The sequence below is a fragment of the Cryptomeria japonica genome, chromosome 10 (assembly GCF_030272615.1).
Source record: "Cryptomeria japonica chromosome 10, Sugi_1.0, whole genome shotgun sequence".
Taxonomy (NCBI): Eukaryota; Viridiplantae; Streptophyta; class Pinopsida; order Cupressales; family Cupressaceae; genus Cryptomeria; species Cryptomeria japonica.
This window is the reverse complement of record NC_081414.1, coordinates 729,322,732-729,466,910: the sequence shown is the minus strand read 5'-3', so window position 1 is coordinate 729,466,910 and position 144,179 is coordinate 729,322,732. Positions and strand designations below refer to the sequence as shown.

Here is a 144,179-nt window from a genome sequence, read left to right as displayed (position 1 = left end):
TTTTTTTATTAATAGATGCAGATATATTGTGCTTAATGACAACAACAGAGCATTAGAGAACTTGATTACAAAGATGAAAAGCTCTTGCTTTCATCTTCTTTTTCCTCCAGTCTGTTCGTGTTGATTTTTTAAGTAGTACTGGTGGGTATGATAGCAAAAGCAAAAGTTTTTGTAGTAGTTTTAGAATTTAATATCATTTTTAAACTTACTGATAAAGTTTGATTGTGAGATCATACATTCTGAATTTACAAAATTTTGATGGTGGGGCTTACAACCCACCTTTTGATGCTTTTTGATAATGTCTCTTTTCTAGATACTTTAAAATGCTTGTAAAATTTCAAATAATGGTTAACATGCTTTCTCTGGCCTCGCCAATGGCCAAATTGTAATATATCACTCCTTTGTTTTATTTCTCCTAGAATTATTCTGTCATAAAATTTATACAGAATTTATATCTGCTTGAATGTACTATACACTCTAAATCAATGGACAACCCGAATTCAATTTTGATTTTATGCCGACAAGGATCACAAATCATTAGCAGGTGATTAGGTTGACCTGAGAATTTGATGTAATCAGGAAATAAAGGGAGAAAGAAAGGGCTTTGTCATGTATGTTTGGTGTAAGGCCGCAATCTAAATCTCTGCAATTTTGAAGTATTTGTCTTGAAGAAATGGGATATGAGTTTTTAATTTAATATGAAATTATTTGTTTGTAATTGAAATTTTTGGATAACCAAGTATACAAGCCTAGGAATTTGGTTATGTAACTAAATGGGGGACTGTTTGCCTAATGAATTGCATTTTTTTTTGGATTAACTAGGATACAGATCAAGATACATGCCAATTTATTTTTTAAAACATTTGATTTTGTATTTTGGCACAACACTGGCTCTTGCCCCCTGTTCCACACAGCATCACACATTTTGGATTGCATAATTTTACTCAAGGGTTTGAACTTGGGTGTATACTTTGAAAGCCAACATGCTTCACCACATGAGCTCATTCCTACAGAGGCCAAACTAAATACTAAAGATAGTTTTTATTGTGGGTTTACTTAAAATTTGTTGCCTTTTGCACGTGCAGAAACAACACACAAAATAATGGGTTTCATGGTCCTCTTCATCATAGTCATGAGACAAATTCTTTCTACAAGGGCTAGAATCTGGTGCCTTTTGGTTTGTTGTTCGTAAGGATGCAAAGAATAAGAGAAGGCAACCACAAAGTGGTATTGTGTTGTCCTTCTTGTTGGGTTTTTTTGGTTCCTGCAAATATTTTTACTTTTATTTTCTGTAAGTGATTCTAAGAAATAAAGTAGCAGCATATTTGTTTCATGTTTCTGAAATTCAGTTGTCCGCCTACAGAATGTTCTACCAATTTATTTCTTATTGTAAACTCCACGGAGAAAAAAAGTTATGCCATACCAAACAAGTATCACTCTTTAAAAATGTAGTTTTTTTTGTAAAAAACTAGTTTTTGAGGGAGATAGAAAAATGGAAACAAATTGATTCCAAAAAAAATTTTAAAAATATAATTAGAATCTACACACAAAATACCACAAATCACTAGTTCACATCATCTACAAATTCCTTAAGGTTTAGCAGTAATAGGTATCTGAATGTGAGGTTTTTTTTTCTGAAAATAAATATTGTAGTGTCAAAATTGACAAAAAAGTGTAACCCACTATTGTGGGTTCACCTCATATGTGATTTAGATTTGTGAGTCTATCTTAAATTAAATATAATATAATGTTTTGATTATTGTAATAGAACAAATAAAGTTTTCTTGACATCTTATGATTTTATGCTATTTGTTGGTATTGGGTTTTGTCGCATGTGAAATAAATTTGAAACTCAAGCGAAAATTGCCTTTGGTAATTGTACTTATGATTTTACCAACATTTACATTACAATAAATGTTCATGGTTGTGATTGATTATCTTACAATTGGCTATATATAGAATCATAACTAGACCAATTTTGTGCCCCTTTGCATGAGATAAATTATGCCTTGTATCCTCTAAAATTACAATTGGTTAAATCTTTGTGGTGTTGATAGATCTTGGTTTAGTATTAGATGATCATGTGTGTAATTAATTATCATTATAAAATTATTGTGAGAAATTAGTGTATATTGTATAATTGTGATGACTATGTGATTATTGTAATGTGAACCAAATAATATGATTCAAGGACTAAGGTAGAACTTGGTGGAAATCCTAAGAAAATATATTGAATTAGCTCATAGGTGTGGAGGGTTTATGTTTACACCATTGATTAAGCAAATGAAAATAAAAATTGAACAATAAATAATAAGGATAAACAAATTGTAATAAAAAACTATATTATGATAGTTGTGTACAAGATATGTTAGAACATGTGTAACCCATATATCTTCATCTAATTACTTAAATAATATTAATATGTGGATTAATTAAATAAGGTTATTGTAAATAAATAATTAAAATAATAATATTAGTAATCTATGAAAAATTAAGGAAATATATTTAGTATATTTTAATAAAGGAAATGTTATTTAATATTTAATATATTTAAATGAAATGATACTTAACATTTAATATATTTAAATGAAATGATATTTAATATTTAATATATTTAAATGAAATGATATTTAATATTTAATATATTTAAATATATATATATATATATATATATATATATATATATAATAATTAAAAAAGCATTATTTAATACTTAATTCCTAAAAGGCAATATGACCCCTAGTATTATGCAAACATATTACTATACTAAACTAGCCCTGGTTACTTATGCACGAAGTGGTGCGAGGGTAATCGCAGCCTACCTCCGCACCCCTTCATGCGGAAGGGGACTCGTGGAGGGGTACAACCCTTCATGGGATATAAAGGGAGCAACAACAGCCAAGGGTTAGAGGAAAAAGGGAGGAAGGGGAGGGGAATAGAGGAGGTAAAGCACGATCAGAGGCAAGCACCGATCTGACACATCTGCTGCAGGTAAGTAAAGGATCAATATTGTATGTATTAATATTAATGGATGTAAATAATTAATATTATAATATAAATAATTAATGGATGTAAATAATTAATATTATAATATATGCATTAATGAATGATTATTCTAATAGATAGGTAATGAAGGAAGGTAATAAATGTAATTAATGTATATGTAATATTTATGATAATAAATGCTTTAATGAACACATCAATGAATAGTTTTCCGGTATTAAGGAATAAGTATAAACCGTATGTTAGTGAACTTGTACTAACATACGTTAATGAATATATATCAATACCTAGTAGGAATATATGTGAATATGGGTTAATGAACATTTTAAGGAATATATGTAGGAAATACATGTTAAATCAGGAATATGTACATATGGATTATGGAATAGGAAAATAGTAATAAAAGGCAAAAATATATTATAAATGTTATCACATGATGGAGGCTATAGGGAGGAAACTCCCTTAGTCTAAGGGAGGGATTATGACAATCCATAGGGTAGTATATATTGAACATTGATATGCATATGTATGGCTCGGTTGATTAAGTTCAACCAAGAAGACACAGATCTGGCTAGTCCCCTCTGAGGACTTGGATGATGGGATGCATCACCCAAGGCAAGGAATGGACATAGGGTCTTCCTTGGATGGCTTGGGTGTAAGAGGTTACACCCAAGACAAGAGTCGAATTCACCTTCGACTTCCTGGAGGGCTTGGAACCAAGATGGGTTCCAAGAAGGCGAGCTTCACGACCACCTAAGGACATACTTTCGTATGGCATTCATATCCTTTTTATTAGATAAAAATTATGATTATGTTAATTAAGTATTTTAAAGTTAGATTACAATTTAGATTAGTTATATATTTATATGTCTGTTGTATTCTAACACACTATTTTGCAGGACAATGATCTCTAACCAGTAGGGACATTACAGTTGTACACTCATCAAGAATAGTGTGAAATAGGCGAGTTAGTTAAGAAATCTTTACAGTTTTTCTTAGAGCTTAATGGTTACCTTCTAAGCATCCTATTGAACATGATATCTAATTGTCATTGTATTTTAATTTACCTAATATATGGATTTACCATTAGACCATGGTTGAGATAAATAAATATGAAGTGTAATGTCCCCTTTTTAATAAATTTATGTTTGTAAACTAAAAGCATAAATTTCCTATTTCTAACATTCCACTTGGTCCAATTTTTCTTATGTGTTTTCCTCCTCTTCCCCCATGCCCTTATCAATTTCACAATTTACTAAGGTCCCAATGTGTGTTAATGCTACAAGTTGTAGAGTTTCAAAGTTACCATATCCTAGCATGCCTCTTCTCCCATATCCTCCTTTCCTTTATTACTTTTGGAGTATCAAACTCATTCTTCTCATCATCTCTTCCCCCAAACCTCAATCTTTCCTTTTTCCCTTAAAAGGGGTTGTGTACTTCTCCCTATAACAATGACTTCCCTTGACTTCCCAAACTCTAATATTTCCACCTCTTTCTAATGTTCATCCCTACCTATCCTTACATGACCAAAAATGCTATTAATGAACAATTTAATGACATAACTATTACACACAAAAAAAAATCTGCCCAAAAATCATAATCAAATCTTAATGGCATGGTTTTTTGTGTGGCTACAAGAAAATGCTGACAGAGGATAATTAAGTCAACCATTCAAATGGAACTATGAAAAGTGAGCCATTTTTATTGCATTACATAGTTTGTTACTTTCTTCTAGGGTTACATTAATGTGGTGGTTATATCCTTGATTACTTTTGATTAATGAAAGCTACAAGCCATTTATTTGAGGTGGGATTCATTCACAACTATTAATATTTTTTTCATCCTCATGTGTATATGAGCATGAAGTATTTGGTAAATAGAAGAAATAGAAGAACATACTCCATAATCACTCAAGGATACACATAATAAATCAAAAAAGGATCCCAATCATTATGATATATTATCGTGATGTATAGACAAATCTAAGGGATCTTAAGGGCATATCACTAGAAGGGAAAGAGTGAGAATCACAAGTTAAAAATGATGTTGGGCCAATAATAAAGTAATGTATGAAAGTACATGATCAATCATGGAAGTATTTATAATATATATGACATGGATTGAACCATTATTTATCTCTATTAACCAAAGTATTAGAAAATACATGCATCATTATTCATCTAAGCATACTGTGAAGACAAGAATGGTCTAACATGTAATATTGCATCTTCATTGCCACTAAAAAAGAATCTATCATAAGTGCATTAAAATAATATATGTCATAAACCATATCATCATGAGATATAGATTCATCAACCTCATTATGAGGAATTCAAGAAGTAACACTATAATTTTTACTAAATACATCATTGTCAAAAAATTATAGAAGGACCAAAAACCTAATTTGAAGGTGAAACATGTGTATCTGCATCACTAGATTCTTTAAAGAAAGATTAATCAAGAGAGAGTTATTATGGAAGTTGAACCTAATGTCATGAAGCTGAATCATTTTCATTTGTGACAACATATTCAAATGGTTAGGTGTAAGGGTTGATTATCCAAGGTGGTGGTGGATGACCGCATTGTGTGAGCCTCAGGGGTACCACTTGGATTATGTTAGTGATTACAAAGTTTCATATTTAAAGTCTCATTGAGAACAATATGGTGACAAGCAATGCGAGTTAGATTGTGCTTTATCTTGGAGGTGTGTTGTACCCTACCAAAGTCATGATAGATGTCTACCCCAACATTAATAACAATAATATCTCTAATTGAAATCTCAATCCGAAGTTTGGATATTCATATGGTAGAGTTTACTATTCTCATGGTTGGTGTTCATTTAGTTGTCAATCTAGGAACATAAAACTTGAAATGGGTCTGCAAGATATATGCACTAAGCTCCTTGAATGATTATTCTCAATTATTGGAAGAAAAGTATGAATAAAAATCAGAAAGACTAAATGAAAGCTTTTCAAAATTCTGCTGAAATGAATTAATGGAAATAACAAGACTAACGTTGTTCTGCCTTGGTTGCAGGAACAGTCAAAGGATCTGTTTCCAGTGGCTGCAGGAACGTCCCAGTAATGAACTTCTACTGCAACTAAGTAAAAACTAACTTCAATAATCATAAACACAGGATCACTCACCAAGTGGGCCCCCTTGGATGAGTGATATCAAACTCTCAGTAAAGAACTCTTAATAGATCAGAATAACATGTTTTCCTTCATTTCTTCCTGAAAGATGATTACATATCCAAAAGATGAAAACCTAGAATACGTGACAAAAACTGCTCAATCCTTTTCCATTATGTCTAACACTCAGAAAGGAAAGGAGAGCTTATTACATAGAAAAGACAAACTACAACGGATAACTACAATTACGCCCAGAAGAAAAGGTGGATCACTACTAGACAAAGGGGATAACAAAGAGCTTGGCTGCAGGAACTGTGGATCTGTAACCGAACCACAGTCCTTTGCACGCCAAAGAAATATTTTACAGATTAAACATGTACTAGAGTTAAACTCCCGTGTTGAAGTACAACTACTCCGATTATGCCTTAGATCACGCTCGCTTGAATCTCCTTCAATTTGACCTCCAGCTCTCTAAAGTGATTCTCCAGTCCTTAGGCGCGGAAGAGAATTCTTCACTGCAGCATCAATTATTACCTGCACTAAAACAGAAACAGAATACAAGGACATGCATATGTATTTTACTTTAACTAATACATTCATTAACTCACATATGAAATCATCCTAAATAATCCGCATATCACAGAGACAAACCATTTGGCTGCAGGAATAAATTGGCATGGTTGTAGGAAGAAATTGGCAAGGTTCAAACATGATTTCTTAAGTTTGGTTTTTAAAACATGGATTACATATAGTCAATGCACAATATTTTACTATCATAATGCAACTCAAAAGATACCAAAAACCTAAAAGTCCTGATAAAAACATGTCAATATACCGACTTATCATGCCCCCCAACTCTAAGGGTTTGCTGCTCCTGCAGCAAAAGGAAAATTTCTAACTTTTGCTGAGACTCTGAAATCACCCACAGTGCTCTGTCTGGTTCCCTTGGAAGGCAAACTCCAATAAAATCCCTTCATTTTCTCCAACCTGGACCATCTAGTTGTTTCTTCAACATTCACATCATAATTTTGTTCTATTGGTTGGCATGCCAAAAGTGGCCACATTAGGATAGGAGGCTGAAAGATTAATGGTAACCAATTATTCAATTTTTTCCTTCCTAGCTGTATATATTTGGATGCTCTCTGTATAGCTGCATGAAAATTCTACAATGAATAGGGTTCTCCCAGTTTTAGATGATTTGGTAGAGGATTCCAGCATTGAGTTAGTCCCTCTAGTGTTGTTGTCCTGTGGGTTTGGACTAATTGCTCAAACGCTTGATATACTTCCTCTCTTATTAGAAGTACTATCTTTCTAACATCATCTCTTATTAATAATTTTTTCCAGTCATAATATAGAACTCTGGGTTCTTCTGCTTCCCTCCTCAATGGCAATGGACAATCATGTTCTAGTTTTTCAAACTCCCTGGCTTGTGGTCCTATAATCATTTCATTTTGTATCCATGACATTAGAGCTCTGAGATGAATATCCCCAATGTATAACAAGAGATTCCATTCTCTGTCTTGGGGCACAACATTATTATGTAAATGTAGCGTCCTAAAATTGTGACACTTGCAATTTCGACTGCATTTGGGTCTTCACGATGGTGGCGCAACGTTGAGCCTTAATGGAGACCCTGAAACCTGTTTGCGACATCAAAAACTGCATATTTCTGTACCTTGGCCTGATCCTTCCTTGCACCCTGTTGTCCCGGGAGGTGGGACCATGGCGCCCAGCGCCCTGGTCCCTGGCCCTATTTTGGGCCCGGTCTCTTGTTGGGCATTAGGTCTTTAAGTTTGCAATTCAGAAAATGATGCTTCTAGGTCGGCCTAAGGTCGGAAAAATCAGTCTCCTAACCCTAATTGACAAGTATATAAACTACTTTTCCCCTCCTAGAAAGGGGAGAGAAAAGAAGGAAGGAAATAAGCAAGAGCAAGAGGCGGAAGCGATATTCAAACATCCAAACATTCAAACATTCAAGCATTCAAGCATTCCTTCAAGCAATTGAGCATTCTAAGTCTCCATTCAAGGCTAGGTGTTGCATTCAAGACAAGGATTCAACCATTGAAGAGGAGATCACTTACAACATATAACATACAACATTCATTACACCTTCGCATGTAAGAATACAAACATTCTTACAACAAGGTATCAGTACTTGTTTACATTACAAACATTTACATTTACAGCATTCTCATTTCTTGGTTAATTCCAAAACCGGGGTTTGACCTAAAGGCAATCCCCTAATCCCTAACCCCCCAATCGTCCTCTCTTTTCTGTGTGTAGGTTGCAGGTACGCGGCTGTAATTGAAGATCTGGAATCCTTGTGCATAGACGAACATATCCCCCTTCGTTTCACGGATTTTTCGGAGGACCGTGTGCACTCTGGGCGCCATCTTCCCATCAACTTTCGCTCAAATTTGCAGGACAGCGTCGTCTCGACATTTTACTGCTGATTTCAGGTCCGTAGCTTCATCCCGTATCCCTATCTCTATTTATAGGTGAATATTTCCTACTTTACATGCATTCCTAGTTCAATCATTCCATCTACATTCTTTACAAAAGAGGGTATCCTTGTTATCTCAACCCTTGAAACTCATTTAGAATCCAGTCTTGCATTGTGTGAGATTGGATCTTGTGGGTTTCAACCCCTCTTTTGAATGTAAAGTCTCTCCTAAGTGAAAACCGTCAACCCTAGTGACCCTCCTTTCTCTCTCCTTGGAGTGGGGGGGGGAACACCTAGGGTTCGATTTTCCACTTTACAGTAAATATAATTCACATAACAGGTTCTTTATAGAATGTGGGGAGGTTTGAAAAGCATGACAAAATTCCTCAGGGGTTTCCAAGGATGGGCTAAGGTCCCTTACTATGCGGTTTAATCTGAAATTCAGATACCATTTTTTCAAGTGCACTGCATAAATTCTTAGGGGAGCTCTACACTGCATTATCTCATGAACCATACTATAGATTTCTTCTACCTTAGTCTCTAGTTCTTTAATTCTATTGTCTTTCTTCTCAATCTCTTTTTGCTGCTTATTAATTATTCCTTGCAACCTATCCTTCTCTATTTCCCATTGCCTAAAGAATGTTAAAGCAATTGACAAGCTAGTTAGGGATGAAGGAGTTTTTATGGGTCCTACCTTAGACCATGGAATTTCTTCAATAACTTCCTCATTTTGGATTGGCATATTTCCCATGTTTTCTTCAGGTTGTTGTGCAACATCATCAATTGTCTCCTCAGATTGCAATGCTACTGAAGCCAGATTTGTGAGCTTATCAATTACAATTTCTTCCTGAATTGCTTCTTGGGTTTCTTCTCCTACAGGGTTTTCCTGAATTTCATCTTCTGTAGGGTTTTTTTGCATTTCCCTATCTGTGGCATTCTCTTCTTCTGAAGTGTCTATTGCAATGACCTCTGTTGGCTTACTCACTGGTTGAGTTTTCTGTGTCCTTCTTCTTGTTCTCCTAACATACACTTTTGAAACTAACGTAGGAGTTCTTGTTTTTGTACGACGCCTCTTGGCTACAGGAGGAATATGCACTTCCTGCGGCTGAACAACAAATTCCTCACCTGACTCCTCCTTTTCTAATTCTTTTCCTTCCCTCTACAAAACAAGTGAACCTCCTTGAAGAGAGGTAGAGGGTTGTCCTTCAGTTAGCCCTACTTCAATATTTTCTTCTAAAATTATTGCAGCTCCTTCAGCAATTAACAAACCCTCTTCTTCACTGGAAAGATCTTCTGCAGCTACCCCTTCTTGAAGCGGAGGATTATCTTCAACAAGGGCTTCTTCTGCCCTAAATTGTAGAATATCTTCAAACACACCCCATTCCATCTGTGAAGCATCTCTCAAGGACCGTTGTACCAACAACTTTACCAGTCCATGATGGCTAACAGAGCGATTGCCATATTTTTTAGTCTCCTTAGCACTTATAGAAATGAGATGATACAAGAAATTTGGGACATTAACTCACCGGTTATGACGCAGATGACTAAGTAGCTTGAAGTGAGGCGAGTGGAGATTTGAATACCGTCCTTCACAGGTGATATACTTCATGATATATAGAGCTACCTGAGGCTAGTGTGCTGGCAAAGAAACCCTTCTAGTTCCTTGCCTATCTATCATTAAGGGTCCGTCTGTAGCAATTGTGAACTCTGCCCTGGCACTCCTTGCATCCTTCGATTCTGGAAAGAGTTCTCCTTCCTGCAGCAAACCTGTGACCTCTGCAATTCTCTACTCTATAGCAATTACCCTCAACCCCTTAACTATAGCTTCTCCCTCGTCAAAAGAATGCATAAATTCCGCAGCTATTTCATCATTGAAATCCCTAATCTTCAAGAAATACTCCAGCCAGCCGTGGTTTTGGAAATAGTGCACACAGACAACATCCTGCAGCAACCCTCCATGCACAGTTGGTTCATGGTGAATCAGATCACCTCCCATCTTTTACTCTGATACTTCCGCAACTTCACCAAAATGTTTGAAATATTCCAAAAGGCTAAAATCTTCATATCTAAAAGTAGGCGGCAGAACTTATTATTCACTCGCGTGAAATAATAATCATCATAAGTAATGTCAGTTAGGAAATCAGTTCGGGATAATAAATCTTACTGGGAAAAAGAACCATAAAGTACCCCCCCCCAACTTAACCTAGCATGTGTCCACACAGGCCGATAAGATGTCGGGTTTGAAGCGGATTAAAATAGGATTAAAGTCATAATGAACTAATAAATGCAAAATTAAAATAAAGTACAATATACACGTACCTGCAAATGGGCAAAAATGATTGCAAAATGAAATGAGGTTATAGATAAGAAAGTGGGATGGAATGTAGTGGATGGAACTTTATTATACGGAGAACAATATTTCACATGGAAATATTTGATTATGATACGGTAAATAAGTTCACTGCAAAAGCTGCAGGAACATCACCTTTATTAACATGCCCAAGTGCAACAGGAAGCTCATGAATTGTTACCAAATCATTATCAGTTACTGCAGGACTATCACCAGTTGCTGCAGGAACATCACCAGTTGCTGCAAGAACTTCACTAGTTGCTGCAGGAACTTGTGTTTCTTTTTGAGGAGCAAACTGCTGCAGAAACTCTTCTCTAGTAGTCGGCTTGTGATAAAGGCGTAGTCGGTGCCCATTCACTAAAAGTTTGAATCTAACAACATCTATGGTGGACAACCGAACTGCTCCATTATGAAAAATTTCTTCTATTTGATAAGGACCCAACCATCGTGTTTGGAGTTTTCCTTGAACATCCTTATATCTGGAATCATACAAGAGTGCCCAATCACCAACTTTGAATCTCTTTTCTCTGATATATTTATCATGCCATCTAGCTCTTTGGTTTTGAATCAACTCTGTCTGTTGAACTGTTATTTTTCTCCATTCATCTAAAGCATTTAACTGTTGAATGCGTTCCTTTTGTGCTTCAGATAATGTCATATTCATTTGTAGGGCTATTCTCAAGGTTTTATGCTCAAATTCAATAGGCATCATTGTTGTTTTGCCATAGACCATCTCAAAAGGTGTGAATCCAATTGGTGTTTTCCAGGTTGTTCTATATGCCCAAATTGCCTCTGAAAGCTGATTAGACCAATCTTTCTTGTGGATAGACACTGTTTTTGTAAGAATACCCTCAAGTTCTCTGTTGGTAACCTCTACTTGACCATTAGACTGTGGATGGTATGGAGTAGATTTCCTATGTCTTAAATTATATTCATTGACCAAAGCTTGTATCAATGTTGATGTAAATTGAGGTCCCTGATCTGAGACAATTTCCCTAGGTACTCCATACCTTGTAAATATTTCCTCATATAGGAATTCAGCTACTTTATTATCTCTTGTATGTTGCATAACTTTAGCTTCTACCCATTTTGTCACATAGTCTATACATACCAAGATATAAGATTTGCCATTAGAAGGTGGATCAATGGGGCCAACAAAATCTAATCCCCATTTATCAAATGGTGTTACAGATATCTGAGAATACAGAGGCATTTAATCAGATTTTGTAGGTATGCCCATTCACTGACACCTATCACACTTCCTTGTGTACTGAGCTGCATCCTTGTGTAGTGTAGGCCAATAATAACCAATATTGAGTATTTTCAATGCTGTCCTTTTGGCAGCAAAATGACCTCCACATGGTTCATCATGACATGCATGCAAGATGTCATATGTTTCATCTTCTCTGACACATCTTCACATAACTTGATTAGGTCCAGTATAGAATAAACAATCAGCAATCCATGAAAAATTAAAACTTTTTTCAACTAACAACCTTCTTTCCTTAGGAGAAAAAGAGATTGGAATCTTAGCTGTAGCTAAATAGTTGGCAATATCAGCATACCAAGGTGTATGAGCCTGTATGAGAAACAAATGCTCATCTGGAAAAGTGTCATCTATCATCGTAGAGTCTTCCTGCAATTGAAGACATGAAAGATAATCTGCAACAACATTAGACTTCCCTGGCTTATCAACAATTGTGATATCAAATTCCTGCATCAACAATAACCAGCGAGCCAATCTACTGGTGATTGATGGCTTATTCATAAGATATCTAATTGCAGTATGATCTATATGCACAAATATTGGATACCCTGTAATATAGTGTCTAAACTTGTTAAGGGCATATATGACAGCTAGCATCTCTTTTTCAGTAACTGTATAATTCAATTTAGGTCCTTGCAAATTCTTGTTGATATAATATATGGCATTTTCCAACTTGTCAACTTTCTGTCCTAACACTGCTCCTATAGCATAATCAGATGCATCAGTATGGATTTGAAATGGTAGAGACCAATTAAGTCCTTTAAGAACTGGTGCCTGAGTCAAAGCATGCTTAAGCTTTAAAAAAGCTTCATTGCATGCTGAGGTCCATTTAAATTCTGCATCTTTAGTAAGCAGTGTATATAAGGGACTTGCAATTTTGCTGAAATCTTTAATGAACCTTCTGTAGTATCCAGCATGGCCAAGAAAACTCCTCACATCTTTCTGCTTCACAAGGTCATTAATTTGCTGAATAACCTCAATTTTTGCTGGATCCACTTGTATACCTTGTACAGATATATGATGACCAAGGACTATTCCTTTATACCTTGTATAGATATATGATGAGCAAGGACTATTCCTTCTTCCATCATTATAAAACACTTTTCACTGTTTAGAGATAAGTTATAGTCTTCACTCCACTGCAAAACTTTCTTCAAATTATCCAATGCCTGATTAAATTCAAAACCATAGGTTGTAAAGTCATCCATGTAAATCTCCATTATGTCTTGAGAAATATCAGAAAAAATACTGATGACCGCCCTTTGAAAAGTGGCTGGAGCATTACACAACCCAAAAGGAAGAACAGAATATGCATAAGTGCCCCATGGACAAGTAAATGTTGTTTTCTCCTGGTCCTCAGGGGATATTTGTATTTGATTATAGCCACTGAATCCATCCAAAAATGAAAAATATTTCTTACCAGCAAGAGAATCCAATACCTGATCTACAAAGGGTAGTGGAAAATGATCCTTCCTTGTGGCCAAGTTCAAGGCTCTATAATCAACACATACTCTCCATTTGCCTCCTTTTTTAGGAACTATCATCAAAGGTGATACCCATTGACTGTCAGAAATAGGATAAATAAATCCAGCTTTCAACAATTTCTGCAATTCTTCTTTAAATATCTCTTTCAAGGCAGGATTGACTCTTCTTTGAGGTTGTCTAAGGGGACAACACTCATCCTTTATATAAATGTGATGTGTACAAACTGTTGGATCAATTCCATTCATATCCTTGTAATCCCATGCAAAGGCATTTCTATGGAGTTTTATCAAGTCTACCAAGCTATCCTTCTGAATATCTGCTATATTCTTGTTGATGTTCAAATATTTATTCAATGCAAACTTTATCTTGATAGTAAGATCAATCTGATTTATATCAGAAACATGAGAATATGACAACTCCTGTGGCAACAAAGTGTACAAAATATCAGTGGCTGCAGGAAAGTCCAATCCTGCAATATTCAGAACCAGTTCCTGCAATTCTCTGTCTTCTATTAATTCATTTGTTAGAACCTTATAAAGGATTGATTCCTCATCATATAACTGCATGGGTGGTACTCAATTAATCATCATAAGATGACTAATAGAGTCTATCTCTTCAGATTCCTCTCCCAAAATAGGCCAAACAACCTGCTATTGCTCAAGCTAAGGTTGTGCAGGGGAATACAAAGCCAATGTTTTTGTGGAACTACCATCTGAGATAGTCATGTCTTTTGATCTACACCCAATATATGCATCTGTTGTGGCAAGCCATGGTCTTCCCAAAATGACTGGATATCCCCCCAATGTTGCTTTTGGGGATGAAATCATAAAGTCTACAGGGTATTCCCAGGAATCTAGTATGACCACTATATCTTCTATTATACCATCAGGTCTTATTGCAAAGCCATCAGCAAGTTGAAGAACTATAGGTGTAGCCCTTAAACTATCTATCTCAAGATGTTTCATTACTTCCCTTGTCATTACATTAATGGCTGCTCCTAGATCAATTAAAACATTCTTTATTTGACTACCATTAATGACTATAGTCACAACAAGATTGCCTGGATCAGAATATTTTGGAATAGCAACTTTTCCCAACATAATATCAGCTAATTGACCCATAACATGAACTGTTTGTGGATCCTTTTTCTTTCTACCAGGTTTCTTTAGGCATGCCTCTCTTAATGCCTTACCATATATTGGAACATCCTTTATTGCTTGCAGCAATGGAATTTTAACACAAATGTGCTTCAGTTGATCAAGAATATCAAAGCTTTGTTGTTGTTCAGTTGAACCTTCTTTGTCAGACAATCTTTGAGGAAATGGTGGTAATAGTTGATTCTGAGGTATTACAGCATTAGGATCAGAGGTTGGCTACTCCTCTCGTACTTCAGTAATAACTGGATGAGAGGGACTAGGCAGGGTTGTTCTAGATCGGAGGTGAATATCTTCTAGTGACAAAGAATAGGCTGGATATTGGTTAGCATCAGCTAAATAAGCTTGTTGTTGTTGCTGAGATTTAATATTTGGATTAGGCAACGGTTGAGTAGGTAGCTGTGTTGGATTTGGAGGTGGTGTTGTGGCTACAGGAGGTGGCATTAAAGCAAGAGGTTGTGGCTGCTGATTAGGAGGTTGATATCTAGAGGATTGGGATGACCATGATGGGTTTCCCCTCCATTGAGAGTTAGGTTGCCAATTCCCTTGAAACTGGTTCCCTGCACCTTGAGGTGGATACTAGTTTCCTTGTAGCTGCTGCCACTGAGGCATTTGATTAGCAAATTGTTGTCCTTGGCCTTGTGATCCATACCAATTTGGATAATTACCAAAATTTTGAGAATACTGTGGTTGCCATTGGTTATTTGGTGCATAAGAACTACCACTATAACCAGAAAAGGAAAGTGGATCAGGTGGCATACCTTGTCTTGGAAAATTTGGTCTTCTCTGAGCAACATAGAAGACTTGCTCATCGTCCCCTTGAATTGGTTTGAAATCAGGTACTTCAACATTTGCAACCATTTTACATCTACAATATTTCTTCCACTGCTTACAATGAGGACAGAATTCTGCAAGGAATGCATCGGCTTCCTCATGCTTCTTCTTAGCTACCAATGTATCCAACTGAGTAGCCATATTATTTATAATGTCCTCTTTGAAATCTTTTAACAAATGACTAATTTCCAACCTAGAAACTCCATTTCCATATGATGATGATGGTGCCCCTGGCTTAAATCTCCTATTCTTCTTAGAAGTGGATCTGGAATATTTCTTGCAAATTTGTTCTATTTTAGCCCAAGTAGATTGTGTAATGTCACCCCCCCCCCCCCATGAGATCTAAGGAATCAGTGCATTCATCACTGATACCCCTCAAGAATATCAATTTGAGGGAATCTTCATTCAAGGTACTATGCTTGGACTTCTTGACACTAAACAAAAACCTTTCCAGATAATCCTCAAGGCTCTCATCTGCAGTTTGTGTCATCCTAAAGATGTCATCCCCATGCCGATCAGTGCCTCTATAGTAATCTTAATATTTTGCAAGAAACAACCGTTTCATCTCATCCCATGTATTGATTGTGCTACTACCCAAACTCATAAACCATCTCAAGGATGACTCCTTCAAAGTGGTTGGAAAATTTTTGAGTCTATGGGCATCTGTAGTATAGTCAAAGCTCCTATAGAGAACATCAAACTCAAACAGAAATGTATCAGGATCCTCTGTGACCAACCCATAGAACTTAGGTAGTGAAGATGCTGGAATGTTCTTGAGGTTAGCATTATCATGCTGGTCAGAGATGGGAAACTCAAATATTGGACTAGGTGGTGGTGGATTATTTCCACCAGGGGGTGGGTTCCCTTGTATTGGACTTGTGGGGGTTATTACAATAGGCAACTCTTCTTCTTGCGGGCCAAAGAGGAGCTGAAGACTATTTCCTATAAATTCAGACTCAGGATGATTCAAATTTTGTGGGTCTTGATACAACTCAGAAAAAGGGTTTATATCTGAAGAACTATCTTCTGCTTCGGTAGTATGAGTGGGTAAAAATCTACCTCTAGCATCTCTTCTTCGATTATACATGCAAATTCATGAAATCCAAACAATTAACTAAAAACTAAAACAATCATAAAAGGCTCTTAGCTTGACACCATCCCCGGCAACGGCGCCAAAAATGTCTACCCCAACATTAATAACAATAATATCTCTAATTGAAATCTCAATCCGAAGTTTGGATATTCATATGGTAGAGTTTACTATTCTCATGGTTGGTGTTCATTTAGTTGTCAATCCAGGAACATAAAACTTGAAATGGGTCTGCAAGATATATGCACTAAGCTCCTTGAATGATTATTCTCAATTACTGGAAGAAAAGTAGGAATAAAAATCAGAAAGACTAAATGAAAGCTTTTCAAAATTCTACTGAAATGAATTAATGGAAATAACAGGACTAACATTGTTCTGCCTTGGCTGCAGGAATAGTCAAAGGATCTGTTTCCAGTGGCTGCAGGAACATCCCAGTCATGAACTTCTACTGCAACTAAGTAAAAACTAACTTCAATAATCATAAACACATGATCACTCACCAAGTGGGCCCCCTTGGATGAGTGATATCAAACTCTCGGTAAAGAACTCTTAACAGATCAGAATAACATGTTTTCCTTCATTTCTTCCTGAAAGATGATTACATATCCAAAAGATGAAAACCTAGAATACGTGACAAAAACTGCTCAATCATTTTCCATTGTCTAACACTCAGAAATGAAGGGAGAGCTAATTAAATAGAAAAGACAAACTACAACGGATAACTACAATTACGCCCAGAAGAAAAGGCGGATCACTGCTAGACAAAGGGGATAATAGAGAGCTTGGTTGTAGGAACTGTGGATCTGTAACCGAACCACAGTCCTTTGCACGCCAAAGAAATATTTTACAGATTAAACATGTACTGGAGTTAAACTCCCGTGCTGAAGTACAACTACTCCGATTATGCCTTAGATCGCGCTCGCTTGAATCTCCTTCAATTTGACCTCCAGCTCTTTGGCGTGATTCTCCAGTCCTTATGCACGGAAGAGAATTCTTCACTGCAACATCAATTATTACCTGCAGTAAAACAGAAACATAATACAAGGACACGCATATGCATTTTACTTTAACTAATGCATTCATTAACTCACATATGAAATCATCCTAAATAATCCGCATATCACAGAGACAAACCATTTAGTTGCAGGAATAAATTGGCATGGTTGTAGGAAGAAATTGGCAAGGTTCAAACATGATTTCTTAAGTTCGGTTTTTAAAACATGGATTACATATAGTCAATGCACAATATTTTACTATCATAATGCAACCCAAAAGATACCGAAAACCTAAAAGTCCTGATAAAAACATGTCAATATACCGACTTATCAATAGAAACAACTAAATCTTTGGAAAAATGATGGACATTATAGAGTTCAATCTTATGTAGCAAGTTTTATAGCACTTGGAATGCAATATTTGTTAAGGATGAATTGTTAGAACATAATGTTATTAGGGGTCACATCCTAATAACGTTTATATATAATGTTCTAATACAAGGTTATAAAACCTTATATACTATATGCTTTATAAGCATATCCCATTTGAAATAATTACAATCTAATAACTATTATACTATTAATCATTTATGAATGGGGGTTATTGAAAAGGTGTGACTAGTGAATCCACCCTACCTCCTATATTTAAGGAGGTTCTCTCTCATTTGAAAGTGGTACGAATTTGGAGCTTTATGGTGAGTTGTATCACTATGCACATGAGGTATTATTGGCCATGTGGAAGTATTGGAGGAGTATCCCTAGGTTCATGTCTATTTTAGGATAGACTATATTTGTAAGTGTTTTAATTAAATGATTCTTTATGGGGTTTTTTACTTGAAAGGGTTTTCCCCATGTATATCTTGTGTAATGTGTACATTTATGCATGCATGTTTCTCATTTCATTTACTTTATGATCTTGTTTATAATGATTAGTATCCTAAGATCCTAATTTCTAACATGAATAGATGATTCATGTTCAATATTGGTGTTTAAGAGGTGCTCTAGTGTACCATAGACCATAGAAGTGTCACCACAAGTACCACAAGCCACATGAGAATTATCTTGGCAATGCTACAAGAAACATCCTTGTAAATAAATAATAATGATTGTATTGAGTATAGGAAAAGGTGTAGAGACTTGAATTTAAGCTATTGCTTGGTGAACCATTTGGGTTTTTGTGGGAATGGGCCAGGTCTAATGGATTGGAACAAGGGCATAAAATAATTATGCATAAGCATGGTTTCTAGAATCTAGTCTATTTTAATACTACAATTCATGCTTCAATTAGCAAAAAAATGTGGAAAGTTGAGTATGCATAGGTTTTTTTATTTGGAAAAATATTTTCTAAGCATTGGATCCATTTAGGAGTTTAGTATCTCATACTACTCACTAGTACAATTATGCTTGTAGACACTTAGTGAGATATAATATGAGAATATGCAGAACTAAAATAATAAATATATATTATATATATGTTGATCATACACGTGTATAGGCATACTCTTAAGAAGGATTTATGATTGATAACTTCTAATCTATATTTTCTATCTATCTTCTATATCTACTAAGTTCACTTTCCTCTTAGAGTTAATTTATTATTTGTAGCGGGATTAATAGATTCATTATTAGAATTAAGATCAATTGCAAGATATAATGTTATTAATGTAAATATAAATAACCCATGTAAATAACTAGTATAAACTATAACATGTAATAAATTGGCCAAAATTCTAAAGTCATTAATTAACACAATAAATTGAATAGCAAAGCCACATAATTCAACCACATTATTATCAAATTACATATATGAAACATTCTCAATATATCTTATACCATCAATGTTTCCAATACTTATCTTAATATTGAGCATTTAGAAATGTCATTCCTACTCTAAGAAGATTCTAGTGGCCTTTGGTCCTTTATGGCTATAACACCCTTAGAGGAAACCAGTTCTTACACTTAACCAAACCTACCTCATGACATAAATAACATAAAAACCGATTCTTACATAAAACCAAACTAACCTCACAACATAATATATAGCCCTGGCTACCACACCCCTAGGTGTACGCTATACCTCAAGTTGGACACATGTTGAGTGCCCCTTCTTCAAATTCCCATAGGCCGCCATTCTTCTTCCATGAGTGATCTCCATGTCCCCTTCCCAAGTGTCTCATAAATGACTTATATAGCCTTTTAAGGGGTGGTTTCCAAACCATCACACCCTTTAAAAAAGGTCAACTTTAATTACCCTCTAATAAATATAGTTATTCCTCTCTTTTAAGAGATTTTTTCATAAACATTCTTTATTAATATTTTATTAAACTAAAGGATTATAATATCCTTTGTTTTTATCTCCCTTTTTATTTCTAAAAGGATATTTCATAACTTTATTCTCTCTTGGAGAAAAAGCCACATAACAACCAAGAGATTTTATGTGTGTGTGTGTGTGTGTGTGTGAGAGAGAGAGAGAGAGAGAGAGAGAGAGAGAGAGAGAGAGAGAGAGAGAGAGAGAGAGAGAGAGAATTAAAGTTGACTTATTTTTATGTGTAACTCATCATTTCCTATTAGATTGATGAAGTGGCTATTGTGTGTAATGTTTTAATGGAAAACTTGCCATAGTGAAAGCCTCTAGGGGGATATCTAGGTTATCACAATGAATACATTATTTGATCTCTAAAGTGTAACACTTAGAACAATATGGTGACAAGTGGTGTGAGTTAGAATCTACAATTTGACCAAGAGGTGTGTTGGAGTTGTGATAGAAATTGCAAAAGGTTTGGCAAAAGTATGATTATTATAGAGCCCAATCCTATATAGTATTTTGTTCTACTAAAGTGTGTATGGCATTTGCAAAGGACAAACAAATGATGTTGTGCTACTAAAAGCATCAAGGAGTTGCTTTGGTGTATCACAAACCATGGAAGTGTTACTACAAGTATCACAAGTTGTGACAATGGTCTTGGCATTATTGTACGAATGTTTATTAGTAGACCTTCTTATATTAGGGAAAATACATCAATGATAAAGATATAGCAATGACTCAATACATAATGGAGGGTTGATGGGGTAGTGATCAAATAGATAATGACCAATAACAAGTCAAACCTTAATCATGATAAAGCATGAAGCCCTTGGAATAAGAACAAATCTAGGACTAATTAAATCTAAAATGAAAAGTATAAAACTAAAACATATATTTGGAACTCTATTGGAGAAGGATAAACCTAAGGTAAAAAAATTAAAGGGATGTAGAAATATATGATTCACCAATTATACAAGGGAACAAGCCACACTTACCTTAATATCTAGCTTAATCAAATAATTGAAGCAATTACATAAACAATCAAATTAGATTAGAGAGTTGAGATTGACCCAAAAATATTTAATATAAAGAGAAAAAATATAATACTTAGCTAGATTCTAGAGGGACTAAAATGATGGTAAAGATGGTATGAATCAATTTGCCACTATTTTGAATCTCTAGATCTTGATGAGATGAACACATTGGAACTTAAAAAATGATTATGCTTTGTTCTAGTCAAGATCTATGTCGACACAAAATAAATAATCTGTGGAGTTGGACATGCAAACATAAAAAGAATTTGATAAACTTCGATGTCTGGGATTCACTTGATTTGGGTTTGTGTTCTAAATTTGGGAAAGTGGCATTTACAAAATCAAGGTCTTATTCTGCTCAATTAAGTCCTTGGGAGGTGTAATTCAATTACTTTGGAACAATGATAAAAGACAACAAAATAATATGTAAGGATGCCTAAGATGATGTACGCTAGTTGATAATGCAATTAGGATGCTATATGATGTTATTGTAATAGTCTTCGTATAAATGTTATAATAATTTCTAGGTGATTTCAAAATGAATGAGAAAATGTATTTAAATACGACAACATAGAACACAAATCAACACCAATGTGTGTTACGTTAACTCACAACAACTAATAATATAAAATGAGATATCATTTAAATTTGAATTTTAAAATCTTTACATTCGAATCTACGATTATACAATTATTTAATTTTGAACTCACATATTTAATATAAGATAATAGATTAGAACCTTGTAATAAAAAAAACATATTTCAAAAATAAATAATAAAATAAATAAATTATAAACTAAATGTTCACAAAATTATACTATTTTTACATTGATTATTACATAAAATACCAATTAAAATGAATTAAACCATTACTTACTTGGGAATAAAAATTATCATAGAGCCACTTAAGAAACATTGCAATATAAGCATGCCCTAACGGAAAGTGCAAAGCTTATGCTATACCTTATGTGGCCTTTCACCTTTTAAATAGAACGCATATGATATGATGAAAGGATCTTCAACGAAATATTTTGTACCCTACTTTATTCTTACAAGTCAATAATCATATAATTGATATACATGTTGAGAAAGTATACTTTTATTCCATAAAACTAGATTTTTAATTGGAAATTGAATTTATTTATTGAATATATAAAAGGTTTGATTTGTAGTTGGATTACGTGTTAAAAGGCTATCATGTGCTTAATATTCCTAAATCTAAAAAATATTTTTTCTACATGTACAAGTATTTTATATTAATATAAATATAAAGTTTTATTTTTTAATTATTAAAAAGTTTTTTAATAAGAATCTCAGTCATATTTTTATTTTATAGATAAAGTTTAAAAATTAATTTAAAGTAATTGTTTGAAAGTTTTTTTAATGTATTAGAGTCATATATTAATCTTAAAATAAAAATATCTAGTTAACTTCTAAAAAGTGGAATGATAGTATATTCAAAAATCAAATTAATTTAGTTGAGAAAAAATACTCACAATAAACATGACGTTAAAAATAAATAATTGCTTGAATCGCAACATTGAAGTTCAATAAAATATAAACATAGTTAAGTAGGAAGACCTATAAAGCCAACACTAGGAGGGGCATCTTGATCATCAAGGTTACTCTTCCCTTCATCAAACATGTATTTTCCTTCTTCCATGTTGTCACAACTAGTGAGATTGGTTTCTTCTCCCTCCTTACAACCATCCCAGAGTTACAAATATTGAAAACATAGTGGAATCTAAGCACTCCTTAAAGGCTCAATAGCAAGCATGAGGAAGGAAAAATTGTATTAGGGGCCTACTTACACAATTGGGAGGATGTAATAGAGTGAAAATTAGGTAACACACATCCATGTTAAGACCAACAAGTGTCACTCAATCTAAAGGTTGCCAAGATAGTGGCGGAGAAAATCCTCTCCAATAACTATGTGAGCAACATTAAGAGGACTTTAAATAATCAAAACACCACCCTCAATAGGGGCATGTATCATTGAGAATAAAAGAAGGTGAGAGACCTTAAGGGCTGATTTGGTATTTTTCAGATCTGATTTTTCATAATGGAGTTTACAAAATCTGATTGGTTTTCTATTTCACATGTGATAACATTAATTATTAGCTATTTTTATCAAAATCATGTGTTGGATAATAGCTTCTTCCATTTCATGTTGCTTGCATTCTTTCATAGTACCTTCACATGTTGCATAATAAGGGTTTCAACAATACGTCGTACTTATAAGTCATTTTTCAAAGCTTTTATCCATATTTCATGTGGTTATGCAATGACTTTATTAAAAACATAAATTGAATATGTAGATCTCATAAGGGCTTTAGTAGACAATATTCATGATAATCCTAGAGATGACATTGAAAAGGCTAACAATTGTACCTCTCCTAGGGTATATTGTGTTGTTGATGAAAGAAACAATATTCCTATCAATGATTTCTCTAATGGAGAGGTAGCATTGGAGAGCAACATGACACCATCTTCTTCTCATAAAGTTAATTCAGTGCAAGGGTCAATCTCTCTAGATCCTCCTTACTCTTCTAGAGCTTATCTTGATCATCAACATATTTGTAGGCAATGTAATGTTAGGCACTTTATTCATGACCTATCTCTTAACATAACATTAAGCAAAGATGAAGCCTTAGATGATGAGGATCCTCCTTCCCAACATAAAAAAGAGGATATGAATAGTAATTATGATGATAGAAAGAAGAATTTTCCTACAAAAGATATTCCTTCCTTATCTATTCATCTCTTTGGTCCTTAAACATGCCTTTACACAACAAATTTTAAAGAAATTCATAATGAAATCCCTTCTCCTTCACGATTGAAAACATCCTATGAGATTGGCTATGATATTATTTCAAAACAAGGCTATAGTGGACAAGGACTTAGAAAACAAGAACAAGGAATCAAGTTCCCTATAGATCCTCCCTCACAATGCACTATAGAAGGTGTAGGATTGCTTCCCCCTTCTTTTTCAATTATCCTACCTCAAGAACAAGATGATAATCCTCCTATCCAACAAAAGAAAGTTATTCCCATAGTAGAAAATGTCTTTTGGCAACTTCTAAATAATGGTAAAATTTATTTTTCTCCTACTCAAAATAAACAAACACTTAATTCAAGAGATCTTAGCAAATATTGTCTTTTTCATCGCATGCATGGTCATACTATTGGCGTTTGTATTGAATTTCAAAGATATGTTCGAACAATTGATTTCATGACACCTGGTATACAAATCTTTCTTTCTATGCATACAATAGTACCTTAGCACCCCCTTCGCCTTATTGTGTTGCCCCTTACCCTATGACATTGGTAGTTTACCTTTACTAGGGGCTCTTTGTCATGTATTGTGGTACAACTTAAATTACAATCATGCTTGGATAGGAACATAATAGTAATTCTTCTTTGTCTCCATGCTTGGGGGGAAAAAATAATATTTCAATTCTCTCTCTTTTTCAAAGATTACCTTTTCCTTTGAGTTGAATTTTTCATAACTTGAGGTCCTTTCTTACATAGAAAGGTCCTCCATGTGAGTACATATATGTCCCTTGGTTGGACTTGTTCTTTATTTGCATTGGTTCATCTTCTTATGAATGATCTCCCCTTAGTGAATGTGTGCAATCTTTTACTAAGAATCCACTTTTTCCTAGCAATATGAGAAGGTGGGTATTCTTAGTTTCCTTCTCCTTTTAAAATACATTATCTTTATCAAATACCTTTTCTATTTTTAAAGGTGAATATCTCTAGATAAATTTTTCTTCCTCCACGCATCTCTCAAAAGGATCCCTTTACACTTGTTGCAAGATATCTCTTTTAAAACTATCTTTTCCTTTCTTTTTAGCTTAGAGTTATGTACATTGTTTCCTGAAGAATGTCTCCTTGGTGATGAAGGTGTGTATCCTTGTTTCTATCTTCCTTAAGACATTAACAAAGGGCTATGTTGACATTATAAGCGAGGGGGGGCATACATAATGGCTTCATTGTAGCATATATTCAATTCAAGTTGCGGATTTCCTTGCATAATGCCTTGCTTGGTTATCCTTGTTCAATTCAAATTATAAATTTCCTTGCATTATGTCTTACTTGGTTATCCTTTTTAAATTCAAGTTGCGGATTTCCTTGCATAATGCCTTTCTTGGTTATCCTTTTTTTCAATTCAAGTTGCGAATTTCCTTGCATAATGCCTTGCTTGGTTATCCTTTTTTAATTAAATATTGCAAATTTCCTTACATGATGCCTTGTTGGGTTATCCTTATTGCACATCTTATACAGATTGTTGCATGCTCGAAACTAGACAAAAGTCTTAGACGAGATGCTTAACTCCTAAAATCAAACAACATATATAAAAGGATGAGTTGACTAGCATAGCACAACTTGCTATAACTTTCAACTCTTCCTTTTTCAACTTATTTAATATAGGTTGACTAACAAAACACATCTTGTTAGCCATTTCAACCCTCCTTGTGCTATATTTTTCAGATGAGTGGAACTAGCATAACATAGCTTGCTAGACTATTCTAACTCTTCCTTCTTACATGGATCACACAACATAACACATCTTCTTGTCCTATGAGAATTCATATTTCCAAGGATCACCTGACATTGCACAACTTGATAGCTCATGGAAAATATGTTCTCTCTTTTCTCCTCCCCATGTGCTCATAACTTTGCTAGTTGATTGGATCATGGTTCATCACTTGATGCACGTCCTTTCTCTTTCCATGTGACCATTTACCTATTATTGTAATAGCATTCCAAGTATGAGATTGGTGGCTAAGACATTTTGACTATCAAGGTCTCTTCAACTAGTTGACTTGGAGCTTTTTGTTTTCATACTAACCCCTTTTATTGTGTGTATTTTGTCTTTGATTATCTCTATTTGGCATTTTTATTTGTCTTGTTTTGTGTACCCTTGCATGTGGTTATATGAGTTAAGATCCTAATATTGGGAGCTTGTTTCCTCAAAATTAGTGATGCATTATCTCTTTGTGATCTCACTCCTAGTTGCTCTCTCTCTCTCTCTCTCTCTCTCTCTCTCTCTCTCTCTCTCTCTCTCTCTCTCTCTCTCTCTCTCCCTCCTTCATCTTTCTACTTGACAGTGAGTATTTACATAGGCTCATACTGTCGTTGAAGTGGGGGCTAAATGTAGCATCATAAATTTTAACTCGGTATAGTTCACACCTCATTCTTGTGCCCCTACTTTAATGTGTCCCATCCTAGTTCTCTCCTAGGTCTATTTTGTCACTTTTTACTTCAAATATGATGTCACCTAATTGCAGGGTTGAGTGGACCACATCCCGAGACTGTTCCTTCTTAATTGAATTCTTTTTTGCTTTGTTTTAGGAGGACAAGGGCTCCTGGGGTGCCCCTATCTAGACCAAGGTGCCCTGGGTGCCTTGGTCCCCCTTAAATAGGTCTTATTTCAAATAGGCTAGGGTACTTCCCCCTTGATTAATTTTGGTCTCTGTGCCTTAATATGATCATTGGAGGTAAGCCTAATCGATAAATTACCTAGGAAAACCTATATAAATACATCCTATCAATTCATTTTGATCTAAGAATTCTTATCTACAATTTACCCCATCGTTCGTGAATTCATTAAGTATTCTCAAGAATTCAAGGTAGAATTTCATTCGACTATATTCTTCAAACATCATGGAGAAAATCACATCAATCCTCATGCAAGAATATGTTCATGTTTGAGTTTTCTATGTGTTGTCATGTTATTGCATTAATACTTGTGAGCACATCTAAAGAGAATTGCATCATTAACCTACATCAATCATTCTAGATCTAAGGTACATCATCCAACATTTACTTCAAAATTTACATTTCCTATTTCAATTCAATTCAAGGTTAATTCCAAACCAAGGTTTGACCTAAGGCAAACCCCCATCAACAACCCTATTTCCTTCTTTTTGTGTGCAGGAAATTGGTTCAAGAGTTGCGAGTGAGGAATCTGGTAGAGTAGACAATGACAATTAGACAACTTTTGAAAGCACAAAAAGAAAAGGACCATGATATTCAGCCCCCCTTGGTCTTGCGAATTTTTGACAAACTTCTGATAGTAGATTTTGTGCGTCACCCTAATTCAAAAAACATCAAGTTTGTTTGCCCCCAATATTTGGAGGACCAAGATGGTCCACCCCTTGGTCCCAATAATTCTACCTGAACTATCTGTCATAGGTTCAAATATATTTTCCATTCTCAGATTTATGTTTACAACTTTGCATGATATCTGAAACATTCAGTGATTGTTATTTTATGTCATTTTCTCATTGTTTGTCTTAAATCTAGAATTGCAATTTTACCCTAATTCAAATTTAGTTTCAACTCAAACAAGGAGGATTAATTTTATTTGTAAATAGTCCTTTTAGGATTAGATCAATCAAATTCAATTACCTCATTAAGGTCTTGAGTGAAGTTAGTGGCCTTATCAATCTAAGTGGTGAAGCCCTAATTCCAACACCTTACAACATCTAGCCATGAGAGCCTAGTGGAATTAACCTTGGTGTATAAATCTTGAATATTTCCATCTCCTCTTTTAAATAACTTAAGGGAGTGCATCCAAGAATTTTTTCCAATGGCTTATTCTAAAAATTAATGGTGAGAGAACATTGTAGATTATTGGTTGATGGATAAATTAGTACATGACATATCCCCATTCCATATTAGCTCCATAGTTTGACTACCTCCCAAGCCTTCCATATAATTTTGGTGGTATAAGTAGTAACAAAATTGAAGGAAAGAGAATATATCACAAGGGGATAGAAAACAAGGCCATCATAGATAATTATAAGACATTAAGAGCTAGATGTAATATAATTACACAACATTCTAGGATTCATCACCATCACAAGATCTAAAAATCCATTTAGTGCAATGCAGAATGCCCTTTTAACATCAAGAATTTCTCTAGAGTCTTTGGTAAAAAAAATATATCCCACATAACTTAGTGAAATCGTTTGTTGTGGTTTGAATTGACCCTTACAAAATTTTGGACACACTTATCAATATTATGATATGAAGCTTTGAAATGGACCTAGTGAGAGGAGTAAATATGTGAGTTTTTAAGCACTTTAGATCATATTTGAAACTTACAAGCCAATCAAATTTTGATAATCCAACTTTTTTCCATCATATTAATTGTAAAATGCCATGAAATAGATTGGAAACCTTTGAAAGTAAAGGGAATCCCCTTAGAATTAAAGGCCTCTCAACACCCAATAGACTACCAACCAAATGAAATGAGCTGGGAAAGAGGTAGAAAGAAGAATTGATTGTAGTATTATGTTTGAATCCATTAGATGATAAAATTAAATACCAAGTAAAATTTGTCAATACAATTGAAAGCTTGTAAACCTAAATATATTAGCAATGTATTTTTAAGCTAACTCCATGTCCACAACTCTTTGTAGTGTTGCCATAACAATTTAATAACTTGGAACAATAAATTATTTAAATCTAAAAAAGAAAATAACCAAGTAAATAGGTCACATAATTAGAAATTGACACATTATACATATCTTTAGTTGGAGAGAACCTAAAATGAAAAAAACTCCAAGAAGGGTATGCTATAAGCATCCCTTTCACTATTTTAGTGATATTATATAGAGAATCATAATCACAGTTTCAAAGGAGTTGTTTAACAAAACCAAACTCCTCTATCTCCACTTTTCTCTTTCTACACACATAAATCTTGTCCCTATCTCTTTATTCTCCTTGAATCATTGATGAGATTTTTCTTGGGCTAACCAACCCTTATGCTACAAGCATCCCATTCACTATTTTAGTGGTAACATATAGAGATATTTTTTATCATGGTTTTAATGGAGTTGTTTAAAAATCTTACTAGACTCATCTTCCTCCATTTTTCTCTTTCTCCACACATAAATCTTTTTCATATCTCTTTATTCTCCTTGAACCAATCAGGAGAGAGTTTTATTGGACTAAGTAACCCTTCTATCATCCTCCATTATACATCATATCATTCCATACATCCCTTAGGTTGGAAGATAGACAAATTATTCCATGGAAATGAACATCCATAATACAAAACAAAAACTATTTTCAAATCAATCCCCTTTTGTGTCAACTTGATTGTCACCTTACTCATCTCAATTGCTAACATCCAAAATGAAACATTGTTTGAATAAGAGTAGTCACAACCCAAAGAGAAATGAATAACTTGCCACCATGAAAAAAATGGGCATGAACGTAATTGATGTTGCTCATAATAATTAGCTTCACTCATCTCCAAACACTTGCTTAAGAAAATTAAATAACCTCCATCTCAACCCTAATGATTGGTAGCAAGAGACAAAACCATCACTCCCTAAGGGAATATAATTTGTGTGACTCCAAGGAGAATGAACAACCTACCAATGAAAAGTATTTATCACTACCTTAGCTATAAGAGAGAATATGTTACTAACAACGACAAATGGATGTTTATAGCATGAAAAAACACCCCGTATATTTCTTTACCCACTCACCCTTTCAATTAATTATATGTCTAAAAAATAACTTGTAGATAGTACATATATAGATAGTTGAGTCCAAATGTGCCATGGCAATGTTTTAGATTGCCATAAATAATGACCATAGAATCAATTTATTAACGAAAACTCACTATCATTCTTTTCCAACTCTTGTAGCATTGTTCGAAGCAATAAGAATCACACTCAACAATTATTCTAGTAGTAGGTGTGGTTTTCAATGACCATACAAAAATAATATTGTACCCATGAATAAACCTATGCTATTTAGAAAAGAAAAGAACACAAGTAGCATATTACAAAACACTTACATTATTGTTAAGTTTCAAAATGCCTCCAAAGGCATTCAAAGTGACCTTCACTTTGCTACAAAGTGTACTTGCAACATGTGTTTGACTAGAAAACCAACTCAATTCAAATTTATCAACTGATTTTTGGAATATTATCTTCATCCTCAAGAAATGAGAGAAATGAGTTATCAATAAAATGACCATTGACCATTTGTTGCAAATTTTCACCAAGAAGAGACATCATTTAAATTTTTTGATTTCCAAGATGGCATTGGAAGGTAGTCAAATCCATTAGTGCGCAAAACATATATGTAATGTGTGTGAGGAAAGCCTACTAAATAAACCTAAAAAGGCCAATTTATTTAGATTGGATGCCATTGACCATAATAGAAGAAAAGCACATGCAAAAAGAATTTAAAACTATTATGCAAAATTGGAGTGAAAGTTAAGAACACTAAGCATGGATAAGATGAAAATTCACTCAATTCCATCACATGATTTCTCAAAGTCAATTTTGATGAGGAGCACTTTCTAGTTAGAGTTTCTAGCCCATGCTATACAAGTTACTAGACAATAATAACATTGCTAAGGATATTTATGCCTTGAATAAAACCAGTTAATCTTGCTAAAAAACAAGTAGAAGAAGGTATCTAATTCATAGTGCAAGAGATTTAGTAACAATTTTATAAGAGACCTTAAACTAGGTGGTGAAATTGCAATTACAAATCAACTTATAGGATCCCTATGTTTAGGTATGAATTTGATGTTTCTATTATTAATGATAGATCCCAAATAAGTGATTCAAAAATACTCAAGATAAACTTTATGTAATTCCGGTTGACATTGTCCCATAGGATTTAATAAAATTTACAAGAAAGGCCATCACATTCAAGAGCTTTGTCATTGGCCATATAATATAATATTTATTAGAGGTCCTCATAGGAGAATATTTTTTCATGGGCCATAACTTGGGCTATAGAAATATGATAAGGGACCATCGAAGTAAGTCTTGAGTGCTTCTTATTTTGAAAAAGAATCTTGAGCTTTGAAAGCCTTCTTGTAATTATGTCCAAATTCTTTTAGAACTTTATGGAGATCAAAAATGATTTTTCTAGCCTCTTTGGTGGTTTTAATTTTTTGTGTAAATATTCTTGTTAATAAGACACAAAAAATTCCTTGAAAAATCTATCACATACCTGTAACTAGTGAAGTCTAGCTTTGATTAGAGAGCTCCTCAAGAAGTGTAAGCATTAACCACTTACACTTGGTTGCATAGACCGGTCACTTGAACTTGTGGAGGTTTATAAAAAGACATTGCTTCAAGCTAAGCATGTCATTGAATAAGCTTTGAGGACATGGGTACATAAGACTTGCAATACATCCCTTCTAGTACTAACTAAAACTTGTTAAGAAATAAGAAGTGTGGGTGATGACATTAGTCCACCAAAAACCTATACCACCTTTCATATATGACACATATTTTTACCCATACTGAATGTGGTACAACACAAACTTACGACGAATAAGTGACATGTCTTTCTCAACTTTTAGTTTATGTAGACTGAGCATTCAAGCAAAAAATAGATAATAGAGTGGTTGAAAAGCACACAATCTAGTAAGGCTTGAACTGGGAGAGAATAACAACTTGCAAAGAAAATGAATAATTGCACCAACACCATAACACAATCAAACCATTTTATTATTCTTTCAAAACCACTTGCAAGTTGGACCATGTGTACTAGACAAACGATGCATTTATTTGCTATGCTTGAGATTAAAGGTCTAATTTATCGTGCATTTAAAACCACATCTCCCTTTTGCCACTTATCCACCTCATTAACATGTGGCCTTGCTTATTAGATGCCACCTCAACAATATTAAAGCCATCTATGTGATATCTAATAAACAAGAATTTTGATCCACATAAGCACCTTAAGAACTTAATGACCAAACATAATAAAATTTCTCATTTAATTTTTTTTTACATCCATATGTTAAAGTGACACTTATAATTAATCATTATGATGATTTACACAAATTAAAAAAATATAAATTCAAATCACTTTAAATAATCTTAAAAGTCATAAAAAGATCTACAATCTTTATTATTTATTGTTAAGGATGATAAATCATAATTCAAAACATCAATGCTAATAAGATTTACATAATTTTCTTCAAAGTCTTTTATAAGTTATAAGCTATAATTCCTTTAAATTCTTAATCAATACAGATTCTTTTTGTATATCACAAGTAAGATGGCAAGTCAACTAAGACTTCTAAAATATTGGGAAAGTAATAAATAAGAAGTCAAAAAGAGGATGGAATGAACATGGAGAAGCAACAAAATTCAACTAAGTAGTTGTCCAAGATGGAATAAAAAAATGATTCATTGCTTTCATGGTAAGTGAAAACAACTGATTCCCCACAAGGCAAACAAACAAACATATAATGTGATACTGCACATCACAGACCATCATGCTCATTATAGCATGTGGAAGAACAACCTTCAAGTCCAAAACAATAATATAATCAATAGAGGAAAGGAGTACAGGAAAAGGCTACTTGGGCAGGTAGATCTTTCCATGAAAACTAAGCATAAAGCTGGAGGCAGAGAGAAGAGAGAAGAGAGAGGAGATAGAAAGGGAAAAGGAAGAGAGAGGAGATAGAAAGGGAGGTTGGCTTTGTAGGGTTTGGGGGGCGCTTTCTGGGGAAGGGGCCAAATCCAAGCACCAATAGCAGGATGCCAAAGTAAACAACAAAAAAATGATTGATTTGAATAAAATTGTAATTTAAAAATTATAATTTTATGATTATATGATATGGCGGACAACAAGGACAGGCAGAAGCAGCAGCAGGTGCAGCGGCAGAGAAAAATGAAGCTGCTGCTTAGGCCACAATATTCTTCTCCTTTACATCTACGAGAAAGAGAAATTCGAACTTATAGGAATAGTGAAGAGGAGGAGGAAGAGGAGGAGGAGGAGGAAGAGGATGATGATGTGGCTCCCTTGCGCTCAAGGCATGGCCGTGCCGGCCACTCCGATCCGCCTGCTTCGTCCAACAATTCCAAGTCATCATCATCGCCTTCAAAGAAGAAGCAGCGCAAACTCAAGGAACTATCTCGCCCTGGGCCTAATGGAACACCCCTCGCCGCCTCATCTTCCGCCTTGGAGGATCAAGATGCATTTCTCAAAGAGGTACATTTACAAAATCATTAGTTGACTACGTCATTTTCTGTTTTTGTATCAGACCTCAGCAATGGACAATTGACTTAATCTCGACACCCATTGACATGTTTTCAGTACTTATTGTGCAAATTTCACTACCCATTGATGTAATTTCAACACCCATTGAAATAAGTTCAAGACCTAATGCCAAAAATTGAACACCCTTTTTGTCAATTTGAACACCCATATTGTCAATTTGAACTGCCATCCTGTTAAATAAAACATACACGTCTTTACTTCCGGTCCATTTTACTAATCTGGACGTCCATAATGTTGGTTACAATGCCCATTATTCTAATCCTATAACTCATGATGCTAATCTAAATGTCCTTTGGGATGATTCCATCAGTCGTTATGTTAATTGCAGCAGTGAAAGTATACTGTAATGTTCCTTGCACTGTTTGCCACTCTTTTTTCTATGGGTACTTGCTTTTAACGTCCATCCGACGTTTGTTGGGTGAACATAGGTTCAACTCTGAGAGTAGTGGGAGAGTTATGCTGTTCGGTGGGAAGAGGCAGTTATGACAGATGCCAAGTGCAGTTCAGGCAATTGAATGTAAGCATCTCTGTGGGTAGAAGCAGTATCGATGCATACAGTCTGGATTGGTTGCTAGGCAATACGGACCAGTTATTGGGATGGGATGTCAGACTTCAAGTGCTTAGGTTCTCATGTTGGTTTTCTGATACCAACATCAGCTACCAGTGCCCATGGTGGTTTGTGGGACCACTGCCTCCTTGTATTGTGGCCGTAACGATCGTTTGATGATTGAAAATTATTAAACTGTATATTTACAGCTGGCGTATATCCCTATGGTGGTATTTTGAGAAACTGTACATATTATATCAAAATATGGCATTTCCCTACGGTGGAATTTGGAAAATTGTACAATTTATATCTGCAGGGCCGTAAAATGGTCGTTCAAGCCGAGGTCAAGAAAAAGATACCTTTATTTCTATTTTTGGGTTGGACACGTGTGGGGCATGCGGAGCCTACTGATTGAACATTGACTTCCATTTTCTTTTCCAAGAGGTCAAATCATAGAGAATGTGAGTGAAACGAGAACTAGTCACTGTTTTGTCTGTATTCATAATACTAGAAAGAATATCAAGCAGCTTTTGAAGATGAGAAATAGGATAGCAGGGGTATGGTGCCAGTCATTGTACACATTCAGAGATGGAAACATAAAGTACACACATTCCGGGGATCTGTAATGGAGTGAATTGGTTCCATGTGGGACAATATCAACTGCAGACATTTGAAAGAGATGTTGAAACATCAGGGTCCATCCTTAAACTAATGGAAGACTATCTGATAACCATTAACATTAAGGTGGTAGTATTTGGTTAGGTCCAGAATGTGTAGTTTGCTTTTCTTCATTATTATTGCCAAGTAATTGCACACAAGTTTAAAGAAAAATAAAAGGGCAGACACAAAAGCTGGCTAAAAGTTGACAAATACTTAAAGATAAAGGAGATTATATACGAGATGCTATTTATCTGATGTCCTTAGGATATCTAAATGGAACAATGGGAGAAATTTAAAAAGTGCACAAAGTATTTCACTTTGTCAAGCAAGAATAGAATTATTAACGTGGAGATCTGGATTGTTTAGTAGCATATAAAATAAAAATCCATAGAAATTTGTGGAAAGTAGTTTCTAAGAAGTGAAGTAGCTGGCAAGTAGACTATGATCCAAGGAAGGATACATTAGATTGGATAGATATTGGTTTCAAGGTATTTCTACTGATTTGAGGAATCACCTTGTCTTGTGTGGAATCCCCTGGAAAGAAATTAGATTAGGTATATAAAATATTGACTTTATTGAAAACATATTTAATATTTGGAATCTGGATCAACAAAATTGAGTAGATATACATATAGGACACAACTGAAGATATGGATCCCACAATTGTTACGTCGGGCAGAATCATGCACTGCAAGTTTAACAGTAAGCACTATAGTTGATATCATTTCTGGTGTAATACATATTCTGGAAAAGGTTTCTTGGGTCTCATCTTCATTTTAAAACATGAATCAAACTATTCAACTAGTTGATGCTACTCAAGCTCATTGACTGGTTGAGAAGAGTTTTATCCCAACTTCCATAGGTTTAGATGATGGATTAACTCACACTTATCAAATCTTCTGCATTCTCAAGTGGCCACACCTAAATAACAATGCAAGATATAAGTCAGATTTCACCTTTTGAATTGACTTAGCTCCACTACCAATGATAGCAAGATTATCAACATGAACAATTAGTATCACAATATCGTCCTCGGCAATTTTTGTGTTGATTGATTTTTATACACTGGGCTCGAGGAGCTTGCTTGAGTCTAGACAAGGACTTAACCAACCTACAAAGCAAACGTTCTTTTCTGAGAACCTAGAATACTTGAAGCTGCACCACGTAGGCTTCCTCTACTAAATATTTGTTCAAGAAGACACTTCTGATGTCCATTCGATAGACTTTCCCTCTGAACTAAGTAACAATAGAGATTACTAGTTGAAAGGTTATACCTTTGTTGCAGTAAGGGCAAAGTCTCATAGCCAACACCTTCTTGTGCTTACCCTTTGGGACAAGCCTAACTTTGTACTTGACCAAAGAACCATTTGATTTACATTTGAACTTATGTATCCGTTTGCAACCAATGGGATTCTTCACTTTGGGTAATCTAAACAACACTCAAGTTGTATTCTACTTCAAGGCCTAAAATTCCATCTTCATGGGATCCTCCCATTTAGGTTTGCCCTTGGTCTCATTATATGTGTGAGATTCAAATACCTGCAAAATAATAGATGCAAGAGCAAATTAACTACTCACTGACCATGCGCAAGTTGTTTTCTCTACTGTGTAGATTGATCTTCCATTAATTTTGGAATTTCATAATTTCAACATCCTTTAGTGTGGTATAATGCCATTTTGGTTTTTGTGGCCTGTTTACTTGAGCTTCCTTTGAAGGACGGGTATTATTTTGTTCTTCATCTAGTTCATTCTCAAAAATATCATATGAACTATCGTAATGCCATTTCGGTTTATTCAGTCGAATTTCCTTTGGGTTTTGAGTATCATTACCAAAACTCCACCCCTCTGATGTTCTCAATTTCATGATTTATTCAATCCTTATTCAATTTCATGCTAGATTTATCAATTTCCCATTTAAGACTATTTGTATATTTACCTTAATCAAGAAGAAAGATTTCTCCTTGAATCATATCTCCACTAATGGCAATCTTATTTGTAGATACTTAAAGTAACCTATATGCCTTTGATTGCTCACTATAGCCAGTGAACATATATATACCTTCTACTCTTTGCATCTAATCTGCTTCTATTTTACTCAAGAAAATGTTCAAAAGAAACACAAGAGAAAATATGGAAGCCACTTATGGATGGTATCCTTCACAAGTTGACCTAACCATGCTTCCTTTGGAGTGATTCTATAATGCCTTACAAAGGCCTAGGTTAAGGATGTAAAAGATTCTATTTAAAGCTTCTACCCAGTGTTGATATGGCACATATTGATGTGCACATGCACCTTGCCATCTCCACAACTGTCTCATTCCTCCATTCCACAACTCTATTTTTCCGTGGAGCGTACAGACTACTATACTATTTGTGTTTACCATTCTCCTTGCAGAATCCCTTGAATTGATTGGAGGCAAACTCTCTTAATTTCCTGACCTCACTAACTTGATAGGTCTCTGTGTTTACTTTTCAACTAGGGATTTGAATGCCAATACATAAGAGAAACATTTATACTTCTTTTTCAAGAAGTCTACATACATCTTCTTTGAAAAGTCATCGACAAACAGCAAGAAAAACCTGGCTCTAGACAGTGGCGTCTTCATAGGGCCATGCAAGTCAGCATGAAGAAGGTCCACGACTCCTTTCACTCTCCAAGCTCCATCATTATCAAATGGGTGTGTCAAGCTTTTTTTCCCCATTTGGCATTTTGTACACATATCCTAACATTATTGTATGGATGGAACTCCACTTATCATATGCGACTTGCTTGGTACAGGTTACATTGATAATTCAAGTCCCCATAACTTTCATGCTAAAGTATATTGTTTTTCTCCACCAGTGTCAGTGCATGTGACTTTTCTATTTTGGGATTGACAGGCTTGTACAATCCCCTCTCATCAACACCAACTGCAATCACCTAGTCATTGTTGAGTGTTTTGAGTCTTGACCACACATTTGGTGTCTTGAAAGTTGACAGAGAGATTAGGATTCTTAGATTTTTGACTGATAGAATGTATATTCTTGTTCATGTTATGAAAATATCAAATATTCTTGAATGTATAGACAGCATTGCTCAATATAATATGAACATCAGAACGCACTTGAACAAAATGAGTCCACCCACATCCCGAAGTGACATATTCAGTTCTACTTATCTCCTCACTAAAATGTATTTACCATTCTTTGTGGCATGCACAGTGTTTGGATGCATATGAATTAAAGTAATGTTGTTGACTCTATGGCTTGTTTATGCGATGCGATAAATGGGAATCCTTTTTTCACCTCTAGCTTGTTAACTTCATGCTTGTCACTTTTAACAACATTTACATGCGTTGATTATTTCTGGTGAATCTTTCTTTGAGGACAACTCTATCTTAAGTGACTGGGGTCATTATATTAAATTCACTTCCTTCTTGATCTCCTAGATGTGCTACTGCCTCTCAATGAGTCACTTGATGTCATTCTAATGTTTTTCCTGCCTTTGCCTTCAATTCATGTTTCAAATGCACTTTCTGCAGATTCTATAGTTGAGGTTTTTGCTTGATTATACCTCCTCTTCTTTTTCAAGAGATGTGTTGATACTTTCTCAAAACCAAGTGTTTGTGTTTCAACAATTAAATGTAAGGAATCAAAAAGTTAACCATACAATGATGGTCAACTTCATAAAATCAAATGTTGCATGTTTTCATCATCCCTAGTTCTGGATAGTAGATAGTTGACCTCGTGAGTCCTTCACACACGACAAGAATTCTGAGACAGAAACACCCTCCCGCAAGTAGAAGAAAATTGTATGTTACTGAATTAAGGCCCAACTAAGGCCCAACTATGCCTTTGAAGTCTAGTACTTGGTTTTTAGATTCTCCCGAATTGTGGCTGTATCAGTGGCATTTTGAACTTGTATTCATGCATCTATGACAGAACAACTTCAAAAGCATCACAGCTTCCTTAAGCCTTCTTGCATGGTTCTCTGAATCATGATTTGGGCTTCCCTCCTCAACAGGATTTGATCAAGATCATGATCCTAACCTTTAGTGTGTATCTTATGAATCCACAGGATGCAATACTTTCTGGTCAGCCTTTAAGAGTTGGGCAAAAGAAATGTTCAGATTCCTACCATTCTCACAATGTTAGAGTACAGGTTTATGGAAACAATTAAATTGGGGAAATTAGTTTTTCTATAGAAACCTTTTTTACAGATCAACTTGGATTGACATTGGATATGCCTTAACAAGTTCTCATGTAACAACTCCTTCTTGGTCAAATGATATTGAATTAGTTTACCTGCAGTCCAATATAAGGAAGTCTATAATAGGTTGTAAAGGCTAGTTTTTATAAACTTTAAATAAAATGATTTAAACCTAACTCTAAATATTTAGTGTAACACTCTATGGACTTCAAAACAAATATTTAAACCCTTAATGGCTCGTTTAGAGTGATGACTAACGGTAAGGGCAAAGCTGGTACTTGTTACTGGTGTTGAAATTGATGATGTTGTGGGCCGGGTCGGGCAGCTTCAAGCGCTTTGTGCCCGTGGTGGTCTATTGCTTTCCTCATGCTGCCAACAAAACAATATAGAAACTACTGTCTGGGTTTGTCACAAGCACACCATACTTTATAATTATGGTTATCCAGCTAATACATTCAGCAGCTTGCCTTTGCCATGCCAGCTCTTCATGTGGTGATGGTCAGCACTAGTCAACAAAGATAATGTTTCTGCTGCAAAAACACTAGCATTATGGTGCTCGTTGTGGCCATGGTGCAAACACTGCAACAAAGTCCCCTGGCTTGCACTCTTCCTGATCAGGCTAAGTGTCAGACTCACACCAAACGATTTTCTCCCACTACGGTTACAGTTAGGGCATGCCCTATTTAATGCACTCTCACTTGCACAAGGACAGATGCTTTTGATCAAAACTTGCTCAGTCTAATCTGATTTGATTGGAATGTATTTCATCTATCTTCTATTTCCTTTGCTTTCCAGCAATGGCGCTGCTTGTGTAGAAGACTTGATGGGGACTTCAACTGTTGATGTCGAGTTTCAGTTTATGAAATGCAAGAGGTGCCTCAAAAACCTACACCAACTTTGCCAGTGTGTAGCTATCTGCAGCTTTGCTATGTGCACACTGCCTTCAGAGCCCAGGCTATAACAATAGTTGGAACAGCCTTTGGTTTGATTCCACTATAGAAATTTCATACTGACTCCGTACTGTTGAATTTGTATCATACAATTAAATGACTCTTATACCATATTAGAGCAATGGACTTCAGCAGAATCAAAGCCATAAACAAGTATACAACTTAATTGTCATTGTGTCTATCAATTAGGCTTACAAAGGGAAGCCAAGTTAGCTATCTGGGAAACAAACTACACAAGCAAACAAAATTATTGGGTGCTGGTTGAAATCACTAACCCCATCTATAATATATTTAACACAAATATATCTGATGGCCACTGTCTTGACCTATGATAACTCTAATATGAAATCCATTATTAATCTCACTTTGTCTATATCAAGGGACTGTAGAGGTGCAACTTTTCACTGCACATCTTTTCATCCATCTACACACATGCACACGCACACGCGCACACACATGCACACGAACCGCACGCTTGCACACGCACACACACGCACACACGTGCACACACGCACGCGCATGCACGCACACACGCACACGCACACGCACACACGCATATGTATATATACTCACCACCCAACATTTAATAATTATTGTTATTTATCTAGTTTCAATGTTGACATGCTTGTATGAATGTGCATGTAGTTGCATTTGGTTGATTATTGTTTCAGATCATCCCCATAGTTTTGATGGTGCTATTAGAACATTGCTTGACAATTGGGAAAATGATTTTTGTATAGAAAAGAAAACAGGAGAAAGGAAGGAAAACAATAATTTTATTACCATTAATAATTCTGCACTTATTTCCTCTCCATTTATTACCTTTGTTGCAGGGTTGCACCACACTCATGCATAAAACTAGCCTTCTTTTGACTTGTGCCATATGCCAATTTTATCATATGAAAAAGGAAAAGGACACGTAAGTTCTGTGATAAGATCTGCAAGTGGTAGTTGTGTAAAAGGATTTCTCAATCAAAGGCATTTTGAGAAAGACTACATGCATCATTGCAGAATTGGAGTGATGAATTGCATATCTCAATGGACGATCCTGTGTTTTTTCTATTTAAAAGAAATCGAGAGGTCCTACAAGTTAAAACATGCTTTGTGCTTGCCATGTTTCGTGCCTATCTTATTACACTACATGTATTTGGAACCCATACTCCCTTGTTCTCTCTATATATGAGAGGGATGCATCTTCCTTGGCCTTATACTCAGCCACATGCTTATATGTGTACATGATAGCAACACTTTGGATCTTGATCAATCTTGGGTCTATAAGTAATATTGGGGCAATCAAATCAGTAAAATGTACTGAGGACTTTGCCCTAGATGTAAGTGTTGATAGTGCCTCTAAGCATCACTACACTTGAATTTGTCAAGAAACCATCCATTTCTTCAAGGGATTGGTTGAGAGTACTTTGGCATTTCATCATCTATTCTTATTCAAGCCCCATCAACCTATCATGTGACCACTTGGATCAGTCTCTTTAAGAAAGACATTATTTGATGATACTTATGGTTGTAAGAAACAATTTTCTATTGATTAGGGGCCTAGGTCGAATCCTGCCGGACAACTCTTGAGATGAGGATCTAGATGAAGTTGTAGGTATATGCAAATCTAATGAGATAGGGTAGTGGAATTAAACCTTAAAGTGTTTAGTGTGCTCATGAAAAATGGGATGCCAAGCAAGTTTCAACACTCCTTGATTGTCGCAAAACAAAACTATGTAATGTGCCTCAAGAACACCCATGCTTATCAGATGCAACATGGGTAAAACATTGCTTCACAGACTCCTTCACTTGTGGTAGGATATTTTGCTTTTGTGGAAGAGTGAACAATGATGGTTTGTTTTTTGCTCCCCTACGTAATGGTTACCCCTGAATTTTTTTTGAAAAGTTTGATAACAAGCAATAACACAACCAATAGAAAGATAACTTACTGCTAATAAAAGCAGACTTAACTCTTTCAATACATAAACATTTGCTGCTGCTATTTCATTGAATTCATTTGGCATTTCACACACATTTCATCATACACAACTAATGCAACTGGCTATTAGCTTAATCACTGAAAAGACATAGGAAATAGAAGCAATACTAAACTGTTTCAGACATGCAACCTCGTGATCAGACTAAAGAAGACAAGATTTTCCACATTTTATAATCTTACTTGTCCATGGTATGATTCATCAGTTTGTAATGTTTGAGGAAATATCAATGGACAACAATCTTCCCTTGGAAATGGATAGAACCAAACACAATCACTGCCACCAGCAAACAGGTCTTCAACACTACTAATCAGACCCCACTCAAAGCTTCTGCTATAGGGCCTAGGTGCTGCTCCAGCAGGGGTGATTTAGAATAAATAATTCATCTCATTCCTTTCTTTACAAAATTGTCCCAAACTGCAAATATAGGTACCTTAGTCCTTGGTGTCCACTTCTGAGAAGAAATTTGCTACCTTTTCAACTCCCAAAAACCTTAGCACAAAATCCAAAGCCAACACAACCTGTACGACCTGCTTGGGATGGGCGATTTCTCTAGAAAATTCAATATTTCACCAAACTTTGCAAATAACCTGTCAAACATGGTCGGCTAGCTGTAGAAAGAACAAAGCTTCAATACCCAGAAGCCAAAGGTCAATATTCTTGGAGGCATGAACCAAAATATGAGAAATTGTGGGGCTGGAATGTACAGTCAGACTTGTGTTTTCAACCAAACTCACTAAATTTGAACAACACTCCAAAAATCATCAAATAACACCAAAACCTTAAAGACAGACTCAAAAAACTTCGTAAGTCTTCATTTTTGCAACCCACATCACCAAAATCTCAAGCAAACCTGTGTACTCTCTGATCATTGAAACAACAAACCAGCTAGGGTGGGGCATTCACCACCAAAACCCAGGCAAATTGCAAAGGATTTTCATCCTCAACAATCCAAGAAGAACTCCAAGTTCATTTTGACAGCGTCTCCATATGTGTGCAAATTCAAAATGCCAAAATGAGAGCCCAAACTCCATTATATAAAGCTTGGAAGGAAAAATTAGGACATTTCAAATATTTTAAATATTTTATTCCGTCAGAGAAGGCCACCATATAACCTTTTAAAAACAACTTATGTCTTCCTTAGGGGAGGTCCCCATGCCGCTGCTTAGCTTATTTTTGCTAGCAGCCTCTGCTCAATATTTTTAGGAGCAATTTTTGTAGCTGGTGGCTGTTGTGACCTTTTTTCACACATCACCCCATCACAAACAGGGGCCCCCTCTTTCACTTTTTGGTCATGTCGGTTTCCTAGGGTTGAGATGGCTAGCAATCAATTTTAAGCTCCAAGTATGAAGTTTGATCTTAGGAGGTGATCAAGTCGCCAAGATCTCAGTTGTAGGCATGGATAGATCCTAGGGTTTTAGGATAGCAAAGGTCAGGATTGAGGCATGGTTGTCAAGAATTACCTTCCAATTATGGAATACATCCAAATAATGAAGAATGGAGGTGATGAACTCATGAAAGCTTGAAAAGAGAAAATTTTGACTAAGTTATGATTTTGCCTAGGTCATGGTCTTGATCATAGTTGAACTACTTGCCAAAACCAAAAACTTGCCAAGGCTAGAAAAAAAACTTGGCAAAAAACTCAAGAACTTAAAAAATTGCTTAAATTTAATTAGAAATACATTTTTTTTGCAAAATTCAATGAGGAGATGCATCCAATGAGTCAATAAATGAGTACACAAAAGAAACAAGTTGAGTCTAGATATATTTAATTGATTTAAATGCAAAGGGGGTATAAAATCGCATCCCCATGATGAATGCTGATGGCTGGAAGCAAGATAGTAAATAGTTTTTGTAAAACTTAAAGTAAATACATCAATACAATTACATCTTCCTCTTCCTAGCTCTAGTAAAAACTAGGGGAGAGGTAGAACTAGAGGGTCTAGTCCTTGGCTGTACCTCCTCATTCGGTATGACTGGCTCATGGTGTGGCTCAACCTCCATCCTAGTTGTAGCTTTGCCTCTAGCTGCTCTTGGCACTGGCAATGACTCATCATCATCCTCCTCAATGCCATTTAGTGTGTGTTAACGCATTAGTAGCTTATGCAAGATACGTCTCTCCTAACCTATCAATCTCTCTTGTTCTGTTTTGATTATGCTTTTCGAACTGAATATTTTTATCTGATTATAATATTGACATTGATAAAGATGGGTTAGATCAACGACTTGCTTAACAAAGTTAAGCGCTGATCTAATGCTATCGGGCTAGTAACCCGATAGCACATTAATGTCGATCCATAAATGGATCGGCATTAATATGCTATTGGGGTATTAACCCAGGAGCACATATATAATGCTATTAGTTATCGATCTGTTAACATTTGCTTTGACACTGATTCATTCGGGTGTGGTTATATCGATTGGTTAACATTTGCCTTGACACCGATTCATTATCGGGTGTGTTTATCGATCTGTTATTATTTAGTAATGGCACCGATTAAGTTATCATAAACACCGAATGAATTAGTAGACAGTCACGACCAAGTGACATCTTGGTCGGACATGTCTAAAAGACATGTCCGATCAAGGTGCCACTTGATCGTGATTGCTTTACTATATATACATCATTCAAAAGAAAAGGAATGACATTGAAATCGATACATGTTCATTCTTCATACCTGCAGAAAAGAAAGACGATAATATTATTGTCATAATAATAATACAAAAATATTAAACATACCATCTAGTATATAACTTGTTCATTAAATTGGAAATTGCAATAACTTTTACATGGTATCAGAGCCACGTTGATCGAAATTGAGGCTATTCAATTTTGTGAATAATTTAAGAACAAAGGTTATATACTACATCACATTTCTCCAATGGCCAGTGCAATCAGATTCGAAGACAGACTCGGAGGTGGTGATGATTTTTCAGCCTGGAAGTTCAGAATCTAGATGATCTTAAAGGAGAACAAAGTGGATTCATTTGTTCAAACTAAAAATGATCAACCTGAAAATGAACCTGACAAAACCGCATGGATTGAAGGAAATGAAAAAGCAATCAAAATAATAGTTGATGGGGTGAGAAACAACATAATGCCCATCATAAGAAAACATCAGACAACCTATAAAATGTTCAAAGCACTTGAAAGCACATTTGAGATATCAAATGCAAGTCAAACTCTGGCATTAAAACGAGAAATAAATCATATCACCATGAACAAGGGTTAGACAATCAATGCCTACTTTATGCGGATATCAATTCTAAGAGATGAACTAGCAACCTTGGATTACGAGATCCAAAGCAAAGAGTTAACACTCATTGCTCTAGATGGGTTGCCTAGTGGATGGAGTACATTCGTCCAAGGCATCAGTGCGAGGTCCAAGTATCCTAAGTTTGAAAGATTAAGGGACGATTGTCTTCAAGAAGAATCAAGATTGAGCAAGATGGGAATCAAACAAAATAACATAGATGAAGACCTTCAAGTCCTAAATACTAACACAAATAAGACAATAAAAAAGAAGCAATTTAGGAAAACGAAGGGTCACCAAGGCAAGAACACTTCAAAGAAAGACCTATCACATGTTCAATGCTATAGGTGCGATAAGTTCGGACACTTTGTTGCAAAATGTCCAGAGAGAGCCAAACAAGCCACATTTGCCAGAGCAGGAAAATCTCAAAGAGAAGATGACTCCCAAAACTATGTCCTCTACTCAACACTTACATGCCATTCATCAAATAAATCTAACTCCTGGGTGATCTACAGTGGTTCATCCAGACACATTATAGGGTTTAGAGAAGTGCTAGACTCCATGACAGAGGATAATGAAGAGGAAGTAACCATCAAAGATGATTCCTCACATCCAGTTAGAGGAATTGGTTCCTGCACCATCAAACTGAAGACAGGCACATCATTGCAACTCGAAGGAGTACTGTATGTCCCCGACATCAAGAGAGATCTAGTCTCCATATCAGCCCTAGAAGATAACGGATACAGAGTAACCTTCATGGAGAACAAGGTGTTGGCTTGGCCAAGAAACTCTTCCATCAAGAAAGCTAAAATCATTGGTCAAAGACGAGGCTATTTGTATGAGCTGTGCACAGAGCCCAACCTAGCCCTAATTCATGAAGCAATAAATGCAAATGAGGTCTGGCATAGAAGACTAGGCCACTTGAATTATAGAGCTTTGTCATCTATGGGAAACCTTGTCACAGGTTTACCTAAGTTGCAGCAATATCATTCAGAGGCATGCAAGGGATGTGCCCTAGGTAAAAATATCAAGGGTGCCTTCCATAATAGTACTAGGAAAACAAGCAAAGTATTAGAGTTAGTTCATTCTGATGTATGTGGACCCATGTCCGCTCCCTCTCTAGGAGGATGTTTGTATTATGTAATTTTTGTTGATGACTACTCTAGGAAAACTTGGATCTACTTTCTGAAGTGTAAAGAATCAGAAGAGATCCTTAGTAGGTTTAAAAAGTTTAAATCACTGACAGAGAACTACACAGGTAACAAAATCAAAACCCTAAGGACTGATAATGGGGGGGAATACACATCAGAATTATTTAGAGATTTTTGTAAAAACTCAGGGATTAAGAGGGAGTTAACAATACCTTATAATCCTCAACAAAATGGGGTAGCTGAGAGGAAAAATAGGACAATTATAGAAGCTGCCAAAGCCATGATTCTTGATCAGAATCTAAATATAAATCTTTGGGCAGAAGCAACTAACACTGCTGTGTATATACAAAACATATGTCCTCACTCTCATCTTGAAGATAAAACTCCTGAGGAAGTATTTACCAAACTAAAACCAGATATTAGCTACCTTAGGATATTTGGGTGTCCTGTCTATATACATATACCTAAAGAGAAAAGACTAAAACTAGAACCCTCTGGAAAAAGGGGAATACTTGTAGGATATAGTGAAACATCCAAGGCCTATAGAATATATATACATGGTCAGAAAAATATTGAACTTAGTAGGGATGTAATATTTGAAGAAGACTTAGCCTTCAAAAGAGCCCTAAGTACAATAGAGCCTGAATTCTATATCCCCACTCCTAACATAGAAGAAGACCCTACTCCTGAGCTTCAGAGGGAGAATCTTGAAGAAACTATAGGTGAAACTCCAATCCCACCTAGAGAAAACCTCAAGAAAAGACCTCTATGGGCCATCAAGACTGTAGCAGAAGCTCAGAAGTTTGCTGCTCCTTCAGGAACCTTCAGGGAAAGCAAAAGACCTAATAAATTCACTAGCTATGTTGCTCTTATGAATGATCTCTCTAAAACTGAACCAAACAATGTATCAAATGCACTTAAACATCAAGTATGGAAGGATGCCATGTCTGAAGAGTATCAATCCATTATGAAAAATGATGTTTGGGAGATTGTTCCTAGGCCAACCAAGAAATCTGTGGTTTCATCTAAATGGTTATTCAAAATCAAACATGCTGCAGATGGCAGTATTGAGAAACACAAGGCCAGATTTGTAGCCAGAGGCTTCTCACAAAGGGACGGAATAGACTATGAAGAAACCTTTGCACCTGTTGCCAGGCATACATCAGTGAGAGCTGTATTAGCCATTGCAGCAGCAAAAGGATGGAAGGTACACCAAATGGATGTTAAGACAACATTTCTAAATGGTGAGATCTCAGAAGAAGTCTACCTAGAGCAACCTGAAGGATTTGAAAATTATTCAGGTTTGAAAATTATGATACAGAGTCTCATGTGTGTAGACTCAAGAAAGCTCTCTATGGGCTTAAACAGGCCCCCAGGGCCTGGTATGAAAGAATTGACACCTATCTCTCAGGACTAGGCTTCTATAAAAATGATGCAGATCCTAATCTCTACTACAAAAGAAATAAAGGTGATATGCTAATGTTGATTTTATATGTTGATGACTTATTAATCATAGGAAATGATTATCTTATAGATCAATGCAAGAATGATCTATCCAAAGAATTTGATATGAAGGACTTAGAACTCCTTCATTACTTCCTAGGATTGGAAGTATGGCAGAATTCTGACAATATTATACTAGACCAAGGAAAATATACCTTAGACATTTTGAAGAGATTCAGAATGCATAACTGCAGACCCATGACTTCTCCCATGGAAACAAATTTACACTAACTTAGGGAAGCAGCAGCAGAGTCACATTCCACTGATCCTACACTCTACAGATAGATGATTGGGTCCCTGATGTCTCTGGTGAATACAAGGCCAGATATCTGTTATGCTGTCAATGCCTTAAGTCAGTTTATGTGTGAACCTAAGGAAATCCACTTGATTGCAGTGAAACACATTATGAGATACTTACAAGGTACTCTAAACCTTGGTCTCAAATATGAGAAAGTCAATCTAGATCTACACAGATTTATAGACTCAGATTGGGCTGGGAGTGTGACTGACAGGAAAAGCACCTTAGGGTGTTGCTCCAGTTTAGGATCAGCCATGATATCTTGGATCAGCAGAAAACATTCTTCTGTAGCTCAGAGTTCCACCGAAGCCGAGTACATTGCAGCTTCCATGGCTGCTCGAGAGGCAGTATGGCTTAGGAAGTTGCTTGTGGGACTATTTGGTGAACCTATGAAACCCACTGTCATCCATTGTGACAACCAGAGCTGTATAAAGCTTTCTATAAATCCAGTATTTAATGACAGATCCAAGCATATTGAGATTCCATACCATTATGTGCGAGACATGGTAGACAAAAATGTGATCAAATTGGAATATGTTAGCACAGGAGATCAGACTGTAGATATTCTGACCAAACCACTTTCCAGAGTGAAGGTTGATCACTTCAGAAAAGGTTTAGGTATGATAGAAAGGTAATCTGCTTTGTAAATAAGACGTTTAATGTGTAAACTTCTTTTGTCATGTTGGGACATTCTGGGTTTCACCCCCTGTGTTCATATCTAAGAGGTGACGATCTCTCAGATTATGAACACTTGTATGCAGACATCATAAGGTGACGATCTTATGATTCTCTAACCAGTTATCATGTTAGGATCTCTGGTATGTCATGGATGTGCCATGATGGTGTTGTGATAAAACATTTGTATAAAATGCTTGTGCACATATCACAAACTTGGATAAGATGAGGATTTAATCATCCTCATATGTTTATCCTTAGTATTGCGTGTTTAGGCAATACTGATATCACGTGTTTAGGTGATATCTTGTCATAATGAAATGATGAAACTTTTATATCACATGATTAGAGTGATGTTTTATATTTGTATCTTGTATCCTGATGGTACTTCATATCAGATGTATTGATGATATATATTTTGGAGACTGACATTATGAAAAAGAAATGTGATGCAGGTTACTTTATCTATCTTCCAAAGCTAAGAGGGAGTGTTAATGCAGTAGTAGCTTATGCAAGATACGTCTCTCCTAACCTATCAATCTCTCGTTCCGTTTTGATTATGCTTTTCGAACTGAATATGTTTATCTGATTATAATATTGACATTGATAAAGATGGGTTAGATCGACGACTTGCTTAACAAAGTTAAGCGTCGATCTAATGCTATTGGGCTAGTAACCCGATAGCACATTAATGCCGATCCATAAATGGATTGGCATTAATATGTTATGGATCGGCATTAATATGCTATCAGGGTATTAACCCAGTAGCACATATATAATGCTATTAGTTATCGATCTGTTAACATTTGCTTTGACACCGATTCATTCGGGTGTGGTTATATCGATCGGTTAACATTTGCCTTGACACCGATTCATTATCGGGTGTATTTATCGATTTGTTATCATTTAGTAATGGCACCGATTAAGTTATCATAAACACCGAATGAATTAGTAGACAGTCACGACCAAGTGACATCTTGGTCAGACATGTCCGATCAAGGTGCCACTTGATCGTGATTGCTTTACTATATATACATCATTCAAAAGAAAAGGAATGACATTGAAATCGATACATGTTCATTCTTCATACCTGCAGAAAAGAAATACGATAATATTATTGTCATAATAATAATACCAAAATATTAAACATACCATCTAGCATATAACTTGTTCATTAAATTGGAAATTGCAATAACTTTTATAGTGTGAATCCAAATCCACCCCCCTCCTCCTCCATAGCCCGCCTTTCTAAATCATAGATGTCATCCTCAATGAACAATGGAGGTTGCTCCTGCGATGTCCAATCATTGTAAGGATCTATATCATTCAAATCAATTGGACTAGTTGGTGCTTCCTCTACCTTCCTTATGCGCAACCAAAGATTATATTGTACAAAGACAAGGTTATTGAGGCATTTTTGTGCTAACTTGTTCCTCTTCTTTGTGTGGATGACCTTGAGCAAGCTCCAATTGCACTCACAATTGGATGAAGTTATGAACTACAAGGCTGACATAAGATTCTAAGGGCAATTTTTTTGAGGTTTGGGGTATTTCCACCCCAACTTTGCCACCAAGCATTTGCAAAATAAAATATTGAAAAGTTAGAAAGGAAAGTGAAAAGTGAAAACATATTTCTATCAAATTATCAATTATTTTAGACTCTAGATATTATACCTGGGGTTTGAGTGGTTCTTCCTCTCTTGGCCAGCTTTGAAGAGAATAGTTGACCCCTTGCTTCCTTGTAATTTTGGAGTTCAGCCACAACAAGGTCTCTCACCTCAACCTTAGGTATCATCCTCTAAATGCATGTAGTGCGGCCCTCCATGACCTCTCCATTGGTATCTGATTAAGAATCCTCGAACTTAAAATGAGGGTTGAGGTAGTACCCTGTTGCATGAATGAGTTGCTGGAGCTGATTGTTCTACCTCTTATTGATAATTTTCTAGATGGGATCAAATTTGAGTCTATCCCCCTCGTAGTAATTTTTGGTAGACTCCTTGGCCCTATCCATGGCCTCATAAACATACCCCATTAGGGTTTGATCTCCATCTACCAAGCAGAGAACTCTAACCAAGGGCTCCGACACCTACAATTGAAAAATACAAATTACAAAAAGATTAATCAATGAAGTTACGAATAAATAACAAGAGACTTGAATCAAGAATAGTTAAATATTCAAGTTTTGAAGTTACCTTCACAATCTCTGCAGCTCTTTGGGCAAATAGATTGTTGAAGACTATGCATGTAACACCCTCTCCTTCAGGCTTCTTTGAATAAGGTGAGTCTAGCCATGCTTGACTCACAAACATTTGTTTCAAAGCCGTCAATGCATCAAGAATGCTTTGCAACATTAAGAAAATTGTTGCAAACCTTGTGACACCTGCTCTTATCAATTCTTTCCCTTGGGTGTGCTCTCTCACCGAGTGAAGAACCCAAGAGTGATTGTAGATATATTTTGTAATCCTCCTTGCATCTTCTACAGCTGGTGTCACCCAATCAAGTTTTCGTATGTCCTCCAAAAGAAGGTCAAGGACATGTGCTGCACAAGGTGTTCAAAAAAGAGTGGGGTGTTTCGCTTGGAGGATTTTACCCGTTGCCACATATGCTGCTGCATTATCTGTAAATATTTGCACCACATTGTCAACTCCCACCTCCATAACAATTTGCTCCAACATTAGAGCCAAAGTTTTAGCATTTTTTACCTTGTTGGAGGCATCCACCGATTTCAAGAACACCACATTGTTCTTGCAAGCAACCCAAAAATTAATTGTGGTGCGGTTTTTGCCATATGTCCACCCATTGGAAAGAATAGTGCAGCCATATATTTTCCATTCTTTTCTTTGGTCTTCACCACTTCTCTTGCCCTATCATTTGCATTTGTGAACAACCTACAAGTACAAAGTGAAATTAGGTCTTAGTACACAATTTTGATTTAAAAACCAAGAAAAACATTAAAAAAATGAAATCAAGTGGACTAAGTTACTAACCTCCCACCCAAGTCCTTGCGAGAAGGGGCCTTGTATTTTCTCGAAACTATCAACGCGGTAACCAAATTAAGCCAATAAGGATTGTTTGCTATATTGAATGGGATGTTGTTGACGTACCAAAAATCGACACATGCAATGTCTGTTTTCTCATGCACCTAACTATTCCATCCAGTTGCCTCTAATGATGGTTGTGCTCCAAGTGTGTTCCCGGGCACGTAATAATTACCTATAGACTGTGCCACTGATAGTGATGCAACAGGTGCTCTACTAGGAGTAAAAGTGGTGGCTGAGGTGGTGCTGGATTTGTGGATACGTGGGCCATGACGAGAGCCCACTATGCCCTGAAGTGCTTCTTCTTCTTCTTCAAGGTCAATTGAAGCACCTTCAAATTCAGCTATGGCTGCTCTCATGGCTAGTTTTGCCCTCTCCCTTTGCAACTTTTTCTCTTCTCCAGCTGCAAGTATAGCATTAATGTCTCTTTTTATTTCTTTTGTGGCCCTAGGACATACCCTAGCATCATGCTTCTCGATGCTTGTAAGGTGGTATTTGAGGTGGTTTATATCTCCATGAAATACTCTTTCACATTTAATGCATATCATTGACCCAGGTTCTAGTCCTTCAAAGGCATACTTCCAAGCCCTATCTCTAGCACCTTTAGGACGAGTGCCTACATATCCAGATGGGCATGCATCTATTGACGGGGTAGACCCTGAAGTTGAACTAGCTATATTTGCCCTTATAAATTAATGGTTATTCGTTAACCTACACATACAAAGTGAAAAGACAAATTTAATATTTTAGTTAAAAAGTTTAGTAAACTATCTAAATTAGTTTAAGTAATTTTAGACATCATTGAAAGTTAAAAATATAAAAAAACTGTTAGGGTTTGAATTTTTTTGAAAAATTAGAGATTCTTGAAAAAACAGTGAAAAAATCAATAAAAATTGTCAAAAAAGGTGTTAAATCTTGTTCATATGACTCTAAATCAATTTAGGCTACTTAGGAATGATTTTCTATTCATCTAGATGCAACAAAAAAGAAATAAAATGTTTTAAAAAACATAGGAAAAAAAATCAGAAAACCTACCTAAGAATTTGATTTTGCTTTGAAAACCACCTCAAATCCGCATATAATTGAGAAAAATCGATGGAAATCTGATTGGAAATGCTTTTTCCCCTTAGTAGCAAATAGAAAACTGAAAATGATGAAATGATTTTTTTTTTGACGTTTTAATCTTTTGTAGCAGCTCGGCCGAGTTTTAAACATGGGTTCACCGAGTAACTGCCAAAAACTCTGTGGGTTTTGGCGGTGAGTCAATGGCGTTACTACTCGCTAGAGCCAAAAACTCATTGAGTTTTCGGTGAGTAGTCCATCTATGGTCTCGATAATGGCTTGCTCATCAAGAGCAATTTGTGTGAATGGACCCTAGAAATGCACCCATGCTAGAGAAGCAAGAATTCCAAGACAACCTAAGACAATTCTAGTAAGGGGTCAAAATTAAATAATTAGGGTGCAAAAACAAAATTTGGCTAAGTTGAGATTCTGCTCAAGCCATGGTCCTTACCCTGAGCCCTAGTTGTGCAAATGAAGCAAGAAATGCACCTAGGTAAGAGATGATTTGAGGAAAAGCAACATCAATATGGACATTTAAATCAAAGATTTAGGCAAATAAGGGAGAAAATAGTGATCATTTTGTGCAATTCCCCCCTTTAATTCACGCCCTAGTTGTGCGAATGAGCATGGAAAATACGCCCTAGCAACAACTTTGTGCAAATCAACACACAAAATGCGCCCCCCTTTAAATTTTTGTGCAATTGATCATGAAAAATGCGCTTAAGCAAGCATATTTTTGTGCAAGTAGAAATCAAAAAACGCTCTCAAGAGACCAATTTGTGTGAATAAGTATGGGATTCGCACCTAACTTGTGCAAATGAGAGGGCAAAATGCACCCTAGGTTGTGCAAACGAGAGGACAAAATGCGCCTTGGCTTGTGCAAATGAAGGTATGAAATGCACCCAAGTTGAAGGTCTAGAAAATTATAAATTTTTGTGCAAACGAATGCCAAAAATGCGCCCAAGCAAAACGCCTAAATGAGGTCTCAAATTTTGCCAAGTCACCTAAAAGAAAGCGCTTAGTAGAGGAGGTGAAACGATTTGCTTCTCTAATCAAGTCACGTGTAGAGAAGATGAAGGGGGGTGCGATACTTGAAGGGAGAGATGTATATAACAAAGGAAGAAGCATCATTTTAAAAAGCCATTTAAATCACATCTTATTTGCTTCTCCAAATTCGCACAGCAGATAGCATTAAAAAGTTGTTCGAAAATCGCACCAAGAGGACTTTATCAAATTTGCCTAAGAGGAGAAAAGATATGGCAGTTTCAAATTTGCTTTAAGGAAAATTATTCCAGGTTCACCCAAGCAAGGAGGACAATTTAATCAGACATTTGAAAGAGAAATTGAAGCGATTTAGGAAAGGCATCAACCAGCATTGAAGCAAATTCAAACTATTACCAGATCTTTAGCAGTCCTAAAGACAAGCCTGATTAAAATCAGACCATAAACACCTGTCAAAACTTGATTTGCAGACCTGATTTTGGGGCAAGATCATCATTTGTTGCTAATTTTAAGAAACCCTAGGGTTGAAATTTTACTATAAGATCAAAGGTCTGAGTTGTCTAAATCATTTTCAAGTCTGATTCAGTTGTGTAAGCACTGCAATCTCATCATATTAGACTGATTTCTAGTTTGCAATCTGATTTTTCAAGGCAAATTTGAGTTTTTCCACCTTGATCAAGGTATGTGGAAAGTAGAGAATTCTGTCATGATCTAAGATCAAGCTAGAGTTTTCTTATGACAATTTTCAGATTTTGTATCTTGAGGATTGATTAGGGCTTACTCTTTTCCACATCCTTTGCATCGATCTCTTTGCAATTCATTTCAGACTTTAGGCGTAAGAAGTCTACAATCTGACTTTGTCATCATCTAATCATCAAAAATCCCAAGCAATGTCAATTTTGTAACACAAAGTAACTTGTTTTGCAGATAGATGTCAGGAGCAAGGATTGGAAGTAATAGAAGGCAGGTTCAAATGAAGGATGAATTTAGAGGAGTACTCTTGGAATCCAATCTCTCCTCCAAATGGCAAAGAGTTGGTGACACCAACCTTGGTCACATTGACATCAACGATTTTCAAGATCGAGTGTTTGGGAAGGGGAAGTACAATACTTCCAAGATGGCAAGAAGGTTGACAAGAAATGGCATCTCTCATATTGATGGCTTCCCCCGTGTAGTTCAATGTAGTGAGCTGATTGTAGAGTGTGCCAAGCACTACAACTCGGAACGGAGACAAATTGTGGCACCCGATGGTAAAGTGTTAGCTTATTTCACAGAGGCAGCAGTGGCAGAAGTATTTGATCTTCCTATATATGATTCCATGGTTTACAAGTGCAAGAAGGATGCCTTAGCATTACATGATAGCAGGCCTGAAAAATGTGCTGAGATTATCAACAATGAGTGGAGCAAACAGCCTAGACATCACCATAAGAGGTTACCAAAGAAGCTTCTCAAATCTGACTTCAAGGAAGGATTTGGAGAATTGGTCATGATGCTGAACCGATTCATGGGATCACCCCAAGCTTCTTTGTATGAACATTGGATGTTTTTATTGCATGGAAGAGGTTGCAAAGGGAGCCAAGGTCATCAATTGGGCAAAGTTAGTGAGTGATAACCTGAATGAACATTTGAAGAACATAGAGCAGACACAGACTTTTTATATGAGCTCATATGTGGTATATATCCTAGCTAGATATTGCAAATATAAAGGACTAACTTGTAGAGCACTGGTTGGACTTGCTAAAGGACAAATGTTGGCATATGACACTTATCCTCAATTACATTTGCATAGCATTGCCCACTACAAGAGGGTGAATGATGCCTTCATGATGCACATTGTGAGAATGTTGCAAGGAGGCATTCATATGAGGTTGTCTAAGGAGGCTATGAGTCTGATAAAAAAGTATGGTTCATGGTACATTCAATTCCCTAAATTCACTTATCTAAGGATACAAGGATATTCATTGTATGTATATCGTCTTCCAAGGTATCCTACGGATAAGATGGTGCTATTAGAGTTATCAAGGCAATTGTTGGAGTATGATAAGATTTAGAAGAAAAAGAAGAAGGAAAGAATGACTTTTCCCATCATGATAGGGAAGTCCATTGAGACATGTTCTACCTTGCAAGCAGCACAAGGATCCGAAGAGGAGTTGTAATATTATAATCTCAAGACACACACTGCCAGAAGTAATTTTGATCCTTACCACAATGTCAAGACAGTAGATGGAAAGAAATTCCCTCATCTCATGCACATTGAAGATCATTGGGCTGAGAATGTATTCAAGGCTATCGCTTGAATTGATCAGACTTACAAAAGTATTGCGTGTGCCTGATCAGCTTGAGGAAGATGATAGGGTTATATTACAACATTTTGAAAAGGAGAAAGGTAGACCTCTTCCTTCATTAGACTGGTGTGTTCCTGAGATTACTCAACTTGAGATAATTGATCAGCCAGTGATAGAAAACACAAAGAGATGGATACTTAAGCAAGTTGACAAGCTAAGAGGGAAACATAGCCCTTTAACTTATGAATTGATGGACAAAGAAGAATCATCATCTTCAAAATATGAATATTCCGAGGAATCCGAAGACAAAATCACCAAAAATGAAGTAAATACACAAGAAGAAGGGAGTCATGGCAGAGAGAGAGATGTTCTGAGAGTTCACAATCTCAAGGAAAGAAAAGGAAAGGAGTACATGAGGAACTAGTGCAACAAAAGAGACATAAGTCAGCAACTACTTAGTCCACTACCAGCACCTCTTCCGTGAGGGAAGTGGATCTCTTTGTGGATATGAATGCAACTTCAAAGGCAAGGTATGAATCCCAGGAAAGAGATGGAAATACTCCAAATTTGCAAGATAGGAGTATAAATGAATCAAATGAAACTATCCAACAAAATGATGTGGAAGTCAATTCACCACCTCACAACAAAGATCGTACACACAATCAACAAGTAAATACTATTGGAGAGATGCTAGGGATGAACACAAATGCTCATGAGGAAGAGTTCCATGGAGACACAATCGTAGCCTCAAGAGGAAATCAAGAGCAAGCTGAATTAGAGGCAAATGATGAGCAGTTTAGCCAAGTACAAGAATTGCTAAGGGAGAGAATGAAGAAGAAGCCTATAATAGTGATTGATGAAGTGAAAGATTTGGATGCTTTACTAGCTCAGGTGAATCAAACTAAAGAAAAGAAGAAACCTAAGAAATATCCCAAAATTGTAAATGAATCTTTTGGTTCCCGAGTGATGCAAGTGGTAACTCCAAAAGTTGATAAACCAAGAGAAGAGATCACGGCTGAAGATTATGATGTAAGAGAGATTGATCTAGGTCCTATCACTAAGAGTCAAGCAATTGATGAGCTATGATGTTCAGTCTTTAACATGGAAGAGCAATTGAGAATGGAGGCCGAAAAGAAAAGACAATTGAAGAAAGAAAATAAACATTTAGTGGATTATATACAATGTTTGACAAAGCCACTCTGGCAAGAAGGTGAGACATTTGCCTCTTCTGAAATATTTCCAAGGAAGTAGTTGAAGGCATCGAGGAGACAAGGGTGATAGCTCAAACAACCAAAGGGTGGATTGAAGGTAACTTTGATCAAGCAAATGTGTTTACCAGAGAGTTCGTGCAAACATTTGATAAGGTCACATCATTTTTGTGCTGGATTCATAACACAATAGAATTGTGGGAAGACTTCCAAGTTGTTCAAGACAAGACTATCCCACGTTTGCAAGCATTGAAACAGATTCCTAAGCAAACTTTGGTAGATGGAGGGGCAATGGAGGCAAAGGTAGTTTATGACTTTAGCCGATGGTATTGTGCCTTGATAACTAAGAAGGAAACTCTTGAAAGAGTGTAGGATGATTGTATCAGAATGGAAGAGATGCTTAAGAGGATTCAAGATCAGCTCCTTGTGTCAATTAGAGAAGTGTATGGGCAAGAGATACTTGATGAGAATGGCTTGAATGTTGATAATTTGCAAAGTAAAGTGAAATGCAATTTCTTTCCAGCTACAAGCTTTTCCGCCAATCTCGAGTATTGTTTCTTCATTCATGGTCTTCATGGAAAATTTTCGAAAACATGAAGTGAAATGGCAAAGAATCTTTGCTACTTGTGCTGAAACGTTGGTTGTTGTTGAGTTAAAGCCTGACATCATGCCGAGCGTATCCATGGAAGAGCTTTAGATGGTCATGTCCAGGTTCATTGTATTTGCTCTCCAAGAGAGAGACAAAGAGAACATTTTCCTAGAAGAAAGTTTGTTGGAATCCTAGTTGGCATGGAATTTTGTCATTCGTTCTCTTTCCTCGCATTTTGTGCCAAGGAAGGTGTTCATATTTTATTGTCTGGTTTTTGATTAAGTTGGATAATTTGTTAGTTGGTTACAAGTTACAACTAACCCTAATTAGGGTTTAGTTGTCTCAATCTTGGCCATCGGTTTTAGATCGATCTTGGCCCTTTATTTGTACTTGGATTTCTATATAAGCTACCATTTTTTCATTTGTAACCAAGGAGAGACTTGGAGAATTGTTGCTACATTGCTGCTGGAGTAATATAAGACATTGAAGCTTGGTGATTTTATGTTATATCTTGGAGTATTTGCATGGTTATCCATCTTCTCAAGTTAAAGTTTAAATTTGCTTAGTTACTTTAAATGAATGAAAGATCTTTGTGCATGACTTATGATAAAACTTTCATGTTCATACTACTAGTATTTGACTGATTGTTAAATACTTTGTGTGTTCAATTGAACTCTATAATCAAGCTTAACTTCAATTGCTATTCATTCATTGGTATGCATTCTTTTGATGGTATTGATGATTGTGAGTGGTGATTTGAACATCATTAGTTATCCTTAGAAGATCGCACTAGCTTTGTGGAGTTGTCCATTGCATGTCAAAGCAATGCCTAGTTGAGTTACACCAAAAAGTTGCCCACTGTCCTTGCATTCGTAGGTTTAGTGTAGTATCTCTCAACCCTTTATTCTTTTGCACTTTTTTATCAAACAATCATTAGTAGAAGTAAGCAAATCGTATCATTGAAAAATCATTCGAATCTAGACTGATTGAGCATTCCTTGTGTTTGAGTGATTCATCTCTAAAGAACAACTATGTAAGTCCCCTTGGATTACCAACAATCACATCAACCATTGAGCTATCTACATGTCAAGACCTGACAATAGAAACCTTGAAGTCATCTGGGTTGATCACATAATTTAACATCCGAGGAGATTTTGATCAAGAGAGGATGGAGTGCCTTTGGTATTTTATTCTGTGTTGCATAGTGCATAAAAACACATCAACAGTGGCCCCATGGATATCTAATTTTGCTGCTTATGTTTAAAACAATTATCTTAAATTCTATTTTTAGATGAAACCTTTAATAATAATCTGTGCAGTAAATTTAGGAGAAAAGATCGGAGGCATATAAAAAGGAGGTAAAAAAATTTGTTGAGCCACATATCATTTTTTTCAATAAGCTTATTTTTAATTTCTAAGCAGTTGCTTATTTTTAGCCCCTTCTTTTTTTCAAAGCTTATTTTTAATTTCTAGGCAGTTGCTTATTTTCAGCCCCTTCTTTTTTTCAAAGCTTATTTTTAATTTCTAAGCAGTAGCTGCTCCACTAAAATAGGGAGAGATTGCAATTTATCCTTTTCCTATAAATAAAAATTTGCATGGGGAAACAGTTGCTTAAATTTAAGCAAATAATGCACTTAAGTAGTCGCGTGGGGATGTGGGGTTAGCCTAGGCATCCCACATGGACACACACTTTTCTAAATATTAATCACTTACATTAAATGTTAAAGTTACCTTTTTTAAACACTTAAGTGAAAAATATAAAATATAATTTCCATCACCTTAGAGAATTCACCATGGCATCAAAAAAGAGAACACTTCACATTGAAGCAGAATTGGAAATAAAGTAGATGCCAAGTTGTAATATCCCACTAATTTTTTTTTTTGTTTTTTCAGGCCAATAGCAATTCATCCACAACAATTAACCCGTTAAGGTTAGAGTAATAAGCAAAACAATAGAAAGGGAACCCTTCCACCTTTTGTTCATCGAGAGCCCAGACTGGGAGGGTGAGAGCATACGGTGTTTCGGGGATCGTCAGCATCAATAAACAAACTGAACATTACAACTGCATGGGCGGCAAGCCATCCCCTTCTGCTTATCCAGCAGGATAGAAACTAAACTTCTTGGTGGTGAACCGACCAAGGGAAAGATTACAAGAAATAGAAGTTCAATCACTCTACTGCGTATTTCAGCGGGAGGACATTACATTAACAATCACTCTACCGCATATTTCAGCGGGAGGACCAAAAACATTGAACTTATGACTCGACCACCTATTCAGCAGGAGGACATTGCATTAAACCATCACTCTACCGCATATTTCAGTAGGAGGACTATTTATCAAAGAAAACTGAATTACAAAACTGAGAAGGCGACAAGCCAGCCTCGTCCACTTATGCAGTGGGAATTACAAATAAAAGCAGATAGAATGGGATGCTCAGTACTACTGAAACAACCTTACAATATGGAGATGAGATGAGAAGATTAACTGCAGATTTCTACACAATACTGTAATTTTTTGTTACACTGCTCTGCAGGCTGAAAGTACAGTTTCAGCAGCCCATGAAAACATGAAAATACTCATAACTCACTCAATTTTTACCCGAATTGATTCAAATCAAGCCCAATCCCACCGTACATCCAATACAATGACAACCAATCACAGCCACACCCCAAACAACCCTTTTTTATTTTGCACGCATCCCAATGCAACCCAAAAAACCCACGCCTAGACTAGGAATTTCGATTTTGCATAATTAAATCAATACTCAAACAAACGTGCTAAAAACTTACAAACTTATTTGCCAGTGCTGGGAAGGAAGATAGGAATAATACCCATAACTGTCAGACGCTCCAACAGAGAGATGTGAGCAAAAATGTGTTTCAGCCACAGGCAAAACCAGCAAGTCCAGAATCGTTGCAACACCAAGATGTCTATGGCAAAGCTCTGAAAACGATAGAAGAATACAAGGCATAGCTAGGTACTGTATTTCAAGTACGAAACCGGGTAGCACTAGGGAGACGCACTCCGAAGCCTCAAGTTCTGTCGCCAATCCGGCAACATAACATTACAGATTTTCAAGATGATCCAAATGGAAACCCAAGCCTCATATTTATAACTTCATTCATCAAATTCAAATGACATCCCTCCAAATTCCACGCTTGCATTTGAATTTCATTTCCACTTACATGTGGACCCAAGTGTAGCGCCCATTCTCCTAAGTCAAAACTCACGCCCAAGAAGGGGGAGGACCCACGTTGGACACTTAGGCACAAAATGGTGATGTAAAGTGAAATAATATCCCTTTTAAAAATATTTCACATCCCATAAAACAACTGAATTTCGCTCAAACTTAGGATTAAACAGGCATTAATCCCAAATTTAATAAACCAGTAGCCAATAAATAGATTAATTAAATATTAACCTTAGGAAAGGAAATAATATTTAATTATGTTGCAAATGTCTCCCGCACTGATTATTATCACCTCCAAGATGAAACTGAGCCTAGACGACCACAGAATGCTGCAGAATTCAGACCCCTGTCTACTGCCAAAAATAGAAATGTGCCACCCAGCCACTTACTAAAAATAGTAAGTCAAGAATTAATGCTCATAAAAATATGATCATCGCGTTTAGAGGCAAAGCAAGGAGTGCTCAGTCGGACAATGGCACCAGAACGGTCATCCCCTGATTTACTAAAATTAGTAAGTCCTCGTTTCATCGATGCTAGACCCTGATTACTCATTCCACCTAGCCTACGGGTCTCAGGAATAGGCTAATGGACCACTGAAAGAACATCAGTGAGAAGGAGACATTATAGTCCGCCCTCCCCAAAATTGCTTGTCCTCAAGCAACTGTAAGGTTGGATGCAATAGAATCTCCTCATTCTCCCACGTAGCATCCTCTGCTGGTAGATTCTTCCATTTGATCAAGTATTCCCTGATCACTCTTCTCCTCAAAGTTCGCTCCCTGAATTCAAGGACAGCTTCTGGAACCAAAACCAACTCTCCCTCCTCATCAAGTGGAGGTAGCTCAGCTGAAGCAACTACATTATGTCCCAAAGCCTTCTTAAGGCAAGACACATGAAACACATTATGTATCCTGCTGCTTGCTGGTAATTCCAACTCATAAGCCACTTCTCCAACCCTTCTGCTGACTCTGAAAGGCCCATAGAATCGAGGTTTCAATTTCTCAACCCCACTCTTCTTGAGAGTAGACTGCCTGTAAGGCTGGAGCCTCAAATAAACCATGTTGCCCACCTCAAAGGTGCGCTCAATATGCTGCTGATCAGCATACAACTTCTGCTAATTCTGTGCATGTTGGAGATTGTCCCTCAAGATTCTCAGAATATCCTGACTTTGCTGCATCATATCTTTCGCTTGAGGGGTTCTGCTATCACCAAATACCAAGTCTGCGAAGCTAGGAGCTTCATAACCATATAGTGCCATGAATGGTGACATTCAGATGGACATGTGATAGGAAGAATTGTAACAATACTCCCCTAGGTGAAGCCACCTCACCCAAGTATTCTGCTGTTTCGAGACATAGTTTTTAAGATAACCTTCCACCCACTTATTCACTATCTCGGTTTGTCCATCAGTTTGGGGGTGATAACTGGTGCTTGGAGTGAGCACAGTACCACACAATCTGAAAATTTCTTGCCAAAAGGCACTTAGGAACTTGCTGTCCCTATCACTCACAATGTTCTTCGGTAAACCATGCAATCTGAATACCTCTCGGAAGAACACTTCAGCAACTTGTGCTGCTGTAAAAGAGCTGGTAATGGCGAAGAAATGAGCAAACTTTGTAAGTCTGTCCACCACCACATAAATACTATCTTTTCCTTGAGCCCAAGGCAACCTCGTGATGAAATCCATGGAAATACTTTCCCATTTTTGACCAGGAATAGGCAAGGGTTGTAACAAACCAGCAGGTAGAGTGTGCTCATCCTTGTTCTTCTGACATGTATGACACTCTTTAATGTACTTCAAAACATCATTTTTAAGCCCCTTCCAAGAGAATCTCTCCCGGATCTGCTTGTATGTTTTGAAATAACCTTGGTGACCAGCAAGGGGAATGTCATGGAAGGTCTGCAAAATCTTCTCTTTTAACTTAGATTCAGGTACTATGAAGATTCTTCCCTTGTACAGTATCAATCCTTCAACCAATTTGTACCTTTCATCATGAAAAGTACCCTCTACAAGACTGATTGCAAACTGATTTTTGGCATAATCAGCAAGCAATAACTCTTTCCAACCAGTAGTAAGCTCGCAGAGTGAGCTCAAATGGGGCCTCCGTGATAAGGCATCTGCTACCACATTGTTTTTCCCTTTTACATACTTAATATCGAAGTCGTAAGCTTGTAGCTTACTCACCCATTTCTGCTGTCTCTCATTCAGATCCTTCTGGTGCATGAAGTGCTTAAGACTGTTGTGGTCAGTCTTGACAATGAACTTACTTCCCACCAAATATTGTCTGAATTTTGCAAGTGCATGCATTATGGCAAGCATTTCCTTGTCATAAATGGAGTATAGTCTCTCAGGACCTCTCAACTTTCTGCTCTCAAAAACTATAGGGTGCTTATCCTGCATGAGGACCGCACCAACACCTTCTCCAGACGCATCACATTGTAGTTCAAATGGCCTGGTAAAATCGGGCAATGCTAAAACTGGGCAGGAGCTCATGATCCTCTTAAACTGCTCAAATGTTGTCTGTGCCTTCTCGGACCACTCAAAGGCCCCTTTTTTGGTAAGATCTGTAAGGGGGGCAGCCAACTGAGAGTATCCCTTTACAAATCTCCGATAGAATCCACACAATCCCAAAAATCCTCTCAGATGTGTTATGTTTTCTGGAGTAGGCCAATCGATGATAGCCCTAATCTTTTCAGGGTCTACCTTCACACCACCTGCACTGATGATGTGACCCAGGTAGAGCAACTCTTCCGTCCCAAATTTGCACTTGGATTCCTTGGCAAATAGGGATTCAGATTCTAGTATGCCCAACACTTCATCCAACTGCTGAAGATGCTCTTTCCATGATTTGCTGAAAATCAGGATGTCATCAAAAAAATATCAACACAAACTTCCTCAACTGTTCGTGGAAGATCCTGTTCATGCATGACTGGAATGTAGCAGGAGCATTCGTCAAACCAAAGGGCATGACTAAGAACTCAAAGTGCCCAAAGTGGCACTTGAAAGCAGTCTTCTCCACATCTGAAGCTCTCATCCTAATCTGATGGTACCCCGATCTGAGGTCAATTTTGGAAAAGAACACTGCCCCATGTAGCTCATCAATGAGCTCATCAATCCTCGGAATAGGATACCGATTCTTGATGGTCTTCTGATTCAGCGATCTATAATCCACACACATGCGCATGGTCCCATCCTTCTTTCTCACCAGAACAATAGCCGAAGCAAAGGGACTTTTGCTAGGCCAGATGTAACCCATGTCAAGCAATTCCTGAATTGCTTTCTCGATCTCATCTTTCTTCTTTTTGGGGTATCGGTAAGGAGTAGTCATGACTGGCTTAGCTCCTTCCTCAAGCTCAATAATGTGTTCAACACCTCTTTCAGGAGGTCTGCCAGGAGGTGGCTTTTCGAACACCTTGCTTCTCTTAGTTATCAAAGCTTGAATGTCTTCAGGATACTTTCTGTGCTCTTGTTGTGGTTCTGAAGGTATCACCACAATATTGCTCTTATCTTTGACCATTGCTGAAATGTCTGAGGAATAATTGCCCTTATCCACCAATGGATTGGAAGGCATTATCAAACACTCCGCTACCCACTCCACCTGATTATGGCGGATTAGCCTTTCCATTCTTTTCAAGGATACAACCTTAAGTCCCCCATGCGACATTCCTCTCAAAACTACCTTTTTCCCTTCAGACATGAATTTCAGCTCCATGGCTTGTAGGTTTAGTGTGATCTCACCAAGAGATCTCAGCCATTGAATCCTGAGGACTGCATCATCAGTCCCTCCAATGTTTACCACAAAGAAATCATCTCTGATTTCATGATTTCCCAACTTCAGAGACATGTTGGAAATCATTCTATTACAGGATATAGTGGAGCCATCTGCTACCATGACTTTGAAGCACTCAACTTCCTCTGCCACTAGTCCCTTTTTTGCAACAATTCTTTCATCAATGAAGTTGTGTGTTGCACCTGTGTCAATGAGAGCTATGACACGATGCTCTCCAATCACACCCCGAACTCTGAAAGACTCATTCTTGTGAATGCTCGAGAGTTGAGCAACCACTCCTCTATCTTCTGACCCAAATTCGGGCCCTTCAGGAGCCTCTTCATACTCGCTGTCCTCAACTTCAGTCTGCTGTTCTGAAATTTCAGAATCTGATCCATCTCCAGAATAGCCTTCCATTTGATGTAAATTCCCCTTTCCATGGCACCTATGCCCAGGAACCCAAGGTTCTCTGCAAGAATAGCATAGATTCTTTCTCCGGAGCTCTTGACGGAGCCCATCATCCATTCGCGGAGGGAACCTCTTGGTCTGATTAGTGAACTTCTTCTTATCCTTTCTGAAAGGGAAAGGCTTGGACTGAATTTTACTCTTAGGGGCAGCCAACTCCATACTTCTGGATTTTTTTATAGCTTCTGCCAGTGTGGGCGGATCAAAAGCTTTGACCCATCCTCTCAATGGTTCTTCAAGTCCTTCAGTGAAAAGGACAACCAGTCGCTTCTCTGAGATGCTACTCACCATGACTGACAGGTTTTGGAATTCAGTCACGTAAGTGTCCAAGGAACCTTGCTGCCTCAGTTGTGCAAGTTCTCTAAACTTCACCTCTGGATCCTTGGTGTCAAATCTCTCAATTAGCTTGTTGGTGAAATCAGCGTAGGTGGTGACTAAGTTGTGACCAAGGGTGACCAACCCATGGTACCACAATTCGTGGGCCACTCCATCCAAGTGCAAGGTAGCAAACTTGATGGCATCCTCCTCCGACATCGGTCTCAAGGACAAGTAATTGTCCAACTTCTGTACCCATGCTCTAGCAGTACCCTTAGTGCTCCCATCAAAGTGTGCTAAGGTCACTCTTCCAAGAGCTTGCTGGAAATCTCTTGGGGCAGCAGACTTGTAGTCCTCCGTCCTCTTTTCATTTTCTGATTCATGAATTGATCCAGAGTTAGGATATCTCGGATCTCACCAGGAAGGGAAGCATACTCCATGTAGCTATTTCTTATCTCATCAGCTGTGGGTATCTCTGTTTCAGCTTGTTGTACTTCTTTGGGCAAAAAGACAGGTTGTAAAGGCCTCGGGGCTGAACCTCCATTGTTACTCCCGTTATTGCTCCCATTTCCATTGCTTATAGGAATGTTAGAAGTGCTGGCTTCCGGTCCATTGTTGGGCTGATTAGGGGTCCCAACAACGTTCTGGTTGAGCTTTGACAGCAGTTAAGACATCATGTCCATCATGGCATTGAATTGCCTTTCTGCCTTCTTGTCGGGTGCCTCATTTGTTTCTGTAGTCTTATCTGCCATTGAATCCACTGAATCTGAGGTATCTAAATTCTTCCCTCTGTTTCTCAGTACTTCTGAAAATGTGTCCTCTTCGGGCACTATAGGAATCTGAAACTGCTGTCTCTTCTGTTCTCTGTTGTAGTGTCTGACGTCTCTGTCACTCATGGAGACTTCTGAACCCACTGACTCTCACAGGCTGGCAGGAAAACCAGCTCTGATACCACTGTAATATCCCACTAATTTTTTTTTTTGTTTTTCAGGCTAATAGCAATTCATCCACAACAATTAACCCGTTAAGGTTAGAGTAATAAGCAAAACAACTGAAAGGGAACCCTTCCACCTTTTGTTCACCGAGAGCCCAGACTGGGAGGGTGAGAGCATACGGTGTTCCGGGGATCGTCAGCATCAATAAACAAACTGAACATTACAACTGCATGGGCGGCAAGCCATCCCCTTCTGCTTATCCAGCAGGATAGAAACTAAGCTTCTTGGCGGTGAACCGACCAAGGGAAAGATTACAAGAAATAAAAGTTCAATCACTCTACCGCGTATTTCAGCGGGAGGACATTACATTAACAATCACTCTACCGCATATTTCAGCGGGAGGACCAAAAACATTGAACTTATGACTTGAACACTTATTCAGCGGGAGGACATTACATTAAACCATCACTTTACCGCATATTTCAGCGGGAGGACTATTTATCAAAGAAAACTGAATTACAAAACTGAGAAGGCGACAAGCCAGCCTCGTCCACTTATGCAGTGGGAATTACAAATAAAAGCAGATAGAATGGGATGCTCAGTACTACTGAAACAACCTTACAATATGGAGATGAGATGAGAAGATTAACTGCAGATTTCTACACAATACTGTAATTTTTTGTTACACTGCTCTGCAGGCTGAAAGTACAGTTTCAGCAGCCCATGAAAACATGAAAATACTCATAACTCACTCAATTTTTACCCGAATTGATTCAAATCAAGCCCAATCCCACCATACATCCAATACAATGACAACCAATCACAGCCACACCCCAAACAACCCTTTTTTATTTTGCACGCATCCCAATGCAACCCAAAAAACCCACGCCTAGACTAGGAATTTCGATTTTGCATAATTAAATCAATACTCAAACAAACGTGCTAAAAACTTACAAACTTATTTGCCAGTGCTGGGAAGGAAGATAGGAATAATACCCATAACTGTCAGACGCTCCAACAGAGAGATGTGAGCAAAAATGTGTTTCAGCCACAGGCAAAACCAGCAAGTCCAGAATCGTTGCAACACCAAGATGTCTATGGCAAAGCTCTGAAAACGATAGAAGAATACAAGGCACAGCTAGGTACTGTATTTCAAGTACGAAACCGGGTAGCACTAGGGAGATGCACTCGGAAGCCTCAAGTTCTGTCGCCAATCCGGCAGCATAACATTACAAATTTTCAAGATGATCCAAATGGAAACCCAAGCCTCATATTTATAACTTCATTCATCAAATTCAAATGACATCCCTCTAAATTCCACGCTTGCATTTGAATTTCATTTCCACTTACATGTGGACCCAAGTGTAGCGCCCATTCTCCTAAGTCAAAACTCACGCCCAAGAAGGGGGAGGACCCACATTGGACACTTAGGCACAAAATGGCGATGTAAAGTGAAATAATATCCCTTTTAAAAATATTTCACATCCCATAAAACAACTGAATTTCACTCAAACTTAGGATTAAACAGGCATTAATCCCAAATTTAATAAACCAGTAGCCAATAAATAGATTAATTAAATATTAACCTTAGGAAAGGAAATAATATTTAATTATGTTGCAAATGTCTCCCGCACTGATTATTATCACCTCCAAGATGAAACTGAGCCTAGACGACCACAGAATGCTGCAGAATTCAGACCCCTGTCTACTGCCAAAAATAGAAATGTGCCACCCAGCCACTTACTAAAAATAGTAAGTCAAGAATTAATGCTCAGAAAAATATGATCATTGCGTCCAGAGGCAAAGCAAGGAGTGCTCAGTCGGACAATGGCACCAGAACGGTCATCCCCTGACTTACTAAAAATAGTAAGTCCTTGTTTCATCGATGCTAGACCCTGATTACTCATTCCACCTAGCCTATGGGTCTCAGGAATAGGCTAATGGACCACTGAAAGAACATCAGTGAGAAGGGGACATTACACAAGTGCGCCAAAAATCACTTCCTAAAAATAGCAATGTTGTCGAAACACATTGAAATTGAAAACCCAAGCTCTGTACAAAACACCGAGTCCCCTATCCAACTTTGAATAGCCTATGGGAACCCCAAAATAGGCTAACGGAAAGCAAAGTTGACTAGGTGTGGGAAGGAGACATTACACCCTATGATAGCAAACTAGATTCCAAAAAGACAACGAAGCATGAAGTAGTTTAGGCTGTGCTGCACTGTGCCACAGATGTATCTTGAAATGTGCTTTGCTGCTTTCCAATGTGAAACCTTAGGTTCTTGCATAAACCACAAAAGATAATTGATAACATAGCTGATATTTGATTTGGTGTAGGTCAAGCAATTGAGACTGCCATCAACTAATGATAAAGAGTAGCAATCACTTGAGGTGATGGATCATGTTGATAAAGTTGCAATCTTGTCTCCATGTGTATTGGTACATGGGCTTGCAATCTTCCATCCTGAATTTCTTTCCACATTTCAAGTCCAAGACAATAATGAAGGAGCACAATGTCTATCATGTCAAATGATCATTTGAGATCGATCTTTCTTGTTGCAATCATTTCCAAAGTACTCCCCATGATGACCAAATTATCAACATGTACAATCAAAATCACAATCTCTCCCTTTTCTCTTTAAGGTAGGGATTGGAATTACATAAATCCTTGGTGAATCCATGTTGGAGGAGATGCTCATTGATCTTAATATACCAAGTGTAGGGAGCTTGCTTTAGACCTTAGAAGGATTTCACAAGTTTGCACACTTTTGTTGTCGTCTAAGTGTAGTATACCCCTCATGTTGAGTCACATAGACTTCTTTGAGATCTCCATTGAGAAAGGCACTCTTGACATCCATTTGATGAATTTGCCAATCAAATTGTGCCGCTATTGCGAAAAGCATTTGTATAGTATGATCTTTGCATTGGGAGCAAGGGTTTCTTCATATCAATCCCTTCTTTTTGAGCATAGCCCTTAGCCATAAGTCGGCCTTTGTACTTGTCAATGATACCATCTCCCTTGTATTTGATCTTGAGGACCCACTTGTAGCCAATATCTATCTTCCTTGATGGTAGATCAAAAGGTTTCCAAGTGTTGTTCCTCAACAATGTTTGATTTTTTGCATCCATGGCATCTTTCTAAGATGGTGACTCAAGAGCTTGTTACTATTTTTGGTTCGAAGTTCCTAATAACTGATGCACTTAAGAGCCAAATTTACTTTCTCATAAGATTCACAATGAGTCTTTGGCCTAGAGTTAGAATTTTTTCTCAATTGCATTTGCCCTTGAATTCTACATTGTGGTATAGTACCACTTAGATAGTTTGTTGTGCATAGGAAATGAGGATTGAATTAGAGATAGAGGTGGAAACAGGTTCCATTGGAAACAAAGCTTCTTCTTGTGTTTCTTCACTTATTTTGCTCCATGATGAGTGTCATCAAGTTCTTTATCTCGAGGCTCAATAATTCTAGGTGTTTGGTAATTAATAGGTGATGGTGAGGAAAAGGCACTGCATCCTTTTTCCTCATCAAAAACATCCTTCCTAATGTACAACTTCTTTGTGGCTAGATCCATAAGCTGATATGCCTTCTATTCTAAACCATACCCAATAAAAATACATTTTAAAGACTTTTCATCCAACTTTATCCTTTGCATCTTGGGGATGTGCATGAAGGCTATAGACCCAAACACTCTCAGATGTGAAATTGAGTACTTTTTCTTATGCCATGCTTCTTTAGGAGTGATGTTTGTTTTCAAGCACTTTGGTGGGTGTTTGATTCAACAAGCACACAATTATATCAGTCGCTTCAGCCCGGGATGAAAGAATAAGATTTGCATCCTTTAACATGCATTGCACCATTTCCACAATGGTATGATTAAATCTCTTAGCAACACCATTTTGTTGAGGCATGTATGCAATGGTCAACTGTCCTTCAATCCCATGTTGTTGAAGGTAGTTTAAAAACTCCTTATTGGTGAATTCCCCACTAGATCTGAGCGAATGGCCTTGAGGGAGTGACTAGATCTGCTTTGCAAGGACTCAAAATGCTTTTATTTTGTCAAATGATTGATCTTTGTGAGTCAAGCAATAGATCCACACTTTTAAAAAAAAACATCCACAAAAGGCAGAAAAGTCTAGGCATGATTATGACTTGGGGTTATGGGTCTACACAAGTCAGTGCGCACCAAATCCAAAGGACTAGATGTGAATTTTTCTACAGTTTGGAAAGGAGCCCAATGTTGCTTTCCGACAAGGGGGAGGTCCTTGCATCATGTCTCTTTTACTCAATGCATAAAGGTAGTCCAATTGAGATGATCAAATCTTCCATGCCAAAAAATAGTGAATGAATTGGTATTTACTGCCAGGGTGTTATCTTTATGAGTGACATCAATCAATTGAAACATTTTTCTGACCCTTGAGAAATAAGCTAACAACATCTCCATTGTGAATTTTGTCTCAAATGAGACAAAGTTTTTCACTGTTATGTCAGTAAAACTCAAATTGTCCTTTAGCAATTGACTTACCAATAAGAGGTTCTTCGTGAGCCTTGAACATATAAAACCTTTGTAAGTCAAGACTAGCGAGTTTCGAATGTTAAAGAATTATTCCCAATACCCTGTACTTAATGGAATGTACCATCACCAAGTGAAACTTATTCATGTGAAGTTGATGGGTTGAGGTTGTAGACCACTCTTGTTCTCCTGTCTTGTTTGGAATCTTGGATGCACCAAAATCAACATACTGGATAAGATTGTCAGAAGTGGAACCTTGAGTCTTTGCAACATACAAATTTTTTTCTTCATGAGAATCACTTGTGGAAGCAACACTCCCATGTTGATTGTCCTTTTTTTTCTATTAATGGGGATGCTTCTTCTTGTCCCCTTGAGAATTCTTTTGTGTTTATTGCTGGCTACATTCACTATTAGCAAACAAATTTTATGAACATTCCTAAAGACTGTGTCCCTTCCTCCCACAAATTAGACACTTTTTTTAAATGCAGATGAATTTTCTTATTTGGATTTGGATGACTTGGTGGATCACTTTGACGTTCAGCTTGCTTTCCCTTATGCTAATATATGATGGTTTGATTGTTTGGAGAATTTGAGGTCTCATAATAAATTGCCTCTTCTTGTTGGAGCAAATTCACCAACTCTTCAAAAGATGGCTTTTTGCAAGCCACATTGAGACATGTGACAAACACTCGAAAGGTAGGGGTAGTACTTTCAAGATAATGATTACAAAAGAGTCATGTGACATTGTTTCCCCCTAACACTTGCAATGATGTCCTGGTCTTCGCAGCTCTTCTAAAAAAGGTCACGAGTTTTTTACCATTTTGTATTTGCAAACACTGTAGTTGATGTTGCAAATGGAGAATTTGATTCTAATTTTTGGATTCATATATTGTCTTGAGATGATCTTAAAATTTTTTGGTAATTGTGGCTATTTAGATGTGAGGTTGAACCTCATTAGAAACATTAGACAAGATTATCAATGTGGCATTTAGATTGGCCTTATCATATTGTCTTTGCTCATCTCTAAAAGGAAATATTCACCCATATTTCTCCTTGATGATTTATAGGGTCAATGCCATAGATGTCGTTGTTGTAAATCTATTAGGTATTAGATGCAGCAACTTGATATGACAACATACCTATCAATGTGAATTAGATGCATTATTTATGCTGAATGTTGCGACTCTTGTTACAAAATAACAAAGAAATGGCTTGTAATTTTTGAATTTTTTTAATACAAAATTTGTTTTTATTGTATTTTTACTCAAAATATTGTAAGTGCAAAAATTGAAATAATATAGTGTTTGACTTTTGCTTTTTTAAACTATATTATATTCATGCACTTTTCAACTAAATAGATCAAAATATAAAGTCTCTTTTGTTTTCTTTCTTCAAAGAAATGCATGAAATACTTCCTGAACTATTGTATACAACAAACTTAATAAGAATGGGATATATTTTTTTAAATGCACCTTTCTTCCTTTAATGAAACCTGTATCTCTTTATGCTTCATGGCTTGTAAAGAGCCTACCAATCTATAGATTGGCAAACTACAGCGGCAGCCAAAATCCTAGATTAGAGTATTTCTTTAGCAGATTTGCTCACAATTTTCTCTTCTTTCAGCAGCCATTCCAATATTATATGTGTCACTTCAGTTGTTGTCAGCATTGCATTCAAGGATTATCTCTCTTTGTTTTTAAAGCAATAGAAAAAGTTTTAAAGCAATAGAAAAAGAAATAAAATGTCTATGATAACCGCCTCTCTTCCCACAAGCAGTTTGATATATATATATATGTGTGTGTGCGTGTGTGAGTAAGTGGCACTGTCTTCTCTGTATTGATGGCAACAGTCTTCTATTTGCAAGACTTTGTCTCCTTGGGCTGTGTTGTCTTTTTTTTCTGAAGCTCTATCTTTCTTTTGCGAAACTTCTCTTCTCGTCTAGAACTTTTTTGCTTCTCAGTAGGGTTCTACAATCACAGGCATGGCATTGACGGTTGCTCTAGTACCATATTCAAATTGAGAAGTAATAAGCAATATTATTACGGAGAGGCAAATAATATATACACATATGGAGTTTGGTCGAATATGAACCCAACAAACAACCATCTTCCAACTAATCTATATTTCACTCTTGTTTATACTATAGGTTGTTTTATACAAATGATGTATTATTAGTATTCCAACCCCAGCCAAGGTTCCTTTCTTGCCACAAACTCCTCCTTAAAGGGATCAGTGAGTAGATAACTCTTGAAATTCCCATTGCCCTCATTTAAGGTCCTTGACTAACCATGTCATATAGAATACTCAAAGTCTGAGCATCAGATAAACTATCTTCGTTCATAAAAAACATCTACATCCTGTACATTCTTGTAGAGGCTATTGAATTCCTTCTCAGTTTTCTCGCTGGCAGCAGTGTTGTGGTTGAGTCATAATCAGTGTTTCAATTCAATACTTGTGCGTGGCTGTGAGTTTGCTGATTCTTCTATTTCCTGACTTGAGATTTTCAGAGACAACATTGCCAAGGGAAATACCAGGTTGCTTTTCCATGAATGAGGTGGTCAGTTTGATCCTAATGTACTGCATTAAGATGCTTCAGGTTATCAATGTCCTTAGATAATTTATCAAAGTTCTTTTTCCCTGTGGACACAACCAAAGTGTTCACTACAGACTACTTATGGATGTTTGGTATATCTTTGGAGCAGCAGGGGCAGAGGAATGGGGTAGATGAGCTTTCAGATCAGCGATTTGGATAATTGTTTTCTGACTTTAATGTTCATTCAACCTTTTTATCCTCATTATCTCATACTATCATAAATCTTAAAAAATGTTACTAATAATGTTTTGGTTTCTGCAGTTTCCTAGCTCACCCTTGGAATCACATGCATTACTTATTAAGATACTTATGCAATCCACATATCATTTCCTCATCCTAATGATGGATCACAGAGTGGGATCTAAACAGTAATAAAATTTGAACTCATTATTTTTCAGAAGCTTTCACACAATTCTTATGGACTGTGAAAATCTCATGTCTATTTTAAGTTAAACTATAAGTCTGCTATTTTTTTTTCTAAAATATAGAAGGGCACATTTAATAGGTGTTGAAAAAACTCTAGTAACTATCCTATTCTTACTAGTCTGGATTCTTATCAAACACATGAAAAAGTACGAGCCTTGATTTTTGCTACTTTATGTATGCTCTTATATATACTGCATTTATGGATATACAAATACATTTAAGGCACACAGCCTATAGTTGTACTTGAAGTTGGACTCTCGTTGGTTATTGTCTATGTTACACCAAGTTTCTAGGATGGGGACGGCAGGGGATAGGGGGTACATGTTTCTAGGATGAATGTTTTGGTATATATATAATATATATATATATAACTCACAACAAGATGCCCAAAATGCCTGAAGGCTGCAAATTTCAACTTCAAAATGACAAAAACATGGAAAATATGCCCCTACCCCCTAATTGGCATCTGCTAAATTGCATCAAAATTGGAGTTTAAGTCTGAGTTACTACCACTATGAGGGCTTGCTTTATCGAATGGAACCACTCCAATCTCTCTATGCGTCCTCATCAATCTATGTGGCATCTTCAGGATCAACATCCCATTGTAAAGTTAGTCTATCAATACTCTAGAGTCTAGAGTTTCGTGTATCTTGAAATCGCAAGGCACTATGCATGGCTACCAAATTCTCTATTCATATAGAGTTAAGCTTTTTCCTCTTGATAGAGTGGATGAAGTTGTATGTGGACCAATTTCTCTTTGTAGCAGATGAACTAACAGCCTGTGAAAGGAGGCAAATTACAGGAATTCTCAACTCTAGTGTATCCTTGCCATGCCATGTCCACCATCCATTATGTTTGGTTTGAACTAACATAGTTCTATCTACTTTTGTCTCTAGTTTGCTGAATGTTGGACCCTGAAAATTAGCAAAGGAAAGCCAATATGTTGGAAGTAAACTTGACTTCTCACTTGAATGCATCCTTTGAAGGGCCTTATTTATCCGTTGTTTCACCTTTTCATCATTGAAGGAGGCAACCTCCTACCTTTTGGACCTTTGGTGCATACTATATGGGATTAAAGCAAACACTGTTATATAAAGTAGGGCGTTCGTAGTGTTCCACAACCACGTCACAATGGATTTGATATGCAACTCATATAATCCCAAATTAGGATCCCTTTCATAAAATGTTTGTTTCATTTTCCCAAGTATGTTGTCAAATCTGTTGTAAATCTCTCCAAGACAAGGAGAGTCCATATCAGCATATCCAATGACATCTACAATTGGTGAGATGATGGAGCAAACATGTTTGCAAACAAAAAATTCAAAAAAGAATAAGATTATAAGACTTAAATGAAAAAAATCAAATGCTAATACAAACATTAATAAATCAATAATTTAATAAAAGATTAGAAATCTCCTACCTTACAATGGGCCACCAATCGATCAAGAATATTTTGTTTGACACCATTTCCTTAGTAGCGTTTCCATTAGGCCATCCACCCCAATCTAGATTAAACATCATCCATTGTATAGCCTCTTGCACTTTGAGCATCTTCTCTAACAAAATGAAATAATTGCAATATCTAGTCTCCATATGTTTGAGGAATTCCTTTCTCAAAAAAGTCTTGTAGAGAGCGTGGTGTAGTGATTGCAAATGAATATCTGAGTTTCTTTAGCTTCTACCACCACTTTCTTCTTTCAATCTATTTGCCCTTTGTTTTTCAATGTGTTGTTCAATGTATGAACACATGGGGTTCAAAAGATGTGCTTGTAGGAACTGAAATATCCCCTGCAGTTGTAGGACTAAGAATGCAAGGAATATTTGCTAAAGTGACTGTCCAACTGTGTGTTATGCGGCTTATGTGTCTTGCGTGTTATGCTGTCCTGCTGTCTCAGAGTTTTCAGACTGAGTTTTTGGAGCATTTGCCACTGAGGATAACTGAGTTGTGTCTTGCAAGCAACTTCAAAGAGATATATAAACATTTAAGATGAATGTGCAACTAGTTCATAATGTAATAACACCAAATTTGGATGCAAATCAAATACTTGCTGACTGTAATTACATCAAACAGTTGGCATGTAACTTCAGAAAACTCATGTTATTACAATGCAAATCTTGTTCTTCCTTCTTATTCAAGATGATGATCAATAGGGCCTTACAATAACAATACTAATGATTAAAAACTCGACCCACTTAACACTCAGAAAATTCTGAAGACTCATGACTGTCAGTATTATTACTACTAGCTGAAAAGAGGACATAGAATGCTGACAAAGAACCTGAGAATAAATCGCCTTCCTTGATATTTGAAGAAGCCAACAATATCATCACCCTTGGAGCCTCCAATGTCAAAATAGACCCTCCTTGCAAATCGCCCCTGCTGCTGCCATGAAGGTCTGATAATATATGAGGATCAGCTGCTAACTTTCAGTTTCTTCTTCCAAGATGTTTGCCTTCAACCCTCAAGTGTGGCACTACTCCTCTTGATGTGATTTGATGCCAATATGGGGAGCTATGAGCAAAATCGAAGGGTATGATGGTCTGATTTGGCTTTTACTTCAGACTTAATTTGGCCACCAATTCCTTCTTGTTTCTCCTCCTATATGCAACAAAGTGAATCGCCTATTAGCCACAGTGCTATTGCTGCTGTCTAAGGAATGATATGATGCCTTAATGATGAGATGTGAACCAAATCGTGGGTTTGAGAAGACTGTTACAGTTTGACTGCAGATTTCCCTTTGATCACTGAATCCTTCTTAACTCTCCCTTCAAATGCTCCTAATAGTATCGCCCTTCACTCCTTATGCCAGCGATGTTTCCAATGTTTGTTATGATGCTTCAAGGATGAAATAGGAGCAAAATTGTGGGAACAAGAGACTGGTTCGATTTTGATTCAGATCTGAAATGACACCTGCAATCACCACCAAATCCCCTCCAAATGCCTCTATCAAAGTCGTCTTTCTTCTCCCAATAGAAAATGATGGGTTTTGGGCTCCACTAGGATAAGTCTGAAAACTCATGAACCCCAACCATCATAATCATGTAGTTACTCAGTAAGCTCTATATGGAAGACTGATTTGTCTCCCACTCTCAGCTGCAACCCCTTGGAAGATCTTTCACTCCCTCAGTTGTGCTATCTATGAGAGTTTTCGTTCCCAAAGACACTGTTCTGCAGAAACCTCCTGGTTCTACAAAACCCAATCAATTCAATACTCAACTCCTGGCTGCCTTGAAGTTCAGCTTGATCACCTTTAATACTTTTTCACCTCAAAATCCAGAAGCTTCTAGAAGTGACTTTATGAAATAATATTTAATTAGTCACTTTATTAAATTAATTAAATATGAAGTCATCTTTTAATTTTTAATTTATTTGATAACTTTATAAATAATTAACTAAGTATTATTAATTAAAATAATTAATTAAGTTATCCATGAAAAATAATAATTATTTGGACAACTTCACTAATTAAATCAATTAATCAATTCTTCTCCAAAAAATGGGGACATTATAGGAACCATCCACAATCATGCTAGCTAATTTGCACACACATGTTGAATTAGTGACCGCCTGTATAACATTTGAAGCCCAACCTCCTCTATGGCCTCTCACAAAATTTGAAATTGAAAGTCTAAATCCTTGCACTTCCTTGAACAATCAGCAACTCTAAGAACATCATAGCCAGCTACACGTGACTATGATGTTGATGGATGGTCAATGTCTAATATCAATCCACCTTCCATGACAATATAGCAACCCATCCTCATCCATGTTTGCTTCATGTCCTTCATCACCAAATTCACCTCAAAATATTCTTTTTTAAAGGATAGTAGTGTGTAGTTTATGTTTTCTAGGAGAGTAAATGAGGCACCAATACAAATTGCATCTTTGAACATTTGTTTGAAATATGGAAAGCGTGCCACATGAAATCGGATTGCATGCACAAAGAAAAAGTTGGCAGTGGAAGACCACTTCCTATGCTTGCATACTAGACATACTGACAACTTGCCTTGCCCTCTCACTACAACCAATCTTTCCTTTTCCTCTTGGAGAAACATCACCGATACCATAAGCAACCATGGATGGCATAGCTGATTATGTAGACTTTATTGGCATTGTCATGCCCTTAGACCTTGCTTCATCCTCCATACACAATCTTTTAACCTCTGCCTTCTTTTTTTGCTTTATATTTGGACAAACCTTAGCCTTCTGCCTTGTAATGCCAAAGAGGTAATTATATACCTTAGTGTAGCTCTCTCTAAAATCTTTGTAGCAAATATGACACAAAAACATTCTACTGCCCCCTGAATTTTTCTTTTTGTTTTTTTCTAGAGCTATCACAAATTAGAGAAGAGGTTTAGAGGGTTTGAAAGGGTACTTTGCATAAAGTTCCAAGATAGTGGAAGGGCACTCAAACAGGTTATGTGGCTGTCCTTCACCTTCACCATTTCCACACCTTGATGACCTCTAGTTGAGCCTAAAACTCATATATTTTTTTTCCATTTCGTGCTCACTGCTCTCACTACTACTGCCCACGTTGTTTTGTGGAAAAACAATGCAAGTGAAAACTGAAAATAGAAAATAAAAATTATTCCTTGAAACTCTGAAAAAATCATCAGAAAAAAAAGAAACATATACTTACCTCAACTAGTGGCCCTATTTCTCCTTGGTGTTCATTGCGCACTAATGTTGTACCCTGCTGTCCTAGTTTTGTTACAATTTTGTTTGGTATGTAAAAATGGTTTGGAATGGAAGAGGGAGCCATCTTTTGTTCATTTAGGGCTGAATGTGGTATGGTGGCCCACACTTAAAGACAAATTACTTTTTTATTCAATTTAGGCATTTGCTTTTTTTTGACCTTTATAGCATGGGTATGGTTGATTGTCCTCGATCATTGGTGGTGTTTCCAAAATGTTTCCTTGGCAAAATGACAATTGGTGGTGGGGGGTGAAGGGGAGGGGGGGAGGGTGAGCGGGATGGAGGGGGGCATTTCCAAGATGTCACTGCATTCCCAGAACATCCTCAGTATGGGAACACATTCAAAAGGGCAAGGGATTTGTCCCTAGGGAACATAGGTTATTGTCTTTTTGATTTGAATAGTTAAATCTTTAGTGACATTTATATTGAAATTTTTGTATTATAGGATTCTCACCTTGAAGATAATTAGGACAAACTCCTCATAACATTTAGGTCGATTCTGTCTTATATTTGGTTGGTTGAATATGCAAATGCATATTTATATGTTGTATAGATGTATGAATGTCTAATGAAAGTTTTATCAAAATTTTAGCCATGTTTCAACTTGCAAGCATTGTCAAGATAGAAAAGCATGTATTTATTAATATATAGTTGTGCTTGAATAGTAGAAGACTGCACTTAGTTTACATTTGAAGAGGAGGATGAATAGTTGGATGGAGTGGCCTAATCCTTCACAATGGAAAGAAAAATAATCTCTCTACATAACATTCTTTCTAAAAACCAGATAAAATGTGTACATTTTAGGCACTTATTGAATTTATGAAATCAACATCAAGAAATATATATGGTCCTATAAATTCAAAGAACATACATCATGTAGGAGCATCCTAGGCCTACAAACCATCTTGCATCAATCAAAAGATTTCCTTTGTGTTTGTTTTTTGTAGTGATCTTAGTTCATTAGTAGTGATTTTGGTTTGTCACAATTGGATTTTCTAGTCACAATTATTAGTTTAAGCCTTTAGACTTGAAGACAAAATCCTTTATGTGGTAATGCATATGTATCTGTTTGTTATGAGATTTTGTCCAAAGCACCAACAATGCATGTTGAGAATTCCCACGTGTTGATTTTGTATTTCAAGTTATTTGTATGAGATGACTTGCTACATCAGGTATTGAAGGTTTATGAGGTGTGTGTCATAGGTTTAGGCTTTGTGCCAACAATTAAGGTCATTGATTGCATAATTGGTCCCAAAGACGTTCATGTTTAGTTGCATTGAGTGTAGAGTCATATAACTTGCTGCGTAAGAAGAGGAGACCATTTGCCTGTCTCAAATATGTGTGTTCAACTCCATGGTAAACTTCATGGATAAATCGTTTAATATTGGTTTCATGATCTTTATTGTAAGTGCATGGGAGACTATACTACATTTTTGGTCAGTGTCAAACTACTACATCAATATTCATTATAAACGGTGGTAAAATCATTGAGAGCGATGTTGGTTGGGACAGTGAGAATATATTTGAGGTACTACAGTTGAGAGAAAATCTATTGAAGTTAAATCAGATTGAGGAGATTAATATTTGTGGTCACACTCCAGTTTAGTGCATGTTTTGTATTGGAATTTAAGACTAAGGTCTAGATCTATTGTAAGCCCTAGAGGCAGCTATTTTGATGTAATATGAGATTCTGGAGAAAATTATATCAATTTAGTTATTTTTTATGTTGTTGCTATGATATTTGAATTCCATTATGTGTGATAATGAATGTTTTGTGTTTAAGCTGCATGGTTGGAAAGTCTTTCCTTAGGGCCCTGCATCTTTGATTGCATCATTACATGCGTAGGACCTTTTCATTTAATGCAATGTTTGGTTATGATTCTACAATTCTCAATGTGTTTTTTTGCAATATTCGTAGATTTTAGTTTTACTCTAAAGAGTTTGGAACAGAATTAATATGAGAAATTAGACACCTGATTTTCATATTCAGGCTTATATGAAGTACACCAGGTTAACATGTCCTGCAAGTGAGCTCAGTTTGGAGTCTGGTAATGGCTAACATTTTCCAGGAGCATAAATTGTTTGTCTTGTTTTCTCCTATAGTTTTTTTGTATGTTTGGATAAAGCATTGACATCACTTTCTGCAGCATTTCATCAATTTTATCATTTCTATTGCCTTTTATTTAATCCACTTTTCTTCACGTAGTCTGTTGCATATGTTTTGGAGGTCAAAATGGGCATTTTTCTGTGCCTTAAGATTTTTCAACTCTGTGCTTTTGCCATGCACCAACTTTGATGTTTGTGGATTCTAAGAAAAAAGATGTGCAACTGCCAAGCAGATTATGGTGTATTTTGAACTACTTTGGAAATGTCATCAATGATGACCATGGTGGCACCTATACAACTTGTTTGTTGCTTATATATTTATTATTTATACTCGTGATTCCTTTGCTTCCATACTTTAACGAGTCATACAACATATTTTTTAAAACTAGGTTCTTAAAATTTTGCATGCGATAACCTTTGGAAGTCAGACGTAACTAATTTGCTTGATCCATTTTCAAAAGTGGATTAGTTTTCATCAAAATGAATACACAATTAAGTGTTCTTGCTAATGATTAAATATTGTTAATATTTGGTTGGACTTGACCTGAACATTTCATATATTTATTAGTGACAGTATTATTGAACAGTGCCATGTATTAAATAGAATGAGAGTTCTTTGAATTAAGTGTTGAATTACATAAGCATTTGCAAGGGTATGAATTATTAGTATTACATAATCATTCTCAAGGGTACATAATTATGCTTCATATCATTTTCACTTCTGGCAGAAAGACAAACGAAATCAAAGCTCGGATGTTACAGGGTCTGGTCCAGGTTTGTTTTTTTCTGCCCGTGGAGACATTTTTTGCAGCACCATCATATGTATTTGCCAAAAAAACTATTATAAATTAATTGCACTAGAAATTAATGTCCTTTAAGCCAACATGAAATAGTTACTTTTTTGAAAGTACAGTTGTATAAAACTCATATAAAACTGGATTGACCTCCAAGTAACCTCAGCAATGATATGATCATTTTTTTACAGAAGTAATTTGATTTATTTATAAAATTATATCATTGCATAATGCAAAACGTCCCTTAGAAATATATGGGTAGCTGTGCAACAGGTAGTCCATCTGAAATGCAGTCAGCAACACCCATGCCAGATAAAAGGGTCCTTTTTACTGCTCTTGATAAGTTTCAAAAGTAAGTCCTACATACGGGCAACTTTATTTCCTTTACATGAAGTATTTTATGTTTTCTTCCTGCCAAAAATCATTACCCAATCCTCTTTCCTTTTGGTCAACAGAAAGGATACCTATGGAGTGTTTTCTGAACCAGTGGACCCTGAGGAGGTATTCCTTGAGTTTTACAAACTCTGGTTATTATCACCATTGAATTTGACTAGTACTTTGACTTGTGCAACTATTTAAGAACTGTCATTTTTTCTGTGTTTTCAGCTTCCAGACTATTTTGATATTATAAAAAATCCCATGGACTTTGGTACCATAAGGAGCAACCTTGAAAGTGGTCACTATACGAGCTTGGAACAACTTGAGGTATGCAATAAACAATGGAAATCTGATCTAATTTTCTGAAATTTTCCTCAATATATGTGCAAGTCATATCCAGTTTCATTCAGTACAATATCTATTGACATTTTGAAAAAATGAAAATATTTATGTAAGATTCTTGCTTTGCCAAATTGGCAAATAATATATATTTCTATCATTAAAGCAATTATTGTGCCAATTGTTTTTATATGGTGTCTTCATTCATGGCCTTCTTGCATGTATTTCACTGCCACAATTGAGCTGTCGCTAGGCAAAACTGCCATGAAAACTTGCAAAATCCCTGCTGCCAAGCAGCTCAGACTTTCTAAAATGATTCATTATGATATACATCTCTGCATAATTAAAGATCATGGCTCGCCATGTTGTGAAAGTCCTGGGCCTTTTGAACAGTGTCACTAGGTAGCATATTGTTCCACCCTATCTTCATGTCATGGCCAGATCCCTGTCTTTTCAGAAATCTGGGGACAGAGAGGAGATGTTGTATCCCTGCCCTACGCTCCTGAAAGGTCTCTTTTCCAGAGATGCATCCTTGTACATTGAAAATACAGAAAAAACGTTAAATGCTAATAATATGCAATTCTCTGTCAAAAGCTACCGTAAAACATTTTCTAATGGAAATCTCTGTCAAAAGCTATCAAAAGAGGGTCAATAATATGGAAATCTGTCAAAAGCTATCGTAAAACGTTTTCTAATGTTTCAATGGCAGTCATTATTGCAAGAAGTAATTGAAGAAACACTAGTAAGGCTAAACTAACAGTTTGGGTTCAGGGGTTCAGATATGCCAGTACAACAATTTTTGGGGTGTTGGGTACGTTTGGGTATGTTGAATGTTCATACAGAAAACACATAGAGATCATAATTGTATACATTTTTTAATAAAAAAACAGAAATTAAGCTTAAACAACCACACAATATGCATACAATAAACAAAACAACAATAAAAATTCTATTTTGATGTTAAATTGTATATGAAACTTGAATGTCATGCTAGATTGTAGATATCATTGTTCAATAAAAACCCTATAATTTTTATTTTAGTTCCTACTAGTTTTCATTACCTTAGGAGTTCCTACTAGTTTTCATTACCTCAAGAGTTAAAGTTATTAGGCTCACGGATTGTATTAATCTCATATTATGTTACAATTTAAATAATCTCAAGGGTTTAACTATATTAACAATAGTTCCGTGGAGTTTCCTGATGGAAAGATGAGTTTCGGGTATGGGGGGACCAAAGGCCTAAGTTTGGGGGTAGTGGGGGATGGTGGCAGGGGAGGGGCAGCGCTGATATACAAATAGTACTTGAAAAGATAGTTATGAAAAGATGTATAGGAATTACAATTTGGAATTTACAAATGGAACTTTGGCAATTTAGTAAAATACTTAAATATTGCTAAAATTTGAAGTGACTATTGACAATTTAAGATTGCGAGTTCAAAATTTGTATTATATTCAATATTTGGTAATGATAATTACAATGAGTACAATGATCATATGATGTCAAAATAAAAAAATGCTAAAATGGAGTGAAGTGAGGCCTCTAATCATCCCCAAAGTCAAACTTCTCATCACTAGAACTGTTGGACTCCACATGGTCAATGTTGTCGGGGAGTAAACTGCATTCTTCGCAGGTGTTTGTCATGCCATGTTTTCCACCTCTGCTGTGCCGTCTCTGTCACCCACTGAGCCATCATTCGTCGCTCATCCAATTTGTTCAAGGCGTACAACCGCTCTCAGAGACTCTCCATGTCGCCTAGTCTGTTGTCAATGGTGATCCGAAGACTCGGCACCATGAATTCCATTGGCACCACCGCTTCCTGCCCGAACATTAACTGGAAGGGGGTCTGTCCTGTGGTGACCTTATACGTCGTCCGGTATGCCCACAGTACCGACGGTAAGCGTTCTTCCCAATCTTCCTTCTCCACTCCGCAAGACTTGTAAATCACAAAGACGATTAACTGCCGATGCTAACACAATTTACCTTAATGCTTAATTACCCGACAACAGTCAAGCTTCGCCAAACTAATACCAACCAGCCCTGCCTATGTAACTGTAGCATCCTCATCAATATGTATTGGCTCCTCTGGCTCTACATCCCACTGTGTTGCTGGAATCTCTTTGTACGAGTGTCTTGTGGTTAATGAGATGCAAAGCACTATGTACAACCACAAGCTTCTTTGCTCTCCAAGAGCTAAGTTACCGGTTCAGGTTCGAAGAACCCGGTATGCTGGTACGGCAAAATTTTGAAAAGGGGTTTGGGTTCGTTAGTACAAAAACATGTAAATTATATATATATATATATGCAGCCTATAAGCATGAATTAAGATTAGCATGTCACATAGCATCATATAAACAACAAAACCAACATAAACTTGTAATCATAGCATCATGATCATACCATAACAACATCATATACATCAAGTTTAATATCAAAATGATAAAATATTCAAGTATCATTGTTTCAACTTTCAACAATTTAAAGTTTGATCATCAAATGGATTCTCTAATGGGGGTTTGGGGCAACGCCCCCAACGGGGTCAAGGGTCAGCGCCCCTTGCGGGGGTCTAGGGGCAACGCCCCCAGCGGGGTCAAGGGGCAGAGCCCCTTGCGGGGTCAAGGGGTAGCGCCCAGGGTGCGCTCCTTGTCACAGTACAGGGTGGGGTCGAGGGGCAGCGCCCCCGCCGCCAACACCAAATTACAACCTTCAAACCCACATGGAACTCCATGGCATGCATCAATTTTCTGCTTTTTTAAGACGTTAGGAACAAGGCCAAAGAAGTCAAAATTCTGTTCAAGGTGCATTCTCCCGTACGGGAATTGTGTTTTCTGACTTGTTCTTTCGTACAAACTTGTGCTTATCTCTTGGTTGTACGATGCATAGGTGTGTGGCTTGAGACATAGGGTAATTTTAATTTTTTATGTGGTGGAATTAAAAAAAAAAAAAATTTGCAAAAAAAAAAATCCATTTTTGGGCTGTTAGACCCCTGGGTTCGACTTGGGTCCTCTTGGGTTCGACCCTGGGTCCTCTTGGGTTCGCCCTGGTTCGAACCAGGCCTATGAACCACGAACCCTGTCCGAACCACAGGCGAACCGGACCCGAACGCCGAACCAGGACCATACCAGACTAGTACCAGGGGTCTAGGGGGCCGAACCCGGTAACTCAGTCCAAGAGGTAAGTTCTTCCTCTTAAGAGAGCGAATGAAGCTATAAGTAGACTAGTTCCTCTCAAAAATTGGAGAACTAGAAACTTTAGAGAGCAATCAAATGGCTAGAGTGGTAATCAAAGAAATTGCTTCATGGCAATTCCACCCCAAAATTGGGTTCTTCTGTGCCATAGTTGCCATATCTATCCTAGCTGCCTTAGAATGACCCCTAAGAGTGGCAAATTGTAATGTCCCCTATAAGATTTCTTCTTGACAGATTGGTGGAATGATAAAGTGCAGAGAATTGTTTAAGAACAGGCCGATTTAGGAAACTGATTCACTACAGGCTGTGATACCGGTTCTCCCCTTTTTTGCCTGGGTCCTGGTCCTGGTCCGTGCCCGGTCCTGGTCCTGGTCCGGTTCGCCCTGGGTCCCACCCGGGTCCTGCCCAGGCGGTTGGGTTCCCTGTGGGTCCTGCCATGCAGGACCCACAGGGAACCCAGCCGCCTGGGCAGGACCCGGGTGGGACCTAGGAGGACCCGGGTGAACCCAAGCCCGTGGGTTCCCAAAAACGGGGCCCACGGGTTAGAAAGCATTTAAAAACAATAAAAAAACAATATTTTTAATCTTCTAAATACATCTAAACCCTAATCCGCCCCTCTATAATGCATTTCATGCATCAAAACATGCATTCAACCTATTCTACTTGCATTTTTGAAGATTTTTTCTCTACAATCAGGGTTCTTAGTTTTTGTATTTTTCTTCGAAGGTGACGACTACGAAGGTGTGAGACACGCATCAAAGGCATAGGAATCACTGGAGAAGAAAGATTTAGCCATTAAAGGTAAGTGAATCTGAATTTTTTTCAAGTTTTCAAGAATTTTTCCAAGTTTTTTTCAAATTTTTAAATTTTTTTAAAAAGTTTTTTAAAGTTTTTTTAATTTTTTTTAAAGAAGTCTTGTATATTTTTTTACACTTTGTATGCATAGTATGGGGTTATAATACCAAAATTTTAATAATTTTTTTCAATAATGTTGTGCATTCTCTTTTCATTTTAGGTGCACTATTCATATAATCATATATAATGGCTGGAACTGGAAGTGCAAGTGCAAGCTCTAGTTCAGTTGCAAATGTCCGAAATGAAAATACCCCCTTTAAAATTGATCAAGATTCACCACTTTGGCATTATACAACAATGATCAAGCCAGTGTCTGGTGGTGGGGGTTTTGTTTGGCAATGCAACCATTGTGGCACTGAGTATACCAGCTCATACTATCGAGTGAAAGGCCACCTTTGTTTCATCCCTGGGCGTGGAATAAAATTTTGTAAGGGATCAGATGGCAAGGGGCTGCCAAAAGCTCTAGTTTTGGGATATATTAGAGAACAAGAGGAAGCTGATAGGAGAAGTAGCAAAGCAAAGACTGATCATCCTCTTGTCCATCAAAGCTCAATGTCTAAGAGGCCTTCTAGTAGCATGGGCTCCACAAGACCAGCTGGTTCACATCCTTTCATGCAAAACCCACCAGTTGATGCAGTAGAGAATCAGAATGTTGTGGCTTCGCGGAAAAGAGGCCCATTGGATTTTGCCTTCAAAAATGAACTGAGAGAGATTGCAGATTCCAAAATTGCACGTTGCCTTTATGGCAATGGGCTTCCTTTCAACCTTGTTAGATCACCTTACTTTCGGGACATGGTGCATACTCTTTGCAATACACCTTCTGATTATGTTTGTCCAGGGTATGAAAAGGTGAGAACCACCTTATTGGCAAAGGAGAAAGCATCCATAGAGTTACAGTTGAAGGTCATCAAAGATACATGGTAGGAAATAGGTGTGACCATTGTTTCTGATGGATGGAAAGATTGTAAAAATAGGCCATTGATCAATGTTATAGCAGTGTGTCCTAAAGGGGCAATGTTTTTGAAAGCAGTGGATTGTGAGGGGCAAGTGAAAGATGCAAGTTTCATTGCCAATATCTTGATAGAATGCATTGACATGGTGGGGCCTCAAAATGTTGTCCAAGTTGTAACTGACAATGCTAAAAATTGTAGGGCAGCAGGGACTATAGTGGAGGCTACATATGGTCACATCTTTTGGACACCATGCGCAGTACACTCACTCAATTTAATCATGCAAAAGCTTGGCACACAAATTGATTGGGTGAAAAAACTATATGCGGAGGGCGAGGAGATTCAAATGTTTGTGACTAATCATCATATGTCACAAGCCATTTTCAGGACCTTCTCCAAGTTGGAGTTGTTGAAGGTAATTTATAATTACTAATTTTAAATTTTATTTTTTAATTTTTTAGTTTTAAATTTGTATTTTTTATAGACTTGCATTTGATATATGTTGTGTATTTTGTTATGTCATGTTAGGTTGCTGAAACACGATTTGCATCTCACACGCTCGTCTTAAGACGACTTCTGAAGGTGCGAGACGCCTTGAGTTCTATGGTCATCAACAGCTTGTGGAGTGTATGGAAGCAGTCCCACACAGAAAGAGCTCTAAAAGTAAGAGCATTGATCCTTAGTGAGAAATGGTGGGATGATGTGGAATATGTTTTGAATTTCACTGAGCCCATCATGAGCATGATCAGGTATGCTGATACTGATCGCCCATGTTTGGGCGAGATTTATGATGGCATGGATTGCATGGTGGAAAAAATAAAAGAAGTAATAAATAGAAAAGAAAATGACCCAACGGAAACATTTTTCAAAGTTGTTCAGAAAATTGTTGTTGACCGCTGGAACAAGATGACCACCCCCTTACATCTCTTAGCATTTGCTTTGACGCCAAAATTTTATAGTGCAGAGATGCTTGCAACACCAAGGAGGGTGCCACCATATAGAGATGCAGAGGTTGCTTCTGGCTATAGGGCTGCCTTTAAAAAGATATATCAAGATGAGGAGACAAGAAATATTGTCATGAGGGAGTTTGGCCAATTTGTATCTGCAAAAAATCATGATGTTGTAGCTCTTAATGCTAGATATGGGATGGATGCTGATGAGTGGTGGTATGTACATGGTCAAGGCTCCATTTACTTGCAGCCTCTTGCAATTAAACTTAACTCCCAAGTATGTATCTTTTTATTTTTTATTTTTATAGTTTTCCAATTCCATTTGATGCTATCATTTTTTTATTTTATAATTTTAATTTGTAAATTTCTAATTATGTTTTAACTTTTAACAGGTTGCAAGTTCTTCTTCAGCTGAGCGGAATTGGAGTACATACTCCTTCATCCACTCAGTCAAACGTAATCGTTTGGGTGCAAAGAAAGCTGAGGATTTGGTCTACGTACACTCCAACCTTCGTTTGTTGTCACATAAGGACCCTGAATATAGTGAGGGTGTAACAAGGAATTGGGATCTAGCCCCTGAGTGTGCTGATTTAGATGCTACAGTTGCACAACTTTGCCAAGTCTCTATAGACGAGGCGGTTATGGAATTTGAGAGAGACATAGCTAGTGGGAGTGGCATTCCATTTGATATTGGTTCAATTGATGCTGAATTTGAACCACTTGATGACCGTGAGCTTGGGTTGGATGCTTCAGATGAAGATGAATATGGAATTTAAATCCCATAGATGGCTTGTAATTTGAATGTTTAACTTTATACTTTATTGTGTCATGACATTTTCACATTTTGGAACTTGAAACTTGAATATTATCTTTTTTGCAAATTATGAATATGATATTACATTTATGATTTATGATATATCAATATCAGAATATTTATTGGCATTGGCAATTATGGATTTATGATTTATTGATTTATGATTTATCTGTTATCATCTATGTATCATTGTATGGGAAAGTTACATTGTATGTTTGATGTTTCATATTTGTATGTTTGAACTGTGAACATATATAATTTTGATGTTTGAAGTTTGAACATATATATATATATATATATTAAAAAAAATTAAAATATATATATATATGTACGGACGAACCCGTACCCATACCCAAATTTTTTTTTTTTTTGCTGAATCTGCGAACCCGTACCCGAATCCGAACCCGAATCCGAACCGGAACCGGTAACTTAGACTACAGGTAAATAGGGTTTGATTATAGATATATGCTGATGTGAGAATCAATGTCTACTAATTATATATGTAATGTCTTGAGCCCTTGTTCCAATAGAAGTGTCTCAGAGGTATACTTATATATTCTGTTACATAAATCCGCCCAGTCACTCAACAGAAAAGCACAGATGGCAAATTAGCCTTGGAGATTTTTATAGTTTATTTACACAGAGTCAATAATGAGTGTTTTCTGTATGTATACATAGCACATATATCATGCCTCAAGAACACTGCTGCCCCGAAGTGTATTTCAGGTTGTCGCTGTGTATTAACAAGTGGTCTATAACAGTAATATGTCCTTTCTTTCCCCCTGTGTCTGGTCAATGCTGATTGCTCCCTTAACGGATTCCTCTTTAACACCAATTTATCTTAGTCTCAGAGTCCTGGCAGTGAAGTCGGTTCTTAATTCTCTTCCTATATTTCCCTCCGTAACCTTTCTTTCCTCTTTGGCACTGTCTATTAGTATCTTTGAATACATACATCCCCTTCTTGCCCACCTTTCATCGCACCTTCTAGTATTGATATTTGTTAATACATGCCTTTTCATCACCACGTATTGCAAATCATGACTCCTTCCTTTAAAGTTTAAACGTATTGGCTCAGTTGTTACTCTGTATCCTTAATCTCATTGTTTATGTCTTGGTCGCTTTTGTTAATTTGTCTATCTTTCAGTCTCCCCTACTAATCATGTGTTAGCTATCAACTCTCCAATTTCGTCTCTTTAGAGACCTCACGAAACTGGTCGTAGGCTGCGAGGGGACATCGCAAGCATACATATTAAGCACATCCCCATGCATACCACCAAGAACGCAAGTGTTACTGCCTGTAACTTAACAACAACTCTGATCCGATCTGATCGATGGTGATCGTGCTTAGAGTAATCAAGGATATTCTCGATGTAGTGTATATATCTGCATATACGTGCTATTTCTTCTACGGCTTCGTCTCTTCTTAGAGACTTCACGAAGTTGATTAGTCGCTTCTAGAGTGGGGACATCATCGTCTCCATATATGGAACGGTTTTGAAGGGGGATATGACACAAATTTTGTCCACTCAGTATGAATGATGCTGACCTCTACAGGATCATACATCTTTTCGATGGCTCTAAAGAACTCTGCCTTCATCTCAGCATCCTGTATGCGTGTAACTTTGCCAGGCCTTTGCTTGTACCACTTGGGGTTTGTGAGAAAATTAGGGCAAAGACAAATAAAAACTATAGTGATATTGCACAAAATAGTACGTGCTTCATTTATTCATTCAATACACATTACATATATCTAAGATTCCATATCCTATATTGGAGGAAACCTCTTTTAACGACTCTTAAATAAATTGAGTTGTTTTAATAACTCAAAAACAATTATTCGTACCACTAATACAATAAACTATATAACAAACTATGACAAGCCTACCAAATTATTGTTTTTATGCATCTTATGATGCAATATTTCCAACACACCCCCATATTGCATCATTCTCCAAATGGGGATAGTGGACCAACAATGCTTGATGACCATGTTGAGTAGTTCATCATAAGGTATGAGTAGGGACATACACGTCTATCCATGGAACCAAGGATAGGGACTAACACATCTACCCATGGTCTTACAACAAGTTTGGATAGGGACAAACATATCTATCCAACATCAACGTTATGAACAGGGACATACATCTGCTCACAACAATTATGATTGGGGATACACATCTAATCATAATCACCAACTCTTGTGACTGGGGACAAACACTTTCAATCACTTATACCATCTTGTGAATGGGGACAAACACATCCATTCACAAACAATCAAAAATTGTGATTGGGGACAAACACATCCAATCACTTACATCATCTTGTGAATGGGGACCAACACATCCATTCGCAAACAACCAACAATTGTGATTGAGGACAAACACATCCAATCACTTCGATAAAAAGCTTGAACACCAAGCCCTTGTTGTCACATATGCGGCCATCATTATAGATCATTGCTACTTTGATCACAAATGATATGAGATAGGTTTTGCTGCCACCTGGAAACTGATCTTGGCTTTAGTCATTTTGGCACAAATAGTTTTGTCACTAATGCAATTTCACGACTTCATCGCTAGTGACTGAGGACAACCTCTTGTGCCTCCATCCTCCAGTAGATTTGATTTAGAGAACATATTCCTCCTCACTATCTTCATGTGGAAGGTTTTTAGTAGTCATCCCATGAAGGCATTCTTCATCATCATCTACAGCCAATGCCTTATCTATATTTAGCTTGCCATCAAGGAGATCCTTAGCATGTTGAGTGCAATTCATAACAATGTGTCCCTTCTTCTTGTAATAGTAACACAAAATTCTATTTTTGAAGAAACAATTTCCCTTTGATGTAGAAGAACTAGATTTGGAGGAATGGTTAGGCCTATTTTTCCCATACATTGCAATTTCCTCTATAGCTGATTCAGTTTTCTTGGCTCCTTCATTAATCAAAATAGATATTATTTCGTCTAGGGTAGCATCTACTTTGTTTAATGTGAAAACAGTATTTCCATAACTAGGAGGCATGCTATTTAACAGAATAGCCTTTGAATCATCATCATTTACTTTAGCATCTATCCCAGCTAGTTGTTTCAATAGTACGAAACTTATTGATATGTTGAACAATGCTGTCACCTTCCATCATTTTCAACCTGAACAATTTCTGCTTTAAACCCATCTTTGCACTTGATGCTTTTGATCCAAACAAAGTATTCAAATTATCTCATACTTCATTTGAGGTCTTTGATAAGTCTTTGTGGTTGAGGTATGCATCTGAAAGTGTAAGACCAATCAAAGCTATTTCTCTTCGATCTTTCACAGTCCACTTTGTGCTTTCATCAGCATCAGTTGGCCTTGTTGCTCCACTTGCTATATCACAAATCCTTTTCAATAAGGATCAACTGTAATTTGATTCGTCATGTATGAAATTCTGAACCCTCAATTTTTTCTATCAATATACTGTTTGTCTCCATTTAAAAAGAAATACTACTTGACTCCCCTCCGTAATCTTAATAATATTGAAGTTGTTGGATTCCATCGATAATGCACCTTAACACTATTACAAATTTGACATGACAATTAACAACTTATGAAATTGATACAATTTAACTTTGACACAACCTATCTTTGGTAGAACTAATAATATATTTTGAGATACTATAACAACTATAACTAAATGATAAATTATAATAGATCTACCAAACCTAACAAGAGAAGGCTAACATGAATATATATGATCAAAGCAATCATTCCCATCCAAGTGGTTTTGTAACACACCTGTGATGTTTCCTCTCAGGGTGACTCTGCAATGCTCCCAACAGTTAAATGGTGGTTACTATTTCAAGTCAACAGATAGCCACAATAGCAATCAGTCCTCCAATATCACGTGCCTCAACATTCACGTTTCTACCACTGCTGCAAAATATTAGAATTTAATAATTCTTAGAGGAGCTTATGCAACCTGTGGCGTGTTGTCCATTGTAAAAACTCCCTTTTTGGTTCCTTTTTTTAAGGGCAAAAATGGGATTATGAATGCAGATCAGTGATCAACCTGCATATCGCCTTTCAAAAAGTGTTTTGGTGTAGAATACTCAGTCTCCCAATAGAAATGCGTCAACAAAATACCCTTCAAATGCTTCAATAGATATGATAATTGTGAATCTCAAGTTTAGAGGCTCGACATCATGATTTCCAATCGCTCAAACTGTGGTAGCAAAAAATGTTCTGGCCAAGTAGTAAATTGGATTTTTCATGACTCAAGTAGATAGGAAAAACTCATTGTAGGGTTGTAGCGATGAGCATGGGCTGAGCATGTGGGATCAGATCTCGCACTTTCCAATCCTGAGGTTGTTTTGTCCTATTTGAAGGCACGTCAACAGTTCTTGCATACTCTGTGCAACTTGTAATTTGTGTGCTCATTCCACACTCTACAGACATACTTAGCTACAATCTGATTGCTCATAGCATGATTGGCAAATTCTCGCCGACCTAATGACAATAATCTTGTTTTGATTATGAGAGCCAATGACCAGTATGCATGATGGCAAAAATTGCTAGGACTAGAGTATTTGGAAGGAAGCGACAAGTAGCATAGAAGTTGGAGCATCTAAAGATGGTTAATAGAATGAAAATCCACAAAACAGATCTAGCTTTGATACAATGTGAGAAAATATGGGCAGAGACAAATAAAAGCTATAGTGATATTGCACAAGATAGTACGTGCTTCTTCATTTTTTCATTCAATACACATTACATATATATATAGGATTCCATATCCTATATTGGAGGAAATCTCCTTCAATGACTCTTAAATATATTGAGTTGTTTTAACAACTCATTACAAACAAATATTCATACCACGAATTCAATAACCTTTATAACAAACTATGACAAACCTACCAAATTATTGTTTTATTCATCCTATGATGCAATATTTCCAACAGGGTTCAATGCATAGGCAGCCATGTGCAAGGAAGTGTTGAGCTTCTCACATCTTTGATGAATGATTGGCTGAATGTGCTCATTTTAGAATGCTAATGTGGGGTCCTCTCGCACAACAACCCTCATTTAGTCAAGCATAGTATCAATACCCTCATACACCTCTCCAAAGATAGGTGCATTGGCATCCCCATATCTGATGACTTGGAAAAATGGAGTAATGATGGGGAATACATATTTTGCATCACTCCAAAAAGCATCACTCTTCACTACATCCTTCACCCTCTTCCCCTACTCTGTCTTGGACTCGAGCCATCGATTCCATTCTTCTGTCATAACCATTAGTTGCAATGCCTCTTGCCACTCAAGCATTTTCTCCAAGAGAATGAAAGAGGATGCATATCTAGTCTCGATAGGTTTCAAGAACTCTTCTTAGAGAAGCTCCTAAAGAGTGTGGTGGTGGTTGCAGATAAACTTTTGCACATCTCTAGCATCATTGACTGCTGCTTTGATCCAATCAATCTTTCCCATTTCCTTGAGTACATTATTCATGGCATGCACACAACAAGGAGTCCACCAAATATGTCTATAAGATGCCTCAATCAATTTCCTTATAGCTTTGCACACATAGGCCGCATTTGTCACTATTTGACCACATTTTGTGGCCCAACCTCAATAACATCCTTGATGATTTGAAATTGAAATTTGGCATCTTTGCGATGCCTTGAACAATCAACTACCTTAAGGAAATATGGGCTCTTTGTACGTGTAAACACTATTTTGATGAGTGGACAATGCCTAATGTCTGTCCACCCATCTATGACTATACTGCATCCACTTGCCACCCAACATTCCTTCATTTTCTCCATTAACACATTTATCTTGGAATACTTATTATCCAAGATAGTGGTCCTCAATTTTGTCTCCCTTGGTGGCACATATGATGGTCCTCCCTTGCTACCGTTGCCATCATCTCTTTATAATAAGGAGATCAAGCCACATGGAATGGACTGCCATTGGCAAAGAAGAATTTGACAATGGCATCATCTATATCATCGTTTAACTGCATGTTGAATAACTCAGCTGTTGGGTTGCCAACATACTTGTCAACTTGCATTTCCCCCTAGCCTCTACTGCATGCCCTTGAAGAAGAACCTGGCATATGTGCTGTTGGAGTTATTGTAATTGATGTCAAAGCAATTGTTGGCAAGCATATTGTCAAGGGAAATTGTTAGATCTTGCCATTGATGTCAAAGGATAGTTCATATTGCTGCTGTCAAAGAAGAACTTACCTTAACATATATGCAAGACAAGTTTAAGTTTATGATATGTGTTGATTTCTGGCTGACCACCTTTGCAAGGAAGATCTAATGCTAATGTTAATGCAAATGAATCATGAAGGTCGACCCTCTATTCTAGCACTCCCTTGGATAGATTAAATTAAAATGTATTATTCTTAATATGGCCAACTCATTATAAGGGAGATAAATTTAAATGAATTTGTTTATCTATGAAGCCGAACCTTTTTGGGAATAGTTGCCTCCCTTGTGAAAGGACATGTGAGAGAGGTATATAAGAAAGATAGAATGGGATTTAGGAGTGTAAGTTTTCCAATGTAATATCACATGAATAAACGCATATCTGGAACAGTCTAAAACAGATTTTGTGTGGTGGAATGAGAAAATATTCGAGCATACTTATGTAGAGGATGAGCGCTGATTCTGGGGCAGACCTATGTAAAGGATAAGAGTAGATTTTAGAGAAGACCTATGAAGCATATTGGAGAGAATATTTGAGAAGACTTGTGTAGTGTGGAATAGTATTGAAGATCTACATTGAAGGAATGTTGGAGATAGTTATGACAAGATTTTGAGTAGTCGTTGAGAACAGAAATACAATGAAAAATCAGACCATTTAGAGCAGAAAAATAATGAAGAATGTTTCAGATTCATATTGAAGAAAGTTAAGCAGAATTATAAAGGAAGAATACATGCACATTTTGGGGAGAAGACATACATGGTGCATCATCTAAGAGCAGATTTGTGAGAGAAAGAATATGCAGATTTGAGGAGAAAAACAGATGAAAAGATTGTATCAAACTTGTGAGAGAAAATTTATGTATAATAAGATTTTATGAAGAAATTGTAAGAGTTTGTCAACCATTGAAGAAGACATAGTTTGAGAAGGAGAATACTTATTCATTTGGAACTTGGTGCCTCATACAGAAGAGATTAGTGTCTCATCTTAAGTTGGTGCTTAGTTGTGGGGATTGTTGTCTCTAGTAGGTTGGTGCCTACGAATTGAAGGGATTTGTGTCTCTTGTGAGTTGGCGCCTACGAAATTTGTAAGACAAGTTTATATAAGCAATATTTTGTTGTGGTTTTCTCCTTTAAGGGTTTCCACGTAAATCTTGTGTTCTTGTGTTGTGTAATTGTTGCATCTTATGTGAATGATATTGCGCAATTGATGTTGTTATGGTTGTTAAAGTCTGAAAAAAAAAAAATTGTATTATATTGATTCACCCCACCCTCTCAATTTAATCGTGTGCTTGTTATGTGCAACTTTCCTTGCAAAGAAGTACAACCGTCTGGCTGGCTCGGATGACCTTGTGGCCTATGGGACAGCGTAGTAGATACAAGTGTAGTTGTATTGTCTTCATTGACACCCCATAGCTTTTATATCTTAGATCTGTATTTTGGGTTTGCTAGTTTCCCCAAAAGCTTACATGCTTCCACACCTTTTCCTTGGATATACCAAAAAATTGAAGTGCACAAAAGTGGCACTTCCACAACCTTGTGCCCCTAGATGTACCAGGCTTGCTCGGTAATTTTTTTGCAAATTGTTTCAAAAGAGACTTATGATCAAAAGGACCCTTAGCATACTCTGCTAGCAATGTGGAGGGGCACATAATACTTGCAGTTGGGTTTCATCCTCATGGTCACCCCTCTCAATCTCAGCCTCAGGTGCATAATTGGATATAGTACTTTCACTGTGATCCTCAACTTCATACTCGCTCATACCATGAGAAGTCATTATTACATTGCAATACTAATATAAAATTTATAAGTTTAATCTAAAATCAAAATTCAAACTATGCCTACAACATAATGCAAAGGATTAAGACACAAAGATATTGTTTTTGTTTTTCTTACTTTAGGTCACAAGAAGTGAAAAAGCAGAGGATATACAAATAAAAATCGTTGTTCTTAATCTTTGTCAATGAAGGATTTCACTTTTGTTTTTCTTACTTCAAGTCGCATGAAGTGTAGAAGTAGAGGAAGCACAAAAGTTTCAGCCTTGTTTGACAAACTTGAAATAAATTATAAATTTCAATGTTAAAACTTGATGTCAATATGAACAATGACAATGAACAATGAACGATAACTCATTGAATATGCACTTGCAGGCATGCCAATGAAATTATGAATCAATAAAATTGAATTTTGAATATGGAACTAAAAATAAAAATAAAAATTCAAAAATCAGTTATAGAATCCTACCTTATGCTTGAAAAATCCTTGCAACTTGGTGTAGATTCCCTCTTTTTCCTCTTCTTCTTGCTCCTTCTCACCCCTCTTGCGCTTGCTGCACTTCAATCACACTCTTTCACTCCTTCACTCACTCTTTTACTCCTCTTCAACCTTGCTGTTGAAATCAATTTCTGAGTAAAAACGAAGAATTTGGAGTGATAAATAGAGTTTGGGAGGCATCGGTGGAGCCCATTGGCTATTGGGGTTCGACACTAGGCTCTGTTTTCATGAAAAAAATATTTTTTTTAAATTTCTTTTCACTTTTTTTGTGCTTCCAATGCAAGAGACACCTGGATGTCCCTAAGACAATTGAGGGATGCTTGGCTGTTCCAAGGTCGTCCTGGGGTGTCCCAGTCTCCCAGCCATCTCAGTAGCCATGGTGGTGCAGCGGGGTGGTGTCTACCTGGCGTCCCCATGTCTCGGGGACGTTACCATCCTTGAAACGTTTGGATTTTGCAGGGAGGGGGGGGGGGGGGGAGATGGATCCCCATGATTCACTGATATTAACCTTTAAAAGTTAAAGTAATTTGGAAGACATTTAGATAAAAAGTGATTAAGTAGAAGTTAAAAAGGGAAAGATAGCATCAAATATAGTTTGATTATACTATAAACAAGATGTTGTATAAAGTATATTAATATCTTTGGTTAAAACCGTAAGATTTAGAGTTGCGGACTTAGAAACAAGAAATAAACAAAGGGCTTGTTTGTTGTATTTATTCCCACGTAGTTGGCCTTTTATCCTTTCATTTCAGCCAGCCAACCCTACTATTCTAGCTAGCAAGGCTTGTGTTTGCCTTGAATGTTCAACATTTGAAATAGGACAGCATCAATCATTTATCTACCTTTATAGTGGCAATGTTCAAAATGATTTGACAATCTTGACAAGCTGGTTGATGGCAAATGAATTAGAGAGGTGCATGCAAAATATTTGGATATGGGGAGTTACCTTGAGATAGGAATATAACATAATAGGGGGGATGGCTTTGATAGTGCAAACAAAACCCAATGGACGAAAGTCTGAACAACAAGAATATCACCCTTTTCCTAATTTGCAACTATTGTTAAAAAATTGAGAACTTTTGTATCTTCTCGAAAGGTTGAATGGCCAATCAAAGGTGGAAACACTCAATTGTTTGCTGTTTTGCATGTTTTCTATTAACTGTACTTTGCAGTTTGGATTCACTTGGGTGTTTCCATGGATGTACCAAGATGAATCCAGATTGCAAATTTTGAACTATGTTTGCACCACTCCCAATGTGCATCCACAATGAATTGATATGCAAATCCATATAGAGTGAATCAAATCAGAATCTAGGGCCTTTTGTGAGTGAATTGATAACTTAGTTTTAAATGTTTTGTTAGTTCCTTTCATTTTTTATTTTTTCCCACTTTTTACGGTTTTCTTTTTCTAATGGAGAGATGTTAGGAGACACAATTGGTATGTTATGGGAGATGTCTCCTTACTCATCTCTTGTATTGAGGATGTGCCCCAACGGGTGAGGTACACTTCTTTTGCAACAATGATTTTAGGGTTTTAGATTGGGCCTCAAATAAACCCTCAATCAAAGTAAAATAGTGTGTCAGGTCTAGTTTGTTGATGAAGGGGTGCCAAATGTAAATATAAATTTTTTGAGATCTCTAATTTCCTTTGTTGCTTAAAATTTCTAATTCACTCCGTATAGTTTCATTGTTAAAAGTATCATTCTCTCTACTCTTGTGCCCAGTTCCAAGTTCCTGAAGTTTACCATCGAATTTAATCATCTTGAATAGGGCCGCATTCTTTGAACAAGTTGTAGCTGTAATAATTATGTAACACCTACATATAGTTGATGTAGGTTCATTCTTAGTGTGTCCATTATTGTAATTTCCAATAATTGAATGATTTACATGTAGTTTGAGGGTGACGCTATGTGAGTTGCATCCCAATCATTGTGCAGTTTCATCAGAAGATCATATGTAGTGTGGGAGAGTGTTCTGAAAGTTGTTCAGATCAAAAGCAAGCTGTGTATTCAGTTTGAAGGTCTGCAATTCATATCTTTTGTATACTAGTGGGATTAGTGTCTCCCATGCTGAGTTGATGCTCAAATCTTGGAGTAGGGGATTGGTGTCTCTAGTAGGTTGGTGCCTGCAAATATAATTGGGGATTGGTGTTGCTGGTAGGTTGGTGCCTACTTCATATTATAAGTGATCTATCATTTCTTTGTGAGGCTAAATTTGGGTAGTAGATCCAAGCAACTATTCTCATCTTGGTTTTACCCTTTTGGGTTTCCATGTACATCTAGTGTTCTTATGTGTTGATGTGTGAATGTGTTTACTGCTTAGCTGCTCTAATGCTAAGGTAAGATCCAGTAATTATTGTAATATTTGGATCTGAGTTTGGTTGTGTCGCTTGGAGAAGTTATTAATGGTAATTAATGTTGAATGAGTTTGAAATATAATATTAGACTTGCAAGTTGGCCAGGGAACAATTGTTTAATAATTTCATTTAGTAATAATTTTATTTATTCTCCATTTAATTAAAATACTAGTGTGTTAGTTAACACAGCCGACAAATAGGCTTGCCGACCCAGCCAATTCAGGGACATCACAAGCAAGTTTCCTTGGATTCACTTGCATACCAACTAGATGTTAAGGACAACATTAAGCAAGAAGAGAAATAGTTTTATTTTCCTTCATAGAAAATATTTATACACCTCCCCAAGTTCCTTACCAATTCCAAACATCTTGGATGTCCTTTGTCCTTGGGGATGAGGATAAAGTGTTTGTGTCTCTAACCTGCCATGAAAAAACATAGAAAAAAGAGGGACACCATGCCACCAAAGTTTGGGGGCATGCCATAATTTTTAGAATTTCTAGGAGATGTCTTAGTGTCCTCACTATTCCTTGATAGTCCTAGTGATAGTTTGTTGAGGAAAACCAGCGAACAATTATGGTAAGAATTTAACATAAGGTGTACGAAATTGATTAACATGAAAAGATAATGTAACATGGGTAAACACTTATAACAACAAATTAAAATCAACAAACACATGACACTAGATATGTGGAGAAACCTTTCCTAAAAAAAACTCCACTACCAAATGGACATTGAGCTCATATTTATTTACAGTGTTCCACGGGGACGCGTCTCCACCCCCCCAAGGCCCACGTCCCCACATCCCCTCATCCTCGAAACCCGCCCCCAAAACTTAACCCTTTGTCCCCCATCCCCAAAGCTTGTCCTTGTGTCCCCCCGTCCCCAACTCCCGTGGAACATTGTTTATTTACAATGAAGGTGTTACATCAAAACAATATACTCAACTCTTTCTAACAACATTGGGTAGAGCATACAATACTCACACTTGCAAAATAACTTAGTAGCTCTATCCCATGCCTCCAACATATAAAGTTTTCAAGAAAAAACAAATGCTTTCCCAAAACTAGTGGCCAAAACCATGAGCCCAAAACTAAGCACTCAAATGCTACAAGCAAAATTCCAATGCCCCATTCTTGGAGAGAATCTTCTAGAATAGAAAAAGTAACTCATGAGTATGTAACTCATTGCCATTATGCAAAAAGTCAATTTGCAACTCCTAAGAACCTCATGAAGGGTTTATTTACAAGACATGACATTTTTGGCTTTCTAACATGACCTTTCATCTTGATTTCCCTCTTTCCATGAATTCTAGCCATAATCCTAATCAACTATAGAGTAATATTAATAATTAATATTGTTGTCCCTATCACATATAGGCATCTAAGTTCACCCATTCCATGTCCAAAGGAGAACATACATTAGTTTTTTGTCTACCCATATAATTAAGTACATTAGACATAGGGATTTGCAAGGTAAATATTAAAAATATCACTTACTTCCAACAATGATTGCTTACCCCCTTCTCCTTTTATTGAGGATCATAGCAATCTTGCTTTGGATAATATTGTTGATGTTGCTTTGGATGCTAGAGGCCAATGATCTAATAAGAATTGTTGTCACTAGGGAATACCTCTCCTTCGTCATAAGCTTGGTGAGACAAGAACTGCTCCTCATGGGAAGTCATATAGTAGGAGCAGCGTGAGTCCATGAGCCAAGAATCATCACTAACAATACTAGCTGAAATAAATAAAACATCCTTATCACCATCATCAAAGGATTTCTTAGTGGAGGATCATCATAAGTTTTTTTCTTGATTTTGCATTCCTTCTTTATGTGTCCCCACTTCCCATTGTTCTAACCCTTTACTTTGCTCTTCCTAGGGGTTTTGGATTGTACTTTAAATTTGGAACTATCTTTCATTTTCTTCTAATCCTCTTTAGACCCACTTTTATTCTTGAGCCTTCTCGAACATGTAGTGCATCTTCTAAGCCCTCATAGATGGATTTGTTTTCTCATTTCTTCACTTAGAAAAGTAGCAACAAGAGCAGCTATTTTTGGATTTGAAATATAACCACTTAGAGCAATGTTTAGATTTTCCCAAGATTCAGGCAAAGGACAAAACAAGAAAATCAAAATACACTTATCCTTGTCATCTAACTTAACATCAATGGATTGTAGTTGACCCAAAATCAAATTAGAAGTATTCAAATGCTCAACATTAGAGTCACCCTCTTTACTTTTCAAAGAGTAAAGCTTTCTTTTTAAATACTACTTATTCAGTAGACTCTTTGTATAAATATTGCCTATTCTCTTCCACAGATTATGTGTGGTAGCCTGATCTGAGACATTCAAGAGAAAGGAATTTGCAAGACACAACCAAATGGTTCCTTGTGCCCTTCATGTCCAATTTTATAAAGTCTTCTTTGACATATTCAAAGACTTTACTTTCTTTGCAACAACTTTCCATTGACCATTTTTTTAGGGGATCCTCCATTTATAACTTACATAGTTTGTAGCCAAAACCAGTGAACTTTGTAATTTCTGACTGAGATGTCTATCCATGACTTCCAACCACAAATGGATTTGCAAAACTCACTAAATTAAATACTCCCACTGAAACTAAAAAACCTCACAAACTAAAATAAAGATGCCCCTCTTTGGTCACAACCATAGATTTGACCAAATGTTGAGAACAACTAGTGAATAGTTACAGTGAGAATATAACATAAAGTATACAATTGTGATTATTGTAAAAGATAAACATGTGATTAACTATCAAATTTGAAATGTAAAATGGATATACACTTATAATAACAAATTAAAATCAACAAACACATAACACTGGATATATGTGGAGAAACATTTTCAAGTAAAAACTCCACCATCAAATAGACATTGAGCTCATATTAATCACAATGAAGTCTTACATCAATACAATCTGATTCAACTTTGACAACATTCTGGCAGCATAATAGTACTCATATCTGAATAAATTACATAATACCTCTATCCCATGCCTCCAATAAATGTAGTTTTGGAAACTAGAAACTACAATTGAATTTCCAAAGCTAATGGCCAAAACTATGAGCTCAAAACTAGATGCCCAAATACTACAAGAGAAAATCCAACAACCCATTCATCACGAGCATCTATTGAAATAGTAAAAGTAATTCATGAGTTTGTAACCCCCACCGTTATGCAAAAGTCAACTTGTAACAAGCACCCCATGGAAGCTCTATTTACAAGGCATGACTTTCTGTCTTCCCGTGTGACTTTTCATCTTACTTTTCTTCTTTCCATTTCTTCTTGCAATAATAATCCTAAATAACCAAAGAATAATAATCAATATTGCTGTCCCCACCGTACATGGGCATCCAAGTTCACCCACGGAGCAAATACTTTAATTTTCTATCTACACATAGTTAAATACATTAGATGTAGGGATTTGCAAGTTAGATATCACTTAATGCCAACACATTCCTAGTGTCCGCAGCATTCCTCAACAGTCCTCGGAATGTTGGGGTGTCCCCAGCAAACTTTTATGAAAACAATCATCAAGAATGGAGTCCTTGCACAAGGATCATCTAATTGGCTGTAATAACAAATGCTAATGATTTATGACTATCATCATTTCCCAAATGATTTTACTTTCAATTAACCAAAAGTCAGATGCAAAACATCTATCCAGATATTCTGATATGAAGCGATAGATTTCTCTATCATAGATGAAAAAATTTGCAAAAAATCTTGTGACTCCTGATTTTTTGTGAGTCATTTATGGCAACGATTTAATCTGCAAAAAAATCTTGGGCGATTTATTGAAAAAAATTTGCAAAAAATCGGAAGAAAAATGAAGAGCATACGGTTATACTGAGAGGGGGGGGTGTGAATCAGTATAACAACAAATTTCACCAACTTTAATCACATATATATAACTTATCTCATTAACATATTCATTGCATATCAACATTCATATGTGATTTAACTAAAATGAACATGGCAGAACACAAGATATATACATGGAAACCCTTACGGGAGAAAACCACGACAAATTATTGCTTTAATATATTTCTTCTTTTACAATGTTTCGTAGGCACCAACCCCTACTTTTGTGAGCACCAACCCGCTGGAAGCACCAACTCCCAAATCTGATTTTGTGAGCACCTACCCACTAGAAGCACCAACTCCCAAATCTGAATTTGCGAGCACCAATCCACTGGAAGCACCAACTCCCCAATCCAGAATTAGTGAGCACCAACCCACTTCATATAAATCTGAATTTCCATCTTGACAATGTTGCTATCTCAACTGATGATGCACAGTTTAATCTTTTGCATATATTCCTTTCTCACAAGCATATATTCTTCTTCACAAAACTGTTATATTATCTTCCACAAATCTGTTATGATCTCTTCATAAATCTGCTATAATTCTTCTGCAAAGTCTGCATTAAAATCTTTCTTATATCTGCTGTAAATCCTTCCTTAAATCTGCTATCATAATGATCTTCGCAACATACACACTATATCTTTTGGACAAATTCTGACCATGAAAGTATTTACAAATCTGCTGTATACTTCATTACAAACCTGCAAAACCAGTCTTTTAAAAAGTTCTGATATAATATCCTCATAGGTCACCCTCTCTACTTCTGAAGCATAATCATATAAACTTTATTCAAGTTTCTTTTTATCTTTGCAGCATATTCTTGAATTCTTCTTCATCAAAACTATTTGGAATACTACTTCAGAAAATATCACTCACAGCATTACACGTAAGTGTAGATATTCCTTTATTTTATTCTTCACATCCACTCTATAATACGCTTCACTAACACACCATGTTCATCTGAATTTTCTTTGTCTAAATTATATTTTCTGAATTACTTACTCACCTTGCCAACGCTAACACACACTCACTTCTTTATATATATATATATATATATTCCATGCACTTTACATATCTCACACTTCTGAGAACTCTTTATTTTCTTAGTTACAATCTCAGAATTATTCTCTTACACACCACACACTACACTCTTCACACACACAACTCTGTTAAGAATTCTTTATTATAATTCTGAAACTATATTTTACCCCCAATCAGCAATTTCTGATATCATTATTGGCTTCAGGTGCACATACATATTATATTCTGAAAGGCACGTACTTACTCCACTTAATCAGCAATCTCTTTCCTTGTCATCAATTTCTGGTGTATGTGAAAATATCTTCAGAAAGGCACATATCATACGCATCCCTTTGATTAGTCATATTAACTTCCCCCTAAACAATTGTACCTTTTTGGATAATCAGCCAGTATGAAGTCAAAGTGCCACGTTTCTTTGTTTGAAGGAATCACTGCCGACTTCTTTATAAAGTTATTGCTTCCAAACAAATCGCTGTATTTTACAATTTCTGTTTACTTTATATTTGTCTTTATTCAGTTTTGTCTTTTTCTGATATTTGTCATATTTGTTTTGTGTTTTTATATAATATCTAACAAATTCCACTCTTTCGTCCGCTGACTTGTCTTCTAAAATTTGTCTTTTCTAAAAAGTATAGTTGCTGTCCGGTTCATTTTTCTCCTAGTAAATAAGACAGTTTTTGTCTTATTCATCTGCTGTCTCCTTTTTGTCTTTTAGTGCAGACTTTGTCTATTTCTCTCTACTCTGATATGTCCTTACCAATTAGAATACATGTACTTTTAATATACTATTCACTGCATATAATTTAAACGCTGTTGCTCATAATTTTTTTAATCGCTGCCTTGTATCTTTAATTTCTGCCTTCCATAATCTGTATTGATAATTGCTCACATTATATGTAGTCCTCTGTAAAATACTGAATCACCAACTGTGAATGGCCAGTCATGTTCATAAGCCAATCGTGTAAATTTCTTCATGAAATCATGCATTAATTTGTTGTCTTTAACACAATCTTAACTGCTTCATTTCTGTCACACTTTGTTCAATCAGAGTCTTGATTACTAACTGCTGTATTAATCATTGTGTGTCTTGTCATCAGTATGTGTATCATCTATACAATCAATTGCCTAACCACAACATTTGTAGTTGGCATGAAGTCAAGCATATCAATCATGATTTCCACATCTGTTCAGAGCATATCAATCATAGTTTCCTGCCATGATATTGATCATAATTTGAAGGTACTCTTGAACCTGGATGTTCACTGTTCAAGGTATATTGGAAGTCCTCAACATCTGCAGTACGTCTGACCTCTATACAAGTTTGTTTAGACATTAATGACAATATGTTCAATGATCTCCACTGAGCTCCTTTGACATCAATAACAACATTTCCAAAAAAAAACTCAAATAAATCTGCAGTAATGATTTGTCGGGTATTCTTTTACTGATTACTATAATGCAATTGATTGCATAACTTTGCACCTCGCCATTTGTGAATCAATTAGTGTAATTGTGTACCTATCCACAACAAGTTAAAAATAGGTGCCTTCAAGGGATGTGGCATCTCCGAGGGAAGAATGTGAATCCTTTGGGTGTATGTGTGAGGAAAACTTCAATATGGTGTTTTTGCATGATATGGTAGTTTTATGTGGAAGTCTCGTGCTTCTTGAACCATGTCCTTGATGCTAAAGGTATGTTGTGAAGGCTGACAATGTTCATCAATGTGTATGAGATGAGCTGAAAATTTGAAAGGCTTTGTGTGCACATGCCAATGCCAGCTATTGAACAAAGTATTTATTTTATGGAAGATGAGAAGTAGAGGAGTTTTAATTCTACAGAAAGGAGATTAAAGGAATGCAAATCCTCTATAATATGTATTGAACTCAAATTCATTTAGAGGTTGCACTTATTTTTTGGTATATGATACGTATTTACTTAAACTTTGATTTATATATGATAGAAAACAGTAATATGTTCTACAAATTCAGTGTATATGTGTGTTTTTCAAGAATATTTTAAGAACTATGTATTTTCAAATGTTCGATAAATTTGCCGAGTTTTTGCCGATTTTTTCCCGATTTTTTCCCGAGTCCCAAGTTTTCAAAAATTTTGGGCCAAAAGAGTTATTGCCGAGTAAGAGTTTTTCATCTTTGGTACAAACACACCCAACCATGTCGAAGCTGACAGAAATCACCATACCAAAGAATCCAAACCCGAACCAGCAACTCAGGTTTCAAATTTCTTGAATCTATTTTGAATCTGCGTGAACCCTAATGTCATCAAAGATTTAGCCCAAATATTGAATCTTATTATTTTAAATGAAGTTGCAAAACTCTATGAGACCTTTCAAAACAAAACAGCTTCAAATTACTCAAATAGTTTTTGAAACCAGATGAATCCTTGTGTGATTGAAGATGTAGAACAAATAATTAACACTTATCATAGCAAGCTAACATTTCTCCAAGTTGCTAATGAATTTGTCATGACATAAGAGGTTAAGTGTTAGCAAAATTTCTTTCCATCTTGGGGCTTGATCAGCAAGAATATGAATTTTGTGATCTAACCAATCTGCTTCTTGCGTTGTTTGGCACTGGTTATGGAAACCATGGTGGTGGGAGTCCCCTTTCAAATATGGATTTTTGATTCCTCAAACTAGGAATGACTGTTTAAGGTCTTAATTCATGTAGACACCTTTAAGTCCCACTAAAGAGCTGTCCAGGCCAAATACAGCAAACATTCAATGGCACTGCATCACAAAGTATATCCTTTAACAGATTTGCAACAGAAGGCTACACTTCTGGGTGACATGGATCTATCTCAATTCAACCATTTTACTATAAATATATGTACAAAATGCAGATCCTTCTCTATACCCGCAGCTATGAGCAGAAGAGGAGCTCTTTCTCATCTAAGAGTGGTAGTCATGTTGTGGCAATAGTAGTAGTGACATCTTTATCCTCAATTTGCTTTCTCTTTTCTGACTTTGGAGATAGAAGTAGCAGCTGCATGTCAGACAAAATGCTTGGCTAGTGTGAAACTCACCCTTTAAATCTGTCACTCATGAATGTCATGCCACTTGCAAGTCTGCATCTGCAACCTCTTACCTTTAGAATTTTCTGTCGTCTCAAGATGACCTCTATGAGCAGCCATTACAGTAGTGACATTTCTCCTCGTGTATGTTAGTAACAATAACAAGGCAAGGAAACCCACTTAGCAAATAATCACCTATAAGGATTTGTCTTAGGGCAGGAGGAATGGTGGATGTAATCCACAAGTTTGGTCTTTTCACCCTCTAGCCATTCTTCCCATTTGCAAAGTCTCTGGAGCATGTAATGCATTATAAGTCACCCTTAATCTCACAATTCCCACCAACGTGGGACTAATCCAAGTACAACTCAATCACATATTTGTGTTAAGTGGTGCAAGCTTTAATAGAAATTTTTAATTTTTGTTAGATTCGAAATATTGGCCCATGAGGTTTTCATCATCTCAAAATACCCTTCATGAGTAGTAATTACATTTATGACATTTTTCCTCGTGTATGTTTGTGATAATTACAGAGTGCAATAACTCAATTAGCACACAAGTATCTCTAAGCATTCGTTAATTGGACAAGATTAGGAAAATCAATCTACCACTTAGGGCTTTTCACCCACTAGCATGTTTATACATTGTCAAAGCTTTTGGAGCACATAACGTTTTATTAGTTACTCTTATCTCACAATCCTCACCAACGTGGGACTGAACCACGTGCATCTCAAGCATTTAATTGTGTTTAATTGTTCAAGGCTTTCATGAGCATTATTATTAAAATTTTATTATTTGTAAGATTTAACCCATGTGTGTTTTTGGTCATCTCAAAAAGACCTCTATGAGTAGTGACATTTTAAGTGACAAAAATGACTTATAGAGAACAAAGATGTAAATATCTTAATCGGCAATAAATCTTTTGGCCAAAATTTTTTAAAAATCGGGAATTGGGAATAAATCAGCAATAAATTGGCAAATTTATCGAACATTTAAAAATTTATAATTTCGTAAAATATTATTAAAAAACACTCATATACACTAAATTTATAAAACATAATAACTTATTACTGATTTCCATCATATATAAATCATAGTTAGAGTTAAATACATATTATATACCAAAAAACAAGTGCAACTTTTGAATAAATTTACAGCAGAACTAAGAGGATGAGTTCCACATTTTCTAAAATATATTCTGAACATTAAATATAAATTATTTAATAAATTAATAAATTACATTTTAGTGTTAAATTCATACATAATTAATTATTCAACTTTTCTCGAGCTAGAGTTTATTATGCTTAAAGAAATTAAGGAAAACTTTAAAAAGGGATTTTACATAAGTGTGCCAGCTACACTATGTGACTTGGAGCCTAGATAAATTAGGCTTACTTATATCTGATTGAATCCTTATGCTCCTTCTCTCTCATTGAATCAAATTGATATTCCAAATTGAGGCATAGGCTCTCATTCATTCATTCATTCATCGCATGATATAGGAGAACCTATCAGGCATAGCAAAATTATTATTATGACTCCTAAATTAAATATCAAATATCAAGAGAGCAAACATAGCAATCATCGATAATTTTGTAGCTATCGCTCAAGGCCCAAGCTGCGAAAAGTTAAAGCCTTAGTTTTACTGAATCAAACTTTTCCTTTTTCCGGCTTTTGTGGGCCCTTCTCCCTGTCATTGGTGTTTGCGTGCCCTTTATCCCATGCACAAAACTATTTTCTTTCGCGGGTCAAAATGTAATAAAATTTTAGGGTTTTACTTAAAAAATGAAGTATCTTTTTTTACCGCTTTTTTTCATGATTTCCTCGCGATTTTTTTTCAAAAATTCGCACGATTTTTCCCTTATAATCGGTGACGATTTTTTGGTGATTTAATCATTGCCATTATTGACTCGCGATAAATCGCAATTCAGGGGATTTTTTCATCCTTGGTCTATCCAACTAATTTTTCTTTTTAGGTTGAAAGGCATGCAATTGTTGAAGTCATGGGTTGCAAAGAGAGTTGTTTACATAAATGCTCCCATTTCAGAGTGAGAGTCTAAGGTAGACAAATCTCATGCTTGAGAGATTCAGCAATATTCATTTTGATCTTCTCCCAAACATAACTGATATCCTTGCTATCTTGTTGGAAAATTTTGTCATTTCTCTCCTTCCAAATGTTCCAAAGCTTAAGGGTGATGCCAGACCACATCGTTGGGAGGAGGTTCTGATCCTTAGGTAGATGGCTTTGCCATGCTCTAATTAGTTGTTCAAAATATTGAATGGTGTCCCATGGAAGATTTTAAACACTTTAGATAAAAACAACCATAAGGAGACCACCCATGGGCAATGGAAAAATAGATGTGTTATAATTTCCTCTTTGTCCAAACACAAGACACGGTTAAAAAGGGCCATCAAATCTGTTGGCATTTGACTAAACTGGTAAAGATTGTTGTTGATAAGCAACTGGTATATGATTGGTTAGTGAATGTGATGAAGAGATTGAGATTCATGTTTGATGACTAAGTATTGTGTTGTCATTGATGGCAACAATGTTTTTGAAGTCATCTAAGTCTTAGAAGCCAATCGGTAAGGTATAACCGGTACAAAAGACAGTTTTACAGAGAACCGGTAATTAGGATCTCAACTGGTAAATTGAGATAGAGTTGCATTCTGACAACCGGTATAGGCGATTCATGAAGATTTGGATGATGCGATTTTACAACGATGTTGGTAACAGGTATTTGTAGCTATGTTCTCAACCGCATTGGCAGATTCAACTGGATGAGTGAGATTTAATGTACAGAGCAGACAAACTGGTAGAACAATTAACTGGTAGTGATAAACTCACTTAAATCGGTAAAACGACACAGGTTTTAATTTGTTATGTTGATGGCCGACATATGTAAAGGGTGCGATGTAAGTTTGTCTAGATTCATTGAACCTAGGAAATTGTTCCAAGGTTGTAGCCGACTAAATGTAAATGTTTATAAAAAGTGTGATGAGGTATAAAGTCGACATGTGTGTAAAGGGAGATTTTCATGAGCGAATATTGTGAATGAAATTGTTCGGTGTTTAGGGAAGTTCTGTAATGAAGTGTTGTCGAAGTTTTAAGGATCGGAAGCAGATCTTATCAGACACAAAAGGTGTTACTTGAAGATCTTTTCACTGTTGTTTTCCTAACAGTTTGCAGTAGCAAAATCCCCTAACCAGGTAGGTCCTAACAGGCCTTAATCTATAAATCCCCTAACACGGTAGCTCTATATCAGAGTCTCAAATCCTTTTGCAAGGTTGATCCTAACAGGTCATTGCTCCTAACATGGCTTATCATTCAAATCCCTTAACCGGGTGACTCTTATCCGAGTCTGCTCCTAACAAGGCATAGTTGTAAGACCTTAACCGGTCAAGATTTCTATTCTGCAGATAGTGAATCTTGTGGGTACCAACTCACACCTTGGTTTTTCCCTTTCGGGTTTTCTACATATAAATCTTGTGTTATGTGGAATTTGTTTTATTGGGCATTAGCTTATGTGGTGATATTTCTTATATGCTTGATAAGTTTTAAGTTGTTAAAGTTGGTGATCAGATTTATATTGTTTTTGCTTGCACTGATTCACCCCCCCCTCTCAGTGCCTTATAAGTTTATCAAAATCCCCATTTTATAATCCTATCCCCAATAAAGTTTCTTTCTTTTAACACCAACCACACAAAGAAAATCACCTTGGGCCATATAACAGGCTGCCATATGAGTTTGAAGATATCCTTCAATGGATGATAAGTATTAAATAAGTAAGTTTCACATGTCCATGATCTTTCTAGTGTTCTGCAAATGAGTTTATTCTCATATGGAACTTAATCTACCTCCCGGGGGGGATGAGATGAAGTTTTCTATAGGGGGGGCCGAACTATAACTATAATTCAGTTCTGCTGATCAGCAGCACCTGAACTATAACTAGAATTCTGATCAGCAGCACATTTAGGAATAATCTATAGCGGGGGCAGCAGCACATTTCTGCTGATCAGAAGCACCCCATAGCCCTACCCATCCCCGGGTGGGAGGGAACTATAGTTGGAGTAGGAAGTGAGGCAAGTTCCTCGTGCCCCTACCCTTAGAAGATTAATTAGTTGGCCAAGTCCAAAATTTGAAATGCACACACTACCATAGGTCGGCCTTATAGCCTTTCAATCTTCCCACCGTTCCATACGCTACCGTTTTCCCACCATTCCACACACTACCATTTTTTTCCCTTGTCTTGTTATGTGTTAGCTGCACCCTTGACTCCTGACTCATGGTTCCTGGGCATGCTTTGGCCTTCACCTCCGACCTCTAACTCTTGATGGTTTCCTTGACGACTTCCTATGCAAACAAGCTCTCTTCTTGTTTTGGAAAAAGGGACATGACATACAATATGGATCTCACAAAAGTAGAGGGTGTTCAATTTTTGAGCAATGTTTTTTGTTTTGTTCCTAAATCAAAGCAAATTGGAAAACTGTCTTGTATGTTGCATCACAGTTGCAGCCCAAATGTGTCTCATTTAAGGTTTATTTTGCTTTAAAAATGTGATTAAAAAATTCTAAAAAAGCGTTTATTAAAAAAATTGGGTTTTTCCCTTGGGTTTGCTTAGGGCATTGCTTGGGCAACCAGGTATGCCCTAGGTACACATAAAATGCACTTGGGCCATACAGGTCATGTGCAGGTGGACGTGAGCCTAGACACAAACTCAAACTCGTCTAGACTAGGTACAGGGCCGTCTACAACAAACCTTACAACGTAATTTGAAATTGTCTTGGGCCAAAGATTCCCAAGGAGTTCACTGATGTTTGGGCCTATTCCAAATTCTACTGCATGTTTGTGTCGGTTTTCTCACACATAGTATGAGCTCCGAATCAAGCACAAAGAAGGTGCCAAAGAAGAAACTATTTGGACAGGGATCCAAAGAAATGGATCTGAAGAATCAAAACATCTCATGTGTTTAAAATGATTTCTTATGCAGCTAGATTTGCAGAAGCATTCAAAATAGATATTAATGCTTCATAATTGCCCTTGGTTTTGTCTCATACAACATGGGCATCTTGTCATGTATGGTTATGAGAGTCAATGATGCAATTTGAAAGTCCATGACATATGATAGAGTCCTTTTAAGTCATTGTCCTTGGCAATGGAAACATTATGTATTGGAGAAAGAAAGAATCATCCACACTGATCACAAGCCCTTCAATGCCAGCAAACACAAAGCAACTTGTAGATTGAGTGCTACAAGATATTTTTTAACTTATTACAGAAATACCACTTGAACATTAAACACGAGAAAGGAAGTGATAATTCAGATGCTGATTGTGAGAGTTGACCTCTGATTGCAGCATTCATCTCTATTCTTAATTACTTTGGATGTGAGTTAGTACTAATCTTCATACCTAGTCCCTCTCAAAATGAAACCCAACTCCACCTAGTTAGATGAAAATGACAATTATTTTTTTAATTTTTAGTCTTTCATCAAGCTCTTCATGTGATCAAGAAGGTTTCTGATTTCTATTTATGGAGTGGAATCCCTTGTCATTGGGATAATCTTTATGTACCATCAAGTGAATGACCGAAAATGACTCGAGAGACACTATATTTGAGTAGTAGGGCAGTTCGGTATGGAGAACCTTGGAAATAGTGCAGAAATATTTCTAGTAGCCAAATGTCCAAAATGATGTTGCCAAGTGCACTGGTTTATGCATTGTGTGCCATTGCTAAGCCTCCAAACAAGAAATAGGGGATGTATACTCCTCATCAATGCTAGCCAAGTCTTGTGTGTCAATCTCAATGGCCTCCTATCATGTCTGCTCACCTCCAAGTACGCGACTTTTGTAGTAGTAGATAGTTTCCCAAAGATAGCGATTTTGGTGCCATTCCACAAGACCATCTGAGCAACCAAAACTACATAAGATCTCTTTAGCAATGTATGGACATGTTTTTCTTTGCTGGCTATCTTGCCAGACAACTTCTAGGCCACGATGGGTATGAAGTTGATAACCATCCACATACAAAGGAGCCTTATCAAATGATTGTACATCTTAGAATCTACAATTCTGGACCTCAACATACATATAATAAATTTTTTCCCTACATTCTATATAGCTACAATAGAGCTCTACGTGGTTCTATTGGATGTCTGCCTCAACATCCTACCTGTAGCTCTCGTTGATGCTGATCTCCCTATAGTGCCAAAGTTAACTCTTTGTCTACTTAGAAAAATTCAAAAAAACAAACAAAGTTAACTCTTTGTCTACTTAGAAAAATTCAAAAAAACAAACAAAGCGACATAGGTTTTTCATTAAACAGTATATTTGATAAATTCAACAATATATTCATTATATTCTGTAGAAAACCAATGTTAATTACAAGCAGTGACATGGCAAGGATCAAGTGCTGTACCAATAGAATGTCAATGACAAGGTATGGCTACATATGTAGGAAGAATTTAATTTGCGCCTAACACCATCATGAAGCAGGTGGGGAAGGATGCCTTTGAACTTATTCACCGTACCTTTGTAACTTTTTGTTATCGTGAACCTTCTTTGTCTATATTTTGCACCTGTATTAGTTGCAGAATAGCAATTGAAATCAACAGGGGTGAATCCTGATTGCATTGCACATGCAAAGACATATTGCATAATGGATATGATGGTTAAGAGCACTCAAAACGAGTAGATACCACTATATAGTGTTGTTAAAAGTTAAAACTGGTAAGCTCATACACAGGTAGCCGAGCAGAGAAGTTCCTGCAGCTGGCTTTTGAACTTGAAGCAATGGAGTTATTGCTCCTTAAGAAAGGTTAAGTGATCCAAATGTTAGCTTAACACAGGGGCCCTCTTTGCATGTGCTAGCATTTACGTAAGTTTCTTCTTTGTTGTGTGAGTGCCACAAGCTGTGGGGTGCTTCATTACCGACTAGTGCCAATCATACGTACTGGTTGTTTACTGCTATATCTGATAAATTAAGTACATGAAATAATAATGCAAATGATAATGCATACCAGACACAATAGTAAAATATATCTTTATTCACACAAGAAATTATTACAGAGAAGAAGACTAGAGATAGTCGGCCGAGGATTACAATAGATCCAACTATACCATGCTACTTTCCTTGGCGGTACACAACATATTTAAAGGACCTGAAGGTTGCCGAGAGGAATGCAACCATCAACCAACCGACACATTAACTACTCGGGAGTGACAACCTACTTAATACAAACAATTAATACATTGGTAGATAACAAATATTATCAAACATAACATTAGGCATTTTATGTCGACTACATCATCCCCTCCAAAAGAAAAAGTTGTTTTCCAGTCGACAAGTAAACTTCAAGTAATATTTGAGAAGACTAATGACAAGAGTGTAAACAATGACTTGGACTAGACAACCCCAACTTGTAGTGTACCTGCCAAATCAAATGGGGGTTTGGGCTTGGGGTGCTCTCCACGACGTGCATCAATTTTCTAATTTTCCAATATGTCAGAAGCAATGCTAATGAAGCCAGAAAATGGAGATTTGGCAATGTTTAACCAACATATGAAGTCAAATTTTTTATCAAGTCGTACTCTCCACTTTAAAATTGATGGCCGTACTAAAAGTTGGCGTACAAAACTTGCATAAGATTGCCATATCAATCCTACCACCTACTATTGTCATATTGAATAACTAAGAAGCCGTACAATGCAAATGAGACTATGTACGGATTGCTCTTCAGGACGCCGTACGATATGCCACAAACAAAGAAGACGTACGTTGCCAAACCATGAGCTAGGAAGATCTATCTATACGTTGTAAAGGAGCTTTTCTATGACCTGTACTTGTACGGTAGAATAAGGTTGTTGTATGGCCAAGCAATGTCATACGGTGAACTTGAATTGCCAACACCATCGTACATCTAGAAGAGGACAATGATGTTGTATGTGTTGAATGGAAATGAGATGTCATACGGGATAAGGAAGTGGATGTCATACGAGAGACTGTCGTACATTGTGGACAATATGCTCTGCTCGTATGGGATGAAGTATCCGTTGTATGCTATGGACAATATGCTTTGCACGTACGGGATGAAGTATCCGTCGTACGGTATGGACAATATGCTATGTTCATACGAGATGAAATCCATGTACGACAATGGCTCCTTGGAACTTTGAAATTCGCACTGGCAGTACAAAACAATGCACTAGGTGCCGTACAAAATGTAGGAACCGTCGAAGGGGTCATACGTGAGGATGTATGAACTACCGTATGGGAGAATGGAAATGTCATACGGACATGCGAATCGGTGAAGTTATGTGCCGTATGAAATGTCGAAACAATACAGGTCATATGGACCACTTCAAGAGATGTAGGAACTTCCTGTGTCGTATGGCTTTGCTTATCGAGGGAAATGATGCTTTCCTAGACAATTTCTATATGCTGGGGAACTCGTCTTGTCAAGGATACCTTTGAATGCTTCTGCCAAAAACAAAGAACATGAACTCACCGAGAGTGAGATTTAAGCAATGGCCTCTGTACAAGATAAGATATCCCAGGCCGTGCTTAAAGCACATGAGGCTCCCTTGACAGTGATATTGCCATCCAAGGAAGAACCTGGAGTACACAATGTGCATTAATTTTCTTATTCTCCAGTTCACCTTTGATAATTTTCTCTAACTCCATTATTTTTTGCTTTCCATTTTCCATCTCTCCTAACCCCCTCTTCTGTTTTTTGTGAATTTCCAATGATGTTGATTTCCTTTGACAATCATTTATATGCTCCATATTACATATTTTTCTTTTTGTAATATCAGATGTATCGTCCCTAATTTTACATGCTTCCATCGGTTGCTCTTCACCAAGAGTTATGGCTTCAAGAAAATTACACGTTGGAAAAAATACCTCATAGTCCTCCATTTGCTAGTGGAATAATCCATTGAAGGAACTTGTTTCATCCTCCAAGCAATCTTCTAGTTCTAGTACCCCTTTGTCATTAGGTTCCATTGTTTTTTGTCCTTCCTCCAGTGAATGACGTGCTTCCTCTTGTCACTCTCGATCAAGAGTGTTCTACTTCCAATTATGATTTTCCTTTGTTGTAATCAACCATCCCCTCCCGAGGAGTGCGCCGTATGCCTTCATCTACAACAGGATGACTACGAAGTCCAAGAAAAATTGTTGTGTCCCAATCATTACTTTTTGTGCCATCAATGTTCCCAACGGCTTGATGTCGTGCTAGTCGACACCTACCAAGTGGAAGGTTGGTGGCCAGAGTGTTGGTCTTCTAAGGCATTTCCAAGTATCTTTTGGCAATACGTTTACTCCCGAGCTTCCATCAATGATGGTGTTTGTCAACTTCTTCCCCATTATTTCCATCTCGACGATTGTTGTCTTCCTCCCGATGCTCACCAACAGCGACAGTGGATCACTAGCCTCATTCCCTTCATGTGGTGGTTTCCCTCTCAGTTCCTCTTGTGGTTTGCATTGTTTTTGGCTAACTGCATCGTCACTGACCGTGTTGGTAATTGCCATTCTCAGTTGGGGCATAGTTTGAAGAAGGTCTGCCACCTTGATGGGTATGGTTGTCTATAGCACCTGCCGAACTATGTTCTTCTCTGAACCCCGCAATGACATACTTGTAGTTCCATTGGAGATTACTTGTTCCTTCACTAGCACTTGTTCTACTTCGGCTTTGGCTTCTCATAGTCATTCCTTCTCCATACAAGAGTTTGAATACACTGCCTTCTTTGTCTGTGCTCTTTTGATTGCCAAAATTGCCTCATCTTGTTCCACCACATCCAGCATGTTAATACCGTTTTGCTTTGGGCAGTCGGTGTCTTCATGATTCCTTGGTCCACACCATTTGCACAATAATTGTAAGTTGTCTTTCTTATTCTGACAGTCTCTCACAAAGTGTCCCCATTCACTACATTGTCAGCACTGTATGATAGGATGTCCTCTGGAGTTGTACTGTATTTGATTTCACCCTCATCGATTTTTATAGCTGCCTGACAATACATTCTGTGGTTTCAATGGGCTAGACTCTCCTTGTGTGAAGAGTACTTGCGTACTTCTAGTCTTCAAATTATATGGACACTCCTTTATTGAATGACCCATCACCTGACAAATCTCACAAAACATCTTTTTTAGAACAATTACCTTTTGTGCGCCCCTCAATTTCGCACTCAGTACACCATAGTTAATTACATTCTTTATTGGTTCCTTTCTCAACCTTCAATTCTTTCATCATTCTCAACATATCTCGTTGAAGGGCCTGTACGGTTTTGGATTCTTTAGCATTGCTACCTTCGGTGCTCTTGTCATTGTTGGTCTTCCTCTTCCTGCGGGAGGATGTTTTGTTTTCACTCTCGATGTCCATCGCCCGATTGTAAGCAGCGATGTACAAGGACGGAGGCACTACCTTCAATTTTTTCTGCAAGGAGGAAATCAATCCCTCAACGATCCATCGCTTCTTCAATCCAACTGCTGGTTCGTTTTCCATCTTATTCAATAGTTCTGTTTGCTGGTACAATTGGTAAATTAAATATAGAAAATAATAATGTACATGACAATGCATACCAGACACGACAGTAAAATATATCTTTATTCACACATGCAATTATTATAGAGAAGAAGACCAGAGATGGTCAACCAAGGATTACAAGAGATCCGACAATACCGTACTACATTCCTTGGTGGTACACAATATATTTAAAGAACCTGACGGTTGCCGAGAGGTACACAACTGTCAACCAATCGACACATAACTACTGGGAGTGACAACCACTTAATACAATTAATTAATACAATGTCGGGTGACCAAAATTATCAAACATAACCATATGCATTTTATGCCAACTACAGTATCCCCCCCAAAAGAAAAAGTTGTCTTCCAGACAACAAGTTAACATCAAGTAATATCTGGAAAGACTAGTGAGACTAATGACAAGAGTGTAGGCAATGACTTGTACTGGACAACCCCAACTTGTAGTGTACCTGCCAAATCAAATGGGGGTTTGGGGGCAACGCCCCCAGCGGTCAAGGGGTAGTGCCCCTAGTGGGGTCAAGGGGCAGAGCCCCTCGTGAGGTCCCAGGGCAGCGCCCAGGGCCAAATTACAACCTTCAAACCCACACAAAACTCCATGGCGCACATGATTTTCGTGAATGTTTAAGATGCCAGAAACATTGTTGATGAAGACAAAATATGGAGATTCCACTCCTACCAGTTGCTTTTTCTGTCCTCCCCGTACAGCCTGATAGACATCGTGTATGGAAGAGTGTTGTTGGTGCTGTACAGGAAGGACCCGTTGTCGCTGATTGTGTCGTCCATGATGCGAGAGGAACCGTACGGACAAGGCATGAGATCTTCGTACGGTGGAAAACTGTCATATGTGATGAAGATTCCGTACAGCTACGAAAATGACATATTGGTGCTTCCGTACGGAAATGACATGGTGTTGCCGTACGTGGATGACATTTGAACATCGTACGATTCAACTTGGTTGTGAGGTTCGTACGCTTATTCCACAATTATGTCGTACAGCTGGACATACGGTTCTGAGGTGCTGTATGTGGCAAGGAGAAGGTGGCCGTACGGTGGTGATTCCCATTTGGCGGTTTGATGTCCATACGGTGATGATTCCCTCTTGGCGGTTTGATGTCTGTACGGTGATTTCCTCCTGGCGGTTTGATGTCCGTATGGTGGTAATTTCCTCCTGGCAGTTTGATGTGATGTCGTCTTGGTCACTAATGTACAAAATGTCTCGTGTCCGTACGATGACGTCTTGGTCTTTACTTGCCTTCGTGTCTCCTTCCGTACGGATTCCTTCGTATGGGTTGAGCCTTATTCCTTTCGTCCAACCCCGGACCCTGCCAATGTACGGTTTGCTTGTGTGGCTTTTCTAAATTTCACCTCTGTACGGATTTGTGGTACAAAACTCTTCTGACTCCAAATATTTACTCCTTGTTTGGGTAGTATTCCGCAGGGCGTACGGATCCTTTTGCGGTAAATGGTGTGCTTCCAAATTTCGTATGGATTTGTTGTACGGATGATGTGCTTTCAACTTGTACAACCTTCTCTCATACAACCCCCCTATAGCATACAGATGACGTGCTTCATTATTCCTGCAACTTTTTTTCTCCTCATATGGCCTAACCCCATACAATTCCTTCGAGCCTGTTGGACTTTGCACTTCCTCAATTTAACCAATCTGTAGCATGTTATAGTCGGGGTGGAAGACTTCATAATGCTCCATTTGCCAATGAAATAATCCATTAAGATAACTTGTCTCATCCTTAGAGCAATCTTCCAGTTCAAGCACCCCTTCATCATTGGGTTTCGTGCCTTTCCTCCCTCCGTCCATACCTAACTCCTCACCCAGAGACTTAGAGTCGGAGGGTGCCAGTTCTTCACTCACTGCCTGGTTCCTCAAGTCAATGACGTGCTTCCTCCCGTCACTCTCGATCGAGAGTGTGTTTCACTTCCAATTATGATTCGCCTTGGCAGTAACCAACCATCCCCTCCCGAGGAGTGCGTCGTACGCCTTCTTTTTTAATTGGATGACTACAACGTCCAAGAAAAATTGGTGTCCCAATCAGTACTTTTTGTGCCATCAATGTTCCCAATGGCTGGATGCCGTGCTGGTCGGCACCTACCAAGTGGAAGGTTGGCGGAAAAAGATTCGGCTTTCCCAGATATTTCCACGTGTCTTCTGATAGTACGTTTACTCTTGAGCCTCCATCGAGAATGGTGTTTGTCAACTTCTTCCCCATTATTTCCATCTCAACGACCGCCGACTTCCTCCCGATGCTCACCGTCAACAACATTGGATCACTGGACTCATTCCCTTCGAGTGATGGTTTTCCCGTCAGTTCCTCCTCGTGTGGCTTACATTGTTTCTGGATGACTGTGTCGTCACTGACTGTGTTGGCAATTGCCATTCTCAGTCGCGACATAGTTTGAAGAAGGTCTGCCACCTTGATGGGTACGGTTGTTTGTAGCGCCTGCCGAACTATGTTCTTTTCTGACTCCCGCAATGACATACTTGTAGTTCCATTGAAAGTTACTTGTTCCTTCGCCAACACTTGTTCTACTTCGGCTTGTTCCTTTTCCATAACAGAGTTTGAATACATTGCCTTCTTTGTTTGTGCTCTCGTGATTGCCAAAACTGTGTCCTCTTGTTCCTCCATGTCCAGCATATTAATACCCTTCTGATTCAGGCAGTTGGTGTCTTCATGGTTACCTGGTCCACACCATTTGCACAATAATTGTATGTTGTCTTTCTTGTTATGGTAGTCTCTCGCAAAGTGTTCCCATTCACTACATTGTCGACATTGTATAATAGGACGTCCTCTGTGGTCGTACTGTATTTGGTTTCGCCCTCGTTGATTTTCATAACCGCTTGGCGATACATTTTGTGATTTCGATGGGCTGGACTCTCCCTGTGTGAAGAGTACTTGTGTACTTCTCATCTTCAAATTGTATGGGCACTCCTTGATTGAATGCCCCAGCACCTGGCAAATCTCACAAAACATATTTCTAGGACAATTACCTTTCGTGTGCCCCTCACTTTTGCACTCAGTACACCATCGGTCATTACCTTCTCTGTTGGTTCCTTTCTCAGCCTTCAATTCTTTCATCATTCTCAACATATCCTGTTGAAGGGCTCGTACAATTTTGGATTCTTCGTCACTGCTACCTTCAATGCTCTCATCATCGTCGGTCTTCCTCTTCTCTCGAGAGGAGCTTTTGTTTTCACTCTCAATGTCCATTGCCCGATTGTAAGCATCGGCATACGAGGACGGAGGCACTCCTTTCATCTTCTTGCACAGTGAGGGTATCAATCCCTCCGTGAACCATCTCTTCTTCAACCCGTTGGTTGGTTGGTTCTCCATCTTGTTCAACAATTCTTTGAGCCTACGGTTGTAAGCGCGTACACTCTCAATCAATGTTCGTGTACCAATCAATTGCAATCCCCCGAAGGGTGGCCGAAAACGCCTTCAACCAGTAATCCTGGTCATCTTGGCCATTTGCCTCCCAAATGGTTATGCATGTTTTGCAATGCCGTACGGGGTCCTCTGACCTATCTCCCGTGAACTTCTACAGTTTCTGCTTCTCCTGGGTGTTCAACATTGTTTTCACTCAAGAAGTACGTTTGTATTCGCCTTGTGTGCCAGACCTGGGTGGACTGTTTCGACCGCTACCAACTGATGCTTCCCCTGCACTCTTGGCCACGTAGGTGTCCTCTACATATCCACCTTCAGCATCCCCAACACTCTGAGTACTTCCAGGTGTGTCGGACTTGAGTGAACTGTTCCGACTGCTACATTCCGGTGCTTTCCTTGCACTCTTAGACACGCGCGCGTCCTCTACACGTCCACCTCCATTGTCCCAACACTTTGAGTACTTCTAGGCTTCGACTCATCTCTGTGCTCCCTCCGACCAAGGGTTGGCAGATCACCTAATCACTTGGTCTTGACCACCCTGTGGCCTCTTCTCACTTTTAATGGGATCTACGGACATGAATCACTCAAGGCTGACCCAATTTCTTTTAAGACAACAACGTCAAAATGTTTGCTGGTACAACTGGTAAATTAAATATAGAAAATAATAATGTACATGACAATGCATATCAGACATGGCAGTACAATATATCTTTATTCACATATGCAATTATTATAGAGAAGAAGACCAGAGATGGTCGGCCAAGGATTACTACCTTCCTTGGCGGTACACATGCAATTATTACAACTGGTAAATTAAATATAGAAAATAATAATGTACATGACAATGCATATCGGACACGGCAGTACAATATATCTTTATTCACACATGCAATTATTACAGAGAAGAAGACCAGAGATGGTTGGCCAAGGATTACTACCTTCCTTGCCGGTACACAATATATTTAAAGAACCTGATGGTTGTCGAGAGGTACACAACCGTCAACCAACTGACACATAACTATTGGGAGTGACAACCACTTACTACAATTAATTAATACAATGTCGGATGACCAAAATTATCAAACATAACCATATGCATTTTATGCCAACTACAAGTTCCTTGAGCCTACAGTTGTATGCTTGTTTGTTCTCATTCTTCCCTTGTCTAGTGTTGTAAACTTGTGCAACAATCTCGTTGTCATCTCTCAATAGTTTTAATTCTTCTTGAAATGCCTTCTTAGTTCAGTCCATCTCGCCTTGTGTTAGCCTCTAGGTTTGAATACCAGTCAATGGCAATTCCTCGTAAGGTGGTGGGAAATGTCTTTTGCTAGTAATCCTAGTCATCCTGACCATTTGCCTCCCATATTGTTATACAGGTCTTGCAATGGCATACGGGATCCTCTGATTCGGCCCTTATGAATTTCGAGAGTTTTTACATCTCCTGGGTGTTCAACATTGTTTTCACTCGGAAGGTACCGTGTGTATTCGACTGGATTGGACCGTCTTGCTCTCGTCTACGATCTTGTACCTCTCTTGCACTCTCGCCCACGCGCGAGCTCTCTACATGTCCACCTTCTGTGTCTTCTAAACTTTGGTCACCTCCTTCATTTCTATACTCTCCCCCACAAATTGGTTTCTTGCTTGTTTACTCCCTTGTGTGTTGGACCTAGGTGGACTATTTTGACGGTACATTCTGGTGCTTTCTTTGCACTCTCGGCCACACACACGTCCTCTACATGTCCACCTCTTGTGTCCCCAACACTTTGGGTATTTCCAGGCTCTGTCTCGTCTTTGTGCTCCCTCCGGCTGAGGGTTGGCAATTCAGATCCTCCAAATCTCAATTCCCTTGAGATGGATAGATGCCGGAATATGTCAAGGAGTTCAGGGTTTCCCTCTTCGTACTCATCCGACGTTGACTGTATGAACAGATGGTCTAATCATTCAACTGGATTTTCCTTGAATGTTTCTTGTAATCTTCTTCTTCGTTCTCTTTGTTCTACAATCCTTAAAGATCACCTAATCGCTTGTTCTTAGCCACCTTGTGGCCTCTTCTCACCTTTAGTGGGGTCTAAGGGCATGAATCATGTAGGGCTGACCTGATTTCTTATAAGGCATCGACGCCAAAATGTTTACTGCTATGATAAATTAATTACATGAAATAATAATACAAATGATAATGCATTCCAGACACAATAGTAAAATATATCTTTATTCGCACATGAAATTATTATAGAGAAGAAGGCTAGAGATGGTCGGCCAAGGATTACAATAGATCCGACTATACCATACTACCTTCCTTGGTGTAAATGATATTCAAGTTTATGTTCAAATCTGATATTGTAGGAGTTTAGATATTCCTTTTACTGTTTTATTGACTGTTGCTTCTTATATTGCAGGTTGCTGTAGACGACATTTATTAATTTCGATGATCGCTACAGCATTCCACACGGCATATACTTATATGAGATGCCCATCGATCAAGGCATGCCTTGACCTTACATGTCTCTTGACATGCCCAATCAAGACATGTCTTGATCGGTTCACAAGCATCGTTTTATTAAAACATTTTACCGATAACTATCGGTTCACGTCAAATGCTATTTAATATTAACAACCGATAACAAATCGGTATGATGTGAGATTAATACGATAACTATTATAGTTATCATATGATAACATCAATCGGTGCTATCATATGATAACTATGATAGATATCATAAATCCGATCTGTTTAATTACAATCACACCACAACATATGCAATATGGTCATAGCACGATTTGGTAATGATGTCCAAGTGTCGAAATGTGCAATCCGATGCTTGGACTGTGAAATGCATATAAAGATGATTATAACAAGTTTATTCACTCAATCATGAAGTCTACCATTAGCTTGTAGCTATATCGATAAGGTAGATGATTGAATGAGAGATAAATGAAGTCTCCCATTCAATCATTTATCTTACCGAAGCTACTTAGTTTCAACACTCCCTCTTAGCCAGGGAAGATAACTGGCGACCTATGTAAACATTGAAATAAGCATCACATTTCTCATAATAGAATGTATTACATGACCTCGTAATACAAAGGATCATATCACATATGCTTGTGACATGATGTATCACATAATAAGTGACACAGGAATATATCACATCATCTCGTGATATCAGTATCGCATAACACGTGATACCTTGGATATAAAATACTTGAGAATGTTGAATTCCCTTATATCCAGGTTATTGTATGTGCACTGACATTACATCACATAATGTCTACCATAACATATCATGGCACATCCATGAGTCAGGATGATATCAAGTCAGCATGATATCAACATTACAAGATCCTCACCTTATAATGTTTAATACAAGTGTTCATTGTCTAAAAGATCGTCACCTTTTAGAAATGTACATAGGGGGTGGAGCCCATAAAGTCATAACACGACAAAAGAGGTTTACACATTAAACATCTCATATATTAGTACAGATTACAAAACAAATTACAACTCAATCATACCAAGACCTTTCCTGAAGTGTTCAACTTTCACTCTGAATAGAGGTTTGGTAAGTATGTCTGCTGTCTGGTCTCTAGTATTGATATACTGTAACTGAATTATATTCCTATCTACCATATCTCTCACATAGTGATAAGGAATCTCTATGTGTTTGGATCTATCATGAAATACAGGATTCACAGAGAGTTTTATACAACTCTGATTATCACAATGAATTATAGTAGGTTTTAGTGGCTTACCGAATAATCCCACAAGCAGTTTCTGGAGCCATATTGCTTCTCTTGCAGCCATGGAGGCTGCGATATATTCGGCCTCTGTAGAACTCTGAGCTACTGATGACTATTTCCTGCTAATCCAAGATATCATGGCTGAACCCAAACTGAAGCAACACCCTGAGGTGCTTTTCCTGTCAGTCACACTTCCAGCCCAATCCGAATCAGTGAACCCATGAAGATCCAAATCAACTTTCTCATACTTGAGTCCATAGTTGAGAGTACCTTGAAGGTATCTCATAATATGTATTTCCTTAGGTTCACACATGAACTGGCTCAAGGCATTTACTGGATAACAGATATCAGGTCTAGTATTGACTAGGTACATCAACGATCCAATTATCTGTTTGTAGAGAGTAGGATCTACCAATGGGGAGTCTGTTGCTACCTCCTTTAGTTTGTGAAGATTTGTTTCCATAGGAGAAGTCATGGGTCTGCAGTTCATCATATCTAATCTCTTCAATATGTCTAAGGTGTACTTTCCTTGATTAAGTACAATATTGTCAGAGTTTTGCAAAACTTCCAATCCAAGGAAGTAATGAAGAAGGCCTAAATCCTTCATATCAAACTCCTTCTCAAGGTCTTTTTTACATTGGCCAATAAGGTGATCTTCTCCTGTAATTAAAAGATCATCAACATATCACCTTTGACTTCCTTGAAGTATAGATTTGGATCTGCATCATTCTTTGAGAATCCCAATCCCATGAGATGGCTGTCAATTCTTTCATACCAGGCCTTGGGGGCTTGTTTTAGTCCATATAAGGCTTTCTTTAATCTGCACACATGTGATTCTGCATTGTGGATCTCAAACCCTTCTGGCTGTTCTAAGTAGACTTCCTCCTCAATTTTCCCATTTAGAAAAGCAGTTTTTACATCCATCTAATGGACTTTCCAACCTTTAGTTGATGCAATGGCCAGTACTGCTTTGATTGAGGTGTATCTAGCAACTGGAGCAAATGTCTCATCATAGTCTATTCCCTCTTTCTGTGAGAACCCCCTGGCTACAAATCTGGCTTTATGTTTCTCTATGCTACCATCTACAACATGTTTGATTTTGAATAGCCACTTGGATGAAACAACAGATTTTCCTTTTGGCCTAGGAACAATTTCCCAAACATCATTGTTTAAAATGGATTTATATTCATCAGACATGGCATCTTTCCAAACTTGATGTTTAAGAGCTTCTAATACATTAGCGGGTTTTGATTTTGAGAGATCATTCATTAGGGCTACATAGCTAGTAAATCTTTGGGGCCTCTTACTTTCTCTAAAAGTCCTTGAAGGAGCTGCAAAGTCCCTTGCATCTTCCATTGTTTTGTGAGCCCATAGAGGTTTTTTCTTAGGGATTTCTTGGGGAGGAATCTGTACTTCATTTTCTTCTGAACACTCCCTCTGAATCTTAGGAGGGATCCTCTTCTAGGTCTGAAGATGGAGCATAGATTTCTGACTCAATAGAGTATTTAGCCCTTTTGAAGGCTATTTCTTCTTCAAATATTACATCTCTACTAAGTTCAATGTTGCTATGTCCAGGTACAAATATTCTGTAGGTTTTAGAGGTTTCACTATATCCAACAAAGATTCCTTTTCTTCCAGAGGGTTCTAGTTTTGTTTTTTTCTCTTTAGGTATATGAAAGTAAATAGGGCATCCAAATACCCTAAAGTGAGTGATATCGGGCTTTATCCCTGTGAAAACTTCTTCAAGAGTTTTATCTTCAATGTGGGAGTGAGGACATCTATTTTGTATGTATACAACAGTGTTGGAGGCTTCTGCCCAAAGATGAGTTTCTAAGTTTTGATCAAGAAGCATGGCTTTGGCTGCTTCTATAATGGTTCTATTTTTCCTCTCAGCAACCCCATATTTAGCCCTTGCACTAATGCCTTGGACGAATGTTTCCCATGTACTAGGCAACCCATCTAGAGCAATGAGCGTTAACTCTTTGCTTTGGATCTCATATCCAAGCATTGCCAGTTCATCCCTTAGGGCTGATATCCGCATAAAGTATTCATTGATTGACTCTCCTTTGTTCATACTTATATGATTTATTTCCCTTTTTAGAGCTAGGGTTCTACTTGCATTGTTTATCTCGAATGCACTTTCGAGTGCTTTGAACATATGGTAGGCAGTCTCATGCTTTGTTATTATTGGCATAATGTGATTTCTCACTCCATCGACTATGATCTTCATGGCTTTTTCATTTCCCTCAATCCATGTCGATTTGTCAGGTTCATTCTCTGGTTCTTTAGATTCAACTCTTACAAATGATTCAACTTTATTCTCTTTTAGAATCATCTTAATTCTGAATTTCCATGCTGAGAAATTATCGCCTCCTTCAAGTCTATCCTCAAATCTGATAGCATTAGCCATGGGAAATGTGATGTTTATATCCTCGATTTGAACTTCTCAAATTTGAATGCCTTAGGTTCGATCAGCGTGGCTCTGATACCATGTAAATGATATTCAAATTTATGTTCAAATCTGATATTGTAGGAGTTTAGATATTCCTTTTACTGTTTTATTGACTGTTGCTTCTTATATTGCAGGTTGCTGTAGACGACATTTATTAATTTTGATGATCGCTACAGCATTCCACACGGCATATACTTATATGAGATGCCCATCGATCAAGGCATGCCTTGACCGGACATGTCTCTTGACATGCCCGATCAAGACATGTCTTGATCGGTTCACAAGCATTGTTTCATTAAAACGTTTTATTGATAACTATCGGTTCACGTCAAATGCTATTTAATATCAACAACCGATAACAAATCGGTATGATGTGAGATCAATACGATAACTATTATAGTTATCATATGATAACATCAATTGGTGCTATCATATGATAAGTATGATAGATATCATAAATCCGATATGTTTAATTACAACCACACCACAACATATGCAATATGGTCATAGCACGATTTGGTAATGATGTCCAAGTGTCGAAATGTGTAATCCGATGCTTGGACTGTGAAATGCATATAAAGATGATTATAACAAGTTTATTCACTCAATCATGAAGCCTACCATTAGCTTGTAGTTATATCGATAAGGTAGATGATTGAATGAGAGATAAATGAAGTCTCTCATTCAATCATTTATCTTACCGAAGCTACTTAGTTTCAACACTTGGTGGTACACAACATATATAAAGGACCTGATGGTTGTTGTGAGGAACACAATTGTGAACCAACTGACACATTAACTACCCAAGAGTGACAACCCACTTAATACAAACAATTAATACATTGGCAGATAACAAATATTATCAAACATAACAATAGGCATTTTATGCCAACTACACTGGTGCCACCTAGTGCTAAACAGTTGCTATTGGAGGCACCTCTTTGCTAGTGTCTGGAAAATAAATCATCTCATCTTTCCCCTAATGTATCTTTAATTCCGTTTGTAAGAGTTGGTACATAAATAAGGCTTTCATGATTAGAAGAGACAACTCTGCATAGTTCCACATTGTCCAGGGGATTTAGTTTGTCAGAGCTATGCATGAATATGCTTCTGTTTCAATCCTTATTGTCATAAGTATTGTTCTTGTGTATAGTGAATTCAGTTTCTCTATTTGCACTCTGTTTGTTGTTCACCAATTTATATTTGTTTAAGCACATTAGATTTGTACCCATTTGTTTCTGAAATCAACATTCACAAATGCATAAAAATTGAGGAATTATAGACTAGAGCATGGATTTATGTAAATTTAACGGGAATCAAACAATCTAGAAAGGAGTTAGAAATTAAGGTCATAAGAAAACAAGATCTGATGGAAAGGATTGCTCATGTAATGATCAGTACAAAATGGAACAAATGGCAGCAGCCACATCAACATTCAGCTTATTAAAAGTAAAAATGAAGAGATTTACTCTACTAGAAGAGAGCAGTTTCTGAATCACATGCATTGGACATATTGTAATGCCCCCTCTCCAATTTCCTGTGGGTCTTGAGAATTTTACATTAAGGAAACAAGAGCCAAGGCTTGGGGAAAACACAAACATTGAAACACAGAGATTATGGATGTGAGAAAGGCATTAAATTTGTTTAATTGGTGTCTCAAGTCCAACACATGATATAAGATCATTTGACCTGATGATGGATCTCAATGCATATACAGAACATGCAGGTAAAATATGCTACTGATTCTGTTCTGAACTGGAAGAAGAAAAATTGTGCTATATACTTGGGGGTTTCTTTGTCAACTAAATAGTCTTCTGGAGCTTCGGCACATGAGTTAAATAATCAATAACTGCTTGGCAGGCCCAGTTTAAATGTTACGTGTATGGGAAGAGATATCTTCGGCATTGCTTCTTGTGGTTGACTTTGGAGGATGGTATAAGGGAGATTCAAAAGTTTTGAGTGACAATGGAACAGGAATGATTTGACACACTAAAGCATCCTTATTGGAAGATGTCATTATACCATACACACATCTGCTTCCCATGCAAAACATCTTTGAGGATCATCTATAAGAAACTCTGCTTTACTTCAAAGAAGCAAGATGCAGGCAGAGGGCTAACTTGGGTCTGGGATAAGTTAAAGCCTACTGGATAAGGAACCACATTTTGTCATTGAAGAAGGATATCCCAATAGCATGGGCCGTGAGCAATGTATAGAAGTGCATGATGTATTGCGACCAAGATGGCTTGTTAATTATCATAAAGCTATGAGTGCAACACAATGAAGGAAAATGTGTGAGAATATCGATTAAGCACATGTTTGAATACAAGAATGGTCATCTTGGGGGCATTGGCCTGCTGTCAGAGATGGTGCAGTCAAAGATTCTATTTAAGGTACCAACAATCAAGGAAATGATTGTTCGAGAGTGAAGAAAGTCAAATTGATCTTATATTCCTGTTTGATGTCATTGCATGTGATTTGGGAGTTCCTCATTTAATGAAATTCCTTTATCTGATTCTAATGTCATCCATTCTTACGCTGCTGATTGCATTGAGAAAATGTTGATCATTTAGGAAGTGTGCAGCCGACAATCATGTTAGTGATTAACTAAATTTATAAAATAAAATTATAATTGAAGTTTACCAATCAAAGGGGCACTTGAAGGTTTATGACTTCTTGTGATGTTTTCACACATCGTCCCATTGCAAATGGGGACCCGCTTTTTTTGCTGAATAAGCCAAGTCTTTTTGTGGTTAGTGTCATCCTCCGATCCTAAGGAATGAGTTATAAAGTCTTGTTGGTCTAGATTTTGACCTTTGGAGGTGATGGAATGCCTAAGGAATATACAGCCTAGACAGGATATAGTCTTAATATTGCCATCAAGTCGAGAATTAGGGTTTTGATGTATTGAGAAATGCATTGTACTTATTGCTTTATCCTTTGAACTTTGCATTTTGCTAACTATGAACTTGACTGATACTTGTACTTAACAACATTTCCTTGTCTTTTTCAAGTACATTGCGGGGAGCAAGACTATGGATGTTGAGAAGAGGACATTGTTGAGTTGATGATATCATCATCCAAGGAAGAGATTGCAATGATAGAACACGGAATTCACTAGAAGGATGAATTGATGCAAATTTGATTAAGTATTGAAAGGTCTGCATGAAGAAATGAAAGAGAAACAACCAAAATTTGGTTGTTTGAAAAAATTCCCCCCCAAGGGTGAAAATGTGCTCCAAATCAAGGAATTCAGTGTTTAGATGAATGAAGATGATTGATGCTAAGTTTGTAAGCAAGCATTATCTATTTTTAGGGTTTCTATCTTGCAGACTCGGAAAAAAGGTCAGTACCTTGGGCATATTGAAATTTTGGCTGTGTTGAAAAGAGAATTTTTCAAAGTTTAAAGGACTTACTAGTGAAATTTGAGCATTTTCCGAGAACTTACTATTTTTAGTAAGTTTCACTATGGCTCCGATTGGCCTAATTTTGACTTTGGACAAACTTACTATTTTTAGTAAGTTTCATTGTGTTCCCGTTTGCCCTAATTTGGTGTTTGGAAGAACTTGCTATTTTTAGTAAGTCTATTTTTAGAAGGTCTATTCTTGGCAACAGGTGAAGCACTGATTGCAAAAAGATCCTAAGCATCCAGTTCTAAATCCGAAAAAGCAAATGAGCAAGCAAGTGATCAAATTTTGTCTGTCTAGAAATTCTCCTCAGAAAGATTGAGCATTCTATTCTTGGGCACAATTCCCAAGAAGAGGAGGAATTTTCCAAAAATCCTAAAATCCTTCTCTGCCACTCCAGTGCACTAGAAATCTTTCCTTGGGCGCAAATCACATGGAGGAATTTTCCAAAAGTCCAAAAATCCTTCTCTACCACTCCAGTGCACTAGAAATCTCTCCTTGGATGCAAATCACATGAAGTGGAGGAGTTTTCCAAAAATCCAAAAATCCTTCTTTGCCAATCCAGTGCGCCAGAAATCTCTCCTTGGGTGCAAATCACATGAAGTGGAGGAATTTTCCAAAAATCTGAAAATCCTTCTCTACCACTCTAGTGTGCCAAGAATCCATCCTTGGGCACAAGTGCCAAGGCATGGAGGAATGTTCCTTGCACACAAAAATCCTTCTTTGGGTTCAAAATGCGCCCAAGTCTACAGAAAGGGAAGAAATGACAAAATTCGACTAAGTATCGGAAAATTCCTTCTTCCCCCTCCAAGTGCACTCAAGTCTCAAAAAGGCATAAAAACTTCAAACTTTGACTAAGGCATTGGAAATCCTCCTATCCCTCTAGAATGCGCCCAACCTCGTGAAGGGAGGAAATGATAAAAAATGGTTTAAGTGTTTAAAAATTCCTCCTTCCCCCCCTCCGAGTGCGCCTAAGCATTCATGAAGTCATGGAAATTGAAAATTTGGCTTTATTTGAAAATTCCTCCTCCAGGCCTATTATGTGCTCAAGCATTCCAAAAGGTATGGAAACTCAAAATGTGACCGAGTGCTGGAAAAATCCTCCATGCCATCTCATGTGTGCCCAAGCATTCTCAAGGCATGGAAACTCAAAAATTTGACTAAGCATGGAGAAATTCCTTCTCCAAGCTCCAAATGCGCCCACCTCCAAAATGTCAAAAAATGATAAAACATCACGGATTCATCTATCCAACCCAAAGGAAACATCAGGATGTCAAGAGGCATGGAGGTCCAAGATGAGCAGATCTAGTTTATGACATCAAAGTTCAAGAAGAAATCTAGTCTCAGGAATTTCATGAAGGAAGAATTCCAGTTCCAAACATTGAGGAGGACATTCAAACTCCAAATATTTAGGCTTCAAGGCAATCTAGTTCTAGACCCCAAGGATCCAAAGTTCAATTGCAAGCGATAAGAAGAATTTACAACATCTTGAATTTCCTCTGGAAATCCAAGTGTAAGGTAGGAAATGTGGAAATCATCAAAGCAATGTCAATATTAGCCTAGCTCAATCACGAAAGCTCAATTGCAATGATAACAATCCTAATTACACTCAATAAAGACATGAAAACAAGACATCAATTCAAACGCAAACCATTGCAAACTTGAATGTCTCCTTCATGTGGCTCTTTTGTCCTTTCTCCTTCAAATAGCTTTGTTGTGGATCTCACCTACTAGTGCATGAGCATGATGTGAAAGCAAGTAGACAAGATTGTGGCGCAAGAATACTCGAAGCGTGATTGATTCGACCTGGTAGGGATTCGAAAAAGTGATTAGTTGGGATTGAAGAAATTCATCCAATTTATAGACAAATTGGAGAAAAGATCAAATTCGCATGAAGAGATTCGAATGGAAATTGCAAATCAAGAATGTCAATTATGACAAATTATGACAAATTTGCACTTTCTATGCAAAATTGATTGATTAATAATTCATGACAAGATTATGACAAATTTCTATGTCAAATTTGATTGATTGTCAATTATGACAAATTATGACAAATTGAAATGTCATTCCCATGAAATTAGGAGAAAAATAGGAGAGAATTGAAATTAGATGAAATAGAAATTAGGAAATTAGGAATTAGAAATTGATGAAAATTAGGAAATTAGGAATTAGGAGAAATTAGGTAAATCAATTAATAATTTGTCATTTATTAATTAATTCACAAAAAGAGGAATAATTAGTTAGCCAATTAAATAAACATTTAATTGTGACACGAAGACTTAGGATAAATAAATAATTTATTAATCCTAGAAGGGGAAATGACAAGCAAGGTTAAATGACTAAATCATGAAACCCTAAAAGATGAATTAGAAAATGCAAGAATGACAATTAGGTCCTGACAAAAGATAACTGATATCGATTCGATTTGATCATGATTCTGACTTGATAAAAGACCCATGCTGATAAATGATGTGATTGATAAATGCGCCAATTGACGAGGAACAATGACTAATTGATCCAAATTGACACAATTGAGAAAGACGATGATTGATGACAAATTGATCGCAAAAATGACAAAATTGACAAGAAGACAAGGATCGGTGACAAAATAGATTGCAAAACGACAAGATTGAAAATGTCAATGATCGATGACAAATCGATCACAAGACAACAAGATTGATGACAAATTGATCAAAAGACAAGGATCGATGACAAATCGATCGCAAGATAATAAGATTGAAAACGACAACGGTCGATGACAAATCGATCGCATGATGACAAGATTGATAAGAGGACAAAACCCTAATTAGGATTGACGATGTCCAAAATGATGACAAATGAATACGCAAATTGATGCGACAGGATAAGATTGACCAAAATCATGACAAATATTGTTATCGACAAGACCAAATTCGAAAGCGAGACAAATGAAGAATGCAGAAGAAAGACTCGATGCTCACAAATGATAAAGACCAAGTGCGTGACATAGGAGAAATGTTAATGCGACGCAAAAACCCTAAAATAAGGCAATGCGCAAATGTTAAAGTACGATTCCGCAAGTGTTGACCATTTTTAGGTGTCTACACCAAGATCAAAAGTCAGAAGGAAAAGATTCAAGGAATGACAGTTGTCGACAAGGAAAGATATTCCAAGAAGGTGAATTCCCGAACCCAAGTACGTGGAAAGAAGAAAATGATCAAGGATAATTTCAAAAGAGTTGATCAAAGTTAGAACCTTGGTCTAGATGATGCAATTTGGGAATATACTCACATCATAATCAGTCAAAATGGAATATTCTTCGTGATGAGTTACCGGGTCCACATGGCGTCCAACATGCTAAGGTTGCACCCCGTCACCTTCTCCGACCAATCACGTGTTTCCAAACTGTCATGACCATATTCATTGCATTTGTCGCCAAGGAGAGGGATAGCAGACCTGCTATTTTAGGCGACGAGCTATTAAATGCTTAGTGGGCGTGATGCCTCATTAATTGCTAGACCCACTATCTTGCACCTTAAGGGTTATTCTTGGTCAAACCCTAATTAGGGTTTGCATGGTGTAATCTTGGCCCTTGATTTCAAATCAATCTTGGTTGTTCATTTGTGGGAGGATCTCTATAAAAGGCCTTGCCTTCGCATTTGTAATTCATTAGATAGTTAGCTCATTAGAAGTAGAGAGCTTTTGCTCTTAGAGTAGAAGTTGAGTAGGAGAAGGAGAAGCCATTGTTGTAAGACTTGGAGAAATAAAATTTGATTTCATTGAAGATATGGTGGATTCATGTTTATTTGAACTTGTTGCATGGTGTTCCTTTGATTTCTCAAATTGTTAGAAGTGCATTGATGTTAATGGAGAATGTGACAATGTTTGATGAATTTCAATGGTTCATACTTTTTGCACTTAGATGATTTCTATTTGTGGTGTAAAGTTAGCTTGAGCCTTTTTAATATGGATGCTTAACTTCGATCATTGAATGTACATTGTTCATTATGATGGTGTTCATTCTGATATGAAAATTCTTTGCATAACCCTTGGAATTTTGCACCGGTCCTGTGGAGTTGTTGTTGAGCTTGGCGAAGCAGAACTTGGTTAATGTGGAATTCGTCCATTGGAGAACTATCCATTGATATCATTGTCCTCAAGAGTAGAATAGATTCTCTAACCCTTTCCCCTTTAATTTCAATTCATTTCAGTTGTGTCCGTTTGAACTTTGAAGAAGAAGCATCTCAAGATTGCAATATCCAATGAAGAAGTTCCAGCCACAGCAAGAAATGAAAGAAAGATCCAAACGTAAGTCCCTTTGTGTTACCAGCATATCACATCAAGCCAAACAAGCTCATATCCAACATAAAGTCGCATGTTCGCAATAGGAACCTTGGAGTTGCCTCTATGATCTTCACAATCTTAGCATACGAGGGGTCTTTGCTCAAGAGAGGATAGAGTCTCCTTTGGAAAACTTTATTCTGTGTTGGTGTGGTCACAAAACACCCATCAACATGACTCTCGGAGAAAATAATCTATTTAAGAGAAACCAAGCAGGGAGGAGTATCATTGAGAAGACATTTTATTATTTGATTTCTACTCCTTGTGGAGCATGGAACTAGGGTTTAATTAACCTGAGGATGAAACATCTGTAGATCTGGAATTGGAAAACGAAAACCCACAATTCCTTGATGTCACACGAAGATCACCTTTGCACAAATTTGTGTAATTATAAGTTGGAATCAAACTAGCAGTAGATAATGGAATTCTAAGGGCGTATATCTATGTTTAATCGTGTAAACTATTATTTGAGCTAGAGTATGTTAGATGCAAAAGAATATGAAACAAATTACATGTATATCTATGGCTCTCCTTTCTAAATATAACTCTTTCTCACAAGGTGAGTAGATATCCTCACCATTCTTTTTCACCTTCCACAACTCTTCAATGTCTATATTTCTTTTTCTTTTCCTTTTTATTATTGCATGTCTCATATTCCTTCAACTGCCACCATAACTCCAACTTGTACTCTAATTTTTGGAACTCCTTTTGTTGGTCTCCTGTTTGCTTCCGTCTGTCTTTTCCTTATTCTTTCTTCCACCCTGGTTATTCTCTTTTTCACATCATGCTACCATTCCATATTTGCATGCACAGTTGAAAACCAAATACACAGCTGCAACTACTTCTTGTTAGCTTAATGAGCTTCACCATGTTCTCCCTATCCATAATATCTACTATCAACAACCCGCTTCTTCTTCCTGCCTGCACAAAGCAAAACTTCTTGTCCTTCTCCTTGCTTTCGATTCCCCTCTCCCTATGCTTTCCCCTACATTCTTCTTCAAGTTCACTTGAAAACTCAAATGCTTCATTTGAACTGCTATCATCAGAACATTGCTTTCTTTTTAAACGAAGACGTGAAGGCTCAACTTCAAAAATGCTATGCTTCAGCTGCAACACACAATACCATAGTGAGCTCCACGCCCAGTCTGCTGAAAGCCCACAACACCGTCGTATCTGCATCATCTCTTATGTTGATTGCTCGTTCAACAACCTCAATGTAGAAATAGCAACAATCCAATATACAAACAGATTTCTCACCTCTTGTGAATTGGTAGCCTTATTTTAATATGGCATATCTTCAACAAAAAATTCCACACCAGAAAATTACAAGTTTACATTTGTCCCTATAAAATTTCATGCGACTCCCAGCATGTAGAAGATCCAGTGGATGCTAGAAATTGATGGTTACTCTGCTTGTTTGGAGATGTTTACAGTGTAATAACATATGTTGAGAAAATTGGTTTATGGTTTTGTATTACTGGAATCTCACAGTATAGAGGCCATGTGAATCCCCAATATAGCAATAAGGGCATTCACTTCTGCTGTCAGGAAGACCTGGTCAGATGTAAACTTGTATTGGTCATAGTCTCAATTATCTGTAGCTTCAAACCACTTACTTATTGGCGACACATTTTTCAACTTGGCTCCATGCCAGATTCGCTACACTTCTGCTGCCATATAGTGACTGAGAACAGAAATCAATGAGTAAAGACCTCTCATAGCATCTTCTTATTTCTCTGATACCAAAACACCCCAACTAAACATAAAAAGATCCAATACTCTTAAACAAGATGCAGCAGATAGATAGGGAAGAAACATCCACAATATAACAGTACAAATATATCAGTAATATCTTTTATATTTTCAGATTAAAAAGCTTTACATAAGTCTCATCTGCCCTCTAAACACCACTCCCATCACCTTTCCTATCCAAAGTAAAATTCCTCCCCTGCTACCAAGTCAGAGCTCCGCGAATTTGAATTTAAGCCATTACAAACACGTAACAGCTGTTCCCCAAAAGACTAAGCCATTACAAACCACTTCTAAAATTAGCAAATACAGTTTGACTTGCCTCCTGATTCTGAGGAATTGGTTTACATCACAGAATGTATTGCCATGGTGGTTGTTTGTCCAATGCATGATGAGTTGCAGCTGCAATTTGAATTACATGAGCAGCAGACAGTGATGGCAACATTCAATGCTGGGTCACAACCATATGTGCTGCTGTTTGAGTTAGCAGATTTCCATAGATTTTTTAGTTTACTGATAGCATGTGCTAGTGTGGCTAATGAACAAGTGATACCACGACAAAAATAATATATTTGTCATGTGCACTGCTCAATTTGTTATGAGTTAGGGAAATCCAAACAATCTAAAGGCATTTCAGTGAGTTCCTTTATTAATAATTATGTGACAATGATGGACGATTTTATGCTGCAAAATGGAAAAGGTGAGAGTTAAAAGTCATCTACTATCAATAGTGACAAGTGACTTATAGATATGCAAGATTATAAGAATTATGCTGTAGCATAATATATGCTTTGTAATGACCAAATTTCCTCTCGAATACTTCTAGTTACTATCCAATAATCAATAGCCAAGGCCAGATATAAACTTTAAATATCATGGCAATTTGCATTATCACCAAGATAAGACCATTATATGCTTTGTTACTTCTAGTCATTATATGCTTTGTAATGACCAAATCTCCTCTTGATACTACTCGTTACTATCCAATAATCAATAGCCAAGGCCAGTTTTAAACTTTAAATATCATGGCAAGTTGCATTATCACCAAGATAAGATGCTACCAAATTTTTAGGAAGTTTGTACTTTTCCATATTTTTGTATTACATATTCTCTAAGTTAATGATTCATAAGATTAGCCAATATTTAATACTCGATAATTGAAATTTATTAAGTATTTTTAATTGTTTTATCACTTTTTGTATCATGTTATTAAAATTTAAGACCTTTATGTTTTGTTGGTTTCCAGCTGCAGTTTATTTACCCTTGTTTATTTGCATGTCTTGTTTGTATTTTGTCTCTTTTTTATATACTCTTCCTACTTCTCTAGAATGCTATATTTTTGCCTTGCTCCAAGGCCCATGGACATCAAAGTCTGGAACCTGGACTATCATAGCTTGTTACAGTTCTGGTTTACGGTAAACTAGGTTCTTCCATTTGAAGAACAGGTGGGAAACTTAAGCTGAAGCATATGTAAAGCTTAGCTAAAGCATTTATGTTATTTCCTTTCAAGTTTCCTCCTAACTAAATTCTGTAAACTATTCGGTAATTAACTGTGTTTTTGAATTTAAATTGTTTTCATGTCCACAGAAAGATGTTTTATTGGTTTGTAGCAACGCAATGTCCTACAATGCATCCGGAACAATCTACTACAGACAGGTATAGTAATTGCATCTATTTCTGGTTTTTGGTATTTTTATGCAAATGTGAGGGAAAAATCGGATATTATTTCAGATTGTTTTTTGTCTTATTTAACTTTCATGGTTTTAAGGTTGTTCTTTTTCAACTTTGATTTTACTCTAGTTAGTTTACCTTTCTATCAGTAAGATTATTTCTTTTGTAATTTGTAGATATTAATGATTTCTATCAATTCTTTTATATATACAATTTCTGAAAAATAATGATTCCTTGCTTCAGGCTCGCGCTATACAGGAATTAGCAAGAAAAACATTTCAATCTTTACGATGTGACCCTGAAGGGAATGAACTGGAAGGTGAGCGAAAATCTGCACTAAAAGCAAAGTCCGTTTATTATTCTAAGAAGCCATCAAGGAGGGGTAGATGGGGAAGGTCTCGCTTGGAATCCACCAGATCAGACTTGGCTTTTGGTACAAGCCATGCTATCAGTGGAGAACGTGCAGACTGGTCTAATGATGCAGTGAAATTAAGGAAGGGAGCTATCTTGGACAAGTCTGGCACTTTCTTGGAGGCTACAGGACGAAATCTTCAAGCGCATTTCAATGCAGATATTAACAGTCCAGCTGAGCTGTCAGAGGAATTCTCAGGTTGATCTTAATCTTCTGTGAGTTTTTGCTACTGTGTTGCAGCAAAAGTAGAATCACCTAAAGTTTGAGTTTCCCTACGTTGAGAATGTGAGCAGCTTCCATTAGAAATAACTAGTATTTAAAGGGGCTATCCATGATTATCGTTTTGCCTTTTGGTGTTGTGGAGTCTAGGATACACCTTTAAGGGCCATATATACTGCTTGCTTATGCTTGTAGGTTTGCCTGTAGTGTTTGGGTATACTTTGAAATTAATATTTAGACAGTTATCTTTACTGTCAAACTATTTCTCTTATCATCCCTTAAATACCTTGAGTACCCATTTCAGGTTCAGTGCTGAAGGGAACAGCTTTTAGAGATGGGAGAAGAGAGCTTCTATTGGAAGAGAACCGCCGTGCTACTTACAAGCCATGGAATGTTTTAGCGACTGGAAATGAGTCACTATTTGTTACACTTGGTGGGGATTCCAAACAGCTAATTAATGTATGTGCCATGTTTAGCATTTGCTGATCTATGTCACCTAGATATTTATTTCTCATTTTAAGTATACTTGTTCCGAATCTGATATGTTGCATTTCAGTATTTGCAGACTGGAATTCAATCAGAATATGCATATGCAAGGAGTCTTGCCCATTTTTCAGCAGAGCTAGGTTGTGCAGCCTGGACAATTGCAGCCAAGAAGATAAAAAAATCTCTGCCTCCTAATGTGCCATTTGGTCCAGGATGGGTGGGTGAGTATGAGGTTCCTCATAGTGCCTTGCTGTATCGTGAGGAGAGTAATGATCAACAAACTGCTATCCCATCTAATGCCATTCCAACTAGCAATGATGTAAATAAGGTGGTTCATTCAACAAGTGATCAAACCTCTGCAATAAAACAAGAATTTGAAGGGCAATCCTATCTATCTACCAGTACTATGGTTGCTCCCACCTGTGTAGTCCCTGTGACTGAATCTGCTGCAATACCCGTAACTCAATGTATGAGTTCACATGCGATCAGTGATAAAATTATGAAATCACATGCACAAGTAGTAAAAGAGATTGGGTTGAAGTCAGCTTCACCAGTTGTGGAGTCCAGGGAGGATGATCTGACAGGTGCTAAGTTTGCATCAGATGTATCCCAATCGAGATTGCTTGAAATTGTCTCAAGAAATTCAAATAATAGACTCATGCAATGGACATCTACTAGACAGGCTGATCGGGTACAACCTGTTTCTAGTCTTCGGGTGAGTGCTGCTGAAAGGATATTGGATCCCACTTCAAACCAGACAGCCAGGGAGTCACATGATGATTCAAAACTATCAAGCAATTCTGATAGTCATAATGTTGCATCAAATACTGTAGAACCTTCTGCACCCAACTTTAAAGACACTGGAAGATTTGCTCAGGCACCTCTGTCCACATGTAGTCAAGAGCATGTAATGCAAGATTTAAATCAGATTGTTAATTCAACCCAAAGCAAAGTGCCTGGATTGCAGCAGATAGGTTCCAACATGTCTATCAATACTCCAATATTTGGGTTTTCCTCTGCTCAATCAAGACAGACAACAGTTAACCGAGGTGATGCCATGGCAGAAGCATGGGCTCGATCTCAAGCTGCAGATCTTGTCCATGGTGATGCTACTACTGTAAGTAAAATGCAGGTAACATCCGACAGATATTATAATTCACAGCAGTCTCAAGTAAGGTCATCTTCTAGTTTTCCTCAGTATATGCAACAGCAGACACCATTCGATATGTCATCATATATGCAGTTACAACAGAGCAGGATGCATCCTCAGAGCATGTCAAAATTTTCTCACACGGTTTCTAGAGGGAATGGAAACCAAATGGCAGTTTCTTCAAATTTAAATACCCTTAATCAAATTAATTATATGCAGACTCCAGTGGGAGCTGAATTGCCCCAGTCCCAACAAAGCTTATGGCAATCTTTACCTTCTAAACACCCTTTTCAGCAGACCTCCGATTATTTGCATTCAATTCCACCTGATTTGAATGTAGGACTAGGATTTCAGTCTCCGAAGTCCCCAGGTAGGCAGCCCTCTGGAGTGCTGACCGATTCACAACCTGATTTAGCCCTCCAGCTTTGATTTATTGAACATTCTTCACCAGATTCTTTGATTTTCTGGTTAGAAGCATGCAATGTCATGCCAGCAATTTTAATCTGTTGATTTGCAATGAATCATACAAAATGAAGAGATGGGCTTTTCCAAGAAATAACCCATTATATTGTAAAAGAGCTGTACATGTACCAATTTCTAGGCAACATGAGCAAGGTCTGCCATTAATTAACATTGTATTGGTGAATTTTATAATTCTAGGTGAAGATCCACTTTAAAGAGTTTATTTTTACCTTTTCTAATTGGTTTCTTCACGTATAACCTCGTTGGGATGACACAAATTTAGAGAAGTTACTTATGTTTTTACTAGCTTCATGGTGTGAATCCCAATTATTCTCCCTAATGTATTACATGCTTCTTGTTTCTCTGCGGAAGACCACATCTTGTGCTTGGATTTACATCGCTTATCCAAAAAATTTTGCCATAGGGCAGCCGGGAGATCTGTACTATAAATTGTTTCTTCCTATCTCGTGACCAGATGGTGCATAGCTCAGTTTTGTTAGAACTGGTTGATAAATTTTCAACTTCTGAAGAAATTCAAAATTTTTGCTGACAAAGCCTTAACTTTTTGAATTCCTTGATGGAAACTGATCTTACTCTTAGTGTATTAGCTACTTAGAATTGATTTTATTGATGTGGCAACCCCATCGAATAGTATGAATCTCATCAAATTGTTCATGTTTTGCACGTTATGGTTAAAATCCATAGTAGTATTTTTGCTTGTGGCTTCTTGTTTGAATTCCAATCTGGGAAATCATGTCCATAATGCATACAGTAATATGTGTGGAATGAAGAATTGCGAAGGTGGAGGAAAATACATCTGAACTAGTTATTGAGGTTTGTGAGCCGTACTCCAGTCTATGACATCTTTCTATTCAAGGAAGTTGCATGGAAAATGAACTAGGTTATTGAATTTGGCAAGATATTAAGAAGAGAAGTTCTTATCTAAGATGTGTAATATGGTAGTTGATTTAAAATATTATTGTTAGAATAATTAATTTGTCAATATTATTGATGTAGTGAAATTTTATCATGACATATGAGAGATTAAATTTATTGAATTATTTTTAATGTTTTATTTTTAAATGATGTTTAGACGTTAAAATAAAAGAACTCGATTGGACAAGTTAGAATTATGTTGCAAATATTAATATGAATATTATGTAATTTAATAATTATATTTGAATATCAATACGTTTAACTTTAAATTGATTTTTTAAGCATTGAAACAAATAAATATAAAATGTAAATATTCATTATATTTTATTTTTTATTTTTTTATTGTTAAGTTTTAAAATATATAAATTAATAGATGCAAATTTATTTATATTATTATAAATAATTTTAATCACAATCTTCTTATATTTTCTTTCTTTCATTTTTTCAATAAATTAAAATTATCTCAAATATGATTCAAAAGTTGTATTTATTAGCCCACAATTTTTTTTATAAAAATGGGTGTCATTATCAAGTAGGATGATAAAGTGACATAAAAATTAGTCTTCAATATTACCATTTTTATAGTAAAATGAAATGGTTAAAAGATTTTATAGTTACATGTAATCATACTATTTTAATTCTAACATCCTATTGATTCATTTGTTGATAACTAATAAATCATATGAATACATTAATATTCCTACACTATCTAATAAGTACTATACATTACAATTGACAAATTTTATGCATTGTATATTTGATTTTATAGAATGAAAATAAAGATAATATAATAAAACATCCAAAATGGCTCTTTAGAGTGAAAACAACTCTTAAACAAGAGACGCATTACGTCAAGTTCTTGCCTATAAGTGTTATAGTAGTTATTGTTAGCTTTAAAGTAGTTGATGATTGTAGTTAGATTAGTGGAAACATTGAGCATTCAAGCACATCGTTAGTAATCTAACTAATTGCTCTTTGTGATGCTCTATATTAGTCACATGGCTTATTAGTAGCTACAATTGAAAATATAGTAAATGATTTTCTTTACACATTCTCTCTCCCTTTTTTAGGTGATGTGTAGGAAGACAAATGTTTGTACTAATAACGAACTTGAGCATGGAATTTTCATCCATCTTATTTTCAATTGATTTCGTCTACTTGAATGCTTTTTTTCTCTAAGTGTGCTAGGATAGGTTCAAAATTGCATGCAAACAACCATGTTAAAATTAAAAAATACAAATAGTCAAAGATTATTTGTAGCATCTTGCACCCTTCTTTACAATTCACAACCATATATTTCAATATATAGCTTGTTGATTCCATATATTAAACGTCCTCGACATAAAAATAATGATTAAAGTAAGCATAATTAGTAAAAAGTTGTTATTAATTAGAGTTATTACACAGAATCAAAATATTTGTATCTATTTATTTTTATACAATAATAATGTATTATATATTATAATACAAATAATAGATGCATAAAAAATGAACAATGTACGTTTATGATGATGTATAAAATATTTTATATGTCAGTCAAATCATTAATTGAGTGTACAAAATTTATAGAAAAAAAAAGAAACAATAATTGAATTTTTGCAATAGCTATTTCCAGCATGAACCAATAAA

The 144,179-nt window shown here is 36.9% G+C and overlaps 2 protein-coding genes across 3 annotated transcripts; both read left to right on the top strand.

The window, feature by feature from the left end:
• Positions 1-32,389: 32,389 nt before the first annotated feature.
• LOC131045508 (uncharacterized) lies at positions 32,390-141,837 on the top strand. 2 transcript variants are annotated; one of them, XM_057979093.2, is made up of 9 exons: positions 32,390-33,087; positions 81,292-81,337; positions 81,631-81,709; positions 81,813-81,858; positions 81,964-82,062; positions 138,802-138,870; positions 139,129-139,495; positions 139,821-139,975; positions 140,082-141,837. In XM_057979093.2, exons 1-9 carry the CDS (start codon positions 32,713-32,715, stop codon positions 141,579-141,581), a joined length of 2,736 nt encoding a protein of 911 aa, XP_057835076.1. In that variant the 5' UTR covers positions 32,390-32,712; the 3' UTR covers positions 141,582-141,837. The 2 variants fall into 2 exon arrangements, with proteins under 2 accessions (XP_057835076.1, XP_057835075.1); XM_057979092.2 differs by having other exon boundaries at positions 32,392-33,087; positions 140,073-141,837.
• Positions 86,307-88,842, top strand: LOC131069378 (uncharacterized). Its single transcript, XM_059212104.1, has 3 exons — positions 86,307-87,480; positions 87,594-88,292; positions 88,408-88,842. The coding sequence occupies exons 1-3, from the start codon at positions 87,130-87,132 to the stop codon at positions 88,789-88,791; spliced, it is 1,434 nt and encodes a 477-aa protein (XP_059068087.1). The 5' UTR covers positions 86,307-87,129; the 3' UTR covers positions 88,792-88,842.
• Positions 141,838-144,179: the final 2,342 nt, after the last annotated feature.

Excerpts from the sequence above, each read along its gene's own strand:
- LOC131045508 (XM_057979092.2), top strand. The coding sequence starts at position 32,713 with ATGGCGGACAACAAGGACAGGCAGAAGCAGCAGCAGGTGCAGCGGCAG. Across the intron at positions 81,338-81,630 it reads TGTTACAGGGTCTGGTCCAG|GTAGTCCATCTGAAATGCAG; the intron begins GTTTGTTTTTTT and ends GCTGTGCAACAG. Across the intron at positions 139,496-139,820 it reads GCTGTCAGAGGAATTCTCAG|GTTCAGTGCTGAAGGGAACA; the intron begins GTTGATCTTAAT and ends TACCCATTTCAG.
- LOC131069378 (XM_059212104.1), top strand. The coding sequence starts at position 87,130 with ATGTTTTTGAAAGCAGTGGATTGTGAGGGGCAAGTGAAAGATGCAAGT. Across the intron at positions 87,481-87,593 it reads CCAAGTTGGAGTTGTTGAAG|GTTGCTGAAACACGATTTGC; the intron begins GTAATTTATAAT and ends ATGTCATGTTAG. Across the intron at positions 88,293-88,407 it reads CAATTAAACTTAACTCCCAA|GTTGCAAGTTCTTCTTCAGC; the intron begins GTATGTATCTTT and ends AACTTTTAACAG.